The 144,179-nt window shown below is 45.1% G+C and overlaps 1 protein-coding gene across 1 annotated transcript; it reads left to right on the top strand.

The window, feature by feature from the left end:
- The first annotated feature begins 43,950 nt into the window (after positions 1–43,950).
- On the top strand, positions 43,951–109,615 carry LOC143962561 (uncharacterized). The gene is made up of 4 exons (XM_077471827.1): positions 43,951–44,367; positions 47,610–47,654; positions 98,403–98,534; positions 108,941–109,615. The coding sequence occupies exons 1-4, from the start codon at positions 44,242–44,244 to the stop codon at positions 109,031–109,033; spliced, it is 396 nt and encodes a 131-aa protein (XP_077327953.1). The 5' UTR covers positions 43,951–44,241; the 3' UTR covers positions 109,034–109,615.
- The last annotated feature ends 34,564 nt before the right edge of the window (positions 109,616–144,179 follow it).

The following is a 144,179-nucleotide window of genomic DNA, read 5'->3' as shown; positions in this document are numbered from 1 at the left end:
AGGGGGTTCGTGCACTGTAAGCACTAAAAGCATAACCATTAGCATTTGTAGCTGTTGTTTTTTATTTGGTATGATCAAATTGAGTCCAAGTTTATGCTTTATAATTTGGCGCTGTATGATTATATCGGCGAGTAGATCTGCTTTGGTAATTGGAGATATACACAGTCCAATCTTAGTGCACATATTAGTTATAATATGAATGTTTGGGCTTATAGAGTGTCATGTCTATGTGGATATAAGTGTAATAAGATTTGCTGCTGGGAACCATATGTTTCCTTCTATATGGAGGTTTGGAACGCAGGTGTACCTCTACCCTCCAATTTATATGGAGGTTGGGAGTGCAGGTGTTTTTTGGCCAAGCCCCAGACTGGGTGGGGCCAGCATCATGCCTCATTATTTGGTTTATAAATACTTTGGCAATGTGAGGGGGGCACAGATATGGCCCAGTTGAAGACCTATCAAGTCGAAACGCGTAGGGAATGATTATCCTGTGCCTGTCACATTTCTGTTTTATACAGTGCCTTGCGAAAGTATTCGGCCCCCTTGAACTTTTCAACCTTTTGCCACATTTCAGGCTTCAAACATAAAGATATACAATTTAAATTTTTTGTGAAGAATCACCAACAAGTGGGACACAATTGTGAAGTGGAACGAAATCTATTGGATTTTTGAAACTTTTTTAACCACTTGCCGACCGCCGCACGACGATGTACGTCGACAGAATGGCACGGGCAGGCATATGGGCGTACATGTACGTCCCTGCCTTCCCGCGGGTGGGGGGCCCGATCGGGCCCCCCCCCCATGCCTGCGGCAGTCGGTATTCGTTCAGGAGCGATCCGGGATGAGGGGGCGGCCATTCATTCATGGCCACCCCCTCGCGATCGCTCCCGACGAATGGAAATCCTTCGTGACATCACTTCCTCTCCTGTAATGTAAACACAGGAGAGGAAGTGATGTAATCTCTCCTCCGTGTCGGTATTTTTCGTTCCGACACCGAGGAGAGAGGATCGGTGAGTTGCACCAACACGACACTTCACAGTAGAACATGCCAGGCACACTCACACCCCCCCTTTACCCCCCGATCATCCCCCCAATTACCCTTGCCCCCCCCCAGTCACAGTGACACCAATGCATTTTTTTTTTTTTTTTTGCATTGGTGTCATTTGTGACTGTAATAACTGTTAGGAGAGTTAGGGTTAGCCCCCTTTAGTTCTAATGTACCCCCCTAACCCCCCCCAATAAAGGTTTAACCCCGTGATCACCCCCCGTCGCCAGTGTCACTAAGGCTGGGTTCACATTGCAGCGGTTTATGAGAACGGATGTGATTCGCACCGCACTGCAGTGCAAATCACATCCGATCTCTGCGATTCGAGTTCAGCCATTCGCCGCACCAGCCGCACCCGCCGCAAATTCGCACGGGACCCTTTTTTTGGTCCGCAGCAGAATCGGATCGCATGGGTGTTCACACCATGCGATCCGAGTTTGCAGATCGCACTGCGATATGCGAACTGATCTGGGGGTGTCATTAACATTTCACTGACACTCCCAGCAGTTCGCATAGGGCAGTGTGAACTGCTGCCGGGAGGCATGCGATGCGGGAACCCGCCGCGGATTCGTGGCGTTCCCGCATCGCTCCAGTGTGAACCCAGCCTAATAAGCGATCGTTTTTCTGATCGCTGTATTAGTGTCACAGGTGACGCTAGTTAGGCAGGTAGGTATTTAGGTTCGCCGCAGCTTTTTATAGCGCCAGGGACCCCCATATACTACCGCATAAAGCCCCCTGATTGCCCCCTAGTTAACCCTTTCACCAGTGATCACCATATAACTGTTACAGGTGACGCTGGTTGGTTAGTTATTTTTTTATAGTTTCAGGGCACCCGCCATTTATTACCTAGTCTCACTAGTGTACCCCTAAATTTAGGGGTGTCTACTTTCCAAAATGGGGTCATTTGGGGGGGGTTTGTGCCATCTTGGCATTTTATGGCCTTCAAAACTGTAACGCCCTTAGAAAACCTGAAGGCTGTTCTTGGCTTTCGGGGCCCCGTACGCGGCTAGGCTCCCAAAAAATCCCACACATGTGGTATCCCCGTACTCAGGAGAAGCAGCAGAATTTATTTTGGGGTGTCATTTCACATATGCCCATGGCATGCGTGAGTAATATATCATTTAGTGACAACTTTGTGAAAAAAAAAAAAAAGTTTGTAATTTTCCGGCAACTTGTGGCAAAATAAAAAATATTCCATGGACTCAACATGCCTCTCAGCAAATAGCTTGGGGTGTCTACTTTCTAAAATGGGGTCATTTGTGGGGGTTTTGTGCCATCTTGGCATTTTATGGCCTTCAAAACTGTAATAGGTAGTGAGGAGTGAAGTCAAATATTTACGCCCTTAGAAAACCTGAAGGTGGTTCTTGGCTTTCGGGGTCCCGTACGCGGCTAGACTCCCAAAAAATCCCACACATGTGGTATCCCCGTACTCAGGAGAAGCAGCAGAATTTATTTTGGGGTGTCATTTCACATATGCCCATGGCATGCGTGAGCAATATATCATTTAGTGACAACTTTGTGAAAAAAAAGAAAAAAAAATTTAAGTTTGTAATTTTCCCGCAACTTGTGGCAAAATATAAAATATTCCATGGACTCAACATGCCTCTCAGCAAATAGCTTGGGGTGTCTACTTTCTAAAATGGGGTCATTCGTGGGGGTTTTGTGCCATCTTGGCATTTTATGGCCTTCAAAACTGTAATAGGTAGTGAGAAGTGAAATCAAAAATTTACGCCCTTAGAAAGCCTGAAGGCGGTGCTTGGTTTTCGGGGCCCCGTACGCGGCTAGGCTCCCAAAAAGTCCCACATATGTGGTATCCCCGTACTCAGGAGAAGCAGCAGAATTTATTTTGGGGTGTCATTTCACATATGCCCATAGCATGTGTGAGCAATATATCATTTAGTGACAACTTTGTGTAAAAAAAAAAAATTTTTTTGTCATTATTCAATCGCTTGAGGCAAAAAAATAAAATATTCAATGGGCTCAACATGCCACTTATCAATTTCCTTAGGGGGTCTACTTTCCAAAATGGGGTCATTTGGGGGGGTTTTGTACTGCCCTGCCATTTTAGCACCTCAAGAAATGAGATAGGCAGTCGTAAACTAAAAGCTGCGTAAATTCCAGAAAACGTACCTTAGTTTGTAGATGTGACAACTTTTGCGCAAACCAATAAATATACAGTTATTGACTTTTTTTTTTACCAAAGACATGTGGCTGAATACATTTTGGCCTAAATGTATGACTAAAATTGAGTTTATTGGATTTTTCTAATAACAAAAAGTAGAAAATATCATTTTTTTTCAAAATTTGCGGTCTTTTTACGTTTATATCGCAAAAAAATAAAAATCGCAGAGTCAGTCAAATACCTTTAAAAGAAAGCTCTATTTGTGGGAAGAAAAGGACGCAAATTTCGTTTGGGTACAACATTGCATGACCGCGCAATTACCAGTTAAAGCAGCGCAGTGCCAAAGTGTAAAAAGACCTCTGGTCATTTACCAGCAAAATGGTCCGGTCTGAAAGTGGTTAAATAATAAAAAAATGAAAAGTGGGGCGTGCAAAATTATTCGGCCCCCTTGCGTTAATACTTTGTAGAGCCACCTTTTGCTGTGATTACAGCTGCAAGTCGCTTGGGGTATATCTCTATCAGTTTTGAACATCGAGAGACTGAAATTCTTGCCCATTCTTCCTTGCAAAACAGCTCGAGCTCAGTGAGGTTGGATGGAGAGCGTTTGTGAACAGCAGTTTTCAGCTCTTTCCACAGATTCTCGATTGGATTCAGGTCTGGACTTTGACTTGGCCATTCGAACACCTGGATACATTTATTTGTGAACCATTCCTTTGTAGATTTTGCTGTATGTTTGGGATCATTGTCTTGTTGGAAGATAAATCTCCGTCCCAGTTTCAGGTCTTTTGCAGACTCCAACAGGTTTTCATCCAGAATGGTCCTGTATTTGGCTGCATCCATCTTCCCCTCAATTTTAACCATCTTCCCTGTCCCTGCTGAAGAAAAGCAGGCCCAAACCATGATGCTGCCACCACCATGTTTGACAGTGGGGATGGTGTGTTGAGGGTGATGAGCTGTGTTGCTTTTACGCCAAACATATTGTTTTGCATTGTGGGCAAAAAGTTTGATTTTGGTTTCATCTGACCAGAGCACCTTCTTCCACATGTTTGGCGTGTCTCCCAGGTGGCTTGTGGCAAACTTTAGACGAGACTTTTTATGGATATCTTTGAGAAATGGCTTTCTTCTTGCCACTCTTCCATAAAGGCCAGATTTGTGCAGTGTACGACTGATTGTTGTCCTATGGACAGACTCTCCCACCTCAGCTGTAGTTCTCTGCAGTTCATCCAGAGTGATCATGGGCCTCTTGGCTGCATCTCTGATCAGTCTTCTCCTTGTCTGAGCTGAAAGTTTAGAGGGACGGCCAGGTCTTGGTAGATTTGCAGTGGTCTGATACTCCTTCCATTTCAAAATGATCGCTTGCACAGTGCTCCTTGGGATGTTTAAAGCTTGGGAAATCTTTTTGTATCCAAATCCAGCTTTAAACTTCTCCACAACAGTATTACGGACCTGCCTGGTGTGTTCCTTGGTCTTCATGATGCTCTCTGCGCTTTCAACAGAACCCTGAGACTATCACAGAGCAGGTGCATTTATACAGAGACTTGATTACACACAGGTGGATTCTATTTATCACTAGTGATGGCCGAACGGTTCGCCCGGCGGTCGTTTCGCGGCGAATTTCCGACTTTCGCCGTCCGCGGGTTCGAACGCCTTTTTCCGTCGTTCGCCCCGGCGGACTTACGTGTTTAATGTATACAAGAACTTTAACCTTTCGTGACACGTTTATCATGTGTTACAGGACAACCAATTGAGACATGACAGCTCATGGACACTTGGACATTCCCCCTAACCTATAAATACACCCGATCCGGTGGCCATTTTACATTCTTTCTTCTGTCACTGTAGGGAAAGGATCCTGTGTGGAGTAGGGACAGAGAAAACGCTAGCTATTTGGTACACAAAAGTTCTTTTCAGGACTGGTATAGGTGTTAGGTCAGCAGCCTGAGTTTCTTTTGTCAGTTTAGATAAAGGGACAGAGCGCTGTATGCTGCTATTTTAGGGACAGCTCAGCCAGATTAGTCTTTCTTCATCATCATCATCATCATCATCATTAGCTGTTACTATCAGGTCCACAAAAGAGCTGTTCCAGCTAATCGTTCCAGCCTACTCTTTTTTGCCAATTTGTATAGGGACAGGCAGGAAGCAGTGTGTCAGGCAGTGAGGATAATTTTAAAGACTTGCTGTTACTATTAGTTCCACAAAGGTTCTTTTCAGGACTGGTATCAGTGGTACGGTAATAGGCTTGTACACGTATAATATTCTTTCTTCCAAATATAGAAAGAATATTATACTTGACTGCTGCCCTTCTGCTGCAGTCTGCTAATCATTCACAACTCACTTGTTCCACAAAGCTCTTTATCAGGACTGGTAACTTGGTCTGTCTAGGGTGCTACGGTACATAGGCTTGGGTGCGGTACAGTCTGCTGTTCTGTAAGGACCGCTATCGGTCCACAATACATAGGGTTGCCGTGCACTACTGCTGACCGCTGCCCTATACTGCAGCAGTCCTTCATTGGTATAGGGACTGACGTACAGTCTGCTAATCACTAACACACAACCTGCTTGGTCCACAAAAGTTCTTATAAGGACTGGTAACTTGGTATAGGGTGCTACGGTACATAGGCCTGAGTGCGTTACAGTCTGCTGTTCTGTAAGGACCGCTATCGGTCCACAATACATAGGGTTGCCGTGCACTACTGCTGACCGCTGCCCTATACTGCAGCAGTCCTTCAGCGGTATAGGGACTGACGCACAGTCTGCTAAACACTAACACACAACCTGCTTGGTCCACAAAAGTTTTTATAAGGACTGGTAACTTGGTATAGGGTGCTACGGTACATAGGCCTGAGTGCAGTACAGTCTGCTGTTCTGTAAGGACCGCTATCGGTCCACAATACATAGGGTTGCCGTGCACTACTGCTGACCGCTGCCCTATACTGCAGCAGTCCTTCATTGGTATAGGGACTGACGTACAGTCTGCTAATCACTAACACACAACCTGCTTGGTCCACAAAAGTTCTTATAAGGACTGGTAACTTGGTATAGGGTGCTACGGTACATAGGCCTGAGTGCGTTACAGTCTGCTGTTCTGTAAGGACCGCTATCGGTCCACAATACATAGGGTTGCCGTGCACTACTGCTGACCGCTGCCCTATACTGCAGCAGTCCTTCATTGGTATAGGGACTGACGTACAGTCTGCTAATCACTAACACACAACCTGCTTGTTCCACAAAAGTTCTTATAAGGACTGGTAACTTGGTATAGGGTGCTACGGTACATAGGCCTGAGTGCGTTACAGTCTGCTGTTCTGTAAGGACCGCTATCGGTCCACAATACATAGGGTTGCCGTGCACTACTGCTGACCGCTGCCCTATACTGCAGCAGTCCTTCATTGGTATAGGGACTGACGTACAGTCTGCTAATCACTAACACACAACCTGCTTGGTCCACAAAAGTTCTTATAAGGACTGGTAACTTGGTATAGGGTGCTACGGTACATAGGCCTGAGTGCGTTACAGTCTGCTGTTCTGTAAGGACCGCTATCGGTCCACAATACATAGGGTTGCCGTGCACTACTGCTGACCGCTGCCCTATACTGCAGCAGTCCTTCAGCGGTATAGGGACTGACGCACAGTCTGCTAAACACTAACACACAACCTGCTTGGTCCACAAAAGTTTTTATAAGGACTGGTAACTTGGTATAGGGTGCTACGGTACATAGGCCTGAGTGCGTTACAGTCTGCTGTTCTGTAAGGACCGCTATCGGTCCACAATACATAGGGTTGCCGTGCACTACTGCTGACCGCTGCCCTATACTGCAGCAGTCCTTCATTGGTATAGGGACTGACGTACAGTCTGCTAATCACTAACACACAACCTGCTTGTTCCACAAAAGTTCTTATAAGGACTGGTAACTTGGTATAGGGTGCTACGGTACATAGGCCTGAGTGCGTTACAGTCTGCTGTTCTGTAAGGACCGCTATCGGTCCACAATACATAGGGTTGCCGTGCACTACTGCTGACCGCTGCCCTATACTGCAGCAGTCCTTCATTGGTATAGGGACTGACGTACAGTCTGCTAATCACTAACACACAACCTGCTTGTTCCACAAAAGTTCTTATAAGGACTGGTAACTTGGTATAGGGTGCTACGGTACATAGGCTTGAGTGCGGTACAGTCTGCTGTTCTGTAAGGACCGCTATCGGTCCACAATAGATAGGGTTGACGTGCACCACTGCTGACCGCTGCCCTATACTGCAGCAGTCCTTCAGCGGTATAGGGACTGACGTACAGTCTGCTAAACACTAATACACAACCTGCTTGGTCCACAAAAGTTCTTATAAGGACTGGTAACTTGGTATAGGGTGCTACGGTACATAGGCTTGAGTGCGGTACAGTCTGCTGTTCTGTAAGGACCGCTATCGGTCCACAATAGATAGGGTTGACGTGCACCACTGCTGACCGCTGCCCTATACTGCAGCAGTCCTTCAGCGGTATAGGGACTGACGCACAGTCTGCTAAACACTAACACACAACCTGCTTGGTCCACAAAAGTTTTTATAAGGACTGGTAACTTGGTATAGGGTGCTACGGTACATAGGCCTGAGTGCGTTACAGTCTGCTGTTCTGTAAGGACCGCTATCGGTCCACAATACATAGGGTTGCCGTGCACTACTGCTGACCGCTGCCCTATACTGCAGCAGTCCTTCATTGGTATAGGGACTGACGTACAGTCTGCTAATCACTAACACACAACCTGCTTGGTCCACAAAAGTTCTTATAAGGACTGGTAACTTGGTATAGGGTGCTACGGTACATAGGCTTGAGTGCGGTACAGTCTGCTGTTCTGTAAGGACCGCTATCGGTCCACAATAGATAGGGTTGACGTGCACCACTGCTGACCGCTGCCCTATACTGCAGCAGTCCTTCAGCGGTATAGGGACTGACGTACAGTCTGCTAAACACTAATACACAACCTGCTTGGTCCACAAAAGTTCTTATAAGGACTGGTAACTTGGTATAGGGTGCTACGGTACATAGGCTTGAGTGCGGTACAGTCTGCTGTTCTGTAAGGACCGCTATAGGTCCACAATAGATAGGGTTGACGTGCACCACTGCTGACCGCTCACCTATACTGCAGCAGTCCTTCAGCGGTATAGGGACTAAGAGTTTTGTCACAGGGTCATTTAAAAAATGACATGCAGAGGAAGAGGCAGGCCCTTCCGCAGGGGTGGTAGGGGTAGGGCAGGAGCAACAGGCTTGAGCCAAAGTGGGAAGTTGCAGAAGGTGCGTTCAATTACTTTAAAGGATGCACCAGACTTGGTTGAGTGGCTCGCTCAGCCTTACTCTTCTGCACCCTCCTCATCCTCTCGATCTGCACCCTCTTCTTCACTCTCTGCTATGTGCACCCCCAAAGACACTACCACCAACAACACGACCACCACCACCACCACCACATACCTTCCGCTTGAGTCACTGGAATTATTTTCCGATCCATATCAAGAGGACATTTCTGATGCGCAGCCACTCTTGGTATTGGATCAGGAAGAGGAGGTAGCAACAAGCGCTACTCAGCAGTCTGACGCCAGTACCCAGATCAGCCCAAGGAGGAGGTTGGTCCCCGGTGTTGCTGCCTACTCTACTTATAGCGGTGGGGAAGGTGACGTTGATGATGACGTGTCTAGTGATGTCACGTGGGTGCCCACAAGAGAGGAAGAGGAGGGGAGTTCAGAGGGAGATATGGACCAGCAGATAGGGAGGAGAAGCAGCAATGACTTACATTGCACAGCAGGGACAAAGCAGACTGCAAATGTATCAGGAGCGAGTCATCGACCATGTACGGTCACATCTGGCGCTCCCAGGACACCGGCACATGGCTCCGCAGTGTGGGCTTTTTTTAACGTGTCCGCTGCTGACAATAGCGTTGCCATCTGCAATCTTTGCAGTCAACGCGTTAGTCGCGGTAAGCCCAATACTCACCTAGGGACGACCGCCTTAAGAAGGCACATGAGCAGCCATCACCGAGCCCAGTGGGAGCAACGGAACACACAAAGCCACACTGCAGGCTCTCACCGTCCAGCCTCGTCTTCTACTTCTCCTTCTCCTCTCTCCTCACAATTGTCCTCCACTCCACCTTCCATCACGCCAAGCTCACATTTTTCTGCAAAAAGGCAGGCTTCCGTGGGCCTAATGTTTGAGCGTAAAAAAATGATGACGCCGGATAACCCTCTTGCCCAACGGTTGGCGGCTGGCTTGTCAGAACTCATAGCCCGCCAACTACTGCCATATAAACTGGTGGACTCGGAGGCCTTTCGCAAATTTGTGGCCATTGGAACACCACAATGGAAGGTCCCAGGAAGGAAGTATTTCTCAGAGAAGGGCATCCCAGAGCTATATGGCCATGTTCAGCGGCAAGTGAATGTATCTCTGGCACACAGTGTCGGTGCCAAGATACATCTGACCACAGACACGTGGTCTAGCAAACACGGGCAGGGAAGGTATATCAGTTTTACTGCCCACTGGGTGAACCTTCTGACGGCCGTCAAGCATGTAACCCGTGGCACCCGTGTAGATTTGGTTTTACCGCCACGGATTGCATGCAGGCCTGACTCTTCTTCTCCTCCTCCTACTCCATCCTCCTCCCTCTCCTCCTCAGCTGCCTCCTCCTTTTCCGCTGCTAGCGTCTCTTCCACTGCACCGCCCAAGCTCCCCAGAACCTATTCCACATGCCAGGTGAGACGTTGCCATGCCGTGCTGCGTCTGTTGTGCCTGGAAGCAAAGAGCCACACTGGCCCGGCACTCCTTTCAGCTTTGCGTTCACAGGCAGATGAGTGGCTAACACCGCTCAATTTGACAGTTGGTAAAGTGGTGTGTGACAACGGTGCCAATCTGCTTAGCGCATTGAAACAGGGCAAAATCACGCACGTGCCGTGCATGGCACACGTCTTAAACTTGGTCGTGCAGCGATTCCTTGTCAAATACCCTGGGGTCCAGGACATCTTGCGGCAGGCAAGGAAAATCTCGGCCCATTTCAGAAGATCTTACACGGCCATGGCTCGCCTTGCTGACATTCAGCGGCGACACCATCTGCCGGTCAGACGTCTTATTTGCGATTGCCCGACGCGATGGAACTCAACCTTCTATATGCTTGATAGGCTGCTCCAGCAGAAACGTGCAGTTAACGTCTACCTGTATGAACTCTGCGAAAGAAACGGTTCTGGGGAGCTGGGTTTTTTTTCACCGCGCCAGTGGCTGCTCATGCGCGACACATGCAGACTTCTGCGGCCATTTGAGGAGATCACCAAACTGGTCAGTCGCAGCCATGGCGCCATCAGTGACATGGTACCTTATGCCTTCTTTCTGGAGCGTGCATTGCGTCGTGTCATTGATCAGGCTGTGGAGGAGCAGGAGCGGGAAGATGAGGAAGTCGCAATGCTGGATGAATTCCCAGGGGGGGCTACTCTATCTGAGACAAGTCAACAACAGGAGTCTGATGAGGAGTCAGAGGAGGATGGTGCCGGGGCGGATGAGCAGGAGCAAGAAGAGCATGCTTTAAACCTTTCTGGGATCCCTGTTGTGCGAGGATGGGGAGAGGAGAATGAAGAGGACGACATTATCCTGGATGATGAGCAGGAGCCAGGCCACCACACCGCTTCCACTTTAGTGCAAATGGGGGCCTTCATGCTCCAGTGTTTTAATAGGGACCCCCGTATAAAAAGCATGAGGGTCAAGGACCAGTACTGGGTGGCAACGTACTTAGACCCCCGGTACAAACACAAAATGGCGGAAATGTTACCGCCGTCGCAGAGGGCTGTCAGAATGCAGCACTTCCAGGCCTTGCTTCGAGAAATGCTGCATTCTGCTTTTGCGTGCGCTGGCAGAGGAGCAATTCCCACTCCCAGAGAAGGATTTGCGGGTACCAATCCAACAGCGCCTGCAAGAAGAGGCCGGTTTGAAGATGTGTTGGTGACTTCGGATATGAGGTCATTCTTTCAGCCGACCCATCGACAGGTGTCATCCGGATCCAGCATCAGGGAACGCCTAGACCGTCAGGTGTCCGACTACATTGGGTTAACGGCCGATGTGGACGCTCTGAGGAGTGATGAACCCCTAGACTACTGGGTGGGCAGGCTTGACCTCTGGCCAGAGCTTGCCCAATTTGCAATCGAACTGTTGGCTTGCCCCTCATCCAGTGTCCTGTCCGAAAGGACGTTCAGCGCAGCAGGGGGGATTGTGACCGATAAGCGTACTCGCCTAGCTCACCACAGTGTTAACTACCTCACATTTCTAAAAATGAATGAGGCATGGATCTCGGAGGAATTCAACACATGTGATCAGTAGACCATGTATATGTCTATAAACAATTTTTGGAATCAAGCACACAGACCTTCTTAATTCATTTGGCTCACTTCCCTGACCCAAAAAAGCACACCGTACTATATGCCCCTACCCTCCTCTTTGAAGAGGTTGAGCGGTGTCATATTTCTACTGGGGCTGCTTATTATGAGGGGTTCCCACCATCCCTGTGCTGTGCTGACTTCCTCCTGGGTGTTCTTATTATGAGGGGCTCCCACCATCCCTGTGCTGTGCTGACTTCCTCCTGGGGGTTCTTATTATGAGGGGATCACACCATCCCTGTGCTGTGCTGACTTCCTCCTGGGGCTGCTTACGGTGCTGCTGTCAGCGCTGTATGTCACGGAGCTGCTGTCAGCGCTGTATGTCACGGAGCTGCTGTCAGCGCTGTATGTCACGGAGCTGCTGTCAGCGCTGTATGTCACGGAGCTGCTGTCAGCGCTGTATGTCACGGAGCTGCTGTCAGCGCTGTATGTCACGGAGCTGCTGTCAGCGCTGTATGTCACGGAGCTGCTGTCAGCGCTGTATGTCACGGAGCTGCTGTCAGCGCTGTATGTCACGGAGCTGCTGTCAGCGCTGTATGTCACGGAGCTGCTGTCAGCGCTGTATGTCACGGTGCTGCTGTCAGCGCTGTATGTCACGGAGCTGCTGTCAGCGCTGTATGTCACGGAGCTGCTGTCAGTGCTGTATGTCACGGAGCTGCTGTCAGCGCTGTATGTCACGGAGCTGCTGTCAGCGCTGTATGTCACGGAGCTGCTGTCAGCGCTGTATGTCACGGTGCTGCTGTCAGCGCTGTATGTCACGGAGCTGCTGTCAGCGCTGTATGTCACGGAGCTGCTGTCAGCGCTGTATGTCACGGAGCTGCTGTCAGCGCTGTATGTCACGGAGCTGCTGTCAGCGCTGTATGTCACGGAGCTGCTGTCAGCGCTGTATGTCACGGTGCTGATGTCAGTGCTCTGTATTACGGTGCTGCTGTCAGTGCTCTGTATCTCCTGCACCCTCTTGTTTGCCTACCCTGGTCCCTGACCTTCCCTCTCCTCCATTGCCTTCATTAGCTCCATAGTCCTGAATTGTCAGAACAATTTCCCAAATAAAAAAAAAATGCTTGTAGTTATCGATCCCAAATTCACCTCATACATGTATTATGCTATTGTCCAGGTGGTGGGACTACGTGCTACCCCCTAATAATTACCCCGTGGCCGCAAATTCGACCTAAAGGTTTGCGAAATTCGCCTCCCATTGAAGTCAATGGAGCCCGCGGCGAACGGTCGTTTTCGCGAACGTTTGTGTCCGTTCGCGTTTCGCGTTCGCGAAACGTCCCGTCGGAAGTTCGTCCATCACTATTTATCACCATCAGTCATTTAGATCATTGGATCATTCAGAGATCCTCGCTGAACTTCTGGAGTGAGTTTGCTGCAGTGAAAGTAAAGGGATCGAATAAATTTGCACGCACCACTTGTCAGTTTTTTATTTGCTAAAAAAGTTTAAATTATCCAATAGATTTTGTTCCACTTCACAATTGTGTCTCACTTGTTGGTGATTCTTCACAAAAAATAAAAATGTTATATCTTTATGTTTGAAGCCTGAAATGTGGCAAAAGGTTGAAAAGTTCAAGGGAATACTTTTGCAAGGCACTGTATATGCCTTTAAAATTAGCACTTTTGATTTCTCCCATAGACTTATAAAGGGTGTTCCACGGCTTTCGAATTTGCCGCGAACACGCAAAATTGTTCGCTGTTCGAGTCGAACATGAGTTTGGCTTGAACATAAAGCTCATCCCTGGCCAGGATAGAAGAAACAGACACAAAATTACCACATTTTGCCAAGTAGACCCTCCAATGTATTTAGAGGCATGGTGAGTCTTTTGAAGATCAAATTCTTGCCGTTGATCAGTAAGATATTTACTATAACAAACACAGCATGGACATACTTAGAATTACACCCCAAAACACTCTCTGCTATTCCACCTGAGTATGGGGAAAACCATGTATGGGGCATAAGTTAGGCATCTAATTTCTTGACTATCACATGTTTGTAGGCCCTGGAGTGCCATGACTGTACAGACACCGACAAAATGACCACATTTTGAAAGGCAGACATCCCAAGCATTTTTTAGTGAGTAGGTCTTTTGAAGATTTTTATTTTTTTTTGCCACAAGTTTTAGGAAAATGCAAAAAGAAGATGTCAATTATTAAGATATTCCTAAACACACATTATGGGAATACTAATGCCGCGTACACACGACCAGACTGAACTCCGAAGGAGTTTCCAACGGAGTTCCGCCGGAGTTCTGCCGGAGTTCCGACAGAGTTCCGTGGAAACGGACTTGCCTACACACGATCACAACAAAGTCCGCCCGTCTGGTACGCGGTGACGTACACCAGGTCTGACGAGACTATAAAACGGAAGTTCAATACCAAGTGCGCCACCCTTTGGGCTCCTTCTGCTAATTTCGTGTTTACCTCGTGTTAGCACAAGTTTGGTGAGAGACGATTCGCGCTTTTCAGACTCGTATTTTTCAGAACGTTTAACTGCTTTTCAGTTTGTACTTGTGAGCTTTATATCTGTTTTTTAGTGCGTGTAGTCAGGTCGTCTCTGTATTTTGCAGTGCGATCTGCTGCGCTCGTTGCTGACTTTCAGCTCGCTCTTCACAGGCCTTGCTGTTCTTCAGTGACTTCTGTTAAGTTCGTTCTGACAAGCCGACCGCTTTGAAGCCATGTTGCGGGTATGTACTCGTCGTCGAGTTCGTGCTTTGCTTGTGCTTGGTGTTGTAGTTCATTCTTCAACCCAAGACCAGTCCGTGAACAGGGTGGGGAGGAGTTCATGGACGAAGAATTGGTTACTCCAGCGTGACCAGTTCTCTCACATGCCTTTGCTTCGTGAGATCCGGGAGAATAATCCTGATGATTTCAGGAATTATCTCCGGATGACGGACCCCATTTTTCAGTCTGCTGGCTTTGCTGACCCCTTATATCACCAGGCAGGATACATGCATGCGGCAAGCCATCACTCCGGAGCAGAGGCTCATCGCCACGTTGCGCTACTTGGCGACAGGGAGAAGCCTTCAGGACCTCAAGTTCTCCACAGGCATCTCCCCCCAGGCTCTGGGGATCATTATTCCAGAGACCTGTTCTGCCATCATACACGTCCTGCAGGGGGACTATATTAAGGTAAGATTTATCATTTAACATCACATTTTATTGTCTTTAATGTTTGCTAATGTCTTGTATTTCTTTCCTCAATCTCTAATTACCATGATTGCAATATGCTGTGAATGTCCCCTTTGTCCTCATGCATGCTGTAATCTTTTAATGCTCCTTTTTTGTCTTTCATGCATATTTTCCTTCATTAAACCTCACCAACATGCTATGGTAGGCCCATATCCACCTAGTCTAGTCACTTAAAATGTCTTTTGTCAGCTCCATTGTATTGCTTTATCCTAAAACCAAACATTTAATATTATTCCAAATGGTCTGTGTGTCCTTAACTGAATCCCCCCCCCCTTAATAGTATCCCAAATGGTCTGTGTGTCCTTAACTGGACCCCCCCCCCTTAATATAATTCCAAATAGGGAGGAACGGAAGGAGAAGGGCGGGACTGTTACGGTGCTGGTAATAGTTAGAAAAAAGTATATAGATGTTTAGATAAAAAAGAATATTTTATTAAATGTAGTAAAAGCGATCAAGAAAATACAAAAAGATCAAATTTAACACTATACGTATATTGGCTGGCATACAGAGCAATATATAAAATCCAACAATTAGTTTGAATAACCATAATCTTGGCAGTTCAGATGGAAAATTCCCGACATGTTTCGCCTATTGTTAGGCTTCTTCAGGGGAGCCAATAATTGGTGGAAGAGAAATTGTTTTGTTTAAAATACAAAAAAGGTTCACTACGAATAGAGAAAAAAACAAAACAGCATTAATGGAGACGGTCATATACAAAAGCACACTCTTAGTCCTCAACATTGCCCAGGTGTCTCAAGGGACCAATCAATACAGAGTAAAACAAATAATATGTGTGTGTCATTGGAAAGTATAAATTAATAATACCTACCAAACTAAAACAGATGCGTCTAATCCCTAAAAGGAAGACCCCACCCGGGATTGGGAAGCGAACCGATCAGAGATAACCGCCAATGCGGTGACTGCAGGAGACAAAATAAGCGAACAGGCAAATCTAATATTTTACCATTTTTACAAGGAGCTTAAAAAAGCTTCCATAGAAATTAGGGTAATTAATAGATTGAAAAAGTCCATTACAATGAGGAATAAATTCAAAACATACCTGTGCTGAGTTAGGTGTATCATGTGTTACACATGGGGAACTGGAAATTACACAGAAAGGGGTCCTTGAAATTATTTCTAGAAGCCTGTGAATTGATCTTGATTGTAATAGGATAAAGCACAAAAAGAAAAAAGAAAAATGTTCAGATGTATAAAAAGGGCCCTAAAACAGAGCAAGAGGAAGAAAGAAAAAGGGAATTGGTTGGGCATTATGCTCAAAAAGTAGCTTTTTATCCATTAAAATGAATCTTGCTTACCAAAATCGCATAAAAATGCAGTCTCAATTGTAGCTGTATTATGCAAACAGCAACCCAAGCGTACCGCACAGCAGACAGCAATGGAGCCACACCATTCAGGTTCCAAACGGAACCGCCAGAAAAAATGGGAAAGTGAATCTAGGGTATAGAAATGACTAAATTAAATTTGAATGAATTGGACAAAAAGGGAAGGAGAGAAGGTTGGAACAGCTACGTTGTCTGTGTGGACAAACTCCGCACTTGTTCAATAAACTGACCTTACGGCGATGTCAACTCACAAGGGCTCGGCAGGGCGGACAGACCTGCAGTGTTGGCGAACGCCTTTTTATCTCCCTCATCATCCGGCGTCTAATTAGCGACGTCGGATGTGAGCGGACAGTAGATGCGGAACAGCGCATGCGCGCGCACCCGCGTCACACAAAAGGCCTACAGTCCCCATAATGCCCGGCGGCGGCGTCTCCGTAACCAAGGAGACCGGGACGCCGCGACAGACAATAACGGGGAACAAGGGAGAGACACTCAAGAGGGCTCAAAAGAGCCCTGTGAAGATTGTCAATCCAGGGACCCAGTGCGGCGAATGTGCTCGCCCAGCAGCCCGCATATTGACAGGTCCAGCTCCCACATAGCTGGACCTGTGTGTCCATGCAGGCACCCATAATAGGCGGAAACAAAGTGATCGGACGCGCCCCCCCCCCCACAAGGAAGGCAACCTAGAAACAAATGACTAGGGGGAAACATCGAGACAATATATAACACTGAAAGCAGTGTGGATTGGTCTAAGTGGTTGACAACCAAAAAATGGTTTTGTGGTCTGAGTTGAGCTAAATCCCTTGAGACATATGGACCAAAGTAGGAAGGAAGAACTGTGCCTGTCGGCCGACTCCATACTGGTTCATAGATGTACAATGAAACAGTGAACAGTTTATAATAATGAATTTGAACAGATACATACAACAGAGCGTTAATGGGGACAGCTATCTTATACATGAAACATAAACAAAAAGTCAAAAATATTTAAAGTGTAAAATGAAAAAATGAAGAAAGATGCAGGTGGAATTTTTACATGAACTAAAATGAAAAAATAAAGTTTAAAGATAAAGATAAAAAAAAAAAAAAAAAACAACAATTGTTAAGTAGATCAATGAGGTTGTTATTTTAGACTGAAAACAAAAACTAAAATGTAGCCGGAATAAATGACACATAGCAACAGAAAAACAATGAACAGAAGATAAAAAAAAAAAAAAAAAAAAAAAAAAAAAAAAAACGTGTGAAATGTGAAATGTAAAAATACTGACAATTTTGCAGAAAATGGGTGGCCCTAGTTTCAAAGGAACGGGCCCCCCATGGAAAATTCCATGGGTTCAGAATTAAACATATTAGTTATTGAGGGGTATGAGGAAGTAATAGTTTTTAGAGAAAGTGTTTAAATGTAATGTATTCATTTAAGCCTGGATACTTAGTGGCTTCTAAGGTATATATCCATTGGGTTTCCAATTGAAGTAAACGCGTGTCTATTTCACCACCCCGGGCATGAATGGGCACATGTTCCAGAGCTGCGAAATACACACCGTTGGAATCAAAATTGTGGGAATTGCCTATATGTCTGTTTAATGCTGTAGTGCATAATCGTTTAGATAAAGGCAGCATGTGATCTCTGATTCTTTTATAGAATGGACGCTTGGTCTTTCCAATGTAGAAACATCCACAAGGGCAATTGGCAATATAGACAATCCCCACAGTTTTACAAGTAACACAATGTCCAATGGTGCGAACAGAACCATTAGGCAGTGTGATTTGTGATGATCCTGAAATGAAGCGACAAATATCGCAGTGGCCACAAGGATAGGTGCCAGTGCGATTGGGTTTAACAGGTCGGTGGGTATTAAAGTGACTTGTGACTAATCGGTCTCTCATGGACTGGGATCTGCGATATGTCAATTGGGGAAAAGGCTTGATGTATTTATGAATAATTGGGTCGGCCGTTAGTAAGGGCCAATATTTATCAAGAATTGCTTTCATTTGATGATGTTGACGTGAATACTGTGTTATGATGCGTATAGGTGCATGGGAGGTAGGTTTGGGTTTGGGGTAAATTAAATGTCTTCTGTTCAATTTAGATACTTTATTGTAAGTGCGTTTTAGTAATGATTTACTGTATCCACGTTGACAGAGTCGTGTGGTGAGATCCCGCGCAGCTAGTTCAAAATCCACGTCTTGAGAACAGTTGCGACGTAAACGAAGGTACTGGCTGTACGGAATGCTGTCTATAAGTGATCTAGGGTGAGCACTTTCCGCATGAAGGATAGTGTTCCCCGCAGAGGGTTTGCGGTATAGGGCTGAGTCAATAACACCATTTTTATCCAATTTGATGTGTATATCCAGAAAATTTATCTGGGTCTGACTAAATTCCATCGTGAATTTGAGATTAAATTGATTGGTAGATAAGTTGTCAAAGAATTCATGTAATTCATCAAGGGAACCAGTCCATAGTAACAAAATGTCATCAATATAACGGTGCCAACCCAAGATGAACTGGCACCAATCCCGGGATTGGTCATCTGAGAAGATATGTCGCTCCCACCCCCCCAGGTACAGATTGGCGTAGGTAGGGGCACATTTGGTGCCCATAGCTACGCCCTGCACCTGGAGGTAGTGGGAGCGATCAAACATGAAATAATTGTGCGTGAGAATGAACTCCAAAAGTTGAAGCACAAATTTGTCATAATTCTGCGAAATAGAACCACGTTCCCGAAGGAAGGAGTGCATGACTTGGATGCCTATTGAGTGTGGGATGGAATTGTAAAGACATTCAACATCCAAGGCCACTAGCCATGTACCTGGGGGAAGTTGTTTCCCATCTAAAATTCGTAATAGATCGATGGTGTCCTTTACATAGGATGGCAAGGATAGTACATGTAATTCCAAATAGTCTGTGTGTCCTTAAATTAATGTTGAATTATATATTGTATTTTTAACCCACTTCAACCCTGGAATGATTTTCCCCCTTCCTGACCATCAGCACTTTTTGTGATTTGGCAGTGCGTTGCTTGAATTGACAATTGTGCGTCCTTGTAACATGGCTCCTCTAGTAAATTATCGTCATTTTATTAGCACAAGTAGAGGTGTTATTTGGTTGTCTTTGATCACCTCTGCTTTTTTGTTTTTTGCGATTAACCACCAACAAAACCAAACCGCATTTTTAAAAATATGCATTATTTTTCAGTTTTCGCTAAATATATTAACCATAATTTTTTGAACATCATTTTATGCTGATACGTATTCTTAAACAAATTTGTTGATAAAATGAATTGCAATAAGCGTTTATTGATTGGTTTGTGCAAAAGTTCTAGTGTATACAAAATATGGTCTAGTTTGATGGCATTTTTAATCTTCCAATTTTTGGAAATAGTAATGGCGGTGATAACCGATTTTTTTTTTATTGTGACTGCCACATTATGGCGGACACATTGGACAATTTCCATACATTTTTGGGACCATTGTCATTAATACAGTGATCAATGCTCTAAAATTGTATTGATTACTGTAAAAATGTCACATGCAGTGAAGGTGTTAACCACAAGGGGGGCGGAGGAATGGTTAAGTGTGTTCTGGGGGAGTGTTTCTAACTGTCTGGGGGATGGGCTAGCAGTGACATGACCCTGATCACTGCTCCCGATGACAGGGAGCAGACGATCGGTGTCCTGTCACTAGGCAGAAGCGGGAGATGCTGTTTACATCGGCATCTCCCCGTTCTTCAGCTCCGTGACAACAATTGTGTGTATCCCAGCGACAATCGAGTCCGCGTGTTCCACAGCATGGTCACGGAGCTTGTGGCAGGCGTGCGTGTATTTCCAAGTAATGTATGGGGACGTTAATTTGCCGAGCCGAGCCATTATGCCAACATATATTTGCCAACAGCAATTGCCAAGTGGTTAAATAAGCTTTTATTAAAAAGGTTAGACTGATGTTGTTAAAGAATGTTTTTGTTGTAATGTACAATGTTTAATGTGCAAAAGTACTTATTTTGTTTTTTTATGCTTTGCCTCCTTCATCGCCACAGGAATGGCAGACTGTGGCATCCCATTTTGCCACCCGTTGGGACTTTCCCAACTGCGGTGGGGCGATAGATGGGAAGCACGTCCACATCGTGCCACCACCCCATTCGGAGTCATACTATTACAATTATAAGGGGTTTCACAGTATTGTGTTAATGGCGGTGGTGTCGGCACAATATGAATTTATGTATGTGGGCGTGGGGAAGAATGGCCGGATGTCGGATGGAGGAGTCTTCGCCCAGACGGAGTTCTACCAGCGTCTACAGACAGGTGGCCTGGGATTGCCACCTGATACAGATAATGTGGAAGGACTCCCCTTCGTCTTCATAGCTGATGAAGCTTTCAGTCTGGACGAGCACGTGATGAGGCCATTCCCCCAAAGAACCCTCACCCCCGAGAGGAGGGTTTTCAACTACCGGCTGGCCAGAGCGAGAAGAGTTGTTGAAAATGCCTTTGGAATAATGGCCAGCCGGTTCCGCGTTTTTCTAACTCCCATACACATGGCGGAACACAAACTTAATCATCTTGTCCTTACATGTTGCATCGTGCACAATTATTTAAATAAGAACTCTTCAAATTATCTATCTTCATTTGGGCCTGAGGCTGGACTTGTTCCCGAAAATATGACAGGCCTGGATACTGGATGTACTGGCTTGGCCCCCCAAAGTGCCCGGGAAAAATATGTGACTTATTTTAACGGTATGGGGGCCATTGCAATGCCACACAATGTTAAATTTTTTTAAATTAAAATAATAAAAGAAGATAAAATCAGGAAATGTTTTTCTTGCTTGCTTTTTGCTTGGGCTGTCTCCTATGTTATCCTAGTATTTTCATTAATTAAATAAGGCCCATTGTCACTGGAAACACAAAATCACTTTTCCAAAACTGGTATTGAGCATTGAAAGAAGACGCCACACATTGTTGATTATTCCAATTTTTAATTTGGCCACATTCACATGTGCCTTTTAATATTTATATGTAAAATATTTATTTTTTGTCTTAAATCTTTTTTTGATTTTAAAAACATTTTATTTGACTTTTTTTTTTAAATTAACTTTTTTATATATTTTTTTTAAGTTTTTTTCGCTTTTTCGTTAAAATTTAGAAAAATGGAACAACAATCAGCCCCAATATTTATAAGTTTGGAAGTTCCAATCTTAATAAAAACAACGGAAATGAAGAACATGATCGATATTCTGGAGAAACGGATTATATTCTCCCCAAAATATCGATCATGTTCTTCATTTCCTGCTGCATATTGTCAAGCCGATTCTTCATGAGATCCAGGCTAGATCGCATTGGCATCTATTTCCCCATTCCAGCCCATTATCTGGCCAATCAGCCTTTGTGCGCTGTCACTGGAAAACGGGGCCCTTTCCACAACCAGAACATCACCTACAATAGATGATAAAAAATGTTGTAAAAAATATGCAGTCATACATGGATTAAACCAAGCTGGGGTGTCAGACACTCACCTGGTGGGGTGCCCATCTCCCCTACTTCCTCCACCTCTCCTTCCTCAACCTCTCCTTCCTCCACATCCTCGGGGGGGGCACTGGTTCTTGGAAATGTGTCCCTTTCCCCAACCAGAACATCACCTAAAATAGATGTAAAAACATGTGTTTCGAAATATGCAGGTATACATCGATTACCTGAAGCTGTGGTGTCAGACACTCACCTGGTGGGGTGCCCATCTCCTCTCCTTCCTCCACCTCTCCTTCCTCCACATGCACATCCACGGGGGGGATGGGGCTAACTAACCTCACATTCATGCTGGCAAGGGCGGCGGTCCCTGGGATCCTGCTTTGTGAGTCTTTTCTCCCCTATGAGAATTTAACAAAACAAAAGGTATACTTAGCACACAGATATTTGAGGCCAGAACTAGGAAGATGAAACATTGATTAGAAGTGTTGTACAATTGTCTGTTTAAGAAGAGATGCAAAAGTTGAAGACATGATAAATAAATTCACTTTGCAAACAACTACAATACTTACCTTTTTGGGCCAAGTTTCACAGATGCCCCCCCCCCCCCAAGTATACCAAGGAACCCCTGTGTGGTTTACCCTAATAAATGTTCTCTGGTGTCCCAAACTTTTGCTCATGAGTGCAGATGTGTTAACCAGCTGCCAAGTGTCCTCTCCTTCAATTCCACTGAATGTTCTTTTCTAGTCATTGTAGTTTGAAACACATCTAAACAACAATGCCCTAATCTTTTTTTTATTAAGACAAATTACACCGAAAAAAAAATGATGATTAAACCCTGTATCATAAACGATATTTGACACGAACAACGAACGAGGGTTTGTTATGAACGATACGATTACTGTATCCACCAACATGAAAGCAGCAATTTTACATTGTACAAAGGTAAAGAAAAGCATATGGATCAGTATGCAATAATCATAATAGGAACACACGACAAGTACTTACTTTTTTTAAGAACTTTCTTTATCCTTCTGTACTGATCCGGCTCCCTCAATTTAAGGTCAGACCACCGTTTCCTCAATTGGTCTTTTGACCGTCGTACCCCAAAAAGATTGTGCAGGGTCTTTACAACTTTGGCCATGATTCTGTTCGCAAGTTCGGATGGGTGTATGGTCCATGCTTCCCATCATAATCCTTACTTCGCAAGATTGCCACCATCTCCACCATCTCTTCAAAGGCCATATTGGAGGCCTTAAATCTCCTGACTACTGGGGTCATTAATATGAAGCACCTGTTGTGTTTCCGCCATGTTTCTCCTACTGCGCACCATAGAGAAAAAGGGAAATTCTTGGAAAAGAACGTCATGGACGGGCAACGCAGGCGTGGTTTTACGCGTGCGCACTGTATATAACGCCAACATGCACATGTCGTACGTGCTTACGTACGTTATGTGCGCACAAAAGGGTGGGAAAAAAGACTTGACCAAAAGAACGTCATGGGCGGGCAACGCAAGCGTGGTTTTTACGCATGCGCACTGTATATAACGCCAACATGCACATGTCGTACGTGCTTACGTACGTTATGTGCACACAAAAGGGCGGGAAAAAAGACTTGACCAAAGGAACGTCATGGGCGGGCAACGCAGGCGTGGTTTTACGCGTGCGCACTGTATATAACGCCAACATGCACATGTCGTACGTGCTTACGTACGTTATGTGCGCACAAAGGGGCGGGAAAAAAGACTTGACCAAAAGAACGTCATGGGCGGGCAACGCAGGCGTGGTTTTACGCGTGCGCACTGTATATAACGCCAACATGCACGTGTCGTACGTGCTTGGAGAAAATAGGAACGGAAGTTGTGAGCAAGGAAAACGAAGGTAAGTTAAAAAAAATCCAAAAATCAGTGGCATATACTGCTTATAGATTAAGGTCTATATTGGGCTAAGATTAGGAGAGTCTGGGCTAACATTTGGCTTGTGTATTGTCTTTCAGAAAAATGAATAAGACATTTAAAGATCCAGAATTCTTGAGCCTATTTATAGATAAGTACAAGGAGCTGAAAAATCTGTGGCAAGTAAAGCACAGTGCTTACTATAATAAACAAGTAAGGAAGGCAATGCTGGAGAGACTTCTGGCATTTGTGCAGACTTGGATCCCAGAGGCAAACGTGGACTTTCTGGAAAAGAAAATTGGCATATTGAGAAATATGTACAGAAAGGAGCAGAATAAAATCCTTCAATCCATCAGATCAGGAGCATCCGCAGATGCTGTATATGTACCCAGGCTGTGGTACTTTGACAAACTACGTTTTCTTGGCGACCAGAGTAAGGCCAGGGAATCGCTTTCAACCCTTCCCTCCACCCTTCCCTCCACCCTTCCCTGCAGCATTCCCTCCACCCTTCCCTCCACCCCAGCAGAGGCTGATGAGCAACCTGGGCCTTCCATCCTAGAAGAAGCGGATGCACACAGCTTGAGCCAGGTATATTGTTACAATAAATATTTATTGTCATAATATTAACGATGTTAACTAGATGTTATAATTTAAACAATATTATTGATGTTACAAAAAAAAAAGATTTTGACATATCAATTTACAGTAGTGGCCAAAAATGTTTGTCACCAGCAGAAACAATAAATACTGGGGTCAGAATGATACTCTTTTATATGTATTAACAGAATTTTAAAGTCAGGAGCTGAAAAATGTTTATGATTGATGAACAAAAAACTAAAACTATGTCCCTTTTTTATACACAGGATGAGCTCAGCCAGGAGGAAGTTGTGGAAAGTGGCAGGCAGGAGGAGGCTGGGCCCACTGTCAGCCAGGAGGTGGCCGGGCCCAGTAGGAGCCTCACCCAGTCGCAGGTGCCTCCCCTCCATCTTCAGGCAAAAAGGCCCAAGAAGGGGACGGTCACACAGGAGGAATCACTGCGCCTCATTAGAGAGGCTACAAATGTCTTAAGGAGCCCCCCCCCCCCCCGAAGCTGAAGAGGCCTATGGCTGCTATATAGCCAGACGGTTGCAGCAATTAGAGAGGGGCCAACGCCTCCAATGTGAGCGAATCATTTTCTCGGCCTTGCAGAAGGGGCTGAGTGGCGAGTTAACTGCCACAAACGAAATCGTGGATCAAGTTCCTCCTGTTCCTCCTCCTCCTCCTGCCACAAGTACACCACCAGAGACACAGCCTCACAGGAAGGCTGCAGAGAAGTCTGCAGGGAAGGGTGCAGTGAAGGGTGGAGCGAAGAGAAGAAAGTGATGACCTGGCTTCAGTCTGGTCTGACCAAAGACGCAGCCTGTTGTACCACAGCCTGGGGACATATATACCATCTGCTGCTGCTCTTGATCTCTGGGATTCATGGACCAGATTGTGCTCCCCATTATATGTACTTCTCAATATCCCAATTTTCTTTTCCACAGACTTTAATGTTTGCCCTGGGGCCAAAAGGCTACACAAATGTCACAAGTTTCTCCAGTGTTGCCTTCATCTTTATTTTTTGAACCAGAACAAATGGATATTTTATTTTGAAAATATACTTGCCTATGTGTTTTTAGTCAAATACATTCCTAAAAGACAATGTGAAATGAACAAGGGACACCAACCTCCTTGAGGTTCCAAAAAAAATAAATGTTATTGTGGTAAATTGTCACCAGAATAAAAATAAAAAGGTTATTGTGGTAATGACACACACAAAATAAAAAGGTTATTGTGGTAATGACACACACAAAATAAAAAGGTTATTGTGGTAATGACACACACAAAATAAAAAGGTTATTGTGGTAATGACACACACACAAAAAAAAGGTTATTGTGGTAATGACACACACAAAATAAAAAGGTTATTGTGGTAATGACACACACACAAAAAAAAGGTTATTGTGGTAATTACACACACAAAATAAAAAGGTTATTGTGGTAATGACACACACAAAAAATAAATTAAAAAAAATAACGTTTTTTGGTGTTAACTTGACAGAATAATTAAATATGGAGATCACTAGAAAATAATTTGGAAATAATTATACTAAAAATATGGATGAAAGAAAAAAAAAAAAAAAGACCAAAAAATATTTTAAAATACATTATTACTGAGATGGGGCTTTAAACTAAAAACAATATCATTCATGAGATGAGGAGAAAAAATCCAGAAATGTGTTTGTGAGAACTCTGTGTGAGTGAAAATGAGCAGCAAAGCAACTTCATTCTTTTAGCATTATAAAGAAGATGTGCTGCATTTAAACGAGCACAGAATTTGAAGCATGGCGAATGTGCTACTTCCAATACGAACTGGAGTTTTACAAGACCGGGCACTTCCGTCTCGTACTTGCTTCAGAGCATGCGTCGTTTTTGGTCTGTCGGAACAGCATACAGACGAGAGGAATTCTACATCAGAACTGGGTCCGGCGGAGTTCCGTTGGAAAAATTTGAAACATGTTCCATTTCTAAAGTCTGTCAGACTTTTGCAAATCAAAAGTCCGCTGCAGCCCACACACGATCGAATAGTCTGCTGGAATTGTTCCGTCGGACCTTTGATGTTGAAAAGTCCGGTCGTGTGTACGCGGCATTAGAATTACACCCCAAAACAAATTTTGCTATGCCTCCCAAGTATGGGGATACCACATATTTGAGACTTTTTAGCAGTCTTATGAATAATGTGGCCCAAAATCCACGAAGCACTTTAAAGCTCTCAAAGAGCATACATTTTGCATCTAATTTTGTGACTACATTTTACATTTTGGGGGAGCGCCTTAAAAATACATTTTTGAAAGAAAATACCCCAAGGTATTTTCTAAGAAGCATAGTGAGACTTTTAAAGATTTTATTTCCTGACAGGCTCCATGGCAGCATACGTGTGGGTTAGCCCCGCCTCCATAATTACCCAATAGGACCTCTACTCCCATAAATCTTTGCTCCAAGCTGCTATCCGTGTTCCTTTTTTGTCCTCCTCCATAGGACAGGTGTTTCCTATCTGAAGAGATCTTCACTACGATCAAGTCGGCCGACTATCAAGCTTTTGTTCCTCCGATAGGCCCTGTCTGTTAAGCATGGGTATGGAGTGTATGGCAGAGTAGCGCTGAAGGCTTGGTTTGTCCGAAGATAAAGTGCGCACGGCTTATTACCTGCTATGTAAGGTGGCCATTATCTGCCCGGTGGATCGGTGGTGTGTGCTTGAACCTGTTCGGCCAGGCGATCGTTGGTGGAGTGGTGAGCTGTAAAAATTCCGTTTTTCATGGCAGCAGTGTTTATGTGTTTTTCTTTTCTATCTGTGTCTTTTCATATGCCAGCTGGTTCCTGTGCATAGGCGCTGACGCTTCCGCGTTCCAGCAGCCTTTCTCCCCCTGTTTCCGGGTCCAGCGCTGCGTTCTGCGCATGCGCGGACCCAAATCCAAAGCGAGGCTTGGTTCCCGCGCATGCGCGCGGGCATCTCGCGTCTGACGCCGCTGATGACGTCATGGGCGCCATATTTAAAACACAGTGAGAGATGTCAGAATTTGGGAATGATTGCAGGAAATTCAGCGACTTCCCGGGGCCATTCTCTGGTTGGTGTAAGGTAGGTTACGATCTGCTCTGATGTATTATTGCTCCTGTGTTTTTGTATGGCTGCTTATGAGGGTCTATTGTTGTTACAGTCAGCGTTCTTAGTCATGGATGCCTCACTGCCTACTAGTGACCTGCCCGCTTGTAACAGGTATGTGCATGGCTGGATTGCTGTGTATATGTGGAGTATTCCTTAGCATTTGATACCAGCCTGGTCTGTATCTCTCTCTCTCTCTTGTATATTTCCTTATAGCCCTTCTAGGTCTGAACCGCATTACAGTGCGCATAGTCGCAGTGGATCGTCAAAATCGCACCACCGCAAATCATCGTCAAAGTCTGGTTACCACAGGTCTTCCAGATCTGGACAACGCAGTGGTCACTCGCACTCAAGCAGAGGACCAGATAATTCATGTTGGGGCTGTAAGATGCCCATTTCATCAGACAAATCGCTCTGTGATCATTGCTTCTCTAAAGTCGCAGATGAAAGAGATGGTGCGGATCAACGCTTGGAATCTATGGTGAGAAGAGTGGTAAAGGAATCCCTGCAGCAGAGGGAAGCTCATCACGCTATGGAATCCCCCTCAGACCCATTATGTCCTTCAGGAGGTGAAGGGCTCTTACAAGAGACTGGGGAATCTTCTCAACCAAGCCACCACTCTGTGCTCTTGTCTGACAGCGAATCGGATCCAGAGGATCCAGGAGTAGGATTTGATTATGCTTTAGTACCTGCTCTTGTCAAGGCAGTGAAAGAAGCTTTAAAATGGAAAGAACCCACTTCTTCCCCCCTCCCCAAACAAAGAAAGTTTTTCAAACAACTCAAAAAGGAACGGCAACATTTTCCTTTCCTATCCGAATTGGGAGAAATCATTACTGAAGAGTGGAGCAAGATTGATAGGAAGAGCTCCATGCAATCAAAGGTGTCTAAATTGTACCCCTTTAAGGAGGATGATGTGAAGCACCTTGAATCAGCTCCTCTGGTAGACGCAGCACTTATGCGTTTAGTTAAATACGTGACTCTCCCTTTAGAAGACACGGTATCTTTCAAAGATCCGTTAGAGAGAAGAATTGACTCAGATCTGAAAAGAATTTATCTAACTTCAGGGATGGCTTGTAAACCAACTTTGGCTTTAGCTGCAGTCTCAAAGGCTATTGAAATATGGGCCGACAATGTTGAAGAGTTCTTGAGAGGTATCTCAGTGAATACGGCTAAAGACTCTCCTATTCAGGAGATCAGAATGGCATCAGCTTTTTTGGGGGAGGCATCTATTGACATTACCCGCCTTCTGTCTCGGGCTATGTTGGCAGCGGTCTCGGCACGCCGTGCTTTGTGGCTCCGTCCCTGGTTGGCGGATCCAACATCTAAGCAGGCATGGTGCCGTATACCATTTGAGGGTACCTCCTTGTTTGGTAATAAACTAGATAGCGCCATATCCCGGGCCACGGGTGGGAGGTCTGGGTTCCTCCCTCAGGACAGACGTCTTCAAAACCAAAAACGTATTTTCTCAAGAAGGCAGACCTCGGATCGCGCTAGAGAAGCGCGCAGTTATAGGCCTGGCAGGGAGTTCTCTAGATCTTGGAGGTCCAGACAATCCTCCCTTAAGAAAACCTCAAAGGGGGCTTCCGCAGGTAATCAAGATTCTACCAAATCTTTTTGAAATTGGGCCCGCTCAAACATGTCAAGTGGGGGCTCGCCTTCTTCACTACCGACATGTTTGGGCGGCCTCAATTCAAGATTATTGGACCGTCAAGACGGTTTCCTCGGGTCACAAGTGGACTTTCATCAACACTCCGAGGTTAAGGTTCATTCCCACAACAATTCCAGGCTCAGAGGAAAAGAAACAGGTCCTATTGACCTACGTAAGTTGTTTGCTGGATCAAGGTGCAGCCGTGCCCGTGCCAGAAGACGAACGTGGCGAAGGCATGTATTCTCCTCTGTTTATGGTTCAGAAAAGAAATGGCGCATGGAGGCCGGTGATAGATTTGACCCACCTCAATTCCTTCATTCGCAAGGAAAAGTTCAAGATGGAGTCTCTTCTTACAATCCAACAGTCAGTGCAGCTAGGGGATTGGTTAATCTCAATCGATTTGAAGGACGCATACTTTCATGTGCCAGTAGCAAGGGATTTCCAGCAATTTCTTCGTTTCGCAGTTGGCGATCAACACCTCCAGTTTACCTGTCTCCCATTCGGGTTGACGACATCTCCTCGGGTCTTCTCCAAGGTACTCCTAGCGATAGTAGCTCTCTTACGAGTCAAAGGAGTTCGTCTCCATCATTATCTGGACGAATTGCTCCTATTATCCCAGGACAGAGATCAAATTCTGGAACACAAGAGTTTAGTCATCTCCACTCTGCAGACGTTTGGTTGGCTCCTGAACCTAGAGAAGAGCCATCTGGTTCCAACTCAAGTGATCGTGTTTCTAGGGGCTCAATTCGACACATTAAAAGGCACTATCTCCCTGCCGGAGGAAAAAATCAGTGTGATCCGGGACAGGATTCACAAGGCTTGGGAATCATCTCATCTTTCGGCTCTACAATGCTTGAAAGTGATCGGCACAATGACGGCCACCATCCCTATGGTGAAGTGGGCCCAGTGGCACACTCGTCCCTTCCAGAAAGGGTTTCTGCAACAGTGGGATTCGTCCAATCAAACACAGCGCATACACCTTACACCAGCGATGAGGATGTCTCTCCTCTGGTGGCTTCAAGGGAAGAATCTACGCAACCATCATTCGATAGTCCCCATTTCCTGGATAATAGTAACCTCAGATGCCAGCAACAAAGGTTGGGGCGCCCATTGCCTTACGGAAGTAGCTCAAGGAAGGTGGTCGTTCCCGTCGCGGTATGTGGTCTCCAACATCCTGGAGTTGAGAGCAGCCTTTCGAGCACTCATAGCATTTCACCATCTGGTGGCAGGGTCGTCAGTAATGTTAAGACTGGACAACACAACTGCAGTTGCCTATATAAAGAAACAAGGAGGGACTCGCAGTTGGTCTCTATTACGAGAAGTAGAACCAATAATGATCTGGGCTCAGAAGAATGTGGTCAACATTTCTGCTGTTTACATCCCAGGAGTCCAGAATGTTCAAGCAGATTTTCTATCAAGGGTCAAAATAGACAACAACGAGTGGTCCCTTCACAGGGATGTCTTCGAGTGGCTTCTGACTCTGGGAGTATCTCCAGAGGTCGATCTGTTCGCTTCGCCGTACAATCGCAAGATGCACAGATACTACTCGAGGTTCAGGGATCCTCAGGCGTTCGGGATAGATGCTCTCACGGATTGTTGGAAGTTCCAGAGAGCCTATGCCTTCCCTCCAGTTCCTGTAATCCTACAGTTCCTTCGGAGGCTCAGAGGGGAGAAGGTGGAAATCATTGCGATAATACCATTCTGGCCCAACAGGCCTTGGTTTCCTCTGCTGTTGCTCCTCAGCTATCAGGACCCAGTTCCCCTGCCTCTCAGGCCAGATCTACTGTCTCAAGGCACGCTGTTACACCCGTGCCCATCCTGTCTACACCTCAGGGCATGGTTCTTGAGAGGGGAAGGCTAGAAGCTCTAGGTTGCCCAGAAGAAGCGATTCCAACCCTTCTTAGTGCCAGACGGAAGAGTACCAATAAAGTGTACGAACGTATATGGGCCAGGTTTATGGGCCACATGTCTTCTAGGTCAAATTCATATAATTCTCCAGCAGTTCAAGATATCTTGTCTTTCCTTCAGTCAGGGTTAGACTTGTCTCTGGCAGTTAGCTCTCTTAGAGTACAAGTTTCAGCCATTTCAGCCTTTACAGGAGTTTCGTGGGCGAATCACACCTTAATTCAACAATTCTTTAAAGGAGCTATCAGGCTTAGGCCTCAAAAGAGACCCAGGTTTCCCAAATGGGACCTTCCGTTAGTATTGGACTTTCTTTCTGATCTTGGGAAAGGTTTGGATGCTCCCCTGTCTTTAGGAGATCTCACTATCAAGACGGTGTTTCTGGTGGCAATAACTTCAGCCAAAAGGGTGTCGGAAATTAGGAATCTTGGGTCAGTTGAACCATTTCTAACTTTCTTTCCGGACAGAGTGGTCCTGATCCCTATGCTTGGATCAAATCCAAAAGTCACATCAGTATTTCACGAAAATCAGGAGATCGTGCTACCTACGTTTAGAATGTCAGACAACCAAGAGATTCATCCCCTGGATGTTGGTCGCACCTTGAAACAATATCTGGACGCTACAGCCTCGTTCAGACGAACAGACTTTCTTTTTGTCCTTCTTCATGGCAAAAATAAAGGGATGCGAGCATCAGTAAGATCAATCTCATCTTGGGTGGTCCAAACGATTCAAAGGGCATACAAGGCAAAGGGCATGGTTCCTCCTGAGGCAGTGACGGCTCATTCAACTCGGGGCATCTCGACCTCTTGGGCAGCAGTTCGACATGTCGCACCAGAAGTTATCTGTAGAGCAGCTTCCTGGTCTTCAATTAATACCTTTGTTTCCCATTATTGTGTAGAGCCAGCTGCGCTTTCTTCTGTTAATTTTGGTTTACGAGTATTGTCAGTGGACAATGAAAAATAAAATTCTAGTTTCTTTGCTCAACATTTTTAGCCCACCCGGGTGTGTTTGGCGAGTTATTTCCCACACGTATGCTGCCATGGAGCCTGTCAGGAAAATGGAAAATTTATATCAAATACTTACCGTAATTTTCCTTTCCTGATGGGCTCCATGGCAGCAGGAGTTCCCTCCCAAATGTTGGAGTAGGCTAGTTACGGAACACGGATAGCAGCTTGGAGCAAAGATTTATGGGAGTAGAGGTCCTATTGGGTAATTATGGAGGCGGGGCTAACCCACACGTATGCTGCCATGGAGCCCATCAGGAAAGGAAAATTACGGTAAGTATTTGATATAAATTTTCCATTTTTTTGCTACAAGTTTTTGGAAATGAAATTTAATAAGTTATTTCCCCCACACAGCATGGGTACACTTAGTATTACACCCCAAAACACATTCTTCTACTTCTCTTGAGCATGGGGATACCACGTTTGAGATTTTTTTCAAAGTTTTTACTGGTTATATACCTGACATTGCCTCTTGTGTATCATAAAAATCAACTAAGCCCTTGTACACACGGTCGGACATTCTGACAACCAAATCCGTTGTATTTTGTCCGACGGATTTTGTCTGACGGATTTTGTCCAAAACTGTTGCATACACACTGTTGGACAAAGTTGTCGGAAAATCCGATTGTACATAACGTGATGACGTTATTTCGTTTGGATGGGACTACGTTCAGGCTAGTAGCCAACAGCTTTGGTCTAGGAATTTGATCTGAGCATGCGTGGCACCTTGTCCGTCGGAGTAGGCTACACATGATCAGAGTATGTCCGATCGGAGCATTTTGTCGGAAAATTTTACTGGCAAGTTGGAAAAGTTGGTTCGTCGGATATTCCGATGGAAACAGTCTGATGGAGACCACACACATAGGACACATTCCATCGGAATCTCCGACCCTGTGTACAAGGGCTAAAATTGTATGAAAAACATTGTATCATAATGCTCACATCTGTACAAGTGGTCAGGATAGCTTACAATAGTGGTACAAAAATCATGTTCATATTCATATATATATATATATATATATATATATATATATATATATATATATATATATATAAAGAGGGTGTATTTAAAAAGGCCTATGATGCACCTCTCAGCGCCAGATTCAGCAAACCAAGAATTCAAAAAGTAATTATATCATATATACATGACCCATCCAGTTAATAAAAATAACCAAAGAGGTCTACAGGATAGCAGCCGTTTTAAACAATAAAGCAATTATGTAACAGGTAGTACAAAAATAAATCAGTTCAAATACTGAAAATTTCAGTACTAAAACAGCACTGTAAGTCAAGTCCAAGGTAGCACCATATAGAAAAAGTCCTTAATGTGCAGAAAAGGTGACAATAGTGGTTTGAGCAGCGTTGTAAGGTGATATCAGTGTTTATTTCAAGTGCTGTTAATATGCCATCCACCAGATTTGCACAGGTATTTACCACGTGTAGCACGTACCCCCCTAGGGGGTTAAACTCACCAGACAGAGCTGAAAAAAAAATTAAATTTTCCATTTTAGTGCAGTGGCTCTCAGCCTCAGTCCTCGAGTACCCCTGCCTTTAAGGAGGTATTTAGATTTACCACATTTCCATTGCCATCCACTAGGGTCCGACTGCCAAAAATGCTTGCTCAGCACTGTCCATGGTGTGTGGTGCCCGGGGGCGGGCGGCAATTGTGTATATATATATATATATATATATATATATATATATATATAAATATAAATAAATAGCGGTATTAAAATAAAAAAAGTGGTACAGTAGCTTACAATAGCATTACCTATGGCAGTCAGCATCCATGTAAGCCAAGCAAACATGACGAGCTGGTTCTTAGCTGCCCACAGGAATTATACACATTGCTCTGTTCACTAGTCAGGAAGTACAAGAGGCCAAATGAAAGATTACCTGTGATTCCAGGAGTGCAGTTGTCTGCAGATGATCTGGGATTTGTGTCTCGCAGGAACCTAGTCAGTGTTGGGTCAATTCAGGCAATCAGAGAAGTGATCAGCAAACAGGCAAATGATCAGTTCAGACGGCAAGCAGAAATGAGGTCAAGCAGCAGGCGAAGATGGCACTGCATTGGTGTGGCAGCAATCAGAAACATTTTTGCTGGCTTACTATGGTCCGGTGACACTGAAACTGGTGTGGCAGTGATCAGGAACTCTGTTGCTGGCTTACACTGGTTTGGCAATATTGCCCCTGATATGCCCATTATCAGGAATACTGGTCTGGCTTACACTGGTCTGATGAAACTGACCTTGGTGTGGCCAGGATCAGGAACACTGGTCTGGCTTACACTAATCTGGTGAAACTAGCACTGGTGAGGTGGCGATCAGGAAAAATGGTCTGTTTTACATTGGTCTGGTGATGGCGGGACTGGTTTGGCTAGCAATCAGAAACGCTTTTGCTGGCTTACACTGGTCTGGTCACACTTGGACTGGTGTGGCAGTGATCAGGAGCACTGTTGCTGTCTGCACTAGCCTGCTGTTGCTGGGAGTGGTGTGGCTAGCAAATAGGAACACTGTTGCTGACTTACACTGGCCTGGTGGTGACACTGGGACTGGTGCGGCTAGTGGTCAGGAACATTATTGCTGGCTGCACTGGTCTGGAGACACTGGCATTGGTGTGGTGGTGATCAGGAACATTGTTACAGGCTTATACTGGTCTGGTGACACTGTGCCTGGTGTGACAGTTATCAGGAACACTGTTTCTGGATTATATTGGTCTAGTGATGCTGGGACTGGTGTGGTTAGTGATCAGGAACACTGTTGCTGGCTTACACTGATATGGTGACACTTGGACTAGCATGGCACTGATCAGGAACAATAATGCTGTCTGGTGACACTGGAACTGGTGTGGCAATGATCGGGAACACTGGCCTGACTTTCCACCAGTCTGATGACACTGGGACTGGAGTGGCAGCAATCGTGAACACTGTTCCTGGTTGCACTGTTGTGCAGGGCTAGACTTACCATTGGGCTTGACTGGGCTCAAGCCCATGGGCCCCCCCAATAGGGGGCCCTGCGGGCCCTGCCAAGATACATAGCCGAGTGTACTTGGCGTGGCTCCACTCACAGTCATACCCAGTCCTGCCCTATGATGGTCATAAACACAGGAACTGGGCGTGACTGTGAGCCGAGACGAGTACACTTGGCTACTCTCGGCTCCTCTCGGGACTGCGAGAGGACCCGAGAGCCGCCGAGAGGACATGAGAGCCGCCGAGATACACAGGACTCTGTATCTCGGCAGTGCCATTTTTAAACTTCAAGACTGCAATGACAAGGCTGCAAATGACACTGGGGCAAGGCTGCAGATGATAAGGCTACATTGACAAGGCTGCAATGACACTGACAAGGCTGCAGATGGATGGGCAAGGCTGCAGATGGACACTGATAAGGCTGCATTGATGGGCATTTAAATGTAAGTTTTTTCCTTAAAATTCCCTCCTAAAAGTTTTTTTCCTTAAAATTTCCTCCTAAACTTGGGGTGCGTGTTATACGCCGATAAATACGGTAATGTATAGAAGGTAGGGCCCAAAAGTGGTGATCAGAAATACTGTGGTTGGTGGCACTGGTATGATAACACTATACTGGTGAGCCTAGAGATCGAGAACACTGGCTGGCTGCACTGATATGGTGAAACTGTACTGGTGTAGCAAGTGATCAGGGACAATGCTGCTGGCTACACTGGTGATATTGTAATGGGGTGACTAGCGATCAGGGACACTACCTGGCTGCACTGGTGACAATGTACCAAGGTGGCTCTGTAAAAAAAAGAAAAAAACCTCTGCCAATGACTATAGAAAACACTCTGCTTTCTCTCACAGCCAGTCTGTGTGAGAAGAAACAGAGCAGTGGCTGCAACATCCTTTGTTTCAATTTTGGGATTTGGGTAATAAAGATCACATAGCTCAGAGATTTTATTGGACCTGGGCCCTATTCTGCGATCTGCTGTTTCAGATGAGCACAGTGATCACAGAGAGATATAGGGAGCGCATGAGCAGCACAAAGGGGAGACTGTTGTAAAATGGCCTCCCGCCCTCAAGAGACAGCCATTTATGTACAATAGCTGAAAAAGTGGTTGAGTTGCACTTCAAGCCAAAAAACTGAAAATTGTTTCATACTTACCGTAATCTTCCTTTCCTGGTGCCTATCCATGGCAGCATACCAGTGATAACTCCGCCCCGAAGTCCTCCCCTCAGGATAGTTACTAGCTTATAAAAAGGAAACCCATATCCCCCCCTAGCATTCTCCAATTATATCGAATACCAGGGAGGGTATGTATGCTGCCATGGATAGGCACCAGGAAAGGAAAATTACGGTAAGTATGAAACAATTTTCCGTTTTCCTGGTGCCTCCATGGCAGCATACCAGTGATACAATGAATAGCTAAAACCAGGGTGGGTAATGCTTCAAAGGAAAACTTTATTTAAGGCAATGCCAGGGCTGACTCAATAGTCCTTCTACCAAATTCCACCAAAGTTAGTGCCCCTGGGTCAATTCTGTAGTGACGCATGAACGTATTTGGAGACGTCCATGTGGCTGCCTTGCAGATAGTCTCTAAAGATACGCCTGTCCTTGCCGCCCATGAGGACGAAACAGCTCTAGTGGAATGAGCTCTGACCGCCGGCAGATCCAACCCTCTTGCTTTATACACCTTTTGAATTAATTTGCAGATTCCAGAGGCGATAGTCCTAGATGTGGCTTCTTTCCCTTTATTCCTACCCCATGGTATTATGAATAGCCTATTCGAGGACCTAAAGGGACTCGTGACCTGTAAGTAGCGTGCTAAAACTTTTGAAATGTCCAGTTCTTGTACCGCCCCAGAGTGTGGGTCTGTAAAGGTTGGTAGTGCCCAGGCTTCAGAGAGTGTGGCACGGGAAGAAACTTTTGGGACAAAACCATGCACTGTCCGTAGTTCTACCCTGTCTGGAAAAAGGTTATGTGCTCTTTTTCTGCCCTCAACGCTTGCAACTCTGAAGCTCTTCTTCTTGAAGTACTAGCCACCAAGAAAACCGGTTTCAGGGTTAGGTTCCAAAGTGAAGCAGAATCCAATGGGATGAACGGTTGAGACTTTCTAGAACCAGAGGTAGATCCCCAGCTGGAAAGGAACGTTTTAGCGGTGGGCGAATCTTCTTGACTGCCTTAAGGAACTGTACGATGAGTGCATCTTCTGCCCATCTTTTCTGGGTACTCGCTGAAATAGCTGCCACTTGGACTTTTAGGGAGCTTAGGCTGAGTCTCAAGTCCAAGCCTGATTGTAAGAATTCTAAGATTACTGAGGTGGACAGCACAGCTGGGTTCAACTGTCTGTCTTCCGGAATCTGTTTGAACTTATCCCATATCTTTGAGTAAATTTAATTAGTAGAGGGCATCCTTGCCTTTAATAGGGTTGACATTACGCCCGCCGAACATCCTAGGGATTGGAATCTTTTCTGTTCAAGATCCAGGCATGTAAGTTCAGCTTGTGTGGGGGCTGGATGAAAAAACTTTCCCTGTGAAAGCAGTTGCGGGAATACTGGGATCTTGACCGGAGGACGTACACTGAGGCTCGTTGTCAAAGAGAACCATGGCCTCTTCGGCCAATAGGGAAGAACTGTCACAACCCTGACTGGCTCCCTCGATAATCTAAGCAGAAATTTTGCAACCAATGGTCTGGGAGGAAATGCATATGCCGTCTTGCAGTGCCACGGGCACGATAAGGCATCTATCGCCTCTGCTCCAGGGTGAGGTAGGCGGGACAGGAACCTTGGCAACTTTGCGTTTGTCGGGGAGGCGAATAGGTTTATTTCCGGAGGTTTCTGTAACTTCGCAATCCACCTGAACACAGCCAGATGGAGCGACCATTCTCGCTTTCTGGGAAACAGCGAGATAGGAGATCCGCCTGTTGATTCAAACGGCCCGGGAGATAGATTGCTTTCAAATCCACCAGATTTCTCTCTGCCCACAACATAATAGGCTCTACCTCTCTCAACAGCATGAGGCTGTGAGTTCCCCCTTGACGTTTTATATATGCTACAGCTGCTTTATTGTCCAGACGGACCAGCACCTGTTTCTGACGTACATGTTCCTCCAAATTTATCAGTGCCAAATATACCACTTGCAGCTCCAGGATATTGGATATTATTCCCTCTGTGGGGATATCCCATCTCCCTTGTACCTCCAGGTGACCACAGTGTGCCCGCCACCCCTTCACGCTCGCATTGGTGGTAAGGATGGTCCAAGAGGGACTTGTAGGAGGCAAGGCCTCGAGATGTTGTCTTCTTTTGTCCACCATAGCAGACCCTTCTTCATGGATGTCAATATCGCTATCCTTTGATACAGCGAGTTCCTCTTCCATTGTGTCAAAAAGCCCCATTGAAAAGTCCTCAGATGCCAATGGGACCAGGGCACCATCGGTATACAGGCTGACATGGTCCCTATCAGACTTAGGCAATTTGACACCGACAGGTGAGATTTTCTGAGCGATCGCTGTCATTTTCTGGGGGGGGGGGGCACATTGTGCCTGCCTTGGTGTCAGAGAGGGCACCTAGATAAACCATTGCTTGCGTCGGGATCAGGACCCTCTTTCCTGTGTTTATTAGCCACCCAAACTCTTTCAGAGTGGACAGAAGAATTTGCCTATGCTCTACCAATTGGTCTGAACTGTATGCTAGCGATAGGATGGCGTCCAGACAATGGAAAACTCAAAGTCCCTTCTCTCTGAGGAGTGCTAGAACTGCAATCAACACCTTTGAAAATATTCTTGGCGATGTGCACAGACCAAAAGGAAGGCACTGAAATTGAGCGTGAGTTGATCTTACTGCCACCCTCAAAAACCTTTGGAAGGCAGGCAGCATGGGCACATGGAAATACGCATCTTGCAAATCCACCGAGATCATCCAGTCTCCTGGTTGAACTGCCTGTACGATCGTCTGTAATGATTCCATCTTGAAGTATTCCAACTGAATAAATCGATTTAACCTTTTCAGATCCACTACCGGCCTCCACTCTCCACCCCTTTTGGGGGTAAGAAAGAAAGGAGAGTAGAACCCTGTGAATCTTTCGGAGGGAGGGACAGGTATCACTGCTTGTTGCACCAGCAGGAGTTGAAGGTAACTTTGCAGAGCTTCTGCCTTTTGAGTTTAGGTTGGGATCTTTGTTTGAATGAATGAGACTTGTGGGGGCTGTACTTGGAACGTCCATAAATGTCCGAACCTGACCGTAGATACCACCCACAGGTCCCTGCATCTGTGCAGCCAGGCTTCTGCTAACTCCTTCAAACTGGCACCTACTGGTGAGGATGACCTCTTGTCAAAAGGACTTCGCACCCTCCTGGGTGCTGGGGAGACTTCTTTGCTTATTTGTTTTCAAGAAAGTAGCCTGAGTGCTTCTCCAAGTCCTTTTGGAGTCCCTACTTTGCCGGAAGTTGCTGGAATTTCTATTTCTAGATCACTGATATTTAGACGACACCACTCGAGAACGCCTAACCCTTCTATCCTGGGGGAGCAACCCTGATTTTCCCCCAGTCACTCTGCCTTTTCCAGCCTCTTTCCAAAGAGGGCCTTCCCATCAAACGGGATTTTGCAACAATTTTGTTTGGATGCCGCTTCCGCTGCCCACGACTTTAGCCAAAATGCTCTTTTGGCCATGTCAGCATGGAACATTGCCCTGGCTGAATATCTCATGGTGTCTATTGCAGCCTCTCCAATAAAATCTGCCGATATTTTAAGCTCATCCAAAGCTTTAATAATATCTTTGGGGACATCTTCTCAAATAGCCTCCTTGATATTCTCCGTCCACACTTTGACCACATTGGAGACTGAAGCCAGGGCCACTGATGCTCTGCAGGCTCCGCCAGCCAACTGGTAGGCCTTCTTCAGGTCCGCATCTATTCGTCTATCCAATGGGTCCCTAAAGGAAGCTGAATCTTCCATAGGAAGGGTAATATTCTTCCGCCACGTCAACTACCGGAGGAGTGTCCAGGAAATCCGCATCCGAATCCGCCAGAGGATATAACTTCTGAAGTCAAAATAGAAAGGAAGTTGGGACTTTGAATGAAGCGGCTGGAGTGTGGAGGTCAAGGTAAAAAAATAATTTAATTGAATTCATAGTAATGTATAATACAGAGTAAATTCATATATATACATACATACATGTACAATTATTTGGCACAATATATGTTTATGAAAACATCAAGGTGTATGTAAAAACACATCAAATCAAGAAGCATGTATAAACAATAAGTAGTATGTAGAGCAACAGCATTGCCTAAAAGTGCCTCAGGGCGACATATCCGGTACCTATGTCTATAATGGCATAATATAAACGTAAATGTACTGAATTAATGTAGGTATCAACGTTAGGGCGTAATAGATATCGCTGTAGCATCCAATGTAGCTCGACGCATTTCGTGGATGTATCTCCACTCATCAGGAGTAGATGCGACAGATTCCTGTAAAATGTATAGATATAAAATGTATAGATATAATAAACCACACTCTGTATAGAGGGGAATAGATACAGTACAAAAGGTGCTTTCAAAGGAAATTAACCAACATATCTACCATCCCCGGCAGCAAACGCAGCAAACGGCAACTGGCCCATGGTGAGTTGGAGGCACAGATCCCCCCCCACCTCAGCTCCTTTTTTATTTTTATTTTTTTATTATTTTTTGGAGGCTCTACTGCTTCTTCCTAACCAATGGCTTGTTTAACCACTTGAGACCCACGCTATAGCCGAATGACGGCTACAGCGCGGATCTCCTTTGCCAGGACTACGTCTATTGACATCGTCCCGTGCACGAGCGGCCTGCGCGCCCCCTGAGGGGCGCGCGCGGCGCGCTCTGTGATTGGCGAGTCTATGAGACTCGCCTGATCACCGATCCGAGCAAGGGGTCGATACCGACCCCTTATCACGTGATCAGCTGTCAGCCAATGACAGCTGATCATGTGATACAACTGAGCCGGTAATCGGCTATTATTCCTCCTCGCGCTGACAGCTTGAGGAGAAAAAAAAGAGCCGATCACCGGCGGCCGTGATCGGGACATCAGTCCCAATCACGGCCACTCCTGCCAGTGCCCACCTGCCCCCTGCCAGTGCCCACCTGCCCCCTGCTTTGCCACATCAATAAAAAATGTGTCCCCCCCTGTCAGTGCCACCCAGCAGTGCCCATAGTGCCACCCAGCAGTGCCCACAGTGCCACCCAGCAGTGCCCACAATCTGCCTCAACTAAGGTGCTGCACCCCAGTGCCACATATCTTTGCCCATCATTGTCATCTACCAGTGCCCATAAGTGCCCAGCAGTGCCACCTATCAGAGCCACCTATCAGTGCCACCTATCAGTGCCCATCAGTCCCATCTATCAGTGGTACCTATCAGTGCCCCTTAGTGCCACCCATCCGTGCCACCCATCTGTGCCATCTTATCTGTGCCCATCTTTGCCCATCAGTGCCGCCTTATCTGTGCCCATCGGTGCCGCCTTATCTGTGCCTATTAGTGCCGCCTTAACTATGCCTATCAGTGCCCACCAGTGCAGCCTATCAGTGCCCACCAATGCAGCCTATCAGTGCCCACCAATGCAGCCTATCAGTGCCCACCAGTGCAGCCTATCAGTGCCGCCTCATCAGCGCACTTCAATGAAGGAGAAAAATGACCTGTTTGCAAAATTTTATAACAAACTATTAAACATGATTTTTTTTTTTTTTTGCATCTTTTTTTGTTTGTTTAGCAAAAAATAAAACTCCCAGCTGTAATTAAATACCACCAAAAGAAAGCTCTATTTGTGGGAAAAAAATGATAAAAATTTCATTTGGGTACAGTGTTGTATGCCCGCGCAATTGTCATTCAAAGTGCATCAGCGCTGAAAGCTGAAAATTGGTCTGGGACTGAGGGGGGTTTAAGTGCCCAGTAAGCAAGTGGTTAACCACCAATACAACTGGTTGCGCTAGCGAAAAAATTGAATCCATACGGATCCGATTCATCTATGGAGTCCTCCGAGTCACTTTTGTCTCCTGCTCGGATAGGTGGGCTTGATGTAGCGCCTGCAGGGGCTGCAAAAGAAAGGGCCAGGAACGTATAACTCCCGCCAGAGGAACCCTGCGGAGAGGGGTTCAGCTGCATTAGTTCAGTTAAGGAGTCTTTGACTACTCTTTTAATAAGGTCTGTGACCTGCTCAACTTCGGTCCCCTGAATCGCATAACCCTGCACGCAATTTTGTCCGATATGTTTATCTGGTAAAGGCGTCGCTCCACATGCCCTACACTCTTTGATCTCTCGTCTAGATGGGCTGCTTGACTGCTGCCTTTTGGAGGATGACCTTTAGACTGATGATGAGAGCTAGACGAACGGCTGTGTCTTGAGCTTGGACTGGAGCGTCCATTTTGGTGGCCAGAAGTCTGATTAGACGTGTTCTGGTGTATAGGGCTGAAACTAGAGTAACAGCCCAAGGCACTCTTTTAGTCTAATTCCTTTCTTCTTCTTTTTTTTTTTTTATAAAGTATGTATGTGCCCTTTCCTAAGAAAGCGAGGGTCTTGGTCAAATGGCGGCTGGCTCATAATTGTGAAGGCAAGTAAGGGCGGAAAAGGCGACTGAAATAGAAGCTAAAAGAATGGACAGGAAAGAATAAAAAGGCTCCTAAAAAAATGTCATTATCTAATTCTACGAATTTCTTTTTTTATATATATTATTTTTCTTTATTACAGATGAGATACATATACATACATATATATATATATATATATATATATATATATATATACACACACGCACACACATACATAAACTATATACATATTTTTAACTAACTGCAAGCGAAAAATGGAAATACTCCCCAAAGACCCCATATTCCCTAGAATTATATAGGTATACATATATACATATATGTACATTCACAAACATATTGACTAATCCTTACCGGATACCAAAGTATACAAACTACACAAAGGTTTAATCACTCAATTAAATTAGATAAATTAAACACATATATACACATATATACATATACACCTATATACACACCTACCCACATACATCTCTGAGTAAGGTAAGGAATAGACCACTTACTAAGTTGAAATGGTAGAGTTGCAGGAGCACTCTCAGGTAGGACAATTTTATCAGAGCCTGCCACCTTTAGCTTGTTTGAGCTTAAAGGGGTTGTAAAGGTAATTTTTTTATTTTCTACATAGGTTCCTATAAGCTAGTGCATTGTTGGTTCACTTATCTTTTCCTTCGATTTCCCTTCTAAATGTTTTTTTTCTTTTGTTTTCTTTGTCTGAATTTCTCACTTCCTGTTCCTCCCCAGTAAGCTGTTCAGTAAGCTGTTCTGGCTGACTAACCACCAGCTCGGATGATGGTGAGAAGTTTACTGAGGAGAAACAGGAAGTGAGATATTCAGACAAAGCAAAAAAACATTTAGAAGGGAAATCAAAGGAAAAGGTAAGTGAACCAACAATGCACTAGCTTAAAGGAACCTATGTAGAAAATAAAAAATTTACCTTTACAACCCCTTTAAATGGAGAGGGGGGAGGGGAAAAGGTAAGCAAAGGAAAATAGACTCAGAAAGAGCCCCTACCTGCCTTCAAAGACCAGCATAGCCTGTCTGCAGAACTGAAGCCCCTGTTAGGAAGCTGTTGCTGCTGCCCCAAAAGACCCTCAGAAGGGGCTCCCCTCTTTTCAGTGCTGTTAGCAACCCAAGACAGGGAACTGCGTCTGGGAGAGGCCAGAACCCAGACGGAAGCTGCGCCAGGCAGAGGTAAGAACACATACAAAACTATCCATCAGGTATGAGGAAAAAAAAGGAGAATGCTAGGGGGGGATATGGGTTTCCTTTTTATAAGCTAGTAACTATCCTGAGGGGAGGACTCTGGGGCGGAGTTATCACTGGTATGCTGCCATGGAGGCACCAGGAAAGTAGTTTTTAACTTTTGACAGAGTAAGGAAGTGATAGAGTGAGTTAAAAACCCTGTCTTCCCTAAATTTCATGGCTGTCGGTGTCCCAGGAAAAGAAGGTTAGCCTTTGCTAAATATATATTTTTTTAATTAGTCTGGAAAAAACTAAATACAAGCTGATTTAAGAATGGATGAATTCATTATGTTGCGGTCCATGATTATTAAGTAATAGTTGATCATTTCCAGGTATTTTGCATTCCTCAGAAGATGATTTACATACAAGTTACTCATTGTGCGTAATACTGAAAATATTCTATGAAATGTTAAAATGTGCTAAAGTTCTTACTGCCATGACATATTATTCAGTGTCTTTGTTAAGTGTCGAATATTTCACTTTAAAAGAAAAAAAATAGAACAGAGCAACGTTCTTATCATAAGTTTTATGTACACTCAGCATACTCACAAGTGCTTCCTACAGCTTTATTTTCTTGGCCACCACAAATGCCCAGGGTGGTTTGCTATAACATGTCTGTTTTTTTTCTTTCAAAGATCTATTATCAGTTATGTAGTATTAAGCTCTTAATTTCAAATTATCTTACAATCTTTACCTCCCCTTAAGTTTACAGAGTGGATATAAAACTCACACCAAAATGAAAAACAATCAAGACAACTTGGCACCGCATCAGAAAATAGCAAACCTATTTCTTGTGTGCTATGTGTAATCTACTGAAGATCCTCAGTCTACTCTGTCTTATTTCGGACTGTTCTATGGCATTCCCTAACTTAGAAATTGAAAAAATTATTGAAGACTTGGAAACGTTGAAGGATAAGAAGGATAAGGTAAGATGCTGCATGGTATACATTTTATAGCATTTTTCCTTCTCACTTTCAACCTGATCATTAGTAAATTAAATGGGTTTTACCTAACCCATTATATTATAGATGTTTCAGAATTGAAGTAAATGTAAACCCTAACCAGATGATATTTTGTTTGCTAAAACACTGCATCATACACTACTGTTGATCTACTCTAGTCTCCTTGTAGCTAATCCCTTTCTACATCCATGAGCTTCGGAGGAAGTTGTATGAATCAGGACAGGATTCCCGATGGCTCTGAATGAGTTGGTGCGGCCACTCGTGGTCTCCACTGAAGGCACATTAGGGCGAAAGATCAGTTGGTAGACAGGGGCAGGGTTTTGTCAGCCTATAACAGGAATTAGCTAAACAAGGACCTTCATGAACAGATCACCAGGCTATAGATTTATTATGAAATTATTTTAGTGTGTTAAAAATGATGGCATTAATAACTGGGTTCAAATCTTCTGACAATACTAAGTATGTGCATGAGCGCACTAGTGCAAATGCTCCGATACCTGAAATGGAAAATGAATGGGCTCACATCGCACTGCAAAAAAAATCACATGTGATTTGAACAGGAATTTGGTGCGATTCCTGTCCAAATCACATGAGATTTCCCACCCGTTCCTGTGTGAACCCAGGCTTGTCACACTGACTTCAGCCTGACTAGGGTATAAGGAAAAAATATATATCTAGATCAGGGTTTCTCAATCTTTTAATCACAAAGGAACCCTCCAAATAACTTTCCAGTCTCAGGGAACCCCCGCTAAAAATTATTATATCTACAACTCCTGATACATTGGTGTGATGGTCATTGGGAAGGATGCTCCATACACCTGTGGTCATTGGAAAGAATTACCCCTTACAGATAGCTTAAAAGATCAATGGTGTCAGTGGAAACTTATCTGAGAGGCAGACATTGCTCATTGCTCAAGGAACCCCTAGCAACTTCTGGAGGAACTCTGGTTGAGAAACCCTGATCTAGTTATATATATCTATATCTATATAGTTATCTATTTATATCTACTGACAGTTAACGGTTTAAAAAGGGGGTTCCACCCTTGCAGAATAAAATTAAATCTCCCAGTAGTTAAAACATAAAGCTATACTATGGGAGCAAGCTTTTTTTCTAAACCAATTCCAACAGAGACCTTTGCTTTTGTTTATATTCCTACTGCACGGAGCATCAGCTCATGAAACAGATATTGACTTGCTACAATTGGTTTTAATAGTTACAGGTCTTTAATGGTTATGAAGTCAAATAAGGCTAACTACAAAGAGAATGCAAAAATAAAATAAACATGTACAGAAGGAAATAATTGTTTTTTCTGCATCATTATGGGTTCCTAACAGAGATTTTAAAGGGGTTATAAAGTCAGAAGGTTTTTTTTTTTTATTATTTGAATGCATTTTATGCATTAAAGTGGAGTTCCACCCAAAAGTGGAACTTCCACATATTCGTCTCCTTCCCCACTCCAGTGCCCCATTTGTTTTCGACAGGCCCCCTTCCCCACTTCCTTCCACGGCCGCCACCATCTCTCGGAAGTTCGGCCCCCCTCTTCCTTCCACAGCCGCCTGGACAATTAGAAAGCTCATGTTATACTTACCGGCTCTGTGTAGTGGTTTTGCACAGAGCAGCCTGGATCCTCCTCTTCTTGGGTCCCTCTTCGGCACTTCTGGCTCCTCCCTCCTGTTAAGTGCCCCCACAGAAAGCAGCTTGCTATGGGAGCACCTGAGCCGAGTCAAAGCTCCCTGTGACCATTCAGACATGGAGTCCTAGTTATGCCCCGCCCCCTCTCTCTCCTGATTGGCTAACTGACTTTGATTGACAACAGCGGAAGCCAATGTCTCAGTCAAGCAGGAGGGAGAGTCCCGGACGGACAAGGCACGATGCACAGCGCTGGATAGAGATGGGCTCACGTAAGTATTGGGGGGTGCTGGGGCAGCTGCTGCACAGTTAGATTGTTGCATGCGTGGCTAGGTTAAAGGACTTGGTCATCTTAAATTGAATATAGCGTGTCTATGTGCATTTGACAACAAGATCTTGTTCCTAAAGTGGTTCTGAAGGTAGAAGTGTTTTTATCTTAATGGATTGTATGCATTAAAACAAAAAAAAAAATCTATGTGCAGTAACCCTCCTCAGCCCCCCCTAAAACTTACCTGAGCCCCAGCTTGATCCAGCGATGTTCCTCAAGAGACTCGGCTGTCTGGGACTCTCTCCCCTGATGGTTGAAATACATAGCAGGTGCCATTGGTTCCCAGTGCTGTCAATCAAATTCAGAGAGCCAATGAGGAGAGAGAGGGGACAGAGCCAAGCCGCGGCTCCGTGTCTGAATGGACACATAGGGCAGCAGCTCGGCTCGGGTGTCCCCATAGCAAGCTACATGCTGTGGGGGCATTCGGTAAGAGGGAGGGGTCAAGAGTTCTGGCGATGGACCTGAGAAGAGAAGGATCTGGGATGTTTGATATTTTTAAACAAAAAAAAAAGACTTTTGTATCACTTTAAAGTGTATGTAAACCCTTACTGTATAAAACAACCTATTCGGTTTAAAATAGAAATGAAAGGCAAAACATTTGTGTATAGATGTAAAAAAAACACTATAAATATCTCTCTTCCCCCGTTTTTCATGAGGGACCACATACCTTTTGTTTTCAGCTGCATAAGGATCTCAGAGACCTATGGGAAGAGAAACGGCATTACACTAATCTTCCCATGGTGAATGGCTGTGCGTGGGGGGGGGGGGGGCATGTCAGGATAAGTCTTATCATTAGAGGATAGCATGCTGTGTTCTCAGCACTGCTAGAGTACTGATCAGGCTGTTCTCTCATCCCTAGTGTGGTCAGTTTTTGATAGGAAAGCAGAGGGACTGGCAGGAACACCAGGTATTTCATACAAAGGAAGCAATTCAAAGAGGACAGGATACTTTCTCATACAAGTACATGGTACAGCAGGCACATATCAAGAATATGAAACACTGGGTTTACTTATTCTAATGGATGTAGCTTATACAGACTTAATGAATTAGGATCACTCATTCACACTACTTATGTGACTTTTTCTATTTAAACTGATGCCCTAACTTAGTATATCAGTTCAATGGGGTGAAAATACAAATTTTACAATTTTCAATGAACTCACCTGTATCTCTGCTGGACTGGCCATTTAGTGTCATTAAAAAAATCTAAATATTCATGTTTGTTTTTTTTTTTTGTTTTTTTTGTAGCTGAATTGCTCAGGGCAACTGGTACATTCTCTGAATGAAAATCGGGTAAGACAATGAAACTTATGATAATACAAACACACCACACCTGTAATGGTAAAGGAAAAACAAAAATAAAATTTACAGTAACATAAGAGGATTGTGCAAAATATTTTTTTTTTCAAATATAGACTTTATTTATTTAAACAATGCCCAACCTGGGCGCACATATAACATAGACATACAGTTGGGGTACATGGGGGGAAGGAAGGGAAAGTGCCCAGTAAGTTCGATACAGGGAGATAGAGGGGGAAGCAGACATAACTTACATACAGTACATCTCAAATTAACATGAGTTCTTGTAAGGTCACGTTCATCATCATTCCGGCTACCACAGCCCATGTGGGCCGAAGCACTGCGCGAAGCAACCATGGACTCACTAGACGCCTAATTCTGAGCCGCCTCCCCCCTCTTCCCCACACCAGAACCCCATTGCCCCGGTAAACAATCGAACATCCGAGGTCAGAGTCTAACAGTAAAGGGGACAAGGACACACAAGGGAGAAAGGCCGGGGAAGGCTGGGGGAGAGAGAGGGGAGAAAGAAGAAAAAAAAAAAAAAGAAAGGGGGGGGGGGAAGGGGGGGAGAGATCTGGTTGATTCCGGAACACCACGTCATATACTTGGACCAGGTTGCAAACTATCTCACAGGGTCCTCAGGGAAACTCCTTCAGGGGAGAGAATAAACTGATGCCAGAGAGCCCACGTGGTTTTAAATCTTTCCTGTTGTTGCCTCCCAGATAGCACCAGGTCCTCTAGTTTACTAACGTCCTCCACCCTTCGAATCCAGGACGCCGCAAAATAGTTTTTATTGTGATTACTGGATACACCTGTACAATTTTTAAATGATCAAATCAAAATATTTAAACCGAAGGTTAAGAGAACATTATTTTTAAACTCACAATCTACAATATCTCACAAAAGTGAGTACACCCCTCACATTTTTGTAAATATTGTATTATACCTTTTCATATGACAACACTGAAGAAATGACACTTTGCTACAATGTAAAGTAGTGAGTGTAGAGCTTATATAACGGTGTAAATTTGCTGTTCCCTCAAAATAACTCAACACACAGCCACTAATGTCTAATTCTGGCAACAAAAGTGAGTATACCCCTAAGTGAAAATGTCCAGATTGGGTGCAAAGTGTCAATATTTTCTGTGACCACCATTATTTTACAGCATTTCCTTAACCCTCTTGGGCATGAAGTTCACCAGAGCTTCACAGGATGCCACCGGAGTCCTCTTCCACTCCTCCATGACGACATCAGGGAGCTGGTGGATGTTAGAGACCTTACGCTCCTCCACCTTCCGTTTGAGGATGTCCCACAGATGCTAAATAGGGTTTAGGTCTAGAGACATGCTTGGCCAGTCCATCACCTTTACCCTCAGCTTCTTTAGCAAGGTAGTGGTCATATTGGAGGTGTGTTTGGGGTCGTTATCATGTTGGAATACTTCCCTGCGGCCCAGTCTCCAAAGGGAGGGGATCATGCTCTGATTAAGTATGTCGCAGTACATGTTGGAATTCAAGGTTCCCTCAATGAACTGTAGCTCCCCAGTGCCGGCAGTACTCATGCAGCCCAGACCGTGACACTCCCACCGCCATGCTCAACTGTATGCAAGACACACTTGTCTTTGTACTCCTCACCTTGTTGCCGCCACTCACGCTTGACACCATCTGAACCAAATAAGTTTATCTTGGTCTCATCAGACCACAGGACATGGTTTCACTAATACATGTCCTTAGTCTGCTTGTCTTCAGTAAACTGTTTGCAGGCTTTCTTGTGCATCATCTTTAGAAGATTCTTCCTTCTGGGACGAAAGCCATGCAGACCAATTTGTTGCAGTGTGCGGTGTATGGTCTTAGCACTGACAGGCTGCCCCCCCCCCCCCCCCCCCACGCCTCCAACCTCTGCAGCAATGCTCGCAGCACTTATACATCTATTTCCCAAAGACAACCTCTGGATATGACGCTGAGCATGTGCACTCAACTTCTTTGGTCGACCATGGCGAGGCCTTTTCTGAGTGGAACCTGTCCTGTTAAACAGCTGTATAGTCTTGGCCACCGTGCTGCAGCTCAGTTTCAGGGTCTTGGCAATCTTCTTATTGCCTAGGCCATCTTTATGTAGAGCTGCAATTCTTTTTTTCAGATCCTCAGAGTTCTTTGCCATGAGGTGCCATGTTGAACTTCCAGTGACCAGTATCAGAGAGTGAGAACGATAACACCAAATTTAACACGCCTGCTCCCCATTCACACCTGAGACCTTGTAACATGAACAAGTCCCATGACACTAGTAAGGAAAATTGACTAATTGGGCCCAATTCTGACATTTTCACTTAGGGTTGTATTCACCTTTGTTGCCAGTAGTTTAGACATTAATGGCCGCGTGTTGAGTTATTTTGAGGGGACAGCAAATCTACATTGTTATACATGCTGTACACTCACTACTTTACATTGCAGCAAAGTGTAATTTCTTCAGTGTTGTCATATGAAAAGATATAATAAAATATTTACAAAAATGTGAGGAGTGTACTCACTTTTGTGAGATACTGTATGCTGTGATGAAACTCATGTGATGAATAAAAATCTGAAAATTAACAAATTTTATTGCTGGTGAATTTCTGCTGTTATAGCTTTTTATTTTTAACTGCTGATAATATTTCCTCACTTCCTGTATAGTGAAAACATTGTTACTGTGACAGAAAGTGAGAGGGAATTTATTTAAAACATATATCTAGGAACATTCCATATTTTTAACATTTGAAATATTGCATGTGAATAGGTTGTAGTACAACCTGCAGTCAGCAGGTTGCACTCGAGCTGGTTCTTCACGACCTTTGCCAAGTTAGCTTATTACACTTCTATGAAAAGGCTGTAATTAGATCTGCTATTCAGAGCAACTCAAAAAGACAAATTCCTTTATTATATGCTTGTTGAGTCCTTAAAATAGAGTAAGCAGCCCCTTTAGGACTCTGCAAGCACTGAGGGGGATTTCTGAAAAAGTAAGAAAGACTATGGCAGGCCATAGATGATGGGATTTTCTTGACTGCAATTGTGTTCTCCCGGTGGGGGGGGCAGTGCGGGGAGCCGTGCCTGCCAGGAAAACATAGTGATTATTGTTAGTGGCTGTAGCCGCCAAGGATGAGCTTCGAGTTCGAGTCAAACTCATGTTCGACTCGAACATTGTCTGTTCGCCTATTCGGCGAACAGTGAACAATTTGGGGTGTTCGCAGCAAATTCGAAAAGCAGCAGAACACCCTGTACAAGTCTATGGGAGACATCTAAAGTGCTAATTTTAAAGGCTAATATGCAAGTTACTGTCCTAAAAAGTGTTTGATGACCTGGGTCCTGCCCCAGGGGACATGGTTCAATGCAAAAAAAAGTTTTAAAAATGGCAGTTTTTTCGGGAGCAGTGATTTTAATAATGATTAAAGTGAAACAATAAAAGTGTAATATTCCTTTAAATTTCGTACCTGGGGGGTGTCTATAGTATGCCTGTGAAGGGGCGCATGTTTCCCATGCTTAGAACTGTCCCTGCACAAAGTGTAATTTCTGTAGAAAAAAAAGTCATTTAAAATCACTCGCGTCTATAATGAATTGCCGTATTAACAGAGAACACTCATTGAAAGTCATTGATAAAAAATAAAAAAAAAGCGTGGGGTTCCCCCAAATTCAATTACCAAGCCCATCAGGTCTGGTATGGATATTAAGGGACACCGGGTCAAATTTAAAAAAAATTGACGTGGGGTTCCCCCTAAATATCCATACCAGACCCTACAGGTCTGGTATGGATATTAAGGGGAACCCCGCATCAAATTAAAAAAAAATTGATGTGGGGGTCCCCCTAAATATCCATACCAGACCCTTTATCCGAGCACGCAACCTGGCAGGCCGCAGGAAAAGAGGGGGGGACGAGAGAGCGCCCCCCCCCCCCGAACCGTACCAGGCCACATGCCTTCAACATTGGGAGGATGCTTTGGGGTCCCCCCCAAAGCACCATGTCCCCATGTTGATGGGGACAAGGGACTCATCCCCACAACCCTGGCCGGTGGTTGTGGGGGTCTGCGGGCGGGGGGCTTATCAGAATCTGGAAGCCCCCTTTAATAAGGGAACCCCCAGATCCCGCCCCCCCCTGTTTGAAATGGTAAGGGGGTACAAAAGTACCCCTACCATTTCACAAATAAAGTGTAAAAAATAGTTAAATAAGACAAACACACTTTTGAAAAATTCCTTTATTAAAAAAAAAAAAAAAAAAAAAAAGATTCCAGCGGTGGTAATCCACTCTTGCTATCCAGCGACAGATGATCATCTCTCCGGGGTCCAGCGATGGCTGATCTGATCCAGCGACGGGTGATTTCTCAGTCCAGCGCAGTCCATCCATGCATCCTCTGTCTCCACTGTCGGAGACACTGTGGGGATCCCGACGGCCTGACGTTTCTTATATGAGGAGGGCGGGGCCACCCGTCACCTGACCCCGTCCCCTCTGATGTAACGCAGGTTTCCGTTACATCAGAGGGAGCGGGGTCACCCATACGTCATTGGGGAAGCTCGTCTTCCCCCACTAGCATCATGAGGGGGCAGGGTCAGGTGACGGGTGGCCCCGCCCTCCTCATATAAAAAACGTCAAGCCGCCGGGATCCCCGCAGTGTCTCTGACAGTGGAGACAGAGGATGCATGGATAGACTGTGCTGGACTGAGAAACCACCCGTCGCTGGATCAGATCAGCCATCACTGGACCCCAGAGAGATGATCATGCGTCGCTGTATAGCAAGAGTGGATTACCACCGCTGGAATCTTTTTTTTATTTTTTTTATTTTTAATAAAGGAATTTTTCAAAAGTGTGTTTGTGTTATTTAACAATTTTTTACACTGTCTTTGTGAAATGGTAGACCCCCACAACCACCGGCCAGGGTTGTGGGGAGGAGGCTCTTGTCCCCATCAACATGGGGACATGGTGCTTTGGTAGGGACCCCAAAGCATCCTCCCAATGTTGAGGGCATGTGGCCTGGTACGGTTCAGGAGGGGGCGCTCTCTCGCCCCCCCTCTTTTCCTGTGGCCTGCCAGGTTGCGTGCTCGGATAAAGGGTCTGCTATGGATTTTTAGGGGGACCCCATGTCAATTTTTTTTTAAATTTGATGCAGGGTTCTCCTTAATATCCATACCAGACCTGAAGGGCCTGGTAATTGAATTTGGGGGAACCCCACGCTTTTTTTTTTATCAATGATTGTTCTCTGTATTACGGGAGCCGACAATTCATTATAGCCGTGAGTGATTTTAAATGACTTATTTTTCTGCAGAAATTACACTTTGTGCAGGGACAGTTCTAAGCACAGGAAACATGTGCCCCTTCACAGGCATGCTATAGACACCCCCCACGTACGAAATTTAAAGGAATATTACACTTTTATTGTTTCACTTTAATCATTATTAAAATCACTGTTCCCGAAAAAACGGCAGTTTTTAAAACTTTTTTTGCATTGATACATGTCCCCTGGGGCAGGACCCAGGTCCCCAAACACTTTTTAGGACAGTAACTTGCATATTAGCCTTAAAATTAGCACTTTAGCTTTTGAACATTCGAGTCCCATAGACTTTAATAGAGTTCTAAAGTTCACACGAAGTTTAGGTCTGTTCGCAGGTTCTGGTGCGAACCAAACCGAGGGGTGTTCGGCTCATCCTTAGTAGCCGCTCACAATATTTGCATGTAAAAAACCATCATGCTGGTTGTACCCAAGTCGATTGATGGGCTTCTGGTCCAAGTCTTTCTGCTTTCCTTCCCTTTCACATTGGTGGCTGATTCTTTTTGTCCCCTTGGGGCAGTGTTACCGACTAGGGATGGGCCGAACGGACCCCTGTTCAGTTCGGACCCCAATAATGAACCCCATTAAAGTCAATGGGACCCAAACATCAAAAATCCAAAGTGCCCATTTTGAAGGCGTATTTGCAAGTAATTGGGTACACAATGGTTATAGGGGTCTGGGTCCTGCCCTGGGGGACATGTATCAATAAAAAAAAAAGTTTGTGAAAAATGTCATTTTTAACCGGTTCCCGACCAGCGCACGACGATGTACGTCGACAGAATGGCACGGGCAGGCATATTGGCGTACAGGTACGTCCAATATTCAATGACGCCCTGCCATCGGGAGCGCGCCGCCGGGCATCCCCGCGATCGTCTCACGGGACGGCTGAATGGAGGAAATGCCGTGTAAACAGCATTTCTCCATTCTGCCTAGCAACTAGTGACGCTGATCTCTGCTCCATGTGATTGGAGCAGAGATCAGTGTTCACTAAATGAAAGCCCAACCCCCCCACAGTTAGTAACACACCCCTAGGAACACTTAACCCCTACACTGCCACCCACTGGTTAACCCCTTCACTGCCAGTGTCATTTACACAGGAATCACTGCATTTATATAGTAGTGATTACTGTATAAATGACAATGGTCCCAAAAATGTGTCAAAAATGTCCAATGGGTCCCCCACAATGTCGCAGTCACAATAAAAATCGCTGATCACCGCCATTACTAGTAAAAAAAAAAAAAAAAAAATTATTAATAAAAATGCTATAAAACTATCCCTATTTTGTAAACGCTAATAATATCAATAATCGCTTATTGTGATTTTTTTTACCAAAAATATGTAGAAGAATACGTATCGGCCTAAACTGAGGGGAAAAAAAATTTATATATATTTTTGGGGGATATTTATTATAACAAAAAGTAAAAAATAATGTGTTTTTTTCACAATTGTCGCTCTATTTTTGTTTATAGCGCAAAAAATAAAAACCGCAGGGGTGATCAAATACCACCAAAAGAAAGCTCTATTTGTAGGAAAAAAAGGACGTCAATTTTGTTTGGGAGCCACGTCGCACGACCGCGCAATTGTCAGTTAAAGAGACGCAGTGCTGAATAGCAAAAAGTGGTCTGGTCTTTGACCAGCAAAATGGTCCGGTCTGCAAGTGGTTAAATGAGCAATGATTTTTTGATTTTTAAAGTGAAAGTATAAAAATGAAAAATTCCTTCCAATATAGTGCCTGGGGGGTCCCCTTAGTCTACCTGTAAAATGCCAGATCTGTACCATGTATAGAATCTGCTGCAGCAATAATTGCGTTTATAAAGCCAAAAAATTACAATTTCCCTGCAAGCTACCTTTATTTTGCTCAGCAACAACTGGGGAGCAACTGTGTATGATGAGGCCACAATGTAGTGCAAGATTAGAGATTTTTTGGATACATTCTGGTGTCTCTTTGACTTTGGATAGAAGTAATAGGTGCAAAAGGCTTTGAAGCATGAGGTTGCCCATGCACCTCAAATTTGCCAAGGCTTGAGAAGCAGACGTCACTGACAGCATCTGGAACTTCCTCCTCCCAGCCACGTACTACTCCCAAGGGTCCAGGGGTTGGAAAGGCATAGCTTACAGACAGATTAACTTGTGCCTTCCTCTTCTCCGAAGCCTATGAAAGTACCAGAATCCTCCTTTTTATCCTCCTCCCCTCTCTCCTCCTGGATGTTCTGTGACATAGGAATGATGGTGTCTGGATAAAATGGGCCTTGAGAAGAAAGGAAGTCCTCCTCTTCCTCCTACTGCTCTGCCTGCAGTGCTCTGTCCATAATGCCACGCAGACTCTGTTCCAGCAGGGACACAACAGGGATTGTGTCACTGATGCATGCATGAATCATGCATGCGTCACTGCTCACCATCCTTGTGGCCTCCTCATATGGTGACAATACAGTCCATGTATCCTTAATGGTCAGCCAATGATCAGCCATTGGCGTGGGGAAAAAAAACAGAGGCGGCCTGAGCCTGTCGTCGTGCCATACTGGCACAGGTACTCGTTGACGGCCCTCTGTAGAATCTTGAATGATTTATTGGACAGAATACAGCCTTTTTATACACTTTTAACACAAGGGGTTAGATAACGAGGTAGGGCTGGCTCATGGGTACTCCCCCCCTCCCCTCTAGCAACAGCTCAAAAGACAATTATATAATTAGCATGTTAATTAACACAGCACTTAAGATGGCCTAGGTGACCAGACAGTCCGTCTCCGGAGGTCAATGTGATCAGCTCTTTCAATGATCATGTATTGTTCAGAATTAACAACCAAGAATAGTCTTTGGGCAAATCCAAGAAAACCTTCTCACAATAGCAGAGTTAATTAACATAAACAACAATTCACAATAAACACATTATAACAGACAACAGACAGGTGGCTGGAGTTGATGACATCAGCATCTTCTATGAGCCACAACATTATGAATCAGTCACTATTTTTAATATTGCCAATACAGGGTCCCCAGAGTCTGTGTGTCTTGGGCAACATGGACCTGAATCTAAAATAACACCACCTCAAGGGTCCCCAGGCATACAGCTCAAAAAGAGCACTGTTCCCCCAAATGCCAGGGTCCAAAATTGCAATGTAAGAGGCTTGCATTCAGTCCTCTCCAAAAGCCTTTGTCCCGGAAGAGTCTGTCACAATTACCACTGGAGACAATTTGGCAATATGCTGCAGCTTGGGGAACATGAATGCCAATTTGTCTACCAGTGTTCCTCCCTCTCTCTAGGCTCATGTTCCTGTAATCCTCAACCTCAGAACCAACATCTGAATCCAGTAATGGCTGGGCATCATCAAGGTGGATGTGGCTGACACTGTGGTCGAATAACTCAGCTGACTGAGGATGAGGAGGTTGAGGAAGGTTTCCAAAGCCAGTCCACCACCTCCTCTGCATGTTGTGGCTGGATAGCATGGGCAAACTCACTAAACAGAGGAAATGATGCCCTGCCTGAGCACTGACCACCACATCCACCTTTGCCTGTGGACACATTTGTGCTGGCTCCCTTACAGTGCCAAGGGAACATCTGCCTCTCCTTGTTGTCCACCCAGACATTATTGGGATGGAGGGGGCGGTGCTTATAAGCAAATGTAAAGAAGAAGTTGAAATCTGTACGTAGATGCACTTAATCTATGTATAGAGGTGTTTGGTGCACTTTAATTTTAGTACTCAAGCTACACAGACACATTCCACGGATACAATATAATATACCGTAATATAATGTGCCAAACGTACAGTGACACACAGAACTATATGGCGTTAAACTGGCAGTAATTCACGCAAAACGATATGGCATTAAACTGGCATTAAAGCACACAAAACTATATGACATTAAACTGGCAGTAATGCACGCAAATCTATATGGCATTAAACTGGCAGTAACGCACACAGAACTATATAGGGTTAAACTGGCAGTAATGCACAAAACTATATGGCGTTAAACTGGCAGTAACACACACAGAACTATATAGCGTTAAACTGGCAGTAACGCACACAAAACTATACGGCGTTAAACTGCCAGTAACACACAAAATGATATGGCGTTAAACTGGCAGTAACGCACGCAAAACGATATGGTATTAAACTGGCAGTAACCCGCGCAAAACTATATGGCGTTAAACTGGCAGTTATGCACACAAAACAATATGGCATTAAACTGGCAATAACGCACGCAAAACTATATGGCGTTAAACCTTTCAGTAACACACACAGAACTATATGGTGTTATACTGGCAGTAATTCACGCAAAACGATATGGCATTAAACTGGCATTAAAGCACACAAAACTATATGACATTAAACTGGCAGTAATGCACGCAAATCTATATGACATTAAACTGGCAGTAACGCACACAGAACTATATAGGGTTAAACTGGCAGTAATGCACAAAACTATATGGCGTTAAACTGGCAGTAACACACACAGAACTATATAGCGTTAAACTGGCAGTAACGCACACAAAACTATATGGCGTTAAACTGCCAGTAACACACAAAATGATATGGCGTTAAACTGGCAGTAACGCATGCAAAACGATATGGTATTAAACTGGCAGTAACCCGCGCAAAACTATATGGCGTTAAACTGGCAGTTATGCACACAAAACAATATGGCATTAAACTGGCAATAACGCACGCAAAACTATATGGCGTTAAACTGGCAGTAACACACACAGAACTATATGGTGTTAAACTGGCAGTAATTCACGCAAAACGATATGGCATTAAACTGGCATTAAAGCACACAAAACTATATGACATTAAACTGGCAGTAATGCACGCAAATCTATATGGCATTAAACTGGCAGTAACGCACACAGAACTATATAGGGTTAAACTGGCAGTAATGCACAAAACTATATGGCGTTAAACTGGCAGTAACACACACAGAACTATATAGCGTTAAACTGGCAGTAACGCACACAAAACTATATGGCGTTAAACTGCCAGTAACACACAAAATGATATGGTGTTAAACTGGCAGTAACGCACGCAAAACGATATGGTATTAAACTGGCAGTAACCCGCGCAAAACTATATGGCGTTAAACTGGCAGTTATGCACACAAAACAATATGGCATTAAACTGGCAGTAACGCACGCAAAACTATATGGCGTTAAACTGGCAGTAACACACACAGAACTATATGGTGTTAAACTGGCAGTAATGCACACAAAACTATATGGCGTTAAACTGGCAGTAACACACGCAAAACTATATGGCGTTAAACTGGCAGTAATGCACGCAAAACGATATGGCATTAAACTGGCAGTAACACACGTGAAACAATATGGCGTTAAACTAGAAGTAACGCACACAAAACTATATGGCATTAAACAGGCACTAAAGCACGCAAAACTATATGGCGTTAAACTGGCAGTGACGCACACAAAACTATATGGTGTTAAACTGGCAGTAACGCACAAAACTATATGACGTTAAACTGGCAGTAATGCACACAGAACTATATGGCGTTAAACTGGCAGTAATGCACACAAACCAGTATGCGTTAAACTGGCAGTAACACACACAGAAGTAAATGGCGTTTAACTGGCAGTAACGCAATCAAATAGATGTGTTCAACTACACTGACGATATCTGAACTTTCCCTACTCTAGCTATACACTAATATCAATATTACTGACACGGTCTCACAACACTACAGTGAAACTATCTGAGCTGTCCCTACTCTAGCTACACATTATGCAAAGCTGAATGATGGTCCTCCTCACTACACTCACACTATCCTTAGACTGGCACTAAACTAATATTCTACACTGACAACTGAAGCAAAATAAAACAGTATAGCACACTAACTAATAGCACTGAACAGAGCCCTGTTCTATCTCTCTCCGCACCAAAATCACACTTAAAATGGCTGCCATTGAAAGAATACTTTTATACTGTGGGGCGGGAATGAGCCATGATTGGATACATTTATGATGACAGTGTCCAATCATGACTCTGACAGTGCTCTGCACCCTGATTGGCTGAAGCTTTCACTGCTTTAGACAATCAGGGCTTGCAATGCACTTTTCAGCACCGCAATGCATTGTGTCCGGTTCGGGGGGCCGAGCAAATGGTTGAACTACCCGTTTGTTCGGCTGTCCATCGAACGTTTGAACAGCTAAAGTTCGGCCCGAACTTATGCTTGGGCCAAACCGTTCACCCATCCCTAATAATGATTACTCTTCTGGACACTTCTTTCTTTTACTTTTAAAGTCACAAGTGTATTTACTTTTTCATCCTATTTTTAGTGATCTTTTTAAGCCTCACTGGATATTGATTACAGTTAACATTATTCTTATAAAAATAATTTTTTATCTTGAGCGCTGCACTGCATTATATTCTCTGTCAAATGCCTGGTATCAGGGTGTAGTGTCAGCTGCTGATTGATGTTAATCACTTTGCCCCGAGCACAGATTTTTTAATAAATAAAAAAAAATAAAAAATATTCCACACAATTTAATTTTCCTATATTCTACACATAAACCTCTCCTAAATTGAGGCTGCATTCACACCTGATCGTTTCAAAGTTGCGCATTTTTTACTGCACTTTACCACGATTTTGACGCGTTTTTGCTGCAATTTTGTTCAGGTCACCAATATAAAAGGCAGAAAAGCGCCTATAATCTGCCCCAAAGAAGCTCATGTTCTTTTTTGAGCTTAGAACATTTTTCAGGTGTTTTGCTTCAGGTAACAATACGCTCAGATGTAAACATGGGCCATTGAAATGAATGGGATTTTGCTCGGTGGGCATTTTTCAGGCGTTTTTTTGGGCGTTTTATGGGCGTTTTATGAGCTAATTGAGGAACTCTAACTAAGAGTTTTACCTTTTTATTGAAATTTGAAGTGTTGATGATATGTTGGTTTTAATATATGTATAGGTTTATGTAAAACGTGCACTGGGAACAATTTGTGGAAAATTCATTTAATTTCTAATATTGTTGCGATGTGAATTTTTATCAACCGTGACATAGAATCACCATGTCAATATGTGCTATTATAAAGCTCATTGTACCCCTAAACCACCATTTTAGCTATTTACTCCAATGCAGTTAGCTAAAATGATGTAATTTTTCCGATATGTTGACGAAGCAAAAGCTGTCTGTTTTGCTCATCCCATCTGTGACATGCCTGAATGCCATCTATTTTGTCCTCCGCCTGTTACGTTTTGTGTGGATAATTTGTTGTTTTGCTTCAGTTGTCTGTCAGCTCTGCAGCAGACCCAAGGGTTGTAATATATGAGGCAGCAGAAAAAAAAAATAACTGCACAGTCCCTGGTAAAGGTTTCCCTTTTGCACCTTGTACATGACGCAGGCTTTTTTTTTGGCTGGGCTGTGCCCTACCAGACCTACATACACTGACCTACCTGATATACATACACTGACCTACCTGACCTACATACACTGATGGTAGTCGCCTACATACACTGACCTACATACACTGATGGTAGTGACCTACATACACTGACCTACATACACTGATGGTAGTGACCTACATACAGTGACCTATCTACAATGACCTACCTACACTGAACTACTTACACTGACTTGCCTGACCTACATACACTGACATTTACGTACACTGACATTTACATTCACTGACCTACATACACTGACCTACCTACACTGATCTACATACACTGACGGTAGTGGCCTACCTACACTGACCTGCCTGACCCACATACACTGACATTTACATACACTGTCTGACCTACCTCATCTCAGCCATGGTGTGCGGTGTCACAGCAGCCAGGCAGTCAGTCAGTCAGTAGTCAGAGGAAGAGCCGAGGAGGAGAGGAGAGCAGCTCACCCGAGTGCCGAGCAGAGATGTGGCGCGGCGGCCGCATTGTAATTTCCACCTTCTGGAGCCTGCAGCGCCTATGATGAATGTCACACGTCCCACGGTTCCCAGCATTGGACCAGTGGGACGTCCCTCATAGGTGTTGCAAACTCCAGAAGGTGGGACCTGCTATGCACTCGGCCGCACTCGGCCACACTCAGTCACACTCAGCGGTGCTTGGAATCAGATCGGTCCCGGCGCTCGCCACTCAGGGCTAACAATGGAGAGCTGCATGCCTGAGACTCAGGGCTTTTTGGGGTCACATTCGGGGGCTTCAGCACCCCCCAGCCATCCCCTCCCGACGCCCTTGGGACAATGGCTTCCCTGCAGGGTTGCTGGCTGCAGTTGTGTAAACCGAGAATATGTGTTCCACTCTTTCACTCTGCCCAAAGCCAGCACTAACAATCCCCCCCCCCCCCCGCCCCCATACACACACACACACTGGAGAGGAGAAAGGGCTTGATCTGCACTTCTTCCACTTGCCCCTACCCCTCTGTCTGCCCACACTCCAATCCCTGGTGCTGTGGCTCAAAAAATGAAATTGGGGGTGGGAAATTGAAAGTCCAGCAGCCTTAGATACATCTGATGAGAGGTTCTGACTGCCAAGGAGTGAATGAGCTCACCATGCATCCCTGTCTGTGACTGAAGTCTCCCCCTTCTCTCTCCTGTCTCTGAGTGAGTACACTAAGGTAAGGCTGACCACAGCCTGGGTTTGTAGGAGGAGTCAGGCTGCATAAAGCCTGCCCTCCTTTGCCTCCTCCCTTGTGGTCGTAGTCTTTCGTATGACGGCACGTCTCTGTGGTCACTTCCGGGTTGCGGATGCTACGAGGAAGATGAACGGATGCTTTGTTCCCCCTGCCTCGTTTCTGGTCCGGCTTACCAGGGGCTACGGCAGTCTTTTCAGAGAGTCTCGTGTGCTGCGGTCAGGGCAGGACTTAGGGTGGTGGGGGCCCCTGGGCTTGAGTCACTTTTGGGCCCTACCTTCTACACATTACCGTATTTATCAGCGTATAACACGCACCCCAAGTTCAGGAGGGAATTTTAAGGAAAAAAAACTTAGGAGGGAAGTTTAAGGAAAAAACTTACATCTAAATGCCCATCAATGCAGCCTTATCAGTGTCCATCTGCAGCCTTGCCCATCCATCTGCAGCCTTGTTCAGTGTTATTGCAGCCTTGTCAGTAGGGATGAGCTTCGTGTTCGAGTCGAACGCATGTTCGACTCGAACATCGGTCGTTCGTGCGTTCGCCGAATTCCGAACGTTTGGGCCGTTCGCGGCAAAATTCGTGTGGCCCACAATGCATTGCGATGGCGCAATGCATTGCTGTCTCACGATTGGCCAAGCATGCACTGTGACCCCGCATGCTTGGCCAATCGCAGCGCCAGTAGCGAGGAGAGCAATGGTTGGCCACAGGCATCCTGCCTGTGGCCAATCATAGCTCAGGCTGTGTAGTGCACGCCCCACACTATATAAAGCTGCCTTTCAGGCGGCCTCGTGTAGTGTTTGTTAGCATCTGAAGCAGTGGGTGTTCTGTGTACCTTCAACACAGTTACACACCAATCGTTTTTGGCTGATTTACTATTTTGCTCTTGTGTAGTGGTTACTGTCTGTGCCCTGACCGCAGTATACACCACTATATTCACCTCACCTATATAGCTAGTGATCTAGCTTTAATAATAGAGCTTGCAGTCAGTAGTGTTAGTGCGTGCTGTCTGCGTGCTCTGTACCCAGTACATACCACTATATACACCTACATAGCTGTTCTCTATTTGAGCCCGATTGTCATTTGCTGGAGTTATTGGAAGTTGTGTGTGCCTCCAGCACAGCACAGTATACATCTGTATATACCCCTTTAACTCTGCTGTTTTCTGGTTATTGTCTGCGTGCCCTGACCGCAGTATACACCGTGATATTCACCTCACCTATATAGCTAGTGGTCCATCTTTAACAATAGAGCTTGCAGTCAGTAGTGTCACTCAGGAGATAGTGCGTGCTGTGTGCCTGCTCTGTACCCAGTACATACCGCTATTATCCACCTACATAGCTGTTCTCTATTTGGGCCCGATTGGCATCTGCGGGAGTTATTGGAAGTTGTGTGTGCCTCCAGCACAGCACAGTATACATCTGTATATACCCCTTTAACTCTGCTGTTTTCTTGTTATTGTCTGCGTGCCCTGACCGCACTATACACCGTGATATTCACCTCACCTATATAGCTAGTGGTCCATCTTTAACAATAGAGCTTGCAGTCAGTAGTGTCACTCAGGAGATAGTGCGTGCTGTGTGCCTGCTCTGTACCCAGTACATACCGCTATTATCCACCTACATAGCTGTTCTCTATTTGGGCCCGATTGGCATCTGCGGGAGTTATTGGAAGTTGTGTGTGCCTCCAGCACAGCACAGTATACATCTGTATATACCCCTTTAACTCTGCTGTTTTCTTGTTATTGTCTGCGTGCCCTGACCGCAGTATACACCGTGATATTCACCTCACCTATATAGCTAGTGGTCCATCTTTAACAATAGAGCTTGCAGTCAGTAGTGTCACTCAGGAGATAGTGCGTGCTGTGTGCCTGCTCTGTACCCAGTACATACCGCTATTATCCACCTACATAGCTGTTCTCTATTTGGGCCCGATTGGCATCTGCGGGAGTTATTGGAAGTTGTGTGTGCCTCCAGCACAGCACAGTATACATCTGTATATACCCCTTTAACTCTGCTGTTTTCTTGTTATTGTCTGCGTGCCCTGACCGCAGTATACACCGTGATATTCACCTCACCTATATAGCTAGTGGTCCATCTTTAACAATAGAGCTTGCAGTCAGTAGTGTCACTCAGGAGATAGTGCGTGCTGTGTGCCTGCTCTGTACCCAGTACATACCGCTATTATCCACCTACATAGCTGTTCTCTATTTGGGCCCGATTGGCATCTGCGGGAGTTATTGGAAGTTGTGTGTGCCTCCAGCACAGCACAGTATACATCTGTATATACCCCTTTAACTCTGCTGTTTTCTTGTTATTGTCTGTGTGCCCTGACCGCAGTATACACCGTGATATTCACCTCACCTATATAGCTAGTGGTCCATCTTTAACAATAGAGCTTGCAGTCAGCAGTGTCACTCAGGAGATAGTGCGTGCTGTGTGCCTGCTCTGTACCCAGTACATACCGCTATTATCCACCTACATAGCTGTTCTCTATTTGGGCCCGATTGGCATCTGCGGGAGTTATTGGAAGTTGTGTGTGCCTCCAGCACAGCACAGTATACATCTGTATATACCCCTTTAACTCTGCTGTTCTATAAAAAAGGCATCTGCAGGAGTTAGTGGGTGTTGTGTGCCTCCAGCACAATATAAACTACCCAACTACTGTTTTACCCAACTCCCTTCAGGCCATTACCATGTCTGGAAGGCCAGCAAGGAGAGGCAGACAGGCGCGAGCCGATAAAAGAGGGCAAGCAGGCTCTGTGTCTAGAGACAACAGTGCTGGTCGTGGACGCGGTGCATTGTCATCAGCACGTGGCCATGGGACATGCTTGTCCTTCTTTTCTGCAGCTGGACATGTTGAACCGCAACATGCCAACGACTTGGTAGAGTGGATGACCAAGCCCTCTTCATCCTCCTCATCCTCTCTCACCCAGTCTCAGGGTAGTAGAAAAGCAGCTGCCAACACATCGTCGTCCCTCCTCTCAATGTCATCATCAGTGACTCCTTCCCTAGACCCACCACGTCCTCCTGAGGAGTCTCCTGAACTCTTTGAGCACAGTGTTGGGTACATGCTCCAGGAGGATGCCCAGTGTTTGGTGGGCTCTGATGATGACACTCAGCTAGAGGAAGGCAGTAGCGTGAGCACAGAGAGAGGGGATGCTCAAGAAGGACAGCAATCTGGCAGTCATGTTCCACAAGCTGCAGCATACTGCCAGGTTTGCTACAGCGATGAAGAGGGAGGGGATGATGAGGGCACTGACTCCACGTGGGTGCCTGGAAGGAGGGAGGAGGAGGAGGAGGAGGAGGAGGCACATGTCCAACGAGGCAGGATGCCCTCCGGGGGCCAGCTTAGGGGCAGCACACCGACTGAATCACACCGCAGAGCTCCGCCTGCGCAGAGCGCTTCCTCTGCGCAGAGCGCTTCCTCTGCGCGTTATTCTAAAAGTTCTTTGGTGTGGGCCTTTTTTGAGACGAGTGCATCAGATCGCACCGCTGCTATTTGCAACATATGTCTCAAGCGTATCTCACGTGGCCAAAACATCAGCCGCTTGGGCACCACATGCTTGACCAGACATATGTTGACCTGCCATGCAGCTCGTTGGCAAGCATACCTCAAAGACCCACACCAAAGAACAAAGCGGACCTCTCCTTGCTCCTCATCAGCTGGCATCTCCAACCCCACTAGACCTTCAGTCCTCTCTGAAACCTGCTCTGAGAGGAATGAAGGTGTAGAATTAGGTGTGTCACAGCCAAGTGCTTCCGGGAACTCTGCTAGTGGTACATCCACGTCCAATTATAGCAGACAAATGTCCCTGCCCCAGCTGCTGGACCGGCGGAAGAAATTTACTCCCAGCCATCCACATGCCCAGCGGTTGAATGCTAGCTTGGCTAAATTGCTAGCACTTCAACTGCTGCCTTTTCAGTTGGTAGACTCGGCCCCCTTCCGTGAGTTTGTACAATGTGCGGTTCCTCAGTGGCAGGTCCCCAAACGCCACTTTTTCTCACGGAAGGCGATTCCGGCTCTCTACCGGCATGTGGAAGGCAATGTCCTTGCCTCGCTGGACAGGGCGGTCAGCGGTAAGGTGCATATTACCGCTGACTCATGGTCCAGCAGGCATGGACAGGGACGTTACCTGTCTTTCACGGCCCATTGGGTCACTCTCCTGGCTGCTGGGAAGGATGCAGGACAAGGTGCAGTAGTGTTGGAGGTTGTTCCGCCACCACGCCTCCAAAATGCTACTATTGGTTGTGACACACCTCTCTCCTCCACCCCCTCCTCTTCTTCTTCCTCCATGGCCTCTTCCAGTGCTCTGTCCTCAGAACCAGCGGTGCTCCGTAGGCGTTGCAGGGGCTACGCAAGTACGCAGGCAAAACGATGCCATGCCGTGCTTGCGCTGGTTTGTTTGGGGGACAGGAGCCACACTGGGGCGGATGTTTTGTCAGCTCTGCAGGGGCAGGCCGAGAGGTGGTTGACGCCATGCCAGCTTAAGCCAGGAATGGTGGTTTGCGACAATGGCACCAACCTCCTCTCCGCCCTCCGACAGGGACAACTGACCCATGTGCCCTGTGTAGCTCACGTCCTTAACCTGGTGGTGCAGCGGTTCTTGGGCAGGTACCCCGGCTTACAGGATGTCCTGAAACAGGCCAGGAGAGTCTGTGTGCATTTCCGCCGATCATTTAATGCCTGTGCTCGGCTGGCTGAGCTCCAAAAGGAGTTGAACCTGCCCAAGAACCGCCTTATATGTGACATGCCCACCAGATGGAACTCAACATTGGCCATGCTGCAGCGGCTGCACACGCAGCAGAGGGCCATCAATGAGTACCTGTGCGACTACGGCACCAGGACAGGGTCAGGGGAGCTTGGTTTTTTCTCACCACGCCAGTGGGGCATGATCAGGGATGCATGCACTGTCCTGTCACCGTTTGAGGAGGCCACAAGGATGGTGAGCAGTGACAGTGCATGCATCAGTGACACTATACCTCTTGTCCACCTCTTGGAGCATACGCTGCGTGGAATAATGGACAGGGCACTTGAGGCAGAACAGAGGCAGGAAGAGGAGGACTTCCTTGCCTCTCAAGGCCCCCTTTATCCAGACAGTGTTCCTGCTGTGCCACCCATCACACAGGAAGAGGGTGAGGAGGAGGAAGAGGAGGAGGAGGATGATTGTGTCAGCATGGAGGTGGAGGCTGGCACTCAGCATCAGCAGCAGCAGTCTTATAGGGATGATTTACAGTCCCAAGAAACACGTGGACTTGTACGTGGCTGGGAGGAGGTAGCTGCGGATCATGTTGTCCTTAGTGACCCAGAGGACTCCGGACCGAATGCCTCAGCTAACCTACGCTGCATGGCCTCCCTGATCCTGCAAAGCCTGCGGAAGGATCCTCGTATTCTTCGGATCAAGGAGAGGGACCATTACTGGCTGGCCACTCTCCTTGATCCACGGTACAAGGGTAAGGTTGCCGACCTTATCTTGCCATCGCAGAGGGAGCAGAGGATGAGACATCTCCGGGAGGCCTTGCAGAAAGCTCTGTGCAACGCGTTCCCAGAGACTGGGAGGTCACAAACTCCTGGTCCTGGACAACGTGTTGCTGAGGCATCAGTCAGAAGGAGCGGTGGAGAAGGTGGCCGTCTGACTGATGCTTTCAGACAATTTTTTAGTCCTCAGCCCCAAGGTATGATTGGTTCCAGCACCCATCGCCAGCGTCTAATTTACATGGTGCAGGAATACCTAGGGGCAAGGTCAGACTTGGACACCTTTCCCACTGAAAATCCTCTAGCTTACTGGGTCTTGAGGATGGATCACTGGCCAGAGCTTGCACAGTATGCAATTGAGCTACTGGCCTGTCCTGCATCCAGCGTTCTTTCGGAACGCACCTTCAGTGCTGCTGGTGGCTTCGTTACCGATCACAGGGTGCGCCTGTCCACCGAATCAGTTGATCGACTGACCTTCATCAAGATGAATCAGTCTTGGATCACCCACAGCTACCAAGCACCTGAAGCTGATGTAACCGAATAATTTTTTTTGAAATACCACATCCCTTCAAGACTGCCTATGCTGATGCTGAGTGACTGTCCTGTTATGTTGATTGTCTATCCTCTTCCTCCTCCGCTGATATGTTGGAAGAACATTTTTGGTTCTGGGTGATGCCAGCAGCCCAATTTTTCTGCCCCTGTTTAACAGGGGCGTTTAAGTACAATTTTTGATGCAATGCTTTGCAGCAGGGCTAATTCCTGCAATAAAACTAGAGTATATGGCAGAGGTTGCAGTGTGATGGCACCAGTGCCTAAGGCCCAATTTTTCTGCCCCTGTTTAACAGGGGCGTCTAAGTACAATTTTTGATGCAATGCTTTGCAGCAGGGCTAATTCCTGCAATAAAACTAGAGTGTATGGCAGAGGTTGCAGTGTGATGGCACCAGTGCCTAAGGCCCAATTTTTCTGCCCCTGTTTAACAGGGGCGTTTAAGTACAATTTTTGATGCAATGCTTTGCAGCAGGGCTAATTCCTGCAATAAAACTAGAGTATATGGCAGAGGTTGCAGTGGGATGGCACCAGTGCCTAAGGCCCAATTTTTCTGCCCCTGTTTAACAGGGGTGTTTAAGTACAATTTTTGATGCAATGCTTTGCAGCAGGGCTAATTCCTGCAATAAAACTAGAGTGTATGGCAGAGGTTGCAGTGTGATGGCACCAGTGCCTAAGGCCCAATTTTTCTGCCCCTGTTTAACAGGGGCGTTTAAGTACAATTTTTGATGCAATGCTTTGCAGCAGGGCTAATTCCTGCAATAAAACTAGAGTATATGGCAGAGGTTGCAGTGGGATGGCACCAGTGCCTAAGGCCCAATTTTTCTGCCCCTGTTTAACAGGGGCATTTAAGTACAATTTTTGATGCAATGCTTTGCAGCAGGGCTAATTCCTGCAATAAAACTAGAGTGTATGGCAGAGGTTGCAGTGTGATGGCACCAGTGCCTAAGGCCCAATTTTTCTGCCCCTGTTTAACAGGGGCGTTTAAGTACAATTTTTGATGCAATGCTTTGCAGCAGGGCTAATTCCTGCAATAAAACTAGAGTGTATGGCAGAGGTTGCAGTGTGATGGCACCAGTGCCTAAGGCCCAATTTTTCTGCCCCTGTTTAACAGGGACATGTAATTACAATTCTTGATATAATATTTCACAGGAGGGCCCCTTCCTGTGCCCACCCAGAGTAACTGTGAGGACTTATAGTGTTGTGGCACCAGCACCACAACCACCAAAGGTCAATTTTTCTACCACTGTTCAACAATGGCATGTAATTACAATTCTTGATATAATCGTTCACAGCAGGGCGCTCCAGCGCCCACCAAGAGTCACTTTGAGGGCTTACAATGTTGTTGCAAAACCAACACCTTGTTCCGCCATTTCTGCAGAGCATATAGGGCAGGCCCCTACTTTCAAACATCCAATTTACAAACATCTCCTACTTGCAAACGGAAGGAGACAACAGCAAGTGAGATGAAAAAAGATGGACGACAAAACAAATTATACAGGGGTGATAACCCTTCCCTATGTTTTCCAAAAAGCTTAAAAATATTTTTTTTGACTGGAGCTACACTTTAAAAATGTACCAGTTGAAAATTACAAACAGATTCAACTTAACACAACAAACCTACACAGTCCCTGTCTTGTTTGCACCGCCTGTATACTTCTGTTCTGAGTATATAGGGCAGTGATGGCGAACCTTGGCACCCCAGGTGTTTTGGAACTACATTTCCCATGATGCTCGGCTACACTGCAGAGTGCATGAGCATCATGGGAAATGTAGTTCCAAAACATCTGGAGTGCCAAGGTTCGCCATCACTGATATAGGGCCTGGGGGCCACACGCATTTCCTTTTTTTAATATGGGTACAGGGTTCCCCTTAATATGCGTACAAGACCCAAATAGGCTGGTAATGGGCAGGGAGGGCTACCCATGCCATTTTTCTGAATGATTTTCAACCATATTGCAGGAACCAGATATAACATTAAAACCGCAAGCAGTTTTAAATGGTGTTATTTCCGCTTAATGTCATTTTGTGCAGGGACTGTTCTAAACACGGGAAACACGTGGCACTTCATAGGCATACTACAGACACCCACCAGGCACCATATTTAAAGGAATATTTCACTTTTTTTTTTTCACTTTAATCGTCATTAAAATCAGTGCTCCCACCAAAACGGTAGTTTTTAAAACTTTTTTTTGCAGTGACCCATGTCCCCTGAGGCAGGAGGCAGGTCGCCAAACCCTTTTTAGGACACTATCTTGCATATTAGCCGTTAAAATTAGCACTTTCCAATTCGAACGTTCGAGTCCCATAGACTTCAATGGGGTTCTAACGTTCGTACCGAACGCGGGGGTCGTTCGCAAGTTCTGGTGCGAACCGAACCGGGGGGTGTTCGGCTCATCCCTACTTGTCAGTTTAGCCTTGTCATTTGCAGCCTTGCCCCAGTGTCATTTGCATGTCCTGTGTATCTCGGCAGCTGTCGGGTCCTCTCGGCGACTCTTGGGTCCTTTCGTAGTCCCGAGCGGAGCCGAGAGTAGCCAAGTGTACTCGACCCGGCTCACAGTCACACCCAGTCCCTGTGTTATGTCCATCATAGGGCAGGACTGGGCATGACTGTGAGCGGAGCCGAGCCGAGTACACTCGGCTATGTATCTGGGCAGGGCCTGGAGTCCTGTGTATCTCGACAGCTCTCGGGTCCTCTCGGCGGTGTAACGACATATTCGGCGACTACTTAGATCTTGAATTTTAAAAGCAGCGGCGACCCTGCTCATCTCACATGTTTGCTAATCTGACAAAAGTTTGCTGCTTTTAAAATTCAACAACTAAGTAGTCAGAAGGAGTTGTAAGTCCTGTATTTCACTATATACTAACTTTAATGTTATAAATAAGTCTAAAATGCAAAACTCCGGTGGGTGTAACAACATGTCCACTTTACCCCTTCTTAGTGTATCCTTACTGTGGACGAGTGTGGGGTGTAGCACGATGGTGGCGACGGAATGTCACTTCCATAGCAAACTCCGATGGGTCACCTAATATTACAGCGGCTCTCCCGAGCGGAGTCGAGAGTAGCCGAGTGTACTTGGCTTGGCTCACAGTCACGCCCAGTCCCTGTGTTATGTCCATCATAGGGTGAGACTGGGCGTCACTGTGAGCGGAGCGAGCCGAGTACACTCGGCTATGTATCTCAGCGGGGCCCCCTATTGGGCGGGGCCCATGGGCTTGAGCCCAGTGGAGCCCAATGGTAAGTCCGGCCCTGGCTGCGGTCACTGGTAAGAGGGAAGTTCGTCTTCCCGCCGTCCTCACCAAACTCCCGCAGTTTTAGTGGTTAATCAGTGCTTGCCAGTACGTTGCTGGAACGCATTTTGATTCACGACTCTGAAGTAATTTCCGGGCCGGATCGTACGAGGAGGACGTTTGGCAGTTTCTCTCGGTACTAATTACTTATTTATTTTTTAAAACTGATATTCAGGATCTTGGGGAAATCAGCAGTGCTTATACAGAGTACAGACCAGGGTGCTTATCAAAAATACATTCAATGATTTACTGTTGAATACAAAACTGCATTTGTATGTGTATTTGTATTTGTCCAGAGTTCAGCTTTTAAAATCACATAGCGGTACCAAGTAGCAGTTTCAGCGAGAAAGCCTGTGTTCAGTGGGGATAGAATCTGCAAATATGACACTATGAAGTTTGAAGGTATAACATAAACACTTCTACGTATACCAGTTAACCTCATGCTGTTGGTAGCAGTTTGTAGTCAATTCAGTGTTGTGCGGGGTCCTGCCCTCCCCTGCCCCCCCCGTCCAAGACCCCCGAAGCTGGTATCTGGACAGAGTCTACATGAGTTACATTGGTGCATATGTGCATGTTCATGTGTGCATGTATTGTATAGCTTTTTTATTTGTGTGTGTCATGTGCATATGTTACATGCACATATTTATATGTTCACCTGTAAGCGGATAGGGGTTTAGGGCTCACCGGTGGGGGGGGGGGGGTCGACCCGATCGGGAGTTGTCGGTTGGGGGCTTTCATCCGGACATTTCTTGGTGCTTTTGCTGCCCCTTCAATCCCCGTTATGCTGCAAAGGCAGCGGATGGGAGTGTCCGTGTGTCGCCTGTTCTCAGTGGGAGGTGGCCAGCCCGATCGCGGGGGGGGGTGACGGCTTAGGGGGTGGTCCATCCTGTTGTCCTAGACACACATACTGTGTAATGTAATGTGCTTCCCTCCCCAGTACAAGGTATAGATAAATGGTTACGTCCATCCTTCCCCAATTAGCAGGTGCTGGCCCCTTGTCAGAAGTGATCGGAGGCTGGATCCCGGTGCGGGGGTGGGTCGGGGGTTGGGGTGTGTGTGTGTTTTTTTTTTTTTCTGGTTACACTCCGGGCGCAGCACCATCACCAGGGGTGTTTGGGGGGAGGGATGGAGAGGCATTCAGCTGGACCCAGGCCCACCGCACACACATCGCTCCCTTCCAGTGGTGCAGTGTCACGTCACAGCATTTTGTTCATAGGTTTTTGTTTGTAGTTTTCATTTGTAGCTTTTCGTTCGTAGTTTTTCATTCATAGATTTTCTATCGTTGTTTTTCGATCATAGGTTTTCGATCTCCGGTTTTCGCTTTGTAGCTTTTCATTCATACCTTTTTGTTCGCAGCATTTCCTGTGTAGATTTTCCTGTGTACCATTTCTTGTGTAGCTTTTCAATTTGTGGCATTTCATGTCATGGCTTTTCATGTCATGGATTTTTATGTTGAGGCATTTCCTGTCATGGCATTTCATGTCATGGCATTTCCTGTCGTGGCATTTCATGTCGTAGCATTTCATTTCATAGGCCTTTTTCATGTCATAGCCTTTCATTCACTGCTTTCTGTTAGCTAGTGCTCACATCTAGGATCTGTCACGTCTACAGATCCATACGGGCTAGGTTTTTTTTTAATTGATTGTCCTCCCACAATCTTCTCGCCTGTATACCATATGTCATACATGCACATTTACCATTACATCTTTACTACTACCCACCACGGTCTGTGGTTACCTTAGCCCTGAGTGTTAGTTATTAATTACCTGTCTTGGTGATGCAGGTTGCTCGGGCTCGCTTACTGCATACACTAGGGTGGTGTTGTCATTAGGTTCACGTCCATGCGCTATTGGTCTTGTCTTTGTCACCCACATCTTTATACTTATCAGATACCAAGGGGTGTTGTTATTTCATGGGCTGGTTGCCTGTTTATGTTGTCTGGTCGTTTTCTCACACAGCATGGCTGTCTACGTCTCTCACTGCAGGTTACCAATCACGTCTATGGGTTTAACAGGTTGAGGTGATCGTTTTTAATTGGCTTGTTCAGTGGCAAGTCTCCTCATCTGTTCTATCGCAGCTTACATATCTCGTGCTAAATTACATCTGCAAAAAAAAGTATGTGACTTCAGGTAACTCGGCCTGGTAATTGCACAAGATTGGCATGCGTCGGTCCCATTCTTACATTGTGTTTTTTTGTGGGGGGGGGGGGGGGCGGTTGGTCACAGGTAAGTCTTGGGGGTGATTGCAGGGGCGGATCCAGAGTCTAGTCTCGGGAGGGGCACTGCCAGAAAATAAGGCTGCTTTCACACTGGGGTGGGCGGGCGACGGCGGTAAAGGCCGCTAATGGGACGGTTTTATCTCATTTATTTCTACTGAGACACACAGCCGCTATATCCCAATATGACATGTTGGTGCGGGTACTTGAATAAACCCTGCATGCATTCTGGGATCCGCACGCATGACATACTGGGATATAGCGGCTGTGTGTCTCAGTAGAAATAAATGGGATGCATGTAACACTTTATGCATCCCCAAGCCAGTAAAAGACAGCCCTGCATGTCAGACGCATGTCTGCCCTGTGTGAATGAAGCATAAAGATACAGATTTCTGTCATTCTATATCATCATTATTATCATGATAATCACACAATACAGGTGCTGTGGCTCAACGCACCTGTGCTGTGTGATTATCATGATGATAATGATGATGATTGGTAATTGTAATATGACACATGGAGGGGGGTTAATGTACTCACTGATGTATTACTGACCAGTGGCAATTAATTAACCCCTTTGTGCTGCATTAGTGGCAGTGTTTATAAACCCCTTCATGCTGTAGCATAAAAGGGGTTAATTAACATTGATGGTGCCACTGTCATTAATGCAGCACAAAGGGGTTAATTGTCACTGATCACAAATACATGAGTGAGTACATTAACCCCCTCCATGTGCCATATTACAATTACCAGTGTAAATTATTTCACCCCCCTCACCCCCAAAGCATTCACCACTTTACCTGTAAAGCATTCACCACTGTACCTAATTAACATAACAATGCCGCTCGTAGCTAATTAACATAACAATGCCGCTCGTAGCTCATTAACACAACACTGCCTTAGCTAAGTAAGTGATCACTCACTTGCAGTGCACTGAGCTGGCTACAGTCCATCTTGTCTTCAATCCTGCGCGCCTCTGAATCGTGACGTCACACCAGCCGGGACTAGGAAGCTCCTGTCGGGTAGAGATCACTCCGCCTGACAGGGAAGTGAAGTGACACTCGTGCCGCTCTGCTGCAACTCTGCCAGCATGTAGCAGCAGCCCGTGTCACATCAATTACAGACCCCCATAGTGACCCACTGGCCCCCTCTAAATAAACTGATGGAAGCCAGGGGAAGCAGCAATAAAGTCCCAGCTGCATTTAGATGCCTCATGCAAATCTGGTGAGGTGGCGGAGGGAGAAAGCCTTGGAGTAAGTTCTATTTTCTCGGAGGGGGCAATTGTCCCGTTGCCCCCCCCCTGGATCCGCCCCTGGGTGATTGTTACATTCTTGGTTATGTCATGTTTATTTTTTCAGTTTATGCAGGTCATGTCTCGAACAGCGGATGTTGGGGACTGCACTTCTATCCTTCCTTCTCTGACTAGGGTTTCAGAGCATGGTAGCTCTCTTTTAGAACCTTGACCGTCCCAAGGCCTCATTGTTCACTCATAGCTAGCCTCAACTCTTTGATCTGGTGGCAGGCTTACCTGTAGGTCAAAGTGGTTTGTAAGGGTTTACAACCACTTTAAAGCGGGATTCCACTCTAAAGTGGAACCTCCGCTGATCGGATCCCTCCCCCCCTCCGGTGTCACAATTGACACCTTTCAGGGGAGAGGGGGTGGAGATACCTGTCAAAGACAGGTATTTTCACCCACTTCCGGGCATAGACTCCTGTGGGTCTACTGGGACACACACGGGCCCCAGTGACAGTGCGGAGATTTCCTATTGCGCGGCGCGGCTCGCGCATGCGCAGAAGGGAACCGGGAAGTGAAGCCGATTCGCTTCACTTCCTGATTCCCTCACCTAGAATGGTGGCGGCAGCAGCCGAGGGCCGAGCGATCGATCGGCCTCGGCTGCCGGCATCGCTGGAACCCGGGACAGGTGAGTGTCCATTTATTAAAAGTCAGCAGCTGTAGTATTTATAGCTGCTGGCTTTTAATATTTTTTTTTTGGTGGAATCCCTCTTTAAGCTTTCATCCTACTGTGGTTATTTTTTCCCCCTTTTAGGCATACTGACCACATGACCTCGATGTGTCAATGTTCTCTGTTGCTCTTTGTTCCTTTCCTATACTATCCACAGATTGACTCTGAGTACAAGTGTAAGGCTGACCGGAAGTCGGCCTGTGTTTGTAGGAGGAGTCAGGCTGCATAAAGCATGCCCTCCTTTGCCTCCTCTCTTTTGGTCATAGGCTCTCTTATCCCACCCACACATTACCTTTTTCTTTTACTTTTCATTTCATTTCATATTTGGGTATGCCATTGACCATGTGACCTCGGCACACCTCAGGTCAATGTCCTCTGTTGCTCCTTGTTCCTTTCCTATACTATCCACAGATTGACTCCGATAGGGATGAGCCGAACACCCCCCGGTTCGGTTCGCACCAGAACTTGCGAACGACCCCCGCGTTCGGTACGAACGTTAGAACCCCATTGAAGTCTATGGGACTCGAACGTTCGAATTGGAAAGTGCTAATTTTAACGGCTAATATGCAAGATAGTGTGCTAAAAAGGGTTTGGCGACCTGCCTCCTGCCTCAGGGGACATGGGTCACTGCAAAAAAAAGTTTTAAAAACTACCGTTTTGGCGGGAGCACTGATTTTAATGACGATTAAAGTGAAAAGAAAAAGTGAAATATTCCTTTAAATATGGTGCCTGGGGGGTGTCTATAGTATGCCTGTGAAGTGCCACGTGTTTCCCGTGTTTAGAACAGTCCCTGCACAAGATGACATTAAACGGAAATAACACCATTTAAAACTGCTTGCAGTTTTAATGTTATATCTGGTTCCTGCAATATGGTTGAAAATCATTGAGAAACATGGCATGGGTAGCCCTCCCTGCCCATTACCAGCCTATTTGGGTCTTGTACACATATTAAGGGGAACCCCGTACCCATATTAAAAAAGGGAAATGCGTGTGGCCCCCAGGCCCTATATACTCAGAACAGCAGTATACAGGCGGTGCAAACAAGACAGGGACTGTGTAGGTTTGATGTGTTAAGTTGAATCTGTTTGTCATTTTCAACCGGTACATTTTTAAAGTGTAGCTCCAGTCAAAAAAACTATCTTTAAGCTTTTTGGAAAACATAGGGAAGGGTTATCACCCCTGTATAATTTGTTTTGTCGTCCATCTTTTTTCATCTCACTTGCTGCTGTCTCCTTGCGTTTGCAAGTAGGAGATGTTTGTAAGTTGGATGTTTGAAAGTAGGGGCCTGCCCTATATTATAGCGGTATGTACTGGGTACAGAGCACGCAGACAGCACGCACTATCTCCTAACACTACTGACTACAAGCTCTATTATTAACCACTTGTTAGCCCAATGTTTGCATAAAGTGAAAGATGAAGTTATGCTGAGTAAATAGATATCAAACATGTCACTCTTCAAAATTGCACATGCCCGTGGAATGGCGCCAAACGTCGCTACTTAAAAAATCCCCATAGGCGACGCTTTAAATATTTTTTTACTGGTTACATGTTTTGAGTTGCAGAGGAGGTCTAGGACTAGAATTATTGCTCTCGCTCTAACATTCTCGGCGATACCTCACATGTGTGGCACATGCGAGCACATGGGGACATGGGCGCTTTAATTTTTATTTTATTTTTTTATTGTTCATTTTACTTTATTTTAGTTTGACATTTTTTTTCCCAAAAATATATTTTTGATCACTTTTATTCCTATTACAAGAAATGTAAACATCCCTTGTAATAGGAATATGGGGTGACAGGTCCTCTTTACAATGAAATCTGGGGGGTCAATATGACCCCACATCTCACCTCTAGGCTGGGAAGCCTGAAATAAAAAATAAAAAAAAAGATTCTGGCTTTGATCGTACTGGCGAGTTGGTAGAAGCACCGGAGGGCGGTGAGGGGTGGGGGGCGTCTATGGCTGGGTACTTCAGGGTATCACCGAGTATAACTGGGTATCTCTGAGTATGGCTGGGTATGGCAAATTATGGCAGGGTATTACAGAGTAATGGCGGGGTACTGCAGAGTAATGGCGGGGTACTGCAGAGTAATGGCAGGGTACTGCACTGCAGAGTAATGGCGGGGTACTGCACTGCAGAGTAATGGCGGGGTACTGCAGAGTAATGGCGGGGTACTGCAGAGTAATGGCAGGGTACTGCAGAGTATGCACTGGTATTGCAGAGTATTGGCAGGGAATTGAGGGGTTAAATTCGGTGAGCAGCGATGTGGGCACTGCAGATGCAGCCCACATCGCTGCTGACACCGATCTCTTTCCCCTCCGCTGTACCGATCGGTACAGAAAGGGGAGGGAGGAACAGGCGTCATAACATGACGCCGGTTTGTTTCCAAGTGATCACTCCGTCATTTGTGGTAAACGGCCGCTATGAGCGGCCGTTTACCGTGATGCGCCGGGTCCTATGGACCCGGCGGTCACGGATGCTCTCGAGTGCGCACACCTCGGGGCACGCGAGAGCAGAATTCTGGGAGGCCGTTAATTAACGGCCTCTCTGAGTTAAACAACCGCCCTGAAGCCGTTAATCGGCAAAGGGCAGTTGTTAAGTGGTTAAAGCTAGATCACTAGCTATATAGGTGAGGTGAATATAGTGGTGTATACTGCAGTCAGGGCACAGACAACAACCACTACACAGCAGCAAGATAGGAAATCAGCCAAAAACGATTGGTGTGTACTGTGTTGAAGGTACACAGAACACCCACTGCTTCAGATGCAAAGTAACACACTACAGGAGGCCGCCTTAAAGGCGGCCTTATATAGTGTGGGGCGTGCACTACACAGTCTGAGCTATGATTGGCCACAGGCAGGATGCCTGTGGCCAATCATGGCTCTCCTCGCTGCCGGCGCTGCGATTGGCCAAGCATGCGGGGTCACAGTGCATGCTTGGCCAATCATTGGACAGCAATGCACTGCGCCAACGCAGTGCATTGTGGTCCGCGCGCGCGTCACTCGAATTTTGACGCGAACGGCCAAAACGTTCGGAATTCGCCGAACGCACGAACAGCCAATGTTCGAGTCGAACGTACGTTCGACTCCAACACGAAGCTCATCCCTAGACTCCGAGTACAAATCAGGGTTCTCAGAGCACCTCTTACATCAGAGTTTCCCTTTACACCAGAAGTCACATTGTTCCTCCATACATCAGAGCCCTCTCCGTACATCAGAGTACTCAGTGTTCCCCCTGAAATAAGGGTTCCCAGAGCATCCCTTATGTTAGAGTCCCCATCCCCAGATTTCTCCCTAACATCAGAGTCTGCAGAGTCCCCCCTTACAGTGTAAGGAAACTCAGCGAGTTCACATGTAAAAGGGGAACTTTGTGGACTCTGATATAAAGGGGGACTCTCGTGATTAATTTCATAGGATTAGAAATGTTATTTAATTGCAAAATTTATGTATAGTATATACTATAACAAAAATAAAATAAAAAGGAATCGGTCTGACAATTTGATCGTGTGTGGGCTCCAGCGGACTTTTTTTCCCCAAAAGTCAGACGGACCTAGAAATAAAGCATGTTTCAAATCTATCCGGCGGACTCAAGTCCGATGGACTAAAAATCAGGAAACCGTTTGTCTGTGTGCTAGTCCGAAATATGACCCAAGGACAGCTATTGGCTACTGGCTTTTGAACTTCCTTGTTTAGTTCCGTTTACGTCATCACGTTCAAAATTAACGGATTTTCGAACGGACTTAGTCCGGTCATGTGTGGCCAAGTTCGCTTCGTTCAGAAAGTCCATCGGACCTCTGCCGAAAGTCAGTCGGGAAGACCGTCGGACCTAGTCCGTCAAAAAGTCCAGTCGTCTGTACGTGGCATAACTGTGTGTCTGTTCATTCTTGGGTAGAAAATAATAAAATAGGTTCCCATAACAAAATGTAAGGGTTGCTTGCTATCACTAAAATTGTTGAAGCGTAGGCAAGAGAAACATACTGGGAAAATAACAAAACTTATTACACTAGAAAGCTGGTGCAACCACATTAGCATACAGATCGACTTGTTTCAGGTCTATCTTGCAGCACCCATGCTGGTTACTATTTCAAAGTGATATGCAGGATCTGCACTTAATAACAAAGGGATAGCGCCAGTTTTCAATTTAAAAAACTGTTGCAGATCCCCGCTAGATTGGAGCTGGTGTACAGGGTATGTGAGCTGTCTACATGAGTAGAGACTGCGTGTTGATAGGGAAAGCTCCCTTTCCCAACAATATGTCTGCATGTTAATGCAAGGCTTATGCCTATTACACACCAGTGGAATGTCTGATAGAAAAAGTCCGAAGGAAGCTTTTCATCATATATTACAATCGTGTGTATGCCTCATCTGACTTTTTTTTTTCTGACGGACCTAGAAATAGAACATGTTTTAAATATTTGCGACGGAACCAATTCCTATCAGGAAAACCATTCGTCTGTATGCTGTTCCGATGGACCAAAAATGACACATGCTCTGAAGCAAGTATGAGACAGAAGCTATTGGCTACTGGCTTATGCAATTTACATTTCTTATGCTGTTTATGTTTCTCATGCAATTTACATTTACATGTTACATAGTAAGGTCGCATAAAGACACCAGTCCATCCAGTTGAACCTGAGTGAGTGTCTACAATTGTCCCTATCACTGTACATTGCACACTCACATTGGTCCCCACCCTCAAGGAGCCCATGATTCAAGGTCCCCATTCACATACCAGGGCCAATTTACCTACCTGCATGTCTTTTGGAGTGTGGGAGGAAACCGGAGTACCCGGAGGAAACCCACGCAGGCACAGAGAGAACATGCAAACTCCATGCAGGTAGTGTCGTGGTCGGGATTCGAACCAACGACCCTATTTTACTGCTAGGTGTCGTTGGTTCGAACTACACTACACCACTGTGCCGCCCTTTTTTCAGGGTGCGAGGACTTTATTTGAGAGTCACAGCAGGTTCAGATTGGGTACACTACAGCCTTCATGTACAATTTCACATAAAAGTTCACCCGATTAATACATAAAAAGATTCACAGGCAGAGTAGTGTAGCTGAATGAGGCTCATTGAACTGAGCAGTGTTCCTGTTTTCAGTCTAATTCATAAACTGAAATTTAGGACTTCACCTTGTCATACAGGCGGACACATTTCACTTCATCCAATGTGCAAGTCACCACCATCTGTCCATTCTTAAGTTCCCTTGTGATAGTTGTCTCTTTTCCATCCTATTTCTGCACCTGCGTTAGCACTCCATCATTGCAGGTTTTTGTTTGTAGTTTTCATTTGTAGCTTTTCGTTCGTAGTTTTTCATTCATAGATTTTCTATCGTTGTTTTTCGATCATAGGTTTTCGATCTCCGGTTTTCGCTTTGTAGCTTTTCATTCATACCTTTTTGTTCGCAGCATTTCCTGTGTAGATTTTCCTGTGTACCATTTCTTGTGTAGCTTTTCAATTTGTGGCATTTCATGTCATGGCTTTTCATGTCATGGATTTTTATGTTGAGGCATTTCCTGTCATGGCATTTCATGTCATGGCATTTCCTGTCGTGGCATTTCATGTCGTAGCATTTCATTTCATAGGCCTTTTTCATGTCATAGCCTTTCATTCACTGCTTTCTGTTAGCTAGTGCTCACATCTAGGATCTGTCACGTCTACAGATCCATACGGGCTAGGTTTTTTTTTAATTGATTGTCCTCCCACAATCTTCTCGCCTGTATACCATATGTCATACATGCACATTTACCATTACATCTTTACTACTACCCACCACGGTCTGTGGTTACCTTAGCCCTGAGTGTTAGTTATTAATTACCTGTCTTGGTGATGCAGGTTGCTCGGGCTCGCTTACTGCATACACTAGGGTGGTGTTGTCATTAGGTTCACGTCCATGCGCTATTGGTCTTGTCTTTGTCACCCACATCTTTATACTTATCAGATACCAAGGGGTGTTGTTATTTCATGGGCTGGTTGCCTGTTTATGTTGTCTGGTCGTTTTCTCACACAGCATGGCTGTCTACGTCTCTCACTGCAGGTTACCAATCACGTCTATGGGTTTAACAGGTTGAGGTGATCGTTTTTAATTGGCTTGTTCAGTGGCAAGTCTCCTCATCTGTTCTATCGCAGCTTACATATCTCGTGCTAAATTACATCTGCAAAAAAAAGTATGTGACTTCAGGTAACTCGGCCTGGTAATTGCACAAGATTGGCATGCGTCGGTCCCATTCTTACATTGTGTTTTTTTGTGGGGGGGGGGGGGGGCGGTTGGTCACAGGTAAGTCTTGGGGGTGATTGCAGGGGCGGATCCAGAGTCTAGTCTCGGGAGGGGCACTGCCAGAAAATAAGGCTGCTTTCACACTGGGGTGGGCGGGCGACGGCGGTAAAGGCCGCTAATGGGACGGTTTTATCTCATTTATTTCTACTGAGACACACAGCCGCTATATCCCAATATGACATGTTGGTGCGGGTACTTGAATAAACCCTGCATGCATTCTGGGATCCGCACGCATGACATACTGGGATATAGCGGCTGTGTGTCTCAGTAGAAATAAATGGGATGCATGTAACACTTTATGCATCCCCAAGCCAGTAAAAGACAGCCCTGCATGTCAGACGCATGTCTGCCCTGTGTGAATGAAGCATAAAGATACAGATTTCTGTCATTCTATATCATCATTATTATCATGATAATCACACAATACAGGTGCTGTGGCTCAACGCACCTGTGCTGTGTGATTATCATGATGATAATGATGATGATTGGTAATTGTAATATGACACATGGAGGGGGGTTAATGTACTCACTGATGTATTACTGACCAGTGGCAATTAATTAACCCCTTTGTGCTGCATTAGTGGCAGTGTTTATAAACCCCTTCATGCTGTAGCATAAAAGGGGTTAATTAACATTGATGGTGCCACTGTCATTAATGCAGCACAAAGGGGTTAATTGTCACTGATCACAAATACATGAGTGAGTACATTAACCCCCTCCATGTGCCATATTACAATTACCAGTGTAAATTATTTCACCCCCCTCACCCCCAAAGCATTCACCACTTTACCTGTAAAGCATTCACCACTGTACCTAATTAACATAACAATGCCGCTCGTAGCTAATTAACATAACAATGCCGCTCGTAGCTCATTAACACAACACTGCCTTAGCTAAGTAAGTGATCACTCACTTGCAGTGCACTGAGCTGGCTACAGTCCATCTTGTCTTCAATCCTGCGCGCCTCTGAATCGTGACGTCACACCAGCCGGGACTAGGAAGCTCCTGTCGGGTAGAGATCACTCCGCCTGACAGGGAAGTGAAGTGACACTCGTGCCGCTCTGCTGCAACTCTGCCAGCATGTAGCAGCAGCCCGTGTCACATCAATTACAGACCCCCATAGTGACCCACTGGCCCCCTCTAAATAAACTGATGGAAGCCAGGGGAAGCAGCAATAAAGTCCCAGCTGCATTTAGATGCCTCATGCAAATCTGGTGAGGTGGCGGAGGGAGAAAGCCTTGGAGTAAGTTCTATTTTCTCGGAGGGGGCAATTGTCCCGTTGCCCCCCCCCTGGATCCGCCCCTGGGTGATTGTTACATTCTTGGTTATGTCATGTTTATTTTTTCAGTTTATGCAGGTCATGTCTCGAACAGCGGATGTTGGGGACTGCACTTCTATCCTTCCTTCTCTGACTAGGGTTTCAGAGCATGGTAGCTCTCTTTTAGAACCTTGACCGTCCCAAGGCCTCATTGTTCACTCATAGCTAGCCTCAACTCTTTGATCTGGTGGCAGGCTTACCTGTAGGTCAAAGTGGTTTGTAAGGGTTTACAACCACTTTAAAGCGGGATTCCACTCTAAAGTGGAACCTCCGCTGATCGGATCCCTCCCCCCCTCCGGTGTCACAATTGACACCTTTCAGGGGAGAGGGGGTGGAGATACCTGTCAAAGACAGGTATTTTCACCCACTTCCGGGCATAGACTCCTGTGGGTCTACTGGGACACACACGGGCCCCAGTGACAGTGCGGAGATTTCCTATTGCGCGGCGCGGCTCGCGCATGCGCAGAAGGGAACCGGGAAGTGAAGCCGATTCGCTTCACTTCCTGATTCCCTCACCTAGAATGGTGGCGGCAGCAGCCGAGGGCCGAGCGATCGATCGGCCTCGGCTGCCGGCATCGCTGGAACCCGGGACAGGTGAGTGTCCATTTATTAAAAGTCAGCAGCTGTAGTATTTATAGCTGCTGGCTTTTAATATTTTTTTTTTGGTGGAATCCCTCTTTAAGCTTTCATCCTACTGTGGTTATTTTTTCCCCCTTTTAGGCATACTGACCACATGACCTCGATGTGTCAATGTTCTCTGTTGCTCTTTGTTCCTTTCCTATACTATCCACAGATTGACTCTGAGTACAAGTGTAAGGCTGACCGGAAGTCGGCCTGTGTTTGTAGGAGGAGTCAGGCTGCATAAAGCATGCCCTCCTTTGCCTCCTCTCTTTTGGTCATAGGCTCTCTTATCCCACCCACACATTACCTTTTTCTTTTACTTTTCATTTCATTTCATATTTGGGTATGCCATTGACCATGTGACCTCGGCACACCTCAGGTCAATGTCCTCTGTTGCTCCTTGTTCCTTTCCTATACTATCCACAGATTGACTCCGATAGGGATGAGCCGAACACCCCCCGGTTCGGTTCGCACCAGAACTTGCGAACGACCCCCGCGTTCGGTACGAACGTTAGAACCCCATTGAAGTCTATGGGACTCGAACGTTCGAATTGGAAAGTGCTAATTTTAACGGCTAATATGCAAGATAGTGTGCTAAAAAGGGTTTGGCGACCTGCCTCCTGCCTCAGGGGACATGGGTCACTGCAAAAAAAAGTTTTAAAAACTACCGTTTTGGCGGGAGCACTGATTTTAATGACGATTAAAGTGAAAAGAAAAAGTGAAATATTCCTTTAAATATGGTGCCTGGGGGGTGTCTATAGTATGCCTGTGAAGTGCCACGTGTTTCCCGTGTTTAGAACAGTCCCTGCACAAGATGACATTAAACGGAAATAACACCATTTAAAACTGCTTGCAGTTTTAATGTTATATCTGGTTCCTGCAATATGGTTGAAAATCATTGAGAAACATGGCATGGGTAGCCCTCCCTGCCCATTACCAGCCTATTTGGGTCTTGTACACATATTAAGGGGAACCCCGTACCCATATTAAAAAAGGGAAATGCGTGTGGCCCCCAGGCCCTATATACTCAGAACAGCAGTATACAGGCGGTGCAAACAAGACAGGGACTGTGTAGGTTTGATGTGTTAAGTTGAATCTGTTTGTCATTTTCAACCGGTACATTTTTAAAGTGTAGCTCCAGTCAAAAAAACTATCTTTAAGCTTTTTGGAAAACATAGGGAAGGGTTATCACCCCTGTATAATTTGTTTTGTCGTCCATCTTTTTTCATCTCACTTGCTGCTGTCTCCTTGCGTTTGCAAGTAGGAGATGTTTGTAAGTTGGATGTTTGAAAGTAGGGGCCTGCCCTATATTATAGCGGTATGTACTGGGTACAGAGCACGCAGACAGCACGCACTATCTCCTAACACTACTGACTACAAGCTCTATTATTAACCACTTGTTAGCCCAATGTTTGCATAAAGTGAAAGATGAAGTTATGCTGAGTAAATAGATATCAAACATGTCACTCTTCAAAATTGCACATGCCCGTGGAATGGCGCCAAACGTCGCTACTTAAAAAATCCCCATAGGCGACGCTTTAAATATTTTTTTACTGGTTACATGTTTTGAGTTGCAGAGGAGGTCTAGGACTAGAATTATTGCTCTCGCTCTAACATTCTCGGCGATACCTCACATGTGTGGCACATGCGAGCACATGGGGACATGGGCGCTTTAATTTTTATTTTATTTTTTTATTGTTCATTTTACTTTATTTTAGTTTGACATTTTTTTTCCCAAAAATATATTTTTGATCACTTTTATTCCTATTACAAGAAATGTAAACATCCCTTGTAATAGGAATATGGGGTGACAGGTCCTCTTTACAATGAAATCTGGGGGGTCAATATGACCCCACATCTCACCTCTAGGCTGGGAAGCCTGAAATAAAAAATAAAAAAAAAGATTCTGGCTTTGATCGTACTGGCGAGTTGGTAGAAGCACCGGAGGGCGGTGAGGGGTGGGGGGCGTCTATGGCTGGGTACTTCAGGGTATCACCGAGTATAACTGGGTATCTCTGAGTATGGCTGGGTATGGCAAATTATGGCAGGGTATTACAGAGTAATGGCGGGGTACTGCAGAGTAATGGCGGGGTACTGCAGAGTAATGGCAGGGTACTGCACTGCAGAGTAATGGCGGGGTACTGCACTGCAGAGTAATGGCGGGGTACTGCAGAGTAATGGCGGGGTACTGCAGAGTAATGGCAGGGTACTGCAGAGTATGCACTGGTATTGCAGAGTATTGGCAGGGAATTGAGGGGTTAAATTCGGTGAGCAGCGATGTGGGCACTGCAGATGCAGCCCACATCGCTGCTGACACCGATCTCTTTCCCCTCCGCTGTACCGATCGGTACAGAAAGGGGAGGGAGGAACAGGCGTCATAACATGACGCCGGTTTGTTTCCAAGTGATCACTCCGTCATTTGTGGTAAACGGCCGCTATGAGCGGCCGTTTACCGTGATGCGCCGGGTCCTATGGACCCGGCGGTCACGGATGCTCTCGAGTGCGCACACCTCGGGGCACGCGAGAGCAGAATTCTGGGAGGCCGTTAATTAACGGCCTCTCTGAGTTAAACAACCGCCCTGAAGCCGTTAATCGGCAAAGGGCAGTTGTTAAGTGGTTAAAGCTAGATCACTAGCTATATAGGTGAGGTGAATATAGTGGTGTATACTGCAGTCAGGGCACAGACAACAACCACTACACAGCAGCAAGATAGGAAATCAGCCAAAAACGATTGGTGTGTACTGTGTTGAAGGTACACAGAACACCCACTGCTTCAGATGCAAAGTAACACACTACAGGAGGCCGCCTTAAAGGCGGCCTTATATAGTGTGGGGCGTGCACTACACAGTCTGAGCTATGATTGGCCACAGGCATGATGCCTGTGGCCAATCATGGCTCTCCTCGCTGCCGGCGCTGCGATTGGCCAAGCATGCGGGGTCACAGTGCATGCTTGGCCAATCATTGGACAGCAATGCACTGCGCCAACGCAGTGCATTGTGGTCCGCGCGCGCGTCACTCGAATTTTGACGCGAACGGCCAAAACGTTCGGAATTCGCCGAACGCACAAACAGCCAATGTTCGAGTCGAACGTACGTTCGACTCCAACACGAAGCTCATCCCTAGACTCCGAGTACAAATCAGGGTTCTCAGAGCACCTCTTACATCAGAGTTTCCCTTTACACCAGAAGTCACATTGTTCCTCCATACATCAGAGCCCTCTCCGTACATCAGAGTACTCAGTGTTCCCCCTGAAATAAGGGTTCCCAGAGCATCCCTTATGTTAGAGTCCCCATCCCCAGATTTCTCCCTAACATCAGAGTCTGCAGAGTCCCCCCTTACAGTGTAAGGAAACTCAGCGAGTTCACATGTAAAAGGGGAACTTTGTGGACTCTGATATAAAGGGGGACTCTCGTGATTAATTTCATAGGATTAGAAATGTTATTTAATTGCAAAATTTATGTATAGTATATACTATAACAAAAATAAAATAAAAAGGAATCGGTCTGACAATTTGATCGTGTGTGGGCTCCAGCGGACTTTTTTTCCCCAAAAGTCAGACGGACCTAGAAATAAAGCATGTTTCAAATCTATCCGGCGGACTCAAGTCCGATGGACTAAAAATCAGGAAACCGTTTGTCTGTGTGCTAGTCCGAAATATGACCCAAGGACAGCTATTGGCTACTGGCTTTTGAACTTCCTTGTTTAGTTCCGTTTACGTCATCACGTTCAAAATTAACGGATTTTCGAACGGACTTAGTCCGGTCATGTGTGGCCAAGTTCGCTTCGTTCAGAAAGTCCATCGGACCTCTGCCGAAAGTCAGTCGGGAAGACCGTCGGACCTAGTCCGTCAAAAAGTCCAGTCGTCTGTACGTGGCATAACTGTGTGTCTGTTCATTCTTGGGTAGAAAATAATAAAATAGGTTCCCATAACAAAATGTAAGGGTTGCTTGCTATCACTAAAATTGTTGAAGCGTAGGCAAGAGAAACATACTGGGAAAATAACAAAACTTATTACACTAGAAAGCTGGTGCAACCACATTAGCATACAGATCGACTTGTTTCAGGTCTATCTTGCAGCACCCATGCTGGTTACTATTTCAAAGTGATATGCAGGATCTGCACTTAATAACAAAGGGATAGCGCCAGTTTTCAATTTAAAAAACTGTTGCAGATCCCCGCTAGATTGGAGCTGGTGTACAGGGTATGTGAGCTGTCTACATGAGTAGAGACTGCGTGTTGATAGGGAAAGCTCCCTTTCCCAACAATATGTCTGCATGTTAATGCAAGGCTTATGCCTATTACACACCAGTGGAATGTCTGATAGAAAAAGTCCGAAGGAAGCTTTTCATCATATATTACAATCGTGTGTATGCCTCATCTGACTTTTTTTTTTCTGACGGACCTAGAAATAGAACATGTTTTAAATATTTGCGACGGAACCAATTCCTATCAGGAAAACCATTCGTCTGTATGCTGTTCCGATGGACCAAAAATGACACATGCTCTGAAGCAAGTATGAGACAGAAGCTATTGGCTACTGGCTTATGCAATTTACATTTCTTATGCTGTTTATGTTTCTCATGCAATTTACATTTACATGTTACATAGTAAGGTCGCATAAAGACACCAGTCCATCCAGTTGAACCTGAGTGAGTGTCTACAATTGTCCCTATCACTGTACATTGCACACTCACATTGGTCCCCACCCTCAAGGAGCCCATGATTCAAGGTCCCCATTCACATACCAGGGCCAATTTACCTACCTGCATGTCTTTGGAGTGTGGGAGGAAACCGGAGTACCCGGAGGAAACCCACGCAGGCACAGAGAGAACATGCAAACTCCATGCAGGTAGTGTCGTGGTCGGGATTCGAACCAACGACCCTATTTTACTGCTAGGTGTCGTTGGTTCGAACTACACTACACCACTGTGCCGCCCTTTTTTCAGGGTGCGAGGACTTTATTTGAGAGTCACAGCAGGTTCAGATTGGGTACACTACAGCCTTCATGTACAATTTCACATAAAAGTTCACCCGATTAATACATAAAAAGATTCACAGGCAGAGTAGTGTAGCTGAATGAGGCTCATTGAACTGAGCAGTGTTCCTGTTTTCAGTCTAATTCATAAACTGAAATTTAGGACTTCACCTTGTCATACAGGCGGACACATTTCACTTCATCCAATGTGCAAGTCACCACCATCTGTCCATTCTTAAGTTCCCTTGTGATAGTTGTCTCTTTTCCATCCTATTTCTGCACCTGCGTTAGCACTCCATCATTGCAGGTTATAAGAGTCCTCGTTTTCCTGCTATCTGCGGTGGTCTCATCGAACTCCTCTCCAAGTCTGAACTTCATCTCTGTGTCTATTGAACTTCCTTTTTCTAGCTCCGTCGTACGTGCTGTACATCACCACGTTCTTGACAATCAGACTTTGGTGTGATAATGTGTAAGCAAGACAGTTTCGGTGGAACTCTGTCGGAAAAACCTTCAGAGTTTATTCCGATGGGAAAACCGGTAGTGTGTACGCGGAATTACAGTACTCTTACTCACTCTCCACTGAGCAGGAAACAGAGGGAGCCAGAGAAGCAAGTGAAGTTGCACTTTGTGAGGGAATTTTGCCCACATGTAGTGAAATTTCCCTTTGCAAAGAATACTAAACCACATGCAAGGAAACTTTAAAAACTAACATTTTTGCTGGTACATCTTTGGATGATAAAAGTCAGCAGAGTTTCAACTCATTAAGCTCTGGGGAAAATTCCCAAGCAAAGTGCAACTTCATTCACAAAGTAAGCGTAACTTAATTTCTTTCAGTAACTTAACCATTATTATGCTGATTTTCTAAAAGAATTGAGGATCTTTACTCAATAAATTGTAATTGTGTATCCAATCATGTGTAATGCAAATGTATGTTTTTTACAGTAATTTAATCTGCACATGATTAGGTATTCAAAATGAACAAAGCTACACCTATAGTAAATCAATATCTTTATGTCTGTGGAGAAATGGAAGGGGATCTTTAAAGTAGTATTAAACCCTCAGCGTATTTTAATTTACACACTGACAACAATAAAATAAAAAATGTTAACACTTTTAAAGTTCTTATCCCAGCTCTTATAGTTTACAAATTCTAATTCTTGTTGCTCCTGCTTTCTCGTTGTTGCTTCCCTGAACCCTAAATTGGTTGTTAACCCACTTATTTAAAGTCATCCCATCCACGCTATAATATACCAATAAATGTCCCTGCGCCTGTGTGATGTAAAAAAATATGCTTATTTGTATCTATAGCAGTGTGGCTCCTGGTGCTCAGCTGACTCTTCGGTTCTCTTCACTTTCCAGCTCACAGCCAGTTCCAGTGGGCGGGGCTGAGCACTCCCGCTGACGTCAGCTGGGGAGGAGAGGAGAGGAGAGAGAGAGAGGCGCGCATCAGCTGATCATTGGGAGCTGTGCTGATATGGATGCAGATAAGCATATTTATAACATAATACAGGCACAGGGACATTTATTGGTATACTACGGATGGGATGATTTTATATGAAATATGAGAGCAGCAGGAGATAGATGGGGGCAGGCGCTGACACGCAGACAGGCAGAGAGGAGAGGGGGGAGGAGGACAGAGGAGACACAGACACAGAAGAGCAGGGCTGCAATGATGGAAGGCTAGTAAACAGAGCATGGTGTTTATAGTGGTCAGTTTACGGGGGGGAGGGCATAGCCAGGCAGGATCCGCCAGGTATTACAGGTGTTACAGGGCTCCAAATTACACAGCACAAGCACTGTGCTGTATAACATGCTTTAACCACTTTACGACCTGCGCACGCTGATGTGCGTCCATTTTTTGAAGAGGGATATCTCGGTAACAGCAGCAGCTGCTGCCACAACCGAGATATCCATCTCTTCAGACTCCGGTCGTGTGTACGATAATGGTGGTCTCTGCCGCAAGATCACCGTTATCGGCAGCAAGAGAGGTGCCACCCCCCCCTCCCACCGTCCTCCCACACCCTCCGCCACTTACCAGAGCCATCGGTAGCGGCGGAGGCGATCGGGGCCTGTCTTGTCTGTGGTATGGAGATGAGTGAGGCCAAGATGACCCCCACCCGTCTCTATACCATAGCAGGGCGGAAGCAATGTCAAAACATCCCTTCCGCCCATACCTCTTAAAGGCACGTTTTTTCAATGTCATTTTTTCAAATGACAATTTTTTATTTATTTTATTTTTTATTGCATTTAAGTCCAAATATGAGATCTGTGGACTTTTTGACACCAGATCTCATATTTAAGAGGTCCTGTCATGCTTTTTTCTATTACAAGGGATAATTACACTCCTTGTAATAGGAATAAAAGTGATCCAATTTTTTTTTTAAACAGTGTAAAAATAAATAAAATCAAGTAAAAACACCCAACGAGCTCACTCGCAGAAGCGAACGCATATGTGAGTAGCACATATATGAAAACAGTAGTCAAACCGCACATGTGAGGTATTTCCGCGATTGGTAGAGCAAGAGCAATAATTCTAGCCCAAGACCTCCTCTGTAACGCAAAACATGTAACCTGTAGAATTTTTAAAATGTCGTTTATGGAGATTTTTGAGGGTAAAAGTTTGACGCCATTCCACAAGTGGACACAATTTTGAAGCGTGACATGTTGGGTATCAATTTACTCGGCGTAATATTATCTTTCACAATGTAAAAAAAAATGGGCTAATTTTACTGTTGTCTTACTTTTTTATTCAAAAAAGTGATTTTTTTTCCCAAAAAAAGTGCGCTTGTAAGACAATACAATGTAAAAAAAAGTATTGCAATGACCGCCATTTTATTCTCTAGGGCAGGGATCCTCAAACTACGGCCCTCCAGCTGTTGCAAAACTACACATCCCATGAGGCATTGTAAAACTCTGACATTCACAGACATGACTAGGCATGATGGGAATTGTAGTTCCTGAACAACTGGAGGGCCATAGTTTGAAGACCCATGCTCTAGGGCAGTGATGGCGAACCTTGGCACCCCAGATGTTTTGGAACTACATTTCCCATGATGCTCATCTACACTGCAGAGTGCATGAGCATCATGACAAATGTAGTTCCAAAACATCTGGGGTGCCAAGGTTCGCCATCACTGCTCTAGGGTGTTAGAAAAAAAACAATATATAATGTTTGGGGGTTCTAAGTAATTTGCTAGCAAAAAAAATAATGTTTTAAACATGTAAACACAGAGTCTGAAAAAGAGGCTCGGTCCTTAAGTGGTTAAAGGAACAAAACCTGTTTTTTTTTTTTTGTTTGTTTTGTTTTTTGGGCTAACAAACGCTTTAAGTTTTCATAGAAGAGCATTACAATCAGACAGTGCAGTCACAAGCCAGTCTGTTACCTTGGAGAAAGGAGGAGGAAGGAAGGAGGAGCAGAGGAGTGTCCTGTCATCCTAGGCTACAGGGCAGTGTACATGCACAAGTACTTGCAAGAGAAAGGCTTAAAACAGCAAATCTGGGGCAGTAGTCATGGCACCAGCTTAAAGCGGGAGTTCCGCCGTTTTTTTTAAAAGCCAGCAGCTACAAATACTGCAGCTGCTGACTTTTAAAATAAGGACACTTACCCGCCCAGCGCGCCCGCGATGTCAGCACCCGAAGCCGATCTCTCGATCGTCTCCCGGGTGCTGCCACTGCCATCTTGGCTATGGGAATCAGGAAGTGGAGCCTTGCGGCTTAATTTCCCAGTTCCCTACTGCGCATGCGCGAGTCGCAATGCGCAATAAGAATGGTCCCCGCTGTCTCTGGGATCCGTGTGTTTCCCAGCAGACAGCAGGGGACCTGCAGAAAGGGTCGTAGATTCTGCAGAAAGGGGCGTAGATTCTGCGGATATCTATGCCGAAAGTGGGTGCAGATACCTGTACTGTACAGGTACCTGCACCCCCCTCCCCCCTGAAAGGTGCCAATTGTGGCACCGGAGGAAGGGAGGGTTCCAATGAGCAGAAGCTCCACTGTAGGGTGGAGCTCCTCTTTAAACTAAAATATAGGCAAGGAATAAAAGAAAATATAATTATATATATATATATATATATATATATATATATACATATATATAATAATATCACGTTTATTATTTATGTTTCCTTCTGTTTGGGTTCGTTGATGAAAAAAGTGATACCAGCATGACCTCGCACACTCTCTCATTTGTGGCCACACCTGCTTTTTTTTGCACGTCAGATGTCGGTTGCTATAGAAGTTTTCAGGGACTTTCCTCAACCCTCTTCCCTAGAAATTGGCATTTAGTGTGAAAAGGTAGCAGGTGGAGCCACTGCCAAGAGAGAGAGTGCAAGAGAGGTCCTGACAATTTATTTTATATCATCAAACTCAGAAAGAAGCATGTTAATGGCCATGAGCTGCTACCCAAGGGTCTCTCTTCAAGTGCTGGTAATTGCTGATCAGTTCTATGATTTAATCATTGATTTTTAGATTCATTAATACATGGTACTATTTGTTATGGTTACTTTACATTTACTGAGCACTTGAGTCTTGTATCCAACCCCTCCTGTCGTTTTCTGCAGGCAGACTGTATTGGGTGGGGCCTGCTGCGCCCCTCCCACAGCTCTGCTCTCTGTACAGGTTACTGCACAGTAACAATGTCACTGTTACTTTTTCAGGGCGATAATCGAGGGTTTGCCAAGGCATTTGCTGCACACAAAGTAAATGTATAGCCTTTGGCACTTTTGGGTGACACACATTCTGGTGTCACTTTGACTTTGGATAGAAGTAACGGGTGCATGAAAATTGGTCATTGGGTGTCAGTGGCACCTTCCCACCATAACCCTATAGAGGTACTCTTGATGAAAGCAAGAATGGTCCTTGCTGTAAAAAATTGCAACAATTTACACCTGTCAAACAGGTGCAGAAAAATTACTCTTTTGGTGTTAATTGTGCCCATGAAACCTATACCAAAAACATTCTTCCAGATGAAATGATTGAACACCCTCAAAGCTAGGCAGCCTCAAAGTCCTGCAGAGATTCTACATCCCAAAAAGACTTAATCAGTGACATCGGAATCAGGGGCCTCATAGCTGGTAATCCAGGACTGATTAATTTTTATAAAAGTCAAACAGTTCACGGAGTCTGTGGACAGATGCATTCTATGATCAGTAATGAAACCTCCTGCAGTGCTGAATGTCCGTTCTAAAAGCAAGCTTGAAGCAGTGCAACCCAACAACTCGATAGCATACCGAGCAAGTTCTGGCCAGTGGTCTATTCTCATGATCCAGTAAGTAAGTGGATCATAAACTGGAAAGCTCTTCATCTCTGTTTTGGCCCCAAGGTAATCGTTCACAATGTGATGCAGACGCTGCCTATGGGATGTGGAAGCTGACAGCCCTGGGCAGCGAGGAGTAAAAAAAATTCAGAAATGCCTTACTTAGGCAGACACCTTCTCCAACACTCCTCTCTTGACCAACAGAACACTCAAAACTAAGTTTTTAACGAAAATGCAACCTACTGAAGTCAGGAAAAATGTTCAATAAAATCCTCTTTAACGTGTCCTCAAGAGATTTTATCTCCTGCCCTCTCTGTGGGGATGGGATGAGTTCTGAGACCTTCCCCTTTTAACAGTGCTCAAGGAGGGTTGCCAACTAGTAATCATCCTTCTCCTTTATGCCATGTATTCTTGGGTCCTTTCGCAGGCTTTGAAGCATAAGGTTGCCCAATGCGCCTCAAATTTGCAGAGGCTTGAGAAGCAGACTCCTCGGTGTCACTCAGGATGACAGCATCTGAAACTTCCTCCTCCCACCCACGTACTACTCCCAAGGGTCCTGGGGTTGGAAAGCCATCGCTTAGAGATTGACGCATGTCTTCCTCTTCTTTGAAGCCTTATGAAAGTGCCAGAATCCTCCTCCTCATCCTCCTCCCCTCTCTCCTCCTGTGTCTTCTGTGACATAGGTCTCTGGATAAACTGGGCCTTGAGAGGAAAGGAAGTCCTCTTCCTCCTGCTGCTCTGCCTCCAGTGCCTGGTCCATAATACCATGAAGAGTCTGTTCCAGAAGGAACACAACAGGGATTGTGTCACTGATGTGTGCACTGTCACGGCTTGCAATCCTTGCGGCCTCCTCAAATGGTTACAATACAGTGCATACATCCTTTATGATCAGCCATTGGCGTGGGGGAAAAAAGCAAAGGCCTGAGTCTGTCGTCGTGCCATACTGACAGAGGTACTTGTTGACGGCCCTCCGCTGCATGTATAGCTGCTGCAGCATTGCCAAAGTCGAGTTCCACCTGGTGGGCATGTCAGAAATCAGGCGGTTTACAGGCAGGTGGAATTCCCACTGAATTTCAGTCAACTGAGCACTGGCTGTGTATGACCACCTGAAATGGCTACAGACTCTTCTGGCCAGCTTTAGCACATCTTTCAACCCTGGGTACATATTTAGCAAATGCTGCACCACGAAACTGAGGACATGTGCAGGCATGGCACATGTTTCAACTTCCCCTGTCTAAGGGCGAACATGAGGTTTGATCCATTATCAAACACCACCATTCCTAGCTCCAGCTGGCGTGATGTGAACCACCTCTGGGCCTGTCTCTGCAGAGCTGCAATAATCTCTGCTCCTGTGTGGTTCCTGTCCCCTAAACACACTAGCTGAAACACTGCATGGCACCTTTTAGCCTGACTGATGGAATAGCCCTTTGAACGCTTAGGGGGGTACCTGATGTTCATAGGACAATTCTGCAGAGGAGGGGATGGAGTTGGCGGAGGAGAAGGAAGAGGAGGAAGAGGGGGTAGAGCTCAAAGGTCTGGTATCATCACCACCAGCTGTATGGAGACGTGGGGGCACAACAAGCTGCAGCACTGAGCCCTGTCCTACATCCTTTTGAGTTGCAAGCAGCATTACCCAGTGTGCTGTGAACAAAATAGATCATCCCTGCCCATGCTTGCTGGACCACGTGTCAGCAGTAAGATGGATTTTACGGCTGATTGCCTTGCCCAACAATGCTAGAACATTCCCTTCCATGTGATGTTAGAGAGATGAAATGGCCTTGAGAGAGATGAGACAGATGAAATGACATGAAAAGTAGCAGCGACTGGAAACCTGCCATTGTGGTACAGCACATTGTGTGAAGGGGGCAGAATCCACCAGGCTGAAAGGCAGAAGTAGGAGAGCCAACAGCTTTGACAAGTTTGCATTTAGACGCTGGGCATGTGGGTGGCAGGGACTGTATTTTTTTTTTCCCTGCAGCAGATGGGGCAGAGACGTTTGCTGGCTACAGTGTACAGCTGGTGGTGTGCTGCTGGCAGATGTGTTGCTAGGACCTGGGACATCCTGTACTATAACATCATCCCTGTCAGTGGAGGCTGCTGAGAGGTAATGACTCTGTAAACCAGGGGCAGGCTAAAGTGGGTAAGGAGGAAGAGCAGGAGGAGGACTGACAGATTTGTGCCTCTTTTGTGTGCCTTTTAGGTGCTCTTGCCAATGGTCTGAGTGATTGAATGTTAAATGCCTTGTTAAACAGGTGGTACCCAAATGGCTGGTGTTTTTTCCAAGTTTGATGTGCCTAAGACACAATTTACAGATAGACACAATTTACGATCTGCTGCAAAAGGACCAGGCGGCTGAGCATTGGGGAGTGGGCTGGGAGATAACAGCTGCAGAATGTAATGGAATAGGGTGGCTGGTCTCTACTCTTTCTTGATGTCCGCCTCCTTCGGGTTGTGCCACCTCACCTTTTGTTCTCTCCTCTGCTCTATCTGCCACCCAAGTCGCATCAGTGACCTCATCATCATCATTATCTCTATTTCCTCCAACTTCATCATTACCACTGGAGACAACTTGGCAATACGCTGTGGCTTGGGGAACAATTTGTCTACCAGTGTTCCTCCCTTGTCTAGGCTCATGTTCCTGTCATACTCAACCTCAGAACCAACATCTGAATCCAGTAATGGCTGGGCATCATCAAGGAGCAAGTGGCTGACGCTGTGGTCAAATAACTCAGCTGACTGAGGATGAGGAGGTGACTCCTCAATGGCTGATACTGGGGCTATGGCAGGAATAGATGTGGACAAGGAGGCAGGTTTATCCACTCTGGCAACTGCAGGGGACTGCACACTTATCTCTGCTTGCATGACAGAGGATGAGGAGGTTGAGGAGGGTTTAGTAAGCCAGTACACCACCTCCTCTATATGCTGTGGCTGGATAGCACAGGCAAGCTCACTAAACAGTGGAAATTATACCCTGCCTGAGCACTGACCACCACGTCCACCTTTGCCTGTGGACACATTTGTTGCTGGCCCCCTTACAGTGCAAAAGGAACATCTGCCTCTCCTTATTGTCTTCCCAGACATTACTGGGAGGGAGGGGGTCGGTGCTTATAAGTTAATGTAAAAAAAGAAGTTGAAATCTGTACGTAAATGCACTTTAATCAATGTAAAGTGCACTGTAATTTGAGTACTCGCACTACACAGGAAACACTATAATATACTGCAATATAATGCGCCAAATGTACAGTGATGCACAGAACTATATGGCGTTAAACTGGCATTAACACACACAAAACTATATGGCGTTAAACTGGCAGTAACGCACACAGAACTATATGGCGTTAAACTGGCAGTAACGCACACATAAGTAAATGGCATTAAACTGGCAGTAACGCACACAGAACTATATGGGGTTAAAATGGCAGTAATGCACATAGAACTATATGGGGTTAAACTGGCAGTAACGCACACAAAACTATATGGTGTTTAAACTGGCAGTAACGCACACAGAAGTAAATTGCGATTAAACTGGCAGTAATGCACACAGAAGTAAATGGCATTAAACTGGCAATAACACACAAAACTATATGGCGTCAAACTGGCAGTAAAGCACACAGAACTGTATGGTGGTAAACTGGCAGTAACGCACACAGAACTATATGGCGCTAAACTGGCAGTAACGCACACAGAGGTATATGGGGTTAAACTGGCAGTAATGCACACAGAACTTTATGGTGTTAAACTGGCAGTAACGCATGCAGAACTATATGGGGTTAAACTGTCAGTAACGCACACATAACTGTTTAAAAAAAAAAATTGTGTCACTTTTATTCTTATTACAAGGAATGTAAACATCCCTTGTAATAGAAAAAAGCATGACAGGACCTCTTAAATATGAGATCTGGGGTCAAAGATACCTCAGATCTCATGTATTTAAATGCAAAAAAAAATAAAAAATTTAATTTAAAAAAAATTACATCCAAAAAATGTGCCTTTAAGAAGTACGGGTGGAAGTGATGTTTTGACGTTGCTTCCGCACTGCTATGGTATGGAGATGGGTGGACATCTTCCCCTCACTCATCTCCATACCTAGCAAGGAGACAGACGTGCTTGCCTCCGCCGCTGCCGGTAAGTGGCGGAGGGCAGCGGATCTTGGTGGGAGCCATCTCCCGCCACCGTTAAAAGTGATCTCGTGGTGAATCCACCGCAGAGACCACTTTAATCTTGTAGCCGACCACCGGCCGAACACGGGGACATCGGCGTGTGGTGGTCTGCAAGTGGTTAAACTGACACTAAACTAATATTCTACACTGACAATTGAAGCAAAATGGCACAGTATAGCACACTAACTAACTAATAGTACTGAACACTACAGAGCCCTGTTCTATCTCTCTCCACGCCAAAATCACACTGAAAATGGCTGCCATTGAAGAATACTTTTATACTGTGGGGTGGTAAATGAGCCATGATTGGATAAAGTCATGATGACAGTGTCCAATCATGACTCTGACAGTGCTCTGTGCCTTCATTGGCTAAAGCTTTCATGGCTTCAGTCAATCAGGGCTTGCAATTCACTGTTTAGTGCCGCAATGCATTTTGGTTGGTTCAGGGGACCGAACAAACGGTTGAACGACCTATTTGTTCGGATGTTTGCCGAACAGCCGAACAACCGAACAACGAAAGTTCGGCCCGAGCATAAGTTCAGGCCAAACCGTTCGCCCATACCTACTCCCTACTACACCTTCAACTTCACAAGTAGTCGCTCTGCATTACACTCTGTCAGATGCTCTGGGATGGCAGATCAGCAAGCCCAAACTGCGATTTACCAGTCATCTGGCTGCGATCTACTGGTTTCTGACCCCTGTTATATAGATATCTGATCTTATCATTTGCTTTCTAAATGTTGAAATTAATAGAAATGTGATGTTTTCTTTTTTTATCCAAACAGAACTGTTCAATTGAAAAAATGTCATGCAGAGCAAGCCATACTTTCTCAAAAATGAAGTTATGTAATGGCTATCAGAATATAAGGGACATCCTGGATACATTAATTACGTCATTAGATAGTGTTGCAAAGTCGGTAAGTATAAATTAAAGTCAAAAGCAAATCATTGATCACTTAAATTGTGTGTCCAGCCAAAACAGCTTTTCTTGGTTTTACCAAATAGGAAGTGAAAGGAACTGTTAAAAACAACTGTAGAAAAGGGGAAGCTTAGAGTGTATTTGTTTTTTATTTCTGTCTGTTTTACCATTGCAGATTTTCTTTCACTGACTTAAGATAGGCTTGGCATTTTCCCGGCAATTCTAGGTTCTGGACTCCACCCTTTGTTGTCAATAAAAAGGGGAAGGCGCTAGACGGCTTTCTGCCGTGGCCTGCATGGGAAGGAGTTGAGAGACGAAGTTAGAGGATGTATACACCAGGAATATCTGGAGTGCATGCTAGGAAAGTCTGCCTGAGCCAGGACTCTTCCATATGTGGACTCTCACCTAGGAGAAAGGTATTCACCTGGCAGCCTTGATCTAGGTGGTTAGAAAGGAAGAGTACCGCACTGTTGGACTGTATGGCTAAGATCTCCAGTAAAGCCTAATCAACTGTTTCATGCCTGATCTGAAGGTATTACAAAAGAGGGGCATGGAGGTACATGGTGTGTCTAGAAGAACAGAGCCTGTAAGCACATACGGGGGTTAAGATGGAGGAATGGAAGACCATCTTGAAGGGTTATCTCAGCAAGGGAGTTGTTGGGAAGTGTGTAGTTGCTACAGGTAACCATGAACTGGTGGGGATGTAATAGCTGCCAGGCATTGGAGAGTAGTGCCATGGGTGAGGGTTCCTCTGGTAGCGAGGGGGTCAGTGCTCTTACTCACTCCCTAGTGGCTGGTGCCCCACAGCTGGGGTCACTGGGAGTGAGGTGGCAAAGTTGGACCGGTGGACCGAAAAACAAGCTCAGCGGTGTCCCCCTGTAAATGCTCTATTTTGGAAGATAAGGTGAGCAGCAAAATGGGACAGAGTGCTTCACAGTAGGAATCTGCATGTTATGCAGCTTCTCAAGCTGTATAGCTCCCTTCTAAGCTTGAGTTCCTCCTTAACCACTTAAGGACCGCCGCATGGCAATGTACGTCGGTGCAATGGCACCGACAGGCACAAGCATGTACATGTACGTGCTCGCCTTTCAGCGGGTGGGGGGTCCGATCAGACCCCCTCCCGCTGGATACGGCGGTCCGTTTTGCTGCAGGAGTGATCCGGGATGAGGGGATGGGCGTTGGTTTCTGGCCATCCCCTCTCGATCGCTCCGGCGATTGAGAAGCTTCCCCCGCTGTGTATAGTAAACACAGGCAAGGAGGAAGTGATGTCATTCTCCTCGGGGCGGTCTTTTTGACCGGACTACGAGGAGAAGACAGAAAGTGAGTGTGCACCAACACTACACTAACATGTAGGCACACATAGGCACACAAACCCCTCCCGATCACCTACCCCGATCGCCCCCCGCCCCCCCTCCCCCTCCCAGTCACAGTGTCACTGATTACAGTGATCATTTATTTTCTGATCACTGCATTTAGTGTCAGTTGTGACAGTAAAAACTGTCAGGGCAGTTAGTGTTAGGTCTAGGGTAGCCCCCTACCCCCCCAATAAAGGTTTAACCCCCTGATTTCCCCTAGAGTTAACCCTTTCACCCCCTTTTGCCAGTGTCACTAAGCGATCGTTTTTCTGATCGCTGCATTAGTGTCACTGGTGCCGCTAAGTAGCTAGTTATTTTTTTAGGTTCACCGCCAGGTTTTTATAGCGCTAGGTACCCCAATATACTACCCAATAATGGTTTTAACCCCCTGATTGCCCCTAGTTAACCCTTTCACCCCCTTTTGCCAGTGTCACTAAGCAATCGTTTTTCTGATCGCTGCATTAGTGTCACTGGTGACGCTAAGTAGCTAGTTATTTTTTTAGGTTCACCGTCAGGTTTTTATAGCGCTAGGTACCCCGATATACTACCCAATAACGGTTTTAACCCCCTGATTGCCCCTAGTTAACCCTTTCACCCCCTTTTGCCAGTGTCACTAAGCAATCATTTTTCTGATCACCTGCATTAGTGTCACTAGTGCCGCTAAGTAGCTAGTTATTTTTTTAGGTTCACCGCCAGGTTTTTATAGCGCTAGGTCCCCCCGATATACTACCCAATAATGGTTTTAACCTGCTGATTGCCCCTAGTTAACCCTTTCACCCCCTTTTGCCAGTGTCACCAAGAGATCATTTTTCTGATCGCTGCATTAGTGTCACTAATGCCGCTAGGTAGCTAGTTATTTTTTTAGGTTCACGCCAGGTTTTTATAGCGCTAGGTACCCCCATATACAACCCAATAATGGTTTTAACTCCCTGATTGCCCCTAGTTAACCCTTTCACCAGCGATCACCGTATAAGTGCCACTGGTGACGCTGGTTAGCCAGTTAGTTATTTAGGTTCCCCGTCAGGTTTTTATATAGCGCCAGGGACCCCCATATACTACCTAATAAAAATTGAAACCCCCTGATTGCCCCTAGTTAACCCTTTCACCAGTGATCACCGTATAAGTGTTACGGGTGACTCTGGTTAGTTTGCTTTTTATAGCATCAGGGCACCCACCATTTATTACCCAATAAAGGTTTAACCCCCTGATCACCCGGCGGGTGATATCAATTAGGTTTTAGGGTCAGGGTCTGCGTCGCCCCAGGCAGCGCTAGGTTAGTGCCAGTAACGCTAACACCCACGCGCAAAGCATAAACCTCCCATAGTGGTATAGAATCTGAACAGATCAATATCTGATCTGATCAGATCTATACTAGCGTCCCCAGCAGTTTAGGGTTCCAAAAAAACGCATTGTTAGCAGGATCAGCCCAGATACCTGCTAGCACCTGCGTTTTGCCCCTCCGCTCAGCCCACCCAAGTGCAGTATCGATCGATCACTGTTACTTACAAAACACTAAACACATAACTGCAGCGATCGCAGAGTCAGACCTGATCCCTGCGATCGCTAACAGTTTTTTTTGGTAGCGTTTTATATTTAAATCCAGAAGGCAGTGCTTGGTTTTCGGGGGCCTGTATGTGGCTAGGCTCCCAAAAAGTCCCCTACATGTGGTATCCCCGTACTCGGGAGAAGCAGCAGAATTTATTTTGGGGTGTAATTTGACTTATGCCCATAGCATGTGTGAGCAATATATCATTTAGTGACAACTTTGTGCAAAAAAAAAACTTGTGGCAAAATATAAAATATTTCATGGACTCAACATGCCTCTCAGTAAATAGCTTGGGGTGTCTACTTTCCAAAATGGGGTAATTTGGGGGGGTTTTGTGTTATTTTGGCATTTTATGGCCTTCGAAACTGTGATAGGTAGTGAGGAGTGAAATCAAAAATATGCACCCTTAGAAATCCCGAAGGCAGTGATTGTTTTTCGGGGTGCCGTACGCTGCTAGACTCCCAAAAAGTCCCACATATGTGGTATCCCCGTACTCAGGAGAAGCAGCAGAATATATTTTGGGGTGCAATTCCACATATAACTATGGCATGTGTGAGCAATATATCATTTAGTGACAACTTTTTGTAAACTTTTTTTTTTTGTGTCATTATTCAATCACTTGGGACAAAAAAGAAATATTCAATGGGCTCAACATGTCCCTCAGCAATTTCCTTGGAGTGTCTACTTTCCAAAATGGGGTCATTTGGGGGGGTTTTGTGTTATTTTGGCATTTTATGGCCTTCGAAACTGTGATAGGTAGTAAGGAGTGAAATCAAAAATTTGCACCCTTAGAAATCCTGAAGTCAGTGATTGGTTTTTGGGGTGCCGTACGCGGCTAGACTCCCAAAAAGTCCCACATATGTGGTATCCCCATACTCAGGAAAAGCAGCAGAATATATTTTGGGGTGCAATTCCACATGTAACTATGGCATGTGTGAGCAATATATCATTTAGTGACAACTTTTTGTAAACTTTTGGGGGGGGGGGGGGGGTTGTACTGCCCTGCCATTTTAGCACCTCAAGAAATTAGATAGGCAGTCGTAAATTAAAAGCTGTGTAAATTCCAGAAAATGTACTCTAGTTTGTAGACGCTATAACTTTTGCGCAAACCAATGAATATACGCTTATTGACATTTTTTTTACTAAAGACATGTGGCTGAATAAATTTTGCCCTAAATGTATGACTAAAATTGAGTTTATTCAATTTTTCTTATAACAAAAATTAGAAAATATATTTTTTTCTCAAAATTTTCGGTCTTTTTCCATTTATATCGCAAAAAATAAAAATCGCAGAGGCAATCAAATACCATCAAAAGAAAGCTCTATTTGTGGGAAGAAAAGGACGCAAATTTCATTTGGGTACAACATTGCATGACTGCGCAATTACCAGTTAAAGCAGTGCAGTGCGAAATTGTAAAAAGACCTCTGGTCCTTAGGCTGAAAATTGGTTCGGGGTTGAAGTGGTTAAACTATCCAGTCATAAAATGCTAAATTTTCCTTTTGCACGTGACTAGGTATTCTTTGTAAAAGGAATTTTAACTTTGCTTTACCTCCTTCACTAATATAAGAAAAAACTCACTTTGCAAATTGAACGTGCTTTAGCAAATCAACTCCAGTGATGTTTTAAATCTAAAAGTTCTGTATATATAAACATGACAATATAACATTCACAAAATTGTGCTGCGACAAAACATGGATTTAGTAGGGATGTGCCTGTTTGCCGAATAGCGAACAATTTGGGGTGTTCGACAAATTTGAAAGCTGCGGAACACCCTTTAAAAGTCTATGGGAGAAATCAAAAGTGCTAATTTTAAAGGATTATATGTATGGTATTGTCATAAAAAGTGTTTGGGGACCTGGTTTCTTCCCCAGGGGACATGTATCAATGCAAAAAAAGTTTTAAAAATGGCAGTTTTTTCCAGGAGCAGTGATTTTAATATTGCTTAAAGTGAAACAATAAAAGTGAAATATTCCTTTAAATTTCATACCTGGGGGGCGTCTATAGCATGCCTATAAAGTATTGCATGTTTCCCGTGTTTACAACAGTCCCTGCACAAAATTACATTTCTAAAGGAAAAAAAGTCATTTAAAAGTACTCACAGCTATAATAAATTTGTCGGTCCCGGTCCCGGCAATACACATAAGTCCCGGCAATACACATAAGTCATCGAAAAAAATGGCATGGGATTCCCCCACAGTCCTCTTCCAGACCATTTGGGTTTGGTATGAATATTAAGGGGAACCCCCGAACCAAAATTAAAAAAAAAATTGCATGGGGGTCCCCCCAAATTCCATACCAGGCCCTTCAGGTCTGGTATGAATATTAGGGGGAACCCGGAACCAAAATTTTAAAATAAAATAGTGTGGGGGTCCCCCCAAATTCCATACTAGGCCCTTCAGATCTGGTATGGTTTTTAAGGGGAACCCAGCACCAAAATTTAAAAGAAATGGCATGAAGTTCCCCTAGTACACCACATGCCAATATACAGTAGGTGAAAACACAAACTTCCTCTTATCCAGTGAACAGGTGTTCTTTCCACAGCCCAGGGGAAATGTGTACTACGCATCCTCAGGTAGCATGTAAAATGCATTGAGGCTTAGCCGTTGACATCATATCCAGTCTGGTATCCATCCTACTCCTCTAAGCTTAGAACACAAGTCAGTTCAGCGGCTGCAAACAGCTTAGCACTGTAGCTGAGCTGATTGCGTTGGTGCTTAACAGGCACCCGCAACACGTGAGTAGTACTTGAATGCCTCTTTATTGTTAGAAACAGCTTTTAATAAAACTTACTACGCTATGGTATGCTCTCTGGTATCTCTGTTGTTGTTGTTGTTGTTCAGTCATTTAGCCGTGTCCGACTCTTCCTGACCTCATGGACCATAGCACTTTGATCTGGAATTGTCTGATCTTGGAAAAGATATTAATTAGAATCCATATAGTTAGAGTACATGATCTTTTGGGTTCTACAAGTAATTGTTTCCAAAGTATTCAACTAAGCGCCTACCTGTTTGTTTTCACGTTGCTCTAAACAGCAGTGACTTGGCAATTTTTAGGCAATAAATAGTAATCCAGACTACATGGAATTAAAATGGGAAATCACTTACAATACAACAATACACATGTGACAAACAGGAAACTATTGCAATACACAGCCAACAAATGGATAGTCATTAAAATATGCAGGCAACATGTGTGCAATAGTTACAATACAAAGGCAATGATAATAACAGTGACAAATATGATAGTGTAGTACCCCCAATAACACTGGTGGCCAGAGTAGTACAACCTGCTTTACAGGTTGTAAGTATAGTACCTCTTTTTTTTTAGAGACCTACAAAAGTAAAAATGACAACACAATAAGTTCACAAACAGAAATAGTATAGTAGTGCTTCTATCTCTTTATGTAATCTTTTGTATATATTGTGTATGTGTGTGTGTATATATATATATTTATCGTGTGTCAATATCAGGATTTCTCAACCAGAGTACCGCGGAGATCCCATAGGTTCCGCCACAATCTATCTGTCAATTTTAGGCAGCTGACAGGTAGATTGCAACTGCCAAAACATACAGAGCTGCACAGGGAAGCTGCTGTGATGGTGCTGGTTGTAGAACACTGTTCTCATCGGCCCCTCCTTGCCTCCTGCCCATCCCAGGTGCTTGAATGTGACATCACCTGGAATGGGCAGGAGGGGGGGGGACTGGCAGGGAACAGCTCACCACAAGAAAACTGATCAGCCACTTTCCTGAGTCGCTCTGTATATGAAGGAATCTGCTGCTACTGTAATGTGCCCTGCTGTGTGCCCCAAAACTTTCTGAATCCATGTAACGTGCCTTGCTTCCATGTAATGTGCCCTGTTCCCTCGAAAATGTGCCCTGCTCCCATGTAATGTGCTCTGCTCTGATGTAATGTGCCCTGCCACAATGTGATGTGCTCGACTCCCATATAATGTGCCCGGTTCCCATGTAATGGCCTGTTCCTATGTAAGGTGCCTTGCTCCCATGTAATATGCCCTGCTCCCTCTTAATGTGCCCTGCTCCCTCTTAATGTGCCCTGCTCCCATGTAATTTGCCCTGCTCCCATGTAATGTGCTTTGCTCTGATGTAATGTGCCCTGTCCCAATGTGATGTGCTCTACTCCCATATAATGTGCATGGTTCCCATGTAATGTGGCCTGCTCCCATGTAACGTGCCCTTCTCTCATGTAAGGTGTCCTACCACCATATAATATGCCCACTCCCATGTAGTGTGCCCTGCTCCCATGTAATGTGTCCTGCTGTTTGCCCCATAATGTGATCTGTTCCTAAGCAATGCATTCTGTTCCCATGTAATGGGCCCTGTTCCCATGTATTGTACCCTGTTCCCATGTAATGTGCCCTGCACCCATTCAATGTACCCTGCTCCCGTGTAATGTGTCCTTCTCCCATGCAGTGTTCCCTGCTATCATGTAATGTGCCCTGACCTCATGTAATGTACTCTGCACCCAGATAATGTGCCTTGTTCCTATGTAATGTGCCCTGCTTTCATAAATGTGCCCTGCTGTAATGTAACATGCCCTTCCCCAATCTACTCCCATATAATGTGTCCCGTTCCCATGTAATATGCCCTGCTCCCATGTAATGTGTCCAGCTTTGTGCCCCATAATGTGCCCTGGTGTGTGCCTCTTAATGTGCCCTGTTCCTAAGCAATGCATTCTGCTCCCATGTAATGTGCCCTGTTCCCATGTAATGTGCCCTGCTCCCATTTAATTTGTTCTTCTCCCATGTATTGTTCCCTGTTATGATGTAATGTGCATCAAAAGAACAGGGAAATGGGGTAGGGGAAAAAGTGCAAGTTACCCACTAATTCGCGGTCAAATACATGAAATGACCAGTGATAGATCATTCACCATTTAAGGTGTTGTTGCAGTAACCATATGGCATATGGAAAGAAAAAGAGATTAGCCCGATAGACAGGCTAGAAAGGGGTTACTATTTGCAACAGATTATTGATCAAACTGAGATCAAACTGCAAAACTTTATTTTTATAACAATTAAGTTATTGTATCAAAAAAGATACTATTTAAAAGTGCAGTTCCTAAAACTGATTGAGAATCAATCAACCATTGAATTATATTGCTGCAGACAAATTAGACAAACAAGACAGACATAAATCAAACATTCAACACTGAATAAGTCTGGACGTATTGCTTAAGTCCATTATCAATGCATGTTAATTAGCATTTCAATTTATTAAAGTGGGATCAGATGTGTTCCCTATTATAATTAATAAATAAGTGGCTAATAATGGACTAATTCAAATGTGGAGTGGGGAGGGAAGATAAGAGAGATAAAATTGACAGTAAGCTTATCATTAATAAAAAAATGAGAAAGAAAAAAATCATCATATGTTCATTGTTGGTAAAGCTTAGCTAACGAGGCCGGCAAACAACAAGTACTATATTTATCCTTTGGATTGTGCTGGTAGAAAAAGGGAGAAGGAATGGAAAAAGCAACACCACAGGAAAATTCTGTTTAGGCTGCACTGTCAATGGCAGGCTTTCAAATCATCCAGATAGTCCAATCCTTTTTCAATTCACTCCAAAGACACTCAAAATAACATTGATCACATTAGCAATTGCTCATTGATATTTGTTTTTAATCAGCCAAGGTATTAAGCATAATGCTAGTATCACTCTGTGGCATGTATTTAGTTGAACCAAGCAAAGATCAATCACATCGTTCTTGTTGTTTGCTGGCCTCATTAGCTAAGCTTTAATAACAATGAACATATGATGATTTTTTTCTTGCTCATTTTTTTATAATTAGTCCATTATTAGCCACTTATTGATTGATTATAATAGGGAACATATTTGATCCCACTTTAATAAATTTAAATGCTAATTAACATGCAGTGATAATGGACTAAAGCAATACGTCCAGACTTGTTCAGTGTTGAATGTTTGTTTTTATGTCTGTCTTGTTTGTCTAATTTGTCTGCAGCAATATAATTCAATGGTTGTTTCTCAATCAGTTTTAGGAAATGCACTTTATCATGTAATGTGCCCTGCCCTCTTGTAATATTGTGCCCTGTTCCCAGATAATGTGCTCTGTTCCTAATGTAATGTGCCCTGCACTCACGCAATGTGCCCTGCACTTATTTAATACTCCCCTGCTCCTGTGTAATGTGCCTTTATGTAATGTGCCCTGCTCGATTGTAATGTGTCCTGCCCCAATGTGATGTGCTCTACTCCCATATAATGTGCCCAGTTCCCATGTAATGTGGCCTGTTCCTATATAATGTGGTCTTCTGTCATGTAATGTGTTCTGCGCCCCATATAAAGTAGACATTTGCCAGCACACCATGGATCAACACAAGTGGCGTCAAGCATGAGATGACCCCATATAATGTGCCCTGCTCTCAAGTAATGTGTCCTGCTGTGTGCCTCATAATGTGCCCTGTCCTAGGTAATGTGCCCTTATGTGTGCCCTATAATGTGCCCTGTTCCCAAGCAATGCGTTCTGCTCCCATGTAATGTGCCCTTCACCCATTCATTGTGCCCCGCTCTCATGTAATGTGCCCTGCTCCTATGTAAATTTCCTTCTCCCATGTAATGTTCCCTGTTATCATATAACGTGCCCTGCTCCCATGTAATATGTTCTGCTGTATGCCCTATAATGTGCTTTGTTCCAATGTGATGTGCCCCGCACCCCTGAAATGTGCTCTGCTTCCATGTGATGTGCCCTGCTGCCCCCTAAGTAATGTGCCTGCTGTCCCCTATGTAATGTGCCCTGCTCCCCCCATGTAGTGTGCCCTCCTGCCCTTTTGCACAGTGCCCCCTCATGTAATGTGCCCTGCTCCTATGTAAATTGTCCTTCTCCCATGTAATGTTCCCTGTTATCATATAACGTGCCCAGCTCCCATGTAGTGTGTTCTGCTGTATGCCCTATAATGTGCTCTGTTCCAATGTGATGTGCCCCTCACCCCTGAAATGTGCTCTGCTTCCATGTGATGTGCCCTGCTGCCCCCTAAGTAATGTGCCTGCTGTCCCCTATGTAATGCGCCCTGCTTCCCCCATGTAGTGTGCCCTCCTGCCCTTTTGCACAGTGCCCTCCTGACCCCCTGTACTCAGCCCTGCTGCCCCCCTGTACTCAGCCCTGCTGCCCCCCTGTACACTGTTTATCTGAAGCTGAACTGAGTTTAGCAAAAAAAAAAGGAAGAACAAGTTTCACATTAAATTGGTATGTTTTAATATTGATTTCATTATTCAATGTTATTTCTAAAAATTATAGTTGTTATATCAACAGTTGGCTTATCATACCAATGCTCCATGAGCTGTAGATTTGAACATTATTTCAGGGTTTCCCAAACTTTTTGTCAAGGGTTCCTTCAAGGTAAAAAAGGTTGAGAAACCCTGATCTATAGGCTAATAAATATAGTATGTGAATTGATTTAAAATTATGATAGAAAATGCTTTGCAAATTTCTGGCCGAAAACTAATTTATTTTACTCTTTATTTTCAGCCCATATGTGAAACATCAAAAACAACATACAATGCTGAGAGAGCTATTGAAGATCTTTTATATTATTTTCAAAAATTAAAATTACACCATTAGTGTTCATAGTTATGTGACATTTATTTTACACTGCAACCACTTTAAAACAGCCTCCCGAATACATGCAGTCCCCTCGTTACAAACATTCAACTTACAAACGACTCCTACTTACAAACGGAGGGAAACAACAGGACGTGAGAGGAAATCTACCCCTAGGAAAGGAAATTCACTCCTGTAAGACTTATTATGGAAAAAATTTACCTCCACTGATGCTTCATCATCAAGGCTTGTTTCTACAACAACTCCAAATTTTCTAATTCCAATTGACAGAAAGTGAGGTGAAATCTTCTGAACAAGGGCACAGACAGCAAAACAAACTTTGCAGAAGTGATAACCCTTCCATATATTATCCAAAAAGCTTAAAAATATATTTTTGGTTTGGAGCTACACTCAACAATTGTACCTGTCCCAACTTACAAACAGATTCAACTTAAGAACAAACCTACAGACCCTATTTTGTTTGTAACCCGGGGACTGCCTGTATACTGTCAGGTTAACTCCATTACCTGTGTAAAATAACATGTAGTTATAATGGGGTTATTTAAAAATGCATTCATGACTTGTATGTAATATTTAATAATAATTTATTATTAGTGATACACTGAAAAAATAAAGTTTCTTTTTTTACTCTACTGTTGTAAGAGAATGCTGCTAAATGTGCACAATGAAATTTAAATGGCACTCTGCTCAAAGTATACTAAACTTGAGAATAACAGTGCAATATGTTGCAGCTCATCTCTGATTGGTTTCTTGCTAGACGTTACATGCTTACTGCTCACTCATTGGTTGCCAGAGGTTACGGCACAGTATTATCGCTTACTGATTGGTTCCTAGAGGTTACTGTACATCATTACCACGTATTGTTTTCTAGAGGTTATAGCACATCAATACAGCTCACTGATTGGTTGCTGAAGGTTACAGCAAATAATTTCCCCACTGCCTGCACACCATGGACTGGGGAGGTGAGGGGATGCACCAATAGACAGAAAACTCCTAGAATTTGCTATTAGCAATGAGCAGAGCAGAGTACACACATCTATGAAGGTTAACTGAATTTAGGTAGGAACAGAGTCCAATGTGAGTAGTATCCCTGGATGGTCTCCCAGAAATAAATGACTAGACATGCCACCTGCAGTAGAGCAGTGTTGAGGGGTGAGCTGCATACAGCGTGCAGGATTGAGGGGTGTACTTTGTATGGAGTGCAAGGTTGAGTGGTGTGCTATGTACGGAATCCAGGACTGAGGGGTGCACTATGTAGAGTGCAGGATTGAGAGGTGAGCTACGTACAGAGCACATGATTGAAGGGTGTAATACATACAGAGTGCGGGGTTGAGGGGTGTGCTACATACAGAGTTCAAGGGTGTAATACACACAGAGTGTAGGGTTGAGGGGTGTGCTAAGTACAGAGTTTAAGAGTGCGCTATGTACAGAGAGCAGGGTTGAGGGGTCAACTACGTACAGAGTTGATAGTTGAAGGGTTTGCTATGTACAGAGTTCAATATTGAGGGGTGTGCTTTGTATGGAGTGCAGGACTGAGGGGTGTGTTATGTATGGATTGCACTGTGGAGGGTTGCGCTGCGCTATGTGTAGAGTGCACAGTGGAGGGGTGCGCTGTGTATGGAGTGCATGGGGGAGGGATGCACTATGCATGGAGATGCGCGGCGGAGGAGTGCGCTATGCATGGGGTGCACAGTGGAGGAGTGCACTATGTATGGAGCGCCCGGTGGAGGGGTGCGCTATGAATGGAATACACATTGGAAACCTGCACAGATGTCTCTGAAATCGCGTTTGAAATCGGGACGTACATGTGGGAGTGAAATCATGCAAGTTCAGCTGAACTCACACGGCTTCGTTCCCACAGCTCAGTGTGAATCTGGGCTTAGGGTCCTTTCACATGGGCTTTCCATTTTTTTCCTCCATCCATTGACGGGTGAAAAACAGACGCTTATGTATTCCTATGGGCAAGCAGATGTCAACGGGTGATCATATGTTGACATCCGCTGACATCAACCTTTGTTAAAATCCCTTTTTGAAATGGAAGAAAGCTCTATTTTTGTTACATTTTTAAAAATGCTAGCGGACCTTAATGGATGTCAACAGACAAAGAGTGACCTATGCTGTGCCCCATGTGTATAAAGCCATTTAGACAACCACTCACTGATTGCTATTCCGATACACTATCACTTAAAGCGGAGGTCCACCCTAAAGTGGACCTTCCGCTCATTGGAATCCTCCCCCCCTCCGGCGCCACAATTGGCACCTTTCAGGGAGGAGGGGGGTGCAGGTACCTGTACAGTACAGGTATCTGCACCCACTTCCGGCGTAGATTCTGCAGAAGGTACGCCCCTTTCCGCAGAATCTACGCCCCTTTCCAAAAGTCCCCCGCTGCCTGCTGGGAAACACACGGATCCCAGAGACAGCGGGGACCATCTTTATTGTGCAGCGCGACTCGCCGAAAGGCTCCACTTCCTGATTCCCATACCCAAGATGGCGGCGGCAGCACCCGAGAGACGATCGAGAGATCGGCTTCGGGTGCCGACATCGCGGGTGCGCTGGGCGGGTAAGTGTCACTATTTTAAAAGTCAGCAGCTGCAGTATTTGTAGCTGCTGGCTTCTAAAAAAAAACGCGGACTCCCGCTTTAAAGTCACTGTGTTATGTTTGTACCATCTGTGGATTAAAAATTCCACCAATCAGGAACAGATCACCATCCGCCATGTTAGAGAGAAGAGAGGAAATAGGGTCCCATCACCTTCACCCAATTATACTGACCCTTACTGTCAGTGCATGGGTAATGCATATGTAGTAACAACGGCTCAAAGAGCAATTCCTGGCCAGCTTGATGATACAAAATTCCTCACAGCTTTAGGGCAAGTTCAGAAACCGCTAGACATGGCTCAACATTCATAGAAATAGATAAAGAAAAACATCGCTCATTGCGCAAGCATCTTGAGAAAGATCTAACATTTTATTGTAGAAAAAAGTTACACTCACATTTCGTTGAACAAAGAGCTCGAAATAAGAAGTGGCCAGCGCTTCAAATGAACTGCTGAGCTGTAGTCCGTTCGTGTCTCACGTCATACGAAGCTCCCCCCCAAACGTTTCGTCATTAGAATTTGTCATCAGGGGTGTGGTTATGACGCCTATGGGACCACTTTATATAGAATGGATTAGACAGGAAGCAGAAGTGGTATGCGTTCCACACAGCTAACGGGAACGACCAGCTAAACCGGAAGTATCCCCTGAGAGGAAGCCCCAGTGTTTATATAGAGAAAAATACCGCTTATAACAGGGCACAAAAAGGGGCTGAAATATCAAGCCCACATAACTCGCAGAAAGATTGAAATAATCCAAATCTGCCGCTAACCTACAACAATATGAGAAAAAAACTAACAGTATAAAACAAAAAAAGGGAGTATATGTTTAAACCTTATAATAAGTTTAGCCACATAGTATGACTACATAGGGACACGATAAAATGACAGAACAGCGGCATCTTGTGGTGTAAATGCAAAAATACATATACAACAATTATAAATGAAAAATAATTAAATAAAAATAAAAATAAAAAAATACAAACAAAAAAAGCCCCCAAAAAATACAAGAACAAAAATATTAAAAATATATACAAAAATTAACTGTACGAAAAAAATTTAAATCAACAGACAAAAATAACTAAATACATAAGGCTAAAAGAACTATCCTCTAGCTATTATTAATGAAGGAATTCAAATCCCATTCAATATTCATTCCATGTGGATGATATGTCTGTGCTTGATAAATCCACCTAGTTTCCAATTGGTAAACCCCCCAAACTATATTGCCCGCTCTCCAATGACCAGAAAATGTATCGATACCCAAAAAAGATGTACCTTCTGGGTTACGATTGTGTTTCAGCGCATTAGACAAACTGTGTTTCGAGTAGCCTTTGTTAATGTTCTCTACATGTTCACTAAGCCTAACGTTGAATGAATGAGTGAGTGACTTGTATAGCGCTACCTATACGAACTGAATCACCTCAGGGTGCTTTCTTGCCACCGGTGTCCATCTGCAGCTTTTATGAGGTCCTTTAACCTGTAGGGTCCTGACACACTTACAACATTGACATACACATACACATATTATGGCAAATTTTTGGAGTACCCGGAGGAAACCTACGCAAGCACAGGGAGAACATGCAAACTCCAGGCAGATAGTGTCGTGGTCGGGATTTGAACCAGCAACCCTATTGCTGCTAGGTGAAAGTGCTAACCACTACACCACTGTGCTGCTCAATAAAAAAATAAACATGATTTGTACAGTTACGCCTGAGTCTCAGGAATTGGCTCTTAGGTATCGAAGCCAGCCAAGTTTATGATGACAGCTTTTAGTGTCTATATAACCTTTACAATCTCTTTCTTTAAAATATGTGGACGTTACTATTTGGCCTTCTAACACTCTAAGGCCGCGTACACACGGGCGGACTGTTCGCCCAACCTTGTCCGCTGAACAGTGTTTGGGCGGACAGTCCGCTCGTGTGTGGGCTTTCAGCGGACAGTTTCAGCGGACAGTTGGACGGACAAAGTCTTTCGGAAATTCCGAAAAACTGTCCGCTGAAACTGTGTTTGAGCGAACAGTCCGCCCGTGTGTGGGCCTGTCCGCTGTACTTTCGAAATGAGCGGACTGTTCCCGCTCGGAAAGTCCGCCCATTTCGAGCGCGTGTACAGGTAGGCGGGGCCCGCGAAGGAGACGTCGCGGGCTCCGCCGCCTGGAATGGGCTTAAAGGGGAACCCCAACGCCGAAAAAAATCGGAGTGGGGGTTCCCCCCAAGTCCACACCAGACCCTTGTCCGAGCACGCTACCCGGCCGGCCAGGAAAGGGGGGCGAGCGAGCGCGCCCCCCCTCCTGAGCCGTACCAGGCCGCGTGCCCTCAACATGGGGGGGTGCCTTGGGGAAGGGGGGGGCCGCGCGGCCCCCCACCCCAAAGCACCTTGTCCCCATGTTGATGAGGACAAGGGCCTCTTCCCGACAACCCTGGCCGTTGGTTGTCGGGGTCTGCGGGCGGGGGGCTTATCGGAATCCGGGAGCCCCCTTTAAGAAGGGGGCCCCCGGATACAGGCCCCCCACCCTATGTGAATGAGTATGGGGTACAATGTACCCCTACCCATTCACCTGTGAAATAAAGTACAAATAAAAACACAACACAGGGGAAAAAAATATTTTATTGCACAGCCGGGGGTCTTCCGTCTTCGGGGGTCTTCTCGCCGGACTCCTCCGCTATGTGTGTGTAGCTCTTTTGCTAGCGGAGGAGTCCGGCTTTCTTCCTCCCCGCCGCCGGCCTCTTCTCCCGACTTCGGGGGTCTTGTCCCCCTCTTCGGTTCTTCTGCCGGGCCACCGCGCCTGGTCCGGTGGCCCGGTCTTCTGTCGCCGTCTTCCGTTCTTCTGTCGCCGCCTTCGGTTCTTCTGCCGGGCCACCGCGCCTTCTTGTAGCTCTTTTACAGGCGGTGGCCCGGTCTTCTGTCGCCGCTGTCGCTGTCGCCGTCGCCGCCTTCCGTTTTTCTTCTTCTTCTTGTTCTTCTTCTTCTTCCCCAGGAGATGTTGACACGTCGCTCTCTCCGGCCGGAATGCCAGAGCCGCGCTGTGCGGTCACTTATATAGTGACAATGGGGCGGTGTCACATGGTATATGTCACATGGGTTGGTCACATGGTGACCCCGCCCCCTTACGATGTCATAGTCCCCATGTGACATCAACCCATGTGACCAACCCATGTGACATATACCATGTGACCCCGCCCCATTGTCACTATATAAGTGACCGCACAGCGCGGCTCTGGCATTCCGGCCGGAGGGAGCGACGTGTCAACATCTCCTGGAGAAGAACAAGAAGAACAAGAAGAAGAACACGAGCGGAAGTCGGCGGCGACAGAAGACCGGGCCACCGCCTGTAAAAGAGCTACAAGAAGGCGCGGTGGCCCGGCAGAAGAACCGAAGGCGGCGACAGAAGAACGGAAGACGGCGACAGAAGACCGGGCCACCGGACCAGGCGCGGTGGCCCGGCAGAAGAACCGAAGAGGGGGACAAGACCCCCGAAGTCGGGAGAAGAGGCCGGCGGCGGGGAGGAAGAAAGCCGGACTCCTCCGCTAGCAAAAGAGCTACACACACATAGCGGAGGAGTCCGGCGAGAAGACCCCCGAAGACGGAAGACCCCCGGCTGTGCAATAAAATATTTTTTCCCCTGTGTTGTGTTTTTATTTGTACTTTATTTCACAGGTGAATGGGTAGGGGTACATTGTACCCCATACTCATTCACATAGGGTGGGGGGCCGGTATCCGGGGGCCCCCTTCTTAAAGGGGGCTCCCGGATTCCGATAAGCCCCCCGCCCGCAGACCCCGACAACCAACGGCCAGGGTTGTCGGGAAGAGGCCCTTGTCCTCATCAACATGGGGACAAGGTGCTTTGGGGTGGGGGGCCGCGCGGCCCCCCCCTTCCCCAAGGCACCCCCCCATGTTGAGGGCACGCGGCCTGGTACGGCTCAGGAGGGGGGCGCGCTCGCTCGCCCCCCTTTCCTGGCCGGCCGGGTAGCGTGCTCGGACAAGGGTCTGGTGTGGACTTGGGGGGAACCCCCACGCCGATTTTTTTCGGCGTTGGGGTTCCCCTTTAAGCCCATTCCAGGCGGCGGAGCCCGCGACGTCTCCTTCGCGGGCCCCGCCTACCTGTACACGCGCTCGAAATGGACGGACTTGCCTCCGCCTTACGTGGGCGAGTCCGTTCATTTCAAAAGTTGAGCGAACTGTTTGCCCAACCTTGTTCGTCAAACAGTCCGCTCGTGTGTGGGCAAGTCCGCTCATGCAAATTTTGAGCGGACTGTTTGCCCAAACTGTTTGACGAACAAGGTTGGGCAAACAGTCCGCGCGTGTGTACGCGGCCTGATTCTTAGGTCTAAGAAATGGATATCAACATTACTAGCCTCAAAGATCAGAGATATCCCTCTATCATTTACATTGAGGCAAGCAATGAAATCAGCCAAAGAGTCTGAATCGCCATCTCAAAGGAGGAGGATGTCGTCTATGTATCTTTTCCATTTGGCCATAAACAAATTGGCCATACTAGGGGCAAATTTAGCCCTCATGACCACTCTCTTATTTTGGACATAGTATGACCCTTTATACCAAAAATAATTGTGTTGCATGGAATAGTCCAGTAGGGTAAGAATAAAGGATCACTGCTGAATATGAAGCGTGTCGGACTCCAAAAAGTGTTTTACAGCCTCCCTTCCATGACTATGGGAAATAATCTTATAAAGAGAAGACACATCAGCAGTGGCAAAAATATAGGAGCCTTTCCATTGTATATCCTTCAATAAATTAATCACCTGTGTAGAATCTTTCAGGTACTGCCAGCTGTGGACAATCTACAATCAAAGCAGCCCATAAATCGCAGCACTTCCTATCTCTCAGTGCCATTTGTGTGGACTTGCTCCCTGGGTGTTGTGACTGTTTTGTGACTCTGAATACCATATATGAACTTCTGCCTGGATTCCTGACTACTCTCTGGTCTGCTGATTTTGTACTTCACCGCCAGCTCGTGTATGACCTTTGCCTGCCTGACCACTCACTGGATTTCAATCGTGTACCACTTTGCCTGATCTGTTGCCACCCTGATCTGCCTGGCTATGTTTTTGCCTGAATCCTCAGCACACAAGCTCCACTTCAGACACTACTTATCACAGGTACCTTACACCTGTTCCCTGATGGAACAAATTGCTAAGCAATTATTTCAAAAATCAGCAAAATCTTGTAAAAGGGAACATGGCACTCGTCCAGACACAATCAGTACACGTGACATCACAGTGTAAATACATACAATATATGATACACCAATTCAAAGAGCAAATGCCCAATAATGACAGGCAGAGCAATCTAGGGCTGCATATAAATTCTCAAACAAATTCACATCATTATTTATTGTAAACTACTTGAATTACTTGATGGACACAATATAATATACAGCTCAGAGGGATTTTTTTTTATATAGAACATGTTGGTCTATAAGTGAACAAAGATTGTTTAAAGAGATATGTGAGACATGACTTACTTACATTAAATGGATGTTTTGTTTTTCCAACAGAATTAGTCAAAACGGTAATTTTACCAATTCTTAATTGTTTATTGTTAGACACATATTTACAAGTGGTACACGAACCACATTGTTAATTGCCTTTAATACTCCATTGATATGACAACATGGAAAAATATTTTTTAGGGAATGGCTATGAACTAACTGTTCTCTTATAAATCACAGGCATCTATATGTGATAGATGGTACTGGTGATATACATTTCAATATAATTGGGTCCTCATGTAACCCATTCCAGTGTTAAATTAAAATTCTCTTTACCTCCAATGACTACTCTGTAAGGCTGGATTCACACATGTTAGGTGCAAATTCCAGCTCTGTTTTCTCTGGGAAGAGAAAAAACAGCTGTTCAGCGGTTTCTCTCCGTTGTAGCTGTGGATCAGCTGACCTGGGAGAGGGGGAGGTGTAGTGAGCAGGGAGAGAATTTGTGTTCAGATTTGAGCGCATCTGCGGATAAGATGCGTTCCCATAGAAGATAATGTCCCTGCAATTCGCAGCGCAATGCCTAGAAAATGCACACTTTTTTGGGCAATGCAGAGTGCGAATGCAATGCACATATGTTAACCAGACACATTGAAAAGAACAGATCTTAAAATGTTCTGTGAATTAGATGTGATGTAAACCGCATCCAATTCGTACAGCTGTGAACCCAGCCTAAATCTGGTTGTGAAATGGATGGATGTTTTAACCTGATTTTCTTTCTATTATATACCATACGTTCTCGCAAAAGAGCATTCGCATGATGATAAGCTTCCCTAAAAAAATTATATTTATACCCTGTAGCTCTAAATTGGAGATTCTTGGATTCCTATGGAATCTCCTTAGAGCAGTTCCTCGAGATTTGTTGGTACAGACAAAAGTGTCAGTACCAAATTAGAAGGGTGAAAGCTCTTGTTATGACCACATAGATAAGTTCTTGCAAGTATTTTAAGCAACAGAGAGCATGTATTCATGAAAGACAGAAGTTGTCAGACAAATCTGATTTATTTTTATGAGGAGGAAAGTAAAAAAAAAAAGGAATGGTTGGATTTTACAAAAGGGTTTGATACCATTCCCCACACACAGCTAATGTGTAAGGTGAGGTCACCAGGCTTGGAAAAATCAGTTTGTAAATGGATACAAAACAAACGACTAAAGGAACTATTCAGAGAGTAGTGGTTAATGATTAATACTCTGAATGGTCTAGGGTTGTTAGAGGTGTACCCCAAGGTTCAATGTGGGAACCCATAATTTTTAATTTATAAGTTATATAGGGTCTGAGATTAAAAGTACCATTTCAGTATTTGCAGATGACACCAAGCTATGCCGAGGAATAATGTCCTTACAATATGTCTCCAACTTATAAGCTGACCTTAATTCACTATTTAATTGGGCAACTATGTGGCAAATGAGGTTTAATGTTAATTTTTTTTAAATTAAGCACTCGGGGGGGGGGGGGGGGGGGGGCTAAAAATATGCATACATACTAGAGGGTGTACAACTAGGGGGGAAAAGCAAATAATGGAGAAGGATCTGGGTGTTCTGGTAGATCATAAGATTAATAATGGTGAGCAATGCCAAGCAGCAGTTTCCAAGCAAGCAAAATCCTTTCTTGTATTAAAAGAGGTATAGACTCCAAACAGAGAGATATAATTTTGCCCCTGTACAAATACTTAGTAAGACCTCATCTGGAATATGCAGTTCGGTTTTGGGCACCAGTTCACAAACAGGATATTGGGGAACTGGAGAAAGTTCAGAGAACAACAACCAAACTAAGAAGAGGCATGGAGGAGCTCAGCTATGAGGAAAGATTAAATTAACTCAATTTATTCTCTCTTGAGAAGATTATGGCGGTATATGATCGACATGTACAGTATAAATACAATAGGTGGTCCATATAGTGAACTTGGTGTTAAGTTATTCACTTTAAGGACATCAGAGAGGACAAGGGTGCACCCTTTACGTCTGTGGGCAATTATAGCTCAGGGGGTTTACTACATGCCCCACACTATAAAAGGCCACCAGCGCGTCGGCATGCAGGGAGAGAGCAGGATAGGCAGGGACAGTGTCATCTTTGCTTGTGTACCTAGCGCAGTTGCAGTGGGTGTAGTGTGCCTCCTGCACAGTATACACCTGAAGCTACCCCTTATTGCTGGTGTTGTTCTGTTTCTATAACACAGGCATCTGCAGCAGTTACAGTGGGTGTATTGTGCCTCCTGCACAGTATACACCTGAAGCTACCCCTTATTGCTAGTGTTGTTCTTTTTCTATAACACAGGCATCTGCAGTAGGCATGAGCTTGGCGTTCGACTTGAACACCGGCTGTTCGCCTGCTCAACGAATACCGAACGTTATGGGCCATTTGCACAGGCAGGATGCCTGTGGCCAATTATAGCTCAGGGGGTTTAGTACACGCCCCACACTATATAAGGACGCTAGTACGGCGGCCTTGTGTAGTGTGTTCCGGTGTGCAGGGAGAGAAGGATAGGCAGGGACAGTGTGTTCTTTTCTCAGGCATCTGCAGGAGTTAAATTGCATAATATGCACCTGTAGCTACCCTTTATTGCTGGTGTTCTCTAATACAGGCATCTGCAGTAGTTAACGTGGGTGTTCTGTGCCTCCAGTACAGTATACACCTGTATCCACCCTTTATTGCTGGTGTTCTCTAATACAGGCATCTGCAGGAGTTAAAGTGGGTGTCGTGTGCCTCCAGCACAGTATGCACCTGTAGTTACCCTTTATTGCTGGTGTTCTCTAATACAGGCATCTTCAGGAGTTAAAGTGGTTAAAGACTCATTGTCCAGCAGGCATGGACAGGGACGTTACCTGAGTTTGTCATGCTCAGAATGCAGGGATCAGGAGTGTGTTATGCTCAGAATGCAGGGATCAGGAGTGCATTGCTCTCAGAATGCAGGGATCAGGAGTGTGTTGCTCTCAGAATGCAGGGATCAGGAGTGTGTTATGCTCAGAATGCAGGGACCAGGAGTGCATTATGCTCAGAATGCAGGGATCAGGAGTGCGTTATGCTCAGAATGCAGGGATCAGGAGTGCATTGCTCTGAGAATGCAGGGATCAGTTACAGTGGGTGTATTGTGCCTCCTGCACAGTATACACCTGAAGCTACCCCTTATTGCTAGTGTTGTTCTGTTTCTATAACACAGGCATCTGCAGTAGGCATGAGCTTGGCGTTCGACTTGAACACCGGCTGTTCGCCTGCTCAACGAATACCGAACGTTATGGGCCATTCGCACAGGCAGGATGCCTGTGGTCAATTATAGCTCAGGGGGTTTAGTACACCCCCCACACTATATAAGGACGCTAGTACGGCGGCCTTGTGTAGTGTGTTCCGGTGTGCAGGGAGAGAAGGATAGGCAGGGACAGTGTGTTCTTTTCTCAGGCATCTGCAGGAGTTAAATTGGGTGTTGTGTGCCTCCAGAACAATATACACCTGCATCTACCCTTTTTTGCTGGTGTTCTCTAATACAGGCATCTGCAGGAGTTAAAGTGGGTGTTGTGTGCCTCCAGCACAGTATACACCTGTATCTACCCTTTATTGCTGGTGTTCTCTAATACAGGCATCTTCAGGAGTTAAAGTGTGTGTTGTGTGCCTCCAGCACAGTATACACCTGTAGCTACCCTTTATTGCTGGTGTTCTCTAATACAGGCATCTGCAGGAGTTAAAGTGGGCGCTGTGTGCCTCCAGCACAGAATACACCTGTAGCTACCCTTTATTGCTGGTGTTCTCTAATACAGGCATCTGCAGGAATTAAAGTGGGCGCTGTGTGCCTCCAGCACAGAATACACCTGTATCTACCCTTTTTTGCTGGTGTTCTCTAATACAGGCATCTGCAGTAGTTAAAGTGGGTGTTGTGTGCCTCCAGCACAGTATACACCTTTAGCTACCCTTTATTGCTGGTGTTCTCTAATACAGGCATCTGCAGGAGTTAAAGTGGGTGTTGTGTGCCTCCAGCACAGTATACACCTGTATCTGCCCTTTATTGCTGGTGTTCTCTAATACAGGCATCTGCAGGAGTTAAATTGGGTGTTGTGTGCCTCCAGCACAATATACACCTGTAGCTACCCTTTTTTGCTGGTGTTCTCTAATACAGGCATCTTCAGGAGTTAAAGTGTGTGTTGTGTGCCTCCAGCACAGTATACACCTGTAGCTACCCTTTATTGCTGGTGTTCTCTAATACTGGCATCTGCAGGAGTTAAAGTAGGCGTTGTGTGCCTCCAGCACAGAATACACCTGTAGCTACCCTTTATTGCTGGTGTTCTCTAATACAGGCATCTGCTGGTGTTAAAATGGGTCTTGTGTGCCTCCAGCACAGTATACACCTGCATCTACCCTTTTTTTGCTGGTGTTCTCTAATACAGGCATCTGCAGGAGTTAAAGTGGGTGTTGTGTGCCTCCAGCACAGTATACACCTGTATCTACCCTTTTTTGCTGGTGTTCTCTAATACAGGCATCTTCAGGAGTTAAAGTGTGTGTTGTGTGCCTCCAGCACAGTATACACCTGTAGCTACCCTTTATTGCTGGTGTTCTCTATACAGGCATCTGCAGGAATTAAAGTGGGTCTTGTGTGCCTCCAGCACAGTATACACCTGTATCTATCCTTTATTGCTGGTGTTCTCTAATACAGGCATCTGCTGGAGTTAAAGTGGGTGTTGTGTGCCTCCAGCACAGAATACACCTGTAGCTACACTTTATTGCTGGTGTTCTCTAATACAGGCATCTGCAGTAGTTAAAGTGGGTGTTGTGTGCATCTAGCACAGTATACACCTTTAGCTACCCTTTATTGCTGGTGTTATCTAATACAGGCATCTGCAGGAGTTAAAGTGGGTGTTGTGTGCCTCCAGCACGGTATACACCTGTATCTGCCCTTTATTGCTGGTGTTCTCTAATACAGGCATCTGCAGGAGTTAAAGTGGGTGGTGTGTGCCTCCAGCACAGTATGCACCTGTAGCTACCCTTTATTGCTGGTGTTCTCTAATACAGGCATCTGCAGTAGTTAACGTGGGTGTTCTGTGCCTCCAGTACAGTATACACCTGTATCCACCCTTTATTGCTGGTTTTCTCTAATACAGGCATCTGCAGGAGTTAAAGTGGGTGTCGTGTGCCTCCAGCACAGTATGCACCTGTAGTTACCCTTTATTGCTGGTGTTCTCTAATACAGGCATCTTCAGGAGTTAAAGTTGTTAAAGACTCATTGTCCAGCAGGCATGGACAGGGACGTTACCTGAGTTTGTCATGCTCAGAATGCAGGGATCAGGAGTGTGTTATGCTCAGAATGCAGGGATCAGGAGTGCATTGCTCTCAGAATGCAGGGATCAGGAGTGTGTTGCTCTCAGAATGCAGGGATCAGGAGTGTGTTATGCTCAGAATGCAGGGACCAGGAGTGCATTATGCTCAGAATGCAGGGATCAGGAGTGCGTTATGCTCAGAATGCAGGGATCAGGAGTGCATTGCTCTGAGAATGCAGGGATCAGGAGTGTGTTGCTCTCAGAATGCAGGGATCAGGAGTGCGTTATGCTAAGAATGCAGGGATCAGGAGTGCGTTATGCTCAGAATGCAGAGATGAGGAGTGCGTTATGCTCAGAATGCAGGGATCAGGAGTGTGTTATGCTCAGAATGCAGGGATCAGGAGTGTGTTATGCTCAGAATGCAGGGATCAGGAGTGTGTTGCTCTCAGAATGCAGGGATCAGGAGAGAAGATTATCCTTCTGCACTTGAAAAGATTTAAGTGTACTAAACTATTGACAGACACCGATAGCCTTTTAGGAGGGTGGTGTTGGTAGATTTGAGTATCGTGATCGGGCTGTGGGTCATTGTTGGCTTGAAGAACCTTTTTTTACTAGTATACAGTTACATCAATTGTCATGGATCTTGAAAGCTTTTCTTTGGCACCATGACACCTACCATGGGATTATGTATCTTCCAGTTATGATATGATATGATATGATATGTGTCACCATCTTGGTGCAAATTTGCAAAGTCGGCATTGATGTACAGTATCTCACAAAAGTAAGTGCACCCCTCACATTTTTGTAAATATTTTATTATATCTTTTCATGTGACAACACTGAAGAAATGACACTTTGCTACAATGTAAAGTAGTTTACAGCTAAATAATGACTCAACACATAGCCCTTAATGTCTAAACCACTGGCAACAAAAGTGAGTACACCCCTAAGTGAAAATGTCCAAATTGGGCAAAAGTACTACCTTAACCCTCTTTGGCATAAAGTTCACCAGAGCTTCACAGGTTGCAAATTGAGTCCTCTTCCACTCCTCAATGTGGACAACACAGAGCTGGTGGATGTTAGAGGCCTTGTGCTCCTCCACCTTCCATTTGAGGATGCCGCACAGATGCTCAATAGGGTTTTGTTCTGGAGACCTTATTAAATTATAGGTATTGGAATTTCCTTTCAAATTTGGCTGTTAGTGAATGTAATGAATACGAATTTATCCAAAGTTACGAATTATCCAAAATAACAAATGCCGCATCCAAGTAAATGGATTGGAACAAATTGTTAATAATAATAATAATAATAATAAGGTTTTATTATTATTATTATTTATTATTATTAATTTGTTACGTTCCATTTGTTTAGATACGGCATTCGTTATTTTGGATAATTCGTAACTTTGGATACATTTGTATACATTACGTTTACTAAAAGCCAAATTTAAAAGCAAATTTCCAATACCTATAATTTAATAGTTAGTAATAGTTAAGTTATTATTATTTAGTTGTTATTTCAGATTTCAAAAATTAATTAAAGGGTTTTCTTTCATTTGGATTTTCCAAATTAAAGAATTTGTCAAAATTTGATAAAAGACTAATTTGGAACGAAACAATTTGCACATGTCTGGTCATTATTATGTTGGAATACTGCCCTGCCGCCCAGTCTCCGAAGGGAGGGGATCATGCTCTGCTTCAGTATGTCATAGAACATGTTGACATTCATGGTTCCCTCAATGAACTGTAGACCCCCAGTGCCAGCAGCACTCATGCAGCCCAAGACCATGACACTCCCACCACCATGCTTGACTGTAGGCAACACACACTTGTCGTTGTACTCCTCACCTGGTTGCCGCCACACATGCTTGACACCATCTGAACTAAATGCGTTTATCTTGGTCTCATCAGACCACAGGACATGGTTCCAGTAATCCATGTCCTTAGTCTGTTTGTCTTCAGCAAACTGTTTGTGGGCTTTCTTGTGCATCATCTTTAGAAGAGGCTTCCTTCTGGAACAACAGCCATGCAGACCAATTCGATGCAGTGTGCGACGTATGGTCTAAGCATTGACAGCCTGAACCCCCACCCCTTCAACCTCTGCAGCAATGCACTCATACCTTTATTTCCCAAAGACAACCTCTGAATATGATGCTGAGTACATGCACTCAACTCCTCTGGTCCACCATGGCAAGGCCTGTTCTGAGTGGAACCTGTCCTGTAAACCGTGCTGCAGCTCAGTTTCAGTGTCTTGGCAGTCTTCTTATAGCCTAGGCCATCTTTATGTAGAGCAGCAATTCTTTTTTTTAGATCCTCAGAGAGTTATTTGCCATGAGGTGCCATGTTGAACTTCCAATAACCAGCATGAGAGAGTGAGAGCAATAACACCAAATTTAACACACCTGCTCCCCATTCACACCTGAGACCTTGTAACACTAATGAGTCACATAACACCGGGAAGGGAAAATGGCTAATTGTGCCCAATTTGGATTTTGTCACTTAGGGGTGTACTCACTTTTGTTGCCAGCGGTTTAGACATTAATGGCTGTGTGTTGAGTTATTTTTTAGAAGACAGCAAATTTACACTTGCATACAAGGTATACGTGATGGACCCCCGTACTCAAGATGTCCTCTGTAAATGCTTCCTCTGTCCAGTACCACACAGTCCAAGACCCCTTAGCTTTCCCATTCACTAGTGGTAGCTCAATGTAGGGTAAAACATCAGGCCACACCAGTCTTGGAGTACATCAGGAATAGCCTTTTATTTGAGATCTCACACAACTATATACCGCAGAATGACAATACAAACTATTGCCAGAAACCCAATTAACATGAGCTAATTATCTAATCCTTTAGACAGCCTAGGTGACTAAGAGACATGACCTTTAGGACAGACTAGCTGTCTTTAACTCAGAAGACACAATCAACATTATCATGAATCAACACAGAATTCCTTCATACAATTACAAGGTTAATTAGCACAAACATCAATGGGTGAAATACTCTTGGAAGTAGACAACAGGAGACCCAGGGCTTTCCAGATCTCATTAATCAGCATTCATTTCACATACATCTGCTATGAGTCCAAAGAATGCAGAGACCATCATTGCCTCCTTAATAATGTCTTTTTGCATTACATAACAGAATATCTTCTTAAATGCTTGTAGCTTCCTCAAATGCCAGGGCCCATAGTCGGTAGCAAGAGGCTAGCATTCAGTCCCCTCTAAAAGCCTCTGTCCCGGCTAGGTCTGTCACAGTGTACACTACTTTACATCGTAGCAAAGTGTCATTTCTTCAGTGTTGTCACATGAATAAATATAATAAAATATTTACAAAAATGTGAGCGGTGTACTCACTTTTGTGAGATGCTTTGGGATGTTATTTACAAAAGGCAAATCCACTTTGCACTACAAGTGCAAATTACACTTGAAATTGCACTGAAAGTGTACTTGGAAGTGCAGTTGCTGTAAATCTGAGGGGTAGATCTGAAATAAGGGGAAGCTCTGCTGATTTTATTATACAAACATGTGCAAGCTAAAATACTGTTTTTTATTTTCCTTGCACGTCCCTCTCAGATCTACAGCGACTGCACTTCCAAGTGCACTTTCAGTGAAATTTCAAGTGCACTTTGCACTTGTAGTGCAAAGTGGATTTTCCTTTAGTAAATAACCCCCTGTATCTTTATTCTGTTTCATAACAGAAACAGATTTCTGTTGCATTTAAAATGATTTTCCTCACAAATAAGTTGACATGTTTTATTATTTTAAATGTATTAATCTTACTGGAGGAGCAGAAATTTAAACCAGTTTTTATTTTCAATATCTCCTCTAATGATAAAGACCTAGCAGAAAAATTGATAATATGGTCTTCCTCCATCTATTTCTCTTAAAGTGGTTGTAAATGGATAATAAAAAATTAACAAACAGGTAATGCCTACCTGCTCTGTACAATGTAATTGAACCTCCTTTGATGTGCATAGTACATACCGACTCCTGTAACTGAGAAGGGATATTTTTCAAATGTGAATTTGAGGTGGCACAATGTTACCTATTTGTTCTGAAAGAGTGTCCTGAAAAGAGTAGGTTTACTCTTTTTACTCTTTAACCCTTTTTGTTTACTATTTTCTAGTATTTCGTGTATGTGATCTAGTATTGAAAGAACCTCTTTCAGGCTTAAAACATGTACTTTTCAAAGAATACAAGCTTGGAGCACAAGAGGTACTGTCAAAAGCTGTATCTTCAACAGCGGTATCCCCAGCAAATAGCTTATATTTAGCGGGCTGTCTTGGATTGTAGTACTTCCCTAACTTGTACAGTAGACCCAACCATTTCTTTACAGCTGAAATTCCTTCTTAAATGTTGTGTCTTTACACTCAGAAATATCCTTATTTACTCCCTCAGCATATTGGGACAGGTTGTGAACGTTCTGAGCATCGATCTTTTTTTTTTACCCACTGTATCCACTGTATCCAAAACTAAAAAAAAGGTTGCCTTTATAAATACGTCAAAGCTAAGATAGAAAATCTATGCGCTTGGGAAGATAACATAAATACATTACTGTATCATAAGAGTTTGGAGAGGTTGCTGTGAACTAACTGTGTACAATTGTTATAAATACTAATGTAGCTCCAAACTGTACAAACAATATTCACAAAGATGACAAATCCAGTAGGATGAGATATTCCAAGACTTTCAAGGCTTTCACCACCACTGAGAAAGATTGAGACCTCCGTGTGAAAATAATAATAGGGAACTCTTACTGGAAGTTGTGGACCTACTAGAGTAGCAAGGTCAGAGACGCCTGCAGAAAAAGCCCTCTGCAGGGTCTACAAGGTGTGCCCTATCCACAGGGATGGATGGGATTAGTGGCAGAGGGATGGTAGGATGGATGGGATCAAGGGTAGAGGGGTGGTGTCATGAATGGGATCAGTAGCAGAGGGATGGTGGGATGGATGGGATCAATGGCAGAGGGATGGTGGGATGGATGGGATCAGTGGCAGGGGGATGGTGGGATGGATGGGATCAGTGGCAGAGTGATGGTGAAATGGATGGGATCAGGGCAGAGAGATTGTGGTGGGGGGATGGGATCAGTGGCAGAGGCACGGTGGGATAAATGGGATCAAGGCAGAGGGATGGTGGGATGGATGGGAACAGGGCAGAGGGATGGTGGTGGTGGGGGGGTGGGATCAGTGGCAGAGTTATGGTGGTGGGGGGATGGGATCACAGAGGGATGGATAGAATCAGTGGCAGAGGGATGGTGGAATTGGTGGGATCAGTGGCAGAGGGATGGTGAGAGGGATGGGATCAGGGACAGAGGGCACGTATCACAAAATATGTCAGGCGAAGCTTGTGCTGATGTCATCACGACCCCAGAAATGCGGGTGTTTACATTTTTAATCCTTTGCCAGACAATGCTTTTTATTTGTACCTGATTTTGAAAAATTTTAGCAATAAAAGCACATTATTTTTGGTAATACACCATTGGAGCCTTCATATTTTATACATGCGTGCCACTGGGTGAAAATCGACCAGGAAAGAGGAGAGTTTGGATATGAGTCAGCTTCCAAGGAGGACCATTCCAGATCGCCAGCGGGTCCTGCAGACAGGGCACATTTATTAGACCCCGCAGAGGACTAATTCTGTAGGCATTTCTGACCTCGCTACTATAGGAGGTCCAATCCTTCCGGTAAGAGTTCCCACTTACTATTTTCACACGGAGGTCTCAATCTTTCTCAGTGGTGGTGAAAGCCTTGGAATATCTCATCCTGCTGGATTTGGATTTGTCATCTTTGTGAACATTGTTGCATTCTATTTCTTCAGAGACGTTCACTTGACACTTTATTACACTCATCTCTCTGGAGACGTTCATATATATTTATTTTTTATATCACAGAAGTTTTATATATATATATATATATATATATATATATATATATATATATATATATATATATATATATATATATATATATATATATAGATATATAAATATATATATATACACAATTGTTTATGTTGTCACCTTTGGTTATATATGTTTCACTTCTCTTAAGCGCAACTTTACCTTCCTTTTAATTTATTTTACAGCATAGAATGTGACAAATGACACAGCACAAGCACTATGCTGTATATCATGCTTTAAAGGAAAAGGATAATTTTTTTTTTCAAAGGGTAAATTATTTACTTAGCAATTTAGCCTTTGACAATAACAAATAATTTGAATTTATGACTGCAGCTGCCGAGGCCAAGAGCCATTATTTGTCACCCAGAAGATAAAAGGTTCTATTAAAACCGAGCAATCAGATTGCTCTACATTTTAGCAAATGGGAAAAATATGTATGTTAGGGAACGTTATTTTGGCTGAGGTATGACAGGGAAATTGGGTTCTCTGAAGGCTTCTGATCATAGCATGAATATCATAAGTACCCTGTCATGTACCCTGTCTGTACATCTGTACTGGGATACAATAAATGCTAATCTCACCGGAGAATCAAGTTGCTGAATTTGAACTGGCACACACCATATTTCCATAGTAGCACTAAAATGTACAATAATAACTATTAGTCTTCACTCATATATTTACAACAATAGCTAGGCCAGAACTGACTCCAGCCAGGCCTGAAACTAACTGAGAAAGTCAGCCCACAGTACCAGTTCTGCCTTCATGATAGATCTCTGCATCAGACTTAGGAGTGAACAATTACTCTCTAGACATGATCAAAAATTGTGAATTAAAGTGAATGTCAGGTTTGCCACTGAAGATAATTTTTACTGTAGGGTAACTTCATATTTTTTTTTAAAAGGAAGCCACACCCTGGTGATTCCTTCCTCGTTGTTCAGGTAGATCTCAAACTCTCAGAGGTTGCCTAGCTCTACTTTAAACATTATTACGATTGCAACATGTTTTTTTTTGTTTTTTTACAGGGGATTCATCGTTAAGAATCGTTTTACATAAATGGGGGGGGGGGGGGGTAGATATACATTCCTGAAACTCTGCAGGACAGGTTTAATTGATATTCAGTTTAGGTACATGGCAGGACTATCAATTAAATTCTGAATCAGATTTGATTTTAAAGTAATACTAAAGTCTTGTTTTTTTTAGTTTAAATAATAACCCTGTCATACTTACCTGGTCTGTGTAGTGGTTTTGCCCAGAGCAGCTCCAATCTCCCTCTTCTCAGGTCTCTCTTCAGTGCTCATGGTTCCTCCCTCCTGTTGAGTGCCCCCACAGCAAGAAGCTTGCTATGGGGGCACCCGAGCCAAAGCTGTCTGTGTCTATTCAGATATGCAGCTATGGCTCAGCCTTGCCCCCTTTCTCTCCTTATTGGCTGTTTGATTTTGATTGACAGCAGCGTGGTGCCATTGGCTCAGCCAATGAAGACGGGAGTTCCAGGCAGCTGAGACACTCCTGCAACATCGCTGGATCTAGATGGACCTCAGGTAAGTATTAAAGGGGCTCAGGGGGGCTGCTGCACACAGAAGGCTGCATAGAATGCGTTAAGATAAAACATTTCTACCTCTACAACCCCTTTAATAACTGTTTTTCATAGCTCCCAACTGTCCCTGATTTTGAGGGACTGTTCCCGATTTGGAGCAATGTCCCTCTGTCCCTCATTCCTCCTCATTTGTCCCTCATTTTGGTCTGAACTATATAGATGTATATAAAATGCACTTTTATCTATCAAAAAGTGTTATCCAGCGCTAAACCTTTTTTTCTGATTTCTAAATGACTGCATTTGTAAATTTCAGAAGCCAATATAAAGGAATAGTAGTGGTAAAAAGCACTTGTGGGTTTAGTCAATCTTGTTTTTTTTTTTGTACAATTCTCATTTAAGGAGGGAATGGAAAGGGGTGTGTCCCATGCCTGCATACTTTTGCTGATAGCTGTCCCTAATTCTCATCCCCACAAGTTGGGAGGTATGGTTTTTCACTCCCCCTCTCCCCTGCAGAGTTGCATGATTCATTAAAACATTTTAGCAAATGTAGTGATTAGTTACTACCACTAGATGTCCCTAGAAGCAATAGTTGTATGTTTACATTCCGGTTTAACCACCTCGCGCCTGCCCTATAGCCGAATGACGGCCGTAGAGCAGGCGCTTTCATCCGGGAGGCCGTCCCTGGATGTCCTAATGTTTACTTCCGCAATGCGCACCGCCGCGGGCGCGCAACGCGGAAGTTCTGTGTTCGCCGTGTCCCCCGGGGACAGGCAAACACAGATCGCTGTAAACGGCCAATCACAGCCGTTTACAGCATGATCGGCGTGTCCAATGGGAGATGATCTCATATGTAAACATATGAGATCATCTCTCAGCGCCGCTCTCCCTCCTCACACAGACAGAGTGTGAGAGGGGAGAGATGAACGGCTGCAGCGGCAGCCGTTCTGCTTTGATTCGATAAAAAAAAAAAAGTGCCATGCTCCCCCAGCAGTGCCATCCTCCCCCAGCAGTGCCATCCACCCCAGTGCCATCCACCCCAGTGCCCTCCGCCCCCAGTGCCATCCACCCCAGTGCTACCTGCCCCCAGTGCTACCTGCCCCAGTGCCACCTGCCCCCAGTGCCACCTGTTGTCAGTGCCATTTGTCACCAGTGCCATCTATCATCAGTGCCACGTATAAGTGCCATCTGTCATCAGTGCCACATAGTGCCATCTGTCATCAGTGCCACGTTTTAGTGCCATCTGTCATCAGTGCCACGTATCAGTGCCATTTGTCATCAGTGCCACCTGTCAGTGTCACGTGCCATCTGTTGTCAGTGTCACGTGTCATCAATGCCACTTAACAGTGCCATCTGTCATCAGTGTCACGCGTCATCGGTGCCATGTATTAGTGCCATCTGTCATCGGTGGCACGTATTAGTGCCACGTATTAGTGCCATCTGTCATCAGTGCCACGTATTAGTGCCACGTGTCTTCAGTGCCACATATTAGTGCCACGTGTCATCAGTGCCACGTATAAGTGCCATCTGTCATCAGTGCCACATATTAGTGCCATCTGTCATCAGTGCCACGTATAAGTGTCATCATTGCCACGTATCAGTGTCATCTGTCATCAGTGTCACGTGTCATTGTCCTGGTGCTTCAAAAGTGTAATAAATAGTCAACAAGTTAGATGTGTAATTTATGTTCCTAGAACACATGATGGCGCTACCTGCATGTCTGGCCTCTCTATGTGGCCAGGCTGTGAAAAAGTCCCACACATGTGGTATTGTAATACTCAGGAGGAGTAGCAGAATTTTTTGGGGGGTGTCATTTGTGGTATACACATGCCCTGTGAGAGAAATAACCTATTACAATGACAATTTTGTGGAGAAAAAAAAATCGTAATTTTGCAAAGAATTGTGGGAAAAAAATGACAACATCAAAAAGCTCACTATACCTCTTACTAAATACCTTGGAATGTCTACTTTCCAAAAAGGGGTCATTTGGGGGGTATTTGTACTTTCCTGACTTGTTTGGGTCACAAGAAGCGAGATAGGCCACCAGTACATCAGATGTGATCAATTTTGTGCGATTCGCACCACAGCTTGTAGACTCTCTAACTTTCACAAAGACCAAATAATATCCACTAATTTGGGTTATTTTTACCAAAGATATGTAGCAGTATAAATTGTGGCCAAAATTTATGAAGAAAAATTAATAATTTGCATAATTCTGTCACAGAAACAAAGAAATATGCGTTTTTTTTTCAAAATTTTCGGTCTTTTTTCATTTCTAAAAAATAAAAACCCCAGAGGTGATCAAATACCACCAAAAGAAAGCTCTATTTGTGGGGAAAAAAGAACAAAAAATTCATTTGGGTACAGTGTTGCATGACTGAGTAATTGTCATTCAAAGTGTGAGAGCACCGAAAGCTGAAAATTGGTCTGGGCAGGAAGGGTGTTTAAGTGCCCAGTAAGCAAGTGGTTAAAAAATAGTATTTAGGAAGGAGGACACTAACTCTGGTGAAACAAAAAAAAATCTCTTTGAGTATATATTGTTAACTCAAAAAGTACCCTCTGTCGCTCTCAGCCTCCTCCAGTTCTCCAAATCCATCTTTCTTTCTTTTTTATTACTTTTTTTTTAGCTGCTATGTGATCAGACTTCCTTTTGGAGGGTGGCTACTTTTTTTTCTCCATGGGTCCACTGTATGTAGGAACATAGCCACCCTCTCCTGCTCGTACCTGAGATGGACTATAGATTTTGGGATTTGTAGTGTGCATGGGGCAGAACACATGACTGTAACTAGTGTGCACTGCTCATTTCGAACAAAGAGAGGTGAGAGAGAAAAGGAGAGGCTTGGGAGCTCATGGAGGACTTTACACAGAGGCAAAAAAACACAGTGAGATATTATTTAACCACTTAAAGTGGGGTACCCCCTAAAAAAAAAAAATTAAAAGTCAGCAGCTACAAATACTGCAGCTGCTGGCTTTTAATAATCGGACACTTACCTGTCCCGGGTTCCAGCGATGCGGGGGAACGAAGCCCCCCCCTCGCTCCCCACTCCGCTCGCGGCGCCGTCATGCATACTGTGGGCACCCGGCTGTGGCTTCACAGCCGGGCACCCACTGCGCATGCGCGAGCGGCGCAGGGCGCCGTGATACGCCGTACAGTCACCTGGGACACGTGACAGGTCCCAGGTGAATGTGTGGCGCGAGGGGAAGTGATGTCACCAGCCCGGGCAATGAAGAAGGCAGACTACGAGGGACCCCCTAGCAACCGGTATTTAGAGGTGAGTAAAAAATTTTTTTTTTGCCAATTATTTTTTTTTGATTTTTTTTAAGATTTTTAAGTGGTTTTATTTTTTGGGGGGCAACTCCACTTTAAGGACCAGGCCTCTTTTTCAGACTTGGTGTTTCCATGTTTAAAACTGTTTTTTTTGCTAGAAAATTACTTAGAACCCCCAAACATTTTATATTGTTTTTTTTCTAACACCCTAGAGAATAAAATGGCGGTCATTGAAATACTTTTTTTCACACCGTATTTGCGCAGCGGTCTTACAAGCGCACTTTTTTTGGAAAAGACAACAGTAAAATTAGCCCAATTTTTTTTTATACTGTGAAAGATAATGGTATGCCGAGTAAATTGATACCCAACATGTCACGCTTCAAAATTGCGCCCGCTCGTGGAATGGCGTCAAACTTTTAGCCTCAAAAATCTCCATAAGCGACATTTAAAAAATTCTACAGGTTGCATTTTTTGCGTTACAGAGGAGGTCTAGGGCTAGAATTATTGCTCTCGCTCTACCGATCGCGGCGATACCTCACATGTGTGGTTTGACCACCGTTTTCATATGCGGGCACTACTCACGTATGCGCTCGCTTCTGTGCGCAAGCTCGTCATAACGGGGTGTTTTTAAAAAATTTTTTTTTTTTTCTTATTTATTTTAATTGATTTTATTTATTTTTACACTGTTTTAAAAAAATAAATAAAATGGATCACTTTTATTCCTATTACAAGGAATGTAAACATCCCTTGTAATAGAAAAAAGCATGACAGGTCCTCTTAAATATGAGCTCTGGGGTCAAAAAGTCCTCAGATCTCATATTTGGGCTAAAATGCAAAAAAAAAAAAGAAAATCTGACATTTAAAAAATAAATATACCTTTAACCACTTTCAGACCGGACCATTTTGCTGGTAAATGACCAGAGGTCTTTTTACACTTTGGCACTGCGCTGCTTTAACTGGTAATTGCGCGGTCATGCAATGTTGTACCCAAACAAAATTTGCGTCCTTTTCTTCCCACAAATAGAGCTTTCTTTTGATGGTATTTGATTGCCTCTGCGATTTTTATTTTTTGCGATATAAACGTAAAAAGACCGCAAATTTTGAAAAAAAATGATATTTTCTACTTTTTGTTATTAGAAAAATCCAATAAACTCAATTTTAGTCATACATTTAGGACAAAATGTATTCAGCCACATGTCTTTGGTAAAAAAAAAGTCAATAATTGTATATTTATTGGTTTGCGCAAAAGTTGTCACATCTACAAACTAAGGTACGTTTTCTGGAATTTACGCAGCTTTTAGTTTACGACTGCCTATCTCATTTCTTGAGGTGCTAAAATGACAGGGCAGTACAAAACCCCCCCAAATGACCCCATTTTGGAAAGTAGACCCCCTAAGGAAATTGATAAGAGGCATGTTGAGCCCATTGAATATTTTATTTTTTTGCCTCAAGCGATTGAATAATGACAAAAAAAAAATTTTTTTTTTTTTTTTACACAAAGTTGTCACTAAATGATATATTGCTCACACATGCTATGGGCGTATGTGAAATGACACCCCAAAATAAATTCTGCTGCTTCTCCTGAGTACGGGGATACCACATATGTGGGACTTTTTGGGAGCCTAGCCGCGTACAGGGCCCCGAAAACCAAGCACCGCCTTCAGGCTTTCTAAGGGCGTAAATTTTTGATTTCACGCCTCACTACCTATTACAGTTTTGAAGGCCATAAAATGCCAAGATGGCACAAAACCCCCACAAATGACCCCATTTTAGAAAGTAGACACCCCAAGCTATTTGCTGAGAGGCATGTTGAGTCCATGGAATATTTTATATTTTGCCACAAGTTGCGGGAAAATTACAAACTTTTTTTTTTTTTTTTTTTTTTTCACAAAGTTGTCACTAAATGATATATTGCTCATGCATGCCATGGGCATATGTGAAATGACACCCCAAAATAAATTCTGCTGCTTCTCCTGAGTACGGGGATACCACATATGTGGGACTTTTTGGGAGCCTAGCCGCGTACGGGGCCCCGAAAACCAAGCACCGCCTTCAGGCTTTCTAAGGGCGTAATTTTTTGAGTTCACTTCTCACTACCTATTACAGTTTTGAAGGCCATAAAATGCCAAGATGGCACAAAACCCCCACAAATGACCCCATTTTAGAAAGTAGACACCCCAAGCTATTTGCTGAGAGGCATGTTGAGTCCATGGAATATTTTATATTTTGCCACAAGTTGCGGGAAAATTACAAACTTTTTTTTTTTTTCACAAAGTTGTCACTAAATGATATATTGCTCATGCATGCCATGGGCATATGTGAAATGACACCCCAAAATAAATTCTGCTGCTTCTCCTGAGTACGGGGATACCACATATGTGGGACTTTTTGGGAGCCTAGCCGCGTACGGGGCCCCAAAAACCAAGCACCGCCTTCAGGCTTTCTAAGGGCGTTACAGTTTTGAAGGCCATAAAATGCCAAGATGGCACAAACCCCCCCCCCCAAATGACCCCATTTTAGAAAGTAGACACCCCTAAATTTAGGGGTACACTAGTGAGACTAGGTAATAAATGGCGGGTGCCCTGAAACTATAAAAAAATAACTAACCAACCAGCGTCACCTGTAACAGTTATATGGTGATCACTGGTGAAAGGGTTAACTAGGGGGCAATCAGGGGGCTTTACACCCGATCGGGCCCCCGACCCGCGGGAGGCAAATCACGTACATCTACGTGCTTATGCCTGCCCGTGCCATTCTGCCGACGTACATCGGCGTGAGGCGGTCGGCAAGTGGTTAAGAGGTATGGGCGGAAGTGACGTTTTGACGTCGCTTCCGCCCTCCTATGGTATAGAGACGAGTGGGGGCCATCTTAGCCTCACTTGTCTCTATGCCCAGCAGATGGAAGGACCCGATCGCCTCCGCCGCTACCGACGGCTCCGGTAAGCGGCGGAAGGTGCGGGAGGGCGGCGGGAGGGGGGGTGGCACCTCTCCCGCCGCCGATAGCGGTGATCTAGCGGCGAATCCGCCGCGGAGACCACTGTTATCGTACAGCCGACCGCCGCCTGAAGAGATGGATATCTCGGTTGTGGCAGCAGCTGCTGCCGTTACCGAGATACCCCCCTTCAAAAATAGGACGTACATCGTCGTGCGGCGGTCGGCAAGTGGTTAAAGGGGCATTCCGGCCAATACATTTTTTTTTTAAGTCAGCAGATACAAACACTGTAGCTGCTGACTTTTAATAAGGACACTTACCTGTCCAGCGATCCCGCGATGTCGGCCGCCACAAGGCTGATCCATCTTAACGAAGGGAAACAGGCAGTGGAGCCTTGCAGCTTCACTGCTCGTTTCCTACTGTGCATGCGCGAGTTGCACGGCACTTTGTGAATGGCCCATTGTTTTCTGGAGCACACTCATGTCCCATAAGGCAACGGCCGCTCACCAAAGAGGAGGAAGCACCGCGGAATAGGAAGAGGCAGATTAGGAAGACTGCCTAGCAACAGCGGTTTAAGGTAAGTAACATTTTTTTTTTTTTTTCTTAAGATTATTAATGCATTTTTTTTTTTTGCAAAACAATAATATACGCTTATTGCGATTTTGTTTACCAAAAATATGTAGCAGAATACATATTGGCAAAAAATAAAGCAGTGCCGTACTGCAAAAAATGGCTTGGTCAGAAAGTTGGTAAATCCTTCTGGGGCTCAAGTGGTTGAAAAAAAGAAAACAAAAAAAAAAAAAGAAAAAAGAATAATGTCCCCGAAAGAAAATCCAGCATAAATGATGATGAATGCTGCCACCGACCCCAAAAAAACAAAAAAACAGGTCTGAACCCAAAGCTGGCTCCAACTATCTGACAGTTTTGCCTCCTCCAGCCACTAAGTAAACCAAGGGGCATTGGCACCTGGTGACATCACTGTGTGGCCCCGCCCCTTGTAACATCATCAATCAGGGCATGCTGGGTCCATAACTTCACGAGGGGATGGGGTCACTCAGTGGCATCACCAGGTGGCCCCGCCCCTTCGTTTATTAAAGGCGGAGCTGTCAGAAAGCGGAAGCCAGTGTCAGGTACAGAGCTCTTTTTTTTCGACAGCAACGACATTCATTATGATTGATGCTGGATTTACTTTGGGGGACATTGGGGTAAAGGGCTGTGATTCCCAAAGTCCCAAAGACTCAGCAATCACATAGCGTGAGAAAGGGAGGATGTCCATGTATGCTCTCTTGGCATTTTGAGCCTGTGGTGTATCATAGGGGGCGCATGGGCGCCGCCCCCCCCCCCCAAAGCTAGTCACAAAAAAAAGGTCCTTTAAGTGCACTGTGTTTGAGCGCCGGTCACAGTGCACTTTGGGAAGCATGACGCTTCAGTTGCGGCTTTTTGTGATGCTTTGTGGCACAATGCAAAGCTCCTCTGCACTACCTTATGTGTCATTCTTCTTGGTGTCTTTCTGTTGCTTGGCACCTCCATAGGGCATGGGCAGTGATTTCTCCGGGCAGCGGCTTCACATCCAAACTTCTGGTTTCTGTGCCAGTGAGAAATCAGCTCAGTGAATGAAGAAGCATTGCAAGGTAATGTGATCTGGCACTCTGCCAGTGTCTGTTCCCATCCACCTTTTCATCCTGTATTTGGACTGAAGGTTGAGAAGGGGGAGGGTGTCCTGCTTCTTCTCTACCCTGGGAATCAACCTCCAGCCATTCACCTGGCAATCTGCTGGAGCATTTCATCATTACACATTATCTCCTGTATACTGTGTATACCATAAGGAGTCCCAGCACTGTGTCCTGCTACAGCCATGGTTTACAGTATATTCTCACCTTCACCAGGTCTCTGTATCTATCTATTTATTTATCTGCCTGTTCATCTATCCCTATCTGTCTCTATCCGTTTGTCTATCTGTCTCTATCCGTCTATTTGTATCTATCTGTGTCTATCTGCCTCTATCCGTCTATCTGTGTCCATCCGTCCGTCTATATCTATTTGTCTATCTCTATCTATCTATCTATCTATCTATCTATCTATCTATCTATCTATCTATCTATCTATCTATCTATCTATCTATCTATAGCACTGACCCCCGAAGGAGCTGCTGGTTTGAATTGGGCCTGCACTCTACCAAGAAACCCCACTAATTTGACTCAATCCCCTTGGCACTGCTGTGGTGCAATGTAATACAGTACAATATAAAACAATGTAAAGTACCTGTATAATACCCTCAGGATCCTCTGGCTCCACCTGGTGGGGAAAAACAGCACGCCACACAACTGGGCACCAGAAATATTTTTACTGCAAGTATATTAAAGAAGGTGGTTAAAGAGATTGCACTGTCATCCCAACGTAGGATGTCAGTACAATATAAATCAACAGACAAATACAATATGAAAGATATATATATATATATATATATATATATATTTCTATGTATCTAAACCTGGGAGCTCCGGCTACTTTAAAGTTATACGTGAGGCCTCACTTACAGTACTCTCTCCCGTATCTTCTTTCTTCGCTAGCTAGAGATGACTCCTCTGATATTTGTAATCCAAAAGGTAGGTAAAAGTTAGCTTAAGGTACTATAGGTATAACTCCAAGAACTTATACTCAACGCTTGGGCACTAAAGTGAAGTAGGCATCAAGCCTGCTCAATGTCAGTTGCTCTGATACGCCTCCATGGAACAATAGGTTCCAGCGAGGCCTGTAAGTGCGTCTAACTGTGTGCAGAAAATTAACAAACGGTGGGCCGTAACCCGCTCACCAACTGGATGAGAGTTCTGAGTGATGACTTTGATCCGGCAACTGTAGCTTGCGTCTATATCAGCTGGGCAGATGCTCTGTGTCCCTCCGCTGACTGGATCTGGTCCTTCGATACTCCGATAAGCGTCTCTGTGCCTCGTCAATCTGATCCCCAGCTCTCAAGCGCCATCAAATCACCTTGCAAACAAGCAGGTTTTCAATCTGCGGTGACTGTCTGCAGCTGTCTCCTGGAAACCTCCTCACAGATCCGCACAGGCAGGCAGCGTGGTCCCAAGAGACCTAAAATGGGCACAGCTGTGCCTTATATCCCCTACCCAGCATGCACTGAGAGAGTGTTCATGGATAGATCACACACGCACTCCTGGGTAACGAGGTCAACCTTCAGAATCCAAAACAAACAGTCACTTCCTGTACAAGTCTTTAGGTTGTTCGGAGGTAAAAAAATAAACAGGTGCGTTACCCATATTTGGCCACTAGATGGCTCTAGTGCGAAACCACAGTAATGTCCATATACGTCGCATTAAAGCATGTATAATCACATCAATAAACCATGATGTCAGCGCTACATATCTATCTATCTACCTACCTCCCTGTCTGTCTGTCTATTTGTCTATAGATCTATGTATCTATCTATCTGCCTGCCTGCCTGCCTATCTATTTATCTATCTGCCTATCTATCTGTATCTATCTATGTATCTATCTGCCTATCTGTCTATGTATTTATCTATCTGTCTATGTCTTGTCCCCAATTGCCTGGGACTATCCAGTAATTGACATTTCTTTCCCCGATGCCGGGCACCATCATTCCAGGAAAATACAGTGTCCTGGAATGAAACTGTCACTGGGAACATTCAGGAATTCATGGGACAGGGGCAGACTGAGCTGCCATAGCTCTGGCTTTGGCTCCGCCTCTGCCTGACTGTACTCCTGATCACTGGTTGCAAAGCCACCTGGCGTATAGCAACCAGTGGCGTCATGCCGTGACTCGCTACCTGCCCAGCATTGAAAGCGGAGGAGGATTTCACTTCCTCCTTCTTCGTGCTAGTGCTCCTGGGGCCGAAAGCTGCTGCCCTTTGAGCTGAGCCCTGCCGCCACCCCCTTGTCATGGTATGAGCCTAGAGAGTGACAGTCCCACTGGTCTAGTGGTGGTGGGGTGCAGGGCAGCTGAAGCGGAGCTAAAGCCGACACTGACAGCAGCAGCATCTTGAAAGAATGAGCGGCAGCCCTGCTGTGGTGCAATGTAATACAGTACAATATAAAACAATGTAAAGTACCTGTATAATACCCTCAGGATCCTCTGGCTCCACCTGGTGGGTAAAAACAGCACGCCACACAACTGGGCACCAGAAATATTTTACTGCAAGTATATTAAAGAAGGTGGTTACAGAGATTGCACTGCCATCCCAACGTAGGATGTCAGTACAATATAAATCAACAGACAAATACAATATGAAAGATATATATATATATTTCTATGTATCTAAACCTGGGAGCTCCGGCTACTTTAAAGTTATACGTGAGGCCTCACTTACAGTACTCTCTCCCGTATCTTCTTTCTTCGCTAGCTAGAGATGACTCCTCTGATATTTGTAATCCAAAAGGTAGGTAAGAGTTAGCTTAAGGTAACCAGTGGCGTCACGCTGTGACTCCCTACCTGCCCAGCATTGAAAGCGGAAGAGGATTTCACTTCCTCCTCCTTCGTGCTAGTGCTCCTGGGGCCGAAAGCTGCTGCCCTTTCAGCTGAGCCCTGCCGCCACCCCCTTGTCATGGTATGAGCCTAGAGAGTGACAGTCCCACTGGTCTAGTGGTGGTGGGGTGCATGGCAGCGGAAGCGGAGCTAAAGCCGGCACTGACAGCAGCAGCATCTTGAAAGAATGAGCGGCAGCCCCGGCGAGCAGCATGAGGCTGGTAGAACCAGGAGGGAGTGGGAGAAGACCTCACCGCTGGCCATCTTGACCTGAGCAGCAGTGGGTGCAGCATCCTCGGAACCTCCCAGAGCCTGAACACTTTCTCCAGCCTCCTCTCATAGCTGTCACTGTCATCAACAAGAAGGAAGACAGGCTGACCAAAGGCCCAGAGGACGAGGATGGGCAGGAGGTAGGTGCATCACACGCACACCTACCCACAGACAGGGGGCACAGGAGGGACAGCTGGCAGGGGATAGGGGGTCACTTTCACCCACCCTCCTCTCTCCCAACCCCCTCCTTTCTCATACCCCCACCCTCTGTCTCTCCCCCTCCCGGGGATCTCTCTCCCCCTCTCTCACCCCCCCCCCTCCCCCGTCTCTCCCTCTCTCTCAGTGTAGGAATCAGGTAGATTAATGTAGTGGTCAGTGTAGGAATCGGGTAGGTTAGTGTAGTGGTCAGTGTAGGGATCAGGTAGGTCAGTGTATGTCCAGTTTTTACTCCAGATCCCTCAGGCCATTTGTATTCCTTTTGTAGTATAAAGTATGGGGTTTTATATACAACTATAATGTCTTGGATATAAAAACTATTTGATTCATGTATGTTAGCCCAACATTGTAAGCACAATTAAAATCATTGACTTTAAGTGGCCGCCTGCAATGTTGGGCTACATGAAACAAATTCTTAAATAGGTAATGACCCGGGCCACCCAGCGAAGTCACCAACTGAATGCTGAGATGTGTCCCTGAATGGCAGTTTGGAAATGTGGCCATGTCTGTGTGTCTGTCTGTCTGTCTGTTTATCTATCTGCCTATCTATCTGTCTGCCTATCTGTTTGTCTTTCTATTTGTCTATCAATCTGTCTGTCTGTAGGCCTGTTCGCGGGTGAGTGATGGGGGGAGGGGGGTTGGTTGGGGCTTTGTTTGAGCCCCCCCCCCCCCTAAAAAATGGAGCAGTAGCTGCCACTGGCTGTAGCCATCTTTCGGCTCTAGCGTGGGCGCCAAGTGATTATTTGCTAATTTGCATGTGGGCTTTTGCTAATCAGGTATCAGGTGTAGAAATGTTGGCCTTATGTGTAAGGGCCCAGGCATACAAGCTCGCAGCCCAAACCGCTGTTGCTTTGTGCTGCAGAACAGTGTAACAGGGGGTGGTGTGGTACATGTTTTATCACATTATGCAGATTCCTTTTTTGTGAACTTTAATTGAAGTGTACACAGTGACAGCAAATTCTTGTCACTGCATAGCAGCACAGCTGTTGGGTGACATACATGGCAATCCAGAGCGGTGTGATATAATGCAAACAGGATGCATGATATAGCACAGCTGTGGAATGCAATAAAACACTGCATTCTAGTCTGAACAAGACACACAGAAAATGATTGTTATCTGTGTGTCATTGCACATGATGAAAAACGCAGTTAATTACACATAGTGAGAAGGAGGGCCCTAAGCACTGATCTGGTTGTTGCAGATCATTATTAATGCAGTCATTGCCGTGCACACTAGAGGGCAGTCAGAGACTGCAAAAATCAATATAATCATGGTAATTTTGTTTTTGGATTTTAGTTTCAAGATGAAAATGTGTCCATTATCTACAAGATACATTCGATACTTGCACTGGAAGAAGGAGACTCCCTAATACAACTTTGCAAGGGAATTTGCCCCAGTGCTTAGTGAATGTGGTGAAGTTATGTTTTGCAAAGAATACCCAATCACGTGCAAGGAAAATTTAAAAAAGAATCACCTATTATGCTTGTGTAGGACTAACCCCCGAAGGAGCTGCTGGTTATTTTTGGGCTTACCATTACTTTTTGTTCTCCTTGTGACACGTCTAGGGGATGTCCCGTGGTAGATGGCCCAGTAACTTGAGACTGACAATAGATCCAGTTGAATGGATTTTTATTTGCAAATGTCAACCATTGAACAGTCTTTTTAACTTGTGATCAGAGGGTTGGAAAGGAAAGTTCAAGTACCGTATATACTCGAGTATAAGCCGAGATTTTCAGCCTCTTTTTTGAGGCTGAAAGTGCCCCCCTCGGCTTATACTCGAGTCATCGCTGTCTGCCCGCTTGATCAGCGTGTCGAGCAGACAGACAGCGGCCATTCTAGAATTCAAAAGCCGCGCCTCCGGCTCCGCCTTCGCCTGTGATAGGCGGAACACTGAATTTCCCAGCAGCCTGTGTTCCGCCTATCACGGGCATCGTCTCATCCTCGTACTACGGACGAGGATGAGACGATGCCCGTGATAGGCGGAACACAGGCTGCTGGGAAATTGAGTGTTCCGCCTATCACGGACATCCGATAGGCGGAACAGCAGTCAGTGGGAAATTGAGTGTTCCGCCTATCACCGACGGAGGCGCGGCTTTTGAATCCTAGAATGGCCGCCGACGAAGAGCTGAAGGACGGAGGCTCGGCTCGGGACGGGACGGGCCGGGCCGGGACGGGCCGGGACCGGCCGGGCCGGGCCGGGACGGGACGCAGGCTGGACGGGACGCAGGCTGGACGGGACGCAGGCTGGACGGACACAGGCAGGCTGGACACAGGTAGGCTGCACGGACACACACACACACACACACACACACACACACACACACACACACGGATGCATGGACACACACACACACACACACACACACGGATGCATGGACACACACACACACACACACGGATGCATGGACACACACACAGGGATGGATGGACCCACAGGGATGGACGGACACACAGGGATGGACAGGCATGTCTCACCCTCGGCTTATACACGAGTCAATAATTTTTTCCAGTTTTTTGGGGGTAAATTGGGGGCCTCGGCTTATATTCGGGTCGGCCTATACTCGAGTATATACGGTACTCTCAATGTCAAAGTCTATAAACGTTAAGGAACTTGCTTACTTTGACTGCATCCAGAGAATAGCCATTCGCAGCTGGATGAGCACTCAGGTTGGACAGTCCCTCTCTCACAAGGCCTAGCAGCCAACAAGGTGCTTCCTCAAGAACAAAGTCTTTATCACTGTAGTTGTTGCAGAACACGTAGAGAAACTAAGCTGTAGAACTAGCAATTATGCTAATATATGGTCTAATGAAACCATGAATAGGATTGAAAATGTGTCCAATGCTAACAGTACTCCTTCCTTTTCAGCAGTTAAATTAAACTCTAGTAACACATTGCCAGCTGAACTTACCATTACAAAAACATAAGTACCAGAGTCACGTTTAAAATAAATATTACCATGCGCGATCTCGCCACCTTTATGCTCAGGTCAATGATAAGATATGGAAAGGGCAGTTTATTGACATTCTGTCTTTACTCCCATCTGCAAAAGAATTCATCAACAGATCTGACAAAAAATTAGAAGATAAGCCTGAGGATGAAAGGCGTAGGGCCTGTGGAAAGGTCGTTTCATAACTGGTTACAGGCATTTACCATTTATGCTAGCATTCTACCTTGAGCGTGTGCTGGAAGC

This window comes from Lithobates pipiens, unplaced genomic scaffold, assembly GCF_037356315.1.
Source record: "Lithobates pipiens isolate NorthernLeopardFrog02 unplaced genomic scaffold, aLitPip1_a1.2 Scaffold_8, whole genome shotgun sequence".
NCBI classification, from domain to species: Eukaryota; Metazoa; Chordata; class Amphibia; order Anura; family Ranidae; genus Lithobates; species Lithobates pipiens.
Note: the sequence above shows the minus strand (reverse complement) of the source record. Positions and strands in the feature narration are given on the sequence as shown.

Excerpts from the sequence above, each read along its gene's own strand:
- LOC143962561 (XM_077471827.1), top strand. The coding sequence starts at position 44,242 with ATGTGTAATCTACTGAAGATCCTCAGTCTACTCTGTCTTATTTCGGAC. Across the intron at positions 44,368-47,609 it reads TGAAGGATAAGAAGGATAAG|CTGAATTGCTCAGGGCAACT; the intron begins GTAAGATGCTGC and ends TTTTTTTTGTAG. Across the intron at positions 47,655-98,402 it reads ATTCTCTGAATGAAAATCGG|AACTGTTCAATTGAAAAAAT; the intron begins GTAAGACAATGA and ends TTATCCAAACAG.